Raw genomic sequence first — 144,179 nt, forward strand, 5'->3', positions numbered from 1 at the left:
GTTGTGGTGAGAGACACCTGGCTCCCGGTGGCAGCTTCCACTGAGGAGAGAGTGAAAAACCACATACTTTTTCACTTTTGGTGGGGTAATGAGCAGTCAGAGCTGTTGACTGGCAGACAATGGAATGAATAAAAGTACTACCCATTCATCTTTTGGTTGTCAGTAAATCTGCAGTACCTCTTGGGAAGTGGGAAGAATTCTTTTCTCCCTCTTGAAATTTACCAGCCTCACTTAGGACAGATAGGAGAATAACTTCATCATAGGCAGGCTCTCCTGCACTTTCTTAACAGCATGAATGTACTTTCTAATTTTCACACAAGAGGAAAAAAATCCCAAGTTCTTCAGCTCTATCTTCCGTATATACAAACCTTGTGTGAACTATAGAATGTTCTTGTGAGGAAAAGCAGAAACAAAATCTTGAGAGAGCAGTGAGTAGCATTGTGGATGCCATGTCTACTTTATGATAGTTCTCCTGGGGCTGGCATTTTGTTCTGAATGATTCCAGATTTAGGGTATAACTTCACAAAAATTACATTGAGATATGAACAAGGCATTCTAGTGCAAGACAATCCATGTTTTATGAAATGTATCTAGCCCAGTGACACCAGGAAGCTTTGATCATGGTGTTTGAGATGTATAATTCTCATAACAGTACTTGTACTTGAAATGTGTGAGACTGTCATTCTGAAGTCTTAATTTCAGCCCTACTGGAGACACTGCTCAGAGAACAAGCCCAAAGGACCACAACTGATTAAGCTTCAGGGAAGGGTTAAAAGGCATGGTCCACAGAGGGTGGATACCTAATAGTTGGTTATCACAACTCAGAGGTGGCAAATAGCTTCATTTTTCATCAGGATTCTAAATGATGGGAAGTGGGTGCTTGGCATGCCACGTTGAGAAGGATTCAGAAGCTGCTTCAGAACTTCAACTGGAAAACGTGCAGTATTATTGATCACGCCTACCTATGCTTTTAGCAGGGCTGGTCTTATGGTAGGGCCAGTAGGTCTGCTATTTATGCTTCTCATTAGTTTCCCTGAGGGAGACAGCATCCTAGAAGGGAACATTTGGAATCAGTCACACATGGTCTCAATCCTGGTTTTGCTTTTTGTCACATGTCCGTGAGGCAAATTATTTAATTTCCCTGAGGCTTCATTTTCTCATTTACAAATGAAGTAATAACAATTGTGATCTCTTATACATTGCTCACTTAGTGCCACGCACTGTTCAAAAGTGCTTTGCATATTTCAACTTATGTAATCCTCACAAGTGCCTAGCACAATCCATCCCTGGCATTGCAGAAGAAAGATGCTTTCCACTTGGGAAAACTCTTCCTCCTCAGTCCAGTGCCTTTGAATTCAGCCTAATGTACTCTGCAGGCTCTGCTTAGAGGGAGGACTTGTACCTGAAATCTTGTAAACCCAGAAGTGCTCCCTACATGCGCCAAAGGGCATCTGAAGATTAACTCTAAGTTGAGAGGGGGTTGTTGAGTCTGGATTCAGTCTGAGGGGCAGATGGCTAGGGGCATCCATAGAATGTCCCCACCACCAGTTAATATGCAGATGACGCTGGAAGCTGCGGTGAGGAAACACCCAGCCACCTCCATTCTATGCCCATTAGGACAGGATACCTAGCAGCCTACACACAATTCTGCAACCTTTGCCTGCTTTCAAGTAACGAAGTTATATCTGCTTCCAGGTTCTGCTGAATCTCCCCATATTTAAGTGCCCTATCCCTTCACCAATAACAATGAGACAGCCATCTTACTGACATTAAATGCAGAGTAGCAGACAGTAAGACTCATAGCCTAACATCTCAGGACCCTGCCAGTCATGCATAGACACCCTTCTGGCTAAAGGATTAACGTGCTACTCCTGGTTTAAATGGGGAATAAGCCTGTCGCAGTACAAGCCAGTTTTTCCCTTACTTTCCCTGACATCTCTTGAAATTGTACCAGAGAATGAATAGTGCTCAAACCTCTGAACTGGTAGGAAACTAAGACAGTCTAGCTGAAAAGGCTGTTCAGGAAGGTGAGTTTGAGGTTTGGCTCTGAGAAGCTGATGAGGTTGGAGAACTCTGTCCAAGGTTTCCTGAAGCAGAAGTAGGCCTGCCCTCCATCCTCCTGAGACTGAGTCTCCCCTCCCTGAGACTTCGCTATCCCTAAATGGCAGGTGGAACTTGGCAGCTTCCCCTACTACTTCATCCTTCCCTGCCTTCCTGCACTCCAGGGCTTGGCTAGAGACCTCATTTCCTTTTTACTGCCTGTTTCCTCTAAATCCTGATTTCTATATCTCTCCCAGCTATACGATCTAATCTAACAATGAAAAATTTATGGAGATTTCAAGTCATGGAAAATTTTTGGTTTATTTCTACTTTTTCTACCTTATCACTATTTATTTATTGGTGTTGTGGGGGAAATGGTGTGGAGGAATAAGCAAAGAAATACAACATTTTAAGAAAAGCAGAAATCTTTAAGCACCAGTTTTAGTCAATTTAGGAGCATAAAGCTACAGTACAACTCACTTTGCTAATTAAGTGGTGATTGGTATATTAAATTTTAAAGTATAATTTAGTCAGACAATAATTACCAGTGAACTAATTAAATTTACTTTTCAGTGTTTTTAACTTTCAGCAGAAATTCAGTTGTAAGTTACTAAGCTACGATTCTAGCATCTTTCCTTTTGTCAGTGAATAAAAAGCAGGCAAAACAGCAATAATAAAAGAGATTTTCTTCCACATTGTATTTTATATGAAACATGCAGTAGTTAAGTGTATAGACGTAGGAGCTAGGCTGTCTGGTTCAAAGCTTGACTTAGACACTGACTGGCTGTGTGATCTTGACCAAGTTACTAAACCTCTCTGTGTCTCAGTATCTTCATACTAATCAGTACCTATCTCATAGAGTTATCATGAGGAACAAATAAACTAATTCTTATAGAAAATTTTAAATGTTGCCTGGCATATACTAAGTGCTAAGTCAGTGTTATCTATAATGATTTTTAAACAATTCTTACTCTTTCTGAACTTATCTCTTCCAATAGCAAGCCTATTCAAAAATACAAATTTCTAGAAATGGATCTGCAGAAAAAATGATAATAAGAACCCAAACTCATTGATGATAGCATCTGCCACACAGGATTAGCCAATCATTCTTAATTTGTGACCTATCGCTGTCCATATTTCTGCTTCCAATGTTCTTCTCTTGTCACCTTCATAGACTCTGACAACTGAAATTTTGCAAGTGACTAGAGTTGTTGGTTCATTTCTTAATTTGGATCAGATAAAGATCTTCTTGTGAACAGTTATAGAAGTCTTGAGAAGACAGAAGCATTAAAATCTAAAATGCTTGAGTTACTTCCACAATAGACCAGTTTCTTTCATAAGCCTTCAAAATATGGAGGAATGTGAAGTTGGCAGGTAGTGGAAGAAAAAAGAAAGAAAAGACCTTGGCCACCTTGCTCTATGAGGAACCTTAGGCAGAATCACAGGTTGCATTCCTGCCTGCATTCTTAGTCATGCACTGGGAGGTATCTTTTCAGCATTAGGTGTAAATATGCTGCTTGCTTGGTAATCCACATACCACAATCTGATTAATAAACTGCTAGCATAATCTAATTAAAAGATAAAGACTCCCTGGCCCCAGGAAGAGGTCAAGTCCTTTCTGAGTGGCAGACTTGATCCTTGCCAACCTGTTTACCCTCACAAATATCATGGCATCACACCTGAATGGATTTGGTGTATAATTTACCCATCTTCATAGAGGGTATGATTTAACTCCCTATAAAAAATTTGTTGGATATCACGTATCCATAAAGCTTGGATATACAAAACATAAAAACAGTTTCTTTCTTAACAATGGGTCAGGGTTTCTTATACTAATATTTTTCTTGAGGAGCAAATGGGCTTTTTTTAGGCAAAATTAATCTGCTTTCGACAGCTGTTATACTTGTTATCATTTGTGAAAAACTTTTCAAGAATAATACAAAGTCTTTGCTGCTTTCATTGACCTCTTCTTGGCCTTTAACTTGACCTGGTATGAATTTAAGTTGCAGATTCTTAGTTACTGACATAGACAAAATCTGCATCGTAATTCCATTAGGAGACCTAAGGTCAGTGTGCATCCTCTTTTAAGAAATCAGATAATTATATTTATTAACAAAGGGCTATACTGGGAAACCTCTTCTTCTTAGCTTACATATTTATGACCTTAAATAGCTTTACAATCACCTGCATTCAAACTCCTCAGGCATAGAAATTAGAAGGATTGTCTTCTATGATGTCACACACTAGGAGTTGCTAAAACTGACCTATGGTTTTGCTAAATAACTCTTCACACAGTTGTTTGTTTGACTATCAACTGTTACTAAAAGTTAAAAGCACTATTGGTCACAGACATCCTCCAAAATATAACTGGATTGTTTTAATTAACTTGGTTCAATAGATAAATTTGTTGTTAGCTATCCTTCTTGCGTTCCTGCTTCTTAATTTTCAGCCCAAGCGGTCTGTAGTAACATGAACTAGCATAAAAGTCTCTTTTTAAGGCAGGGAATTGGGATAAAGAGTACCAAATGGGAATCACATATGCAGAAAAGAAAGGCAGCTACTCTCTTGCTTAGCTCTGGGCGAGTTCTATCCCATCTTGCTTACCCTATGCTCTTTATCTCCCCAGTCTTAGGCTCCCATTTCTGTCTATGGGCCCTCTCCTTTGAAACCTGCCCCTGCAGCCTGTTCAGAGTCAACTTTTGACCTCAGTTTGGACATTTTAGTTTTTTCTTTTTGAAATAAGCCTTTGTATCTATCTGTACTCTCAGTCCTCACCAAGACTTGGCCGAAGTTTCATCTGCATCCTTCTAACTTGGAGCACCAAAGAGAAAAAATAAATTTGCTTTCCTAGGAGAGAATTATCTGCAACAATGCAAAATGAAGTTACACACATCTAATTGAAAATGGAGAGAGAAGAGCCTGAAAACTTTCTAGACCATTTTTTTAGACCATTTTTACTAATTAAAAATGTATGTTTTTACCTTTCTCCTTCATCTGTGACATATGCTAACACATATATATGGAATCTAAAAACAACAAATGGTACTGATGAAGCTAGCTGCAGGGCAAGAATAAAGAGGTAGACATAGAAAATGGACTTGAGGACATGGGGTGGGAGGGCGAAGCTGGGGCGAAGTGAGAGTAGCAATGACGTATATACACTACAGAATGTAAAATAGTTGGCTGGTGGGAAGCAGCAGCATAGCACAGGGAAATCAGCTCGGTGCTTTGCGATGACTTAGAGGGACGGGATAGAGAAGATGGGAGGGAGGCTTAAGAGGGAGGGCATGTGGGGACATGTGTATGCATATGATTGATTCACTTTGTTGTGCAACAGAAGCTAATGCAGTATTGTTCCAATAAAGATCTGTTTTAAAATATGTATGCACCATCATTCATGTTTTATATTTTATTATTTAGTCATCTGTCTGATGCTCTATCTCAGTGAATGCAAAACACCCATAGGGTTTCCATAGGTTTACAGATAAGAGCACTTTCTTTAACCTTCTTTTTACCATAATGTCTTTTTTTCCCTGCTTTATTGAGATATAATTGACATATAACATTGTGCACATTTAAGGTGTACAACAGAATGATTTTATATATATGTATATTGCAAAATGATCACAATAAGGTTAGTTAACACATCCATCACCTCACATAGTTACAGTTTTGTGTGTATGGTGGGAACTTTTAAAATCTACTACTTAACAATTTACAAATGTACAATATGTTATTGTTAACTATAGTCATCGTGCTGTATATTACATCCCCAGAACTTTTTTGTCTTTTAACTGGAAGTTTGTACCCTCTGACCACCTTCACCCATTTTCCTCACCCCTCACCCCCTGCCCCTGCCAACCACCAATTTGTTCTCTGTTTCTATGAGTTTGTTTTTTATTAGATTCCACATTTAAGTGAGCTCGCACAATATCTGTCTTTCTCCATCTGATTGATTTCACATAGCATAATGCCGTCAAAGTTCATGCATTTTGTCATAAACAGCAGTGTTTCCATCTTTTATGGCCGAATAATATTCCTTTGTAACTTTACTTCACATTTTCTTTACCCATCCATCTGTTGACGGACACTTAGGTTGTTTCCATGTCTCAACTGTTGTAAATAATGCTGCACTGAACATAGGAGTGCAGATAACTCTTGAGATAGTGACATAAGGTCTTTAAATCCTCAAATGTAAATTTCCCTACACTGAGGGTGTCAGGAAGGGGAGAGACAGTACACTCCCAGACTTTCCATTCCATATTTCTGGGCTCCTTTACTGAACACCTCTATTTCCTGTGTCTGGGGTCTTTCCACATTGCTTCACAGGATTATGTGACCATCTCACTGGACCTGTGGTTTCAGCAATCCCTCTCAGCAATGACCGAATGATTCTTACAGACATATATTTCCAGTTCTATATTTGCAATTCTGGGCATAACGTGCCATGTTAGCACACCATGTTCTTTGTGTTTCTGTGCCTTAGCAAGGGCTTTCCCTCTATCCTCCACTTTTCCATTCATTTACTTAATAAACATATATTAAGAAGCTACTATGTGCTTAGATGCTGGAGATTCAAAGGTGATCCAGTAAAAGACTTTCTATTAGGGAACTTTTACTATGTGTTGTCAGGACAATAACCAAGTAAGCAATTGAATAAATAATTAGTGTTATGAAAGCAATAAACAGGTTGATAAGACAGAGTAGCAGTTCTCAGTTATGGCTGTACATCAGAATCACCTGGAGAGCTTTAAAAACTTATAGGTGCTTAGGCCTCATCCCCAGAATTTCTAAGAGTGGGGTACCGGTATGTTTTTAAAAGCTCCTCAGGTAATTTTAAAAAACAGCTCTATTGAGGAATAATTTATATCACCCATTGTGAGCATATGGTTTGATGATTTTTAGTAAACTACAAAGTTGTGCAACTATTCCTACAGGTCAGTTTTAGAACATTTCCATCACCTAAAAAATCCCTCCTGCCCATTTGTAGTAACTCCCTAGTCTCACCTGCAGCCTTAGGCAACCCCTGATCTGCATTCTACAGATTTGCCTTTTCTAGATGTTTCATTTGCCAGATAGTTTTAATGTGCATGTTGGACTGAGAAACACTGAGGCTGAGTAAATGAGAGGAAGGAGCAGCTAAGCTAGATTGGAAGGATGAAAATAAACTGTTTATGCAAGGAGTGTGGAGAATAGCTCTCTTGGCAGAGGGAACAGCAGAGGCAAGGCTTATAGGAGTGAAAGAGCTTGTTGTGGCCCAGGAGCAGAAAGGAGGCCACCTGTGCATAATGAGCAAGGTTGAGAGCAGAGCAGGAGGCAGGATCCAGAACATTCCAGGCTTTGTGGCTTGTTGAGAAGCTTGGGTTTTCCTCTGAGAGCGATGGGACATCACTGAGGGTTTTATGTAGGAGTGCAACATGTGATTCTCCTTTAAAAGATTCCTAGCATCTTTGCAGAGCTGAGATCAGAGAGGGACAAAAGAGCGAAGCAGAGAGACAGGAGGCTACATCGACATGGCTGGCTTCTACTCATCCTTTAAGGCTTGATTAAATGTGACCTACTTTGGATGGCTTTCTCTTTGGGTGTCCCCACTTTTGTTCCCATAGAGCTCCATTCACTCTTCCATTAAAAACCAACTTTAAGGGATTGTTAATAATCTATTTACTTGTCTGTCTTCCCTATAGATTATGCATGCCTTTGGTGGATCGTCTGGGGGAAATACTCACCAAATAAGTAAATTAATGGAAACTATAACAAACAACGATGAGAAAAGCAAAAAGAATTATGTGTTATTTATACTTTTATTACTAGCACCTGGCACTATGCCTAGTGCAGTAACAGGTGTTCAGGAAATAAATATTTGTTGAATTGAATAGTTTATCTCTTCAAGGGCTGAGACCATGCCTTATGTTCTGAACCCCCTCAGCAAGTAGCATGATTTAGTGCACAAGAGAGGTGATGTATAATTTCAATTGCACAAATGAATCTACCTTGATATTTGACTCCATCAGCACATGGAATATAACATGAGGTAATAATGAAAGTTAACATTTGTATACCAGGAACTGTGTTGGGTATTAGTGGGTGGTACAAGGTTTGACAAGATAGTAAGTGTCTCCCTGCATTGGGCTGTGGTCTTGTTGGAGAAAACTGAGGATCACAATATCATACAACAGGTTTGAAAGGGAGGTAAGTCAAACCTCATTATCCCCATTTTACAGATGAGAAAAACCAAGGCAGATTGAGGTGCATATCTAAGATATGCGCTGAGACTCAAATCTGTGGCTTCTGCCTCCAAATCCCTTTGCCGAATAGTGGCTCTTGGAAAGAACTGCTATGTTCATGACACTTGGGTGTTTCCCTGTGGAAAGCAATAATTATATCTGTGATGCAGACAATATTGGACTCTCTTGAAACATGAAATTTACAGCTGGAAGGGACCTTGGGGAGCATTTGGTTCAACTACTTTATTTTACAGATAAGGAAACTAAGACCCAGAGAAATGAAATGACTTTGCTACATGTTACACAGATATTTAGTTAGAAAAGCCATGAATTCTCAGAGTGAAAAGTCCTAATTCATTTCACTGTTGAGGAAATTTGGATCCAGACATGTGAAGTGATTTGCATAAAATTATAACGAGGAGACGGCAGAGCTCTTAAAGGAACCCAGGTCCCTTAACTCTTGGTCTACTGTTCTCACCACTAACTTGTAAAACACCTAAAAGCTTATACATGTTGTTCACCAAAAGACATATGAAAATGTCCATAGTGCCTTTAATCATAATGACCAAAAAGTAGATATAACAAAAATGTCCATCATGGTAGAATGGATATAGTCACATAATGGAATACTATAAAGCAGTGAAAAAGAGTGAGCTACTGTTTCACAAAACAACATCAGAATATCTTAACAGATATAATAACCAGTAAAAGAAGCCAGACCATAAAAAGAGTCCATACTGGATGATTTTGCTTATGTGAAGTCCAAGCAAAATAGTGATAGAGGTAAAGTTACAATACGGAGCAGCTGGTTGAGATGGGGCATGAAGGAGTCTTCCAGGGTGCTGGACATGTTCTTTTTTTTCATCTGAATGGAGGTAGCACAGGTGTAAACATGTATAAAACGTCCTCCAATTGTCCTCTTAAGATCTGTGCATGTTTTTGAATGCAAGTTATATCTCAATAGATTTGATGAACAAAAAAAAAAAGAAAGGTTCCAGTTGTCATCTCCTGTTCCTCTCACAACAGCTCTGAGATGTAAGACAAGGCTTGGGAGTATTAGGCTCAGGGAATTTGGTGGCCAGCTCCACAGTCCATGGAACATGCTGCCAGCCACAGCTCTGCTTAAAAGGCTGTTGGCTTTAAGACTTCAGTCAATAGAGAGAAGTCTTTAAGCTTCCTATAGACTATAAATGTGTTAATTACAATCATCAAGATTTTGTACTGTAATAAATGCTTATCTAATGAGTTTAGATTAGGCAATTTACTCAACTTGCTTGTTATTTCCCAATTAACTCCTGAAATCTTTTTTTTCTGACTTTTCAACCTATAGCAATGAAGCCAATAGACTTTGGATCTAAGGGATTATTTTAAAAAAGTATTTCATACAGTTTGCTTTACAGCAAAGAGTTCTTGAGGCAATTTCAGATTTACATCTGCATCACAGTTTCTTGAACTTATGTTCTTGTTTTGTTTTGTTTTTGAGGAAGAATATCCACACAAACACCCACTGCAGCATTATTTATAATGGAAACTAATAGGAAGCAAATAAATGCCCATCAGAATGTGAAATCCAAGAGAACAGGGACCATGTCTGTCTTATTCCTAGCTGAATTCTTAGAGCCTAGAACAAATCCTAGAAAAGAAAACATTCATGAAATATTTGTTGAATGAATTAACTGACGTTGTAGGAGCACCAAGTAGGGTTCCCAGCCTGGATAGAAATGGGGGTGGATGTCAGGAAGGCTTTCTGTGAGAGGTGGCAGTTGAGATGGGCCTTAAAGGATGGGTAGGTTGTCTTCAGAGTCTGAGTAGGAGTAGGAGGGCTGAGGGAAGCAGAGGAAGACATGGGAGCATGGGAACAGCACAGGCAAAAGGCATGGTGGAGAAAAATGATGGGAGAGGAGCTGGAAAGTGTGAAGCAGGGCGTGCCTAAAGATGATGCTCAAAATGAGACAGAGACCAGATTCCAGCAGGACTTGGAAACCTCCATTTTATTAGGATTCCATTTAAAGGAAATCAGTTTGTGTGATTTAAGTGGGGATGGGACATGATTGGATCTGTGTTTTAGAAAGTTTGGCAGTATGGAAAGACACATTTGGGTGACACAAGACTAGGGTGAGGATTTCAGCTGGGAAAGGGAAAAGTGGCCGCTGACCCTGGGGGCTGGCCTGAAACTGTCAGCCAGGACTTGGTGTTGAAGATAAACATAAACCCCTTCACAGACCACAGCAGACAAGGCCACTCTGCCTGTAATGGGTCAAGTCAAAACCAAGGCCACTTCATAATCCTATCTGAACACAGACATAAAGCACAAACATTGTCCAAACTACAAAAATGACCAGATATCCCCCTTCCTTGGTTAGTGTCAGTGGCTGATTCTGCTTTACCATTTACAGTTTTAACCTTATTTCATTCTTCTAGTATTATAGATAAGATTTACTAAGATATTCAGTTTCAGAATTACCTCCATTTCCTGACAACACACAGTCCAGAGCCATGTCCTATTTTCTTGAACCTTCCTCCAAACACCTAACACAAGCTTCAATCCTATAATAAGTCCTTCCTAGCCCCTCATACTGAGATGCCTCATGATATCCAATGTTATCCGTTCTGCCTCATTGGAAGGAGCAATAAACTAGATTTATTCAACTGCAGATGTGTTCCTGGTGGCCTTTGGCTGGAAGGCAATGACATAGCTAAAAGTCTGTTACAATTTAGGTGCTAGAGTCCACCTGTACCAGCTTGTGAGAGCCTATTGTTAAATTTTTAGGAATTTTGCAAGCTAGTTGTCAAAAACATCATTATTAATAATTAAATTATGTAAACTTTCAATTTAATTTAACTATATTGAAACAACAGCAATGCATCTTCAAAATTTATTACTTCTTTATTCTTTTATTACATTTTATGATTATCTGTGCTCTGGAGATTATTAGCATCTATTTTATCTGTATCGTGAAAATGGTATAAAATGGCATCTCTTCCTTACTCCATGTTTAATGATATCATATTGTTAGCTCAAGATTTTCCATAGTGGAAGTAGTTACAACATGGAAAATTGACAAACACTAGAAATCAAGGCTTCTCTCCATTTGGTAAACCAGCACCCCACTGTTAGGTTAATCCACAAATGTTGACGTCTTGCACTGAAGCACTAAGAGCAGGGCAGGGGATCATTGGGTAGATTCAAAAACTATACAGGTGACAAGAGAGCTGACAGAGAAGGGAATTAATTATCTGAATTTTTCTCCCACCCTCTGGTATGAAAAGTATGACACTTTGAGTTTCCTTTGCTTAAGGAGTCCTATCTTTAGGTATCCAGATATCCTTTCCTGATCCTCTTTATACTGTCCTGGGCCCTTCCCATTCACAAGCTGATTTCTGGCCTTTGGTTTGAAAGGCAGGAAAAAGCTCAGGCAGTTCTGCTGGCCTCAGAGCACTGGTAGGAGCCGTCAGGTTGAGGGGATCCTGCTTAGCCATCTTCCAAGTAGCTCATCATAACATGAGAGAACAAGCACAACTTTGTGTCTTAAATTATTTACTTCAGGGATGCTTTAGAAATAAGGATGCATAAAATTTATTTACTTTTTAAAATTTTCAATCAGCATTAAAATTTCACTTAGACTAAGTCAGATAATAGAAAAGCACAGAGCAGATAGAAAAGATTAAAAAGAGAGTCATATATAACAGATGAAAAATTATGCCACTGGGGGAGGAACAAGAGTGTTGTGCTCTGAAGGAAGGGGCTTCCTCTAATGATAGTCTCTGGCATAGCAACAGTCGGGAAATTAATGGTTATAAAATACTTTAAAAGCCTAAAGCACTGCATCAGTGCTAAGATGTAATTGTGCCATTGCATCAGGACATGGAGCTTCATTACCCTTGTTCACAGTGGGATTCTCAAATGGGAGGGAGGTTTCAGCTCAGCAGTCTTGGCATCAATCCACTGGCTTCATCAGGCACTGGCTTGTTCCACACCCAGATCACTCACCTGGGCAGCCATGGTGAGGGCCAGAGGTGTGAGGAAGACTAGGCCTACACTTACATGTGAAGAGGGAGGTGTCAGTGTGAGTACCACCTCCTGCAGGGAGCCCTTCTAGATAGATCACTAGGCTCTCCTCAGAACCCCAGCAACTCTCTCTCTACCCCTTGAGTCACCCTTGGGTCAATGTTGTTTTGCATTGTCATTTGCATGTTTCACCTTGAGTTCTGGAATCATGCCCTTTGCCTCTGTTGCAGCCTCTGCATAGGGTCTATCCATCACAAAGTTGTAGCCTTTAGAGTATTCTCCAAAAAGCTGTGTGCAATTGCATGATAAGAGTGAAAGTTTCTCCTCCAAATGGTGTGTCTCCACTCCCACACTATATCCTGCTGTACCAATCCTGATACCCCATGGATATTCCAATTCCTTCAAGCACTCTGGAAGGCAGGTGTTATTAAAAACTCCCACTTAAAGGCTCAGAAAAGGCCAAGCAAGTAGCTTGCAGAAGAGCTCAAGCCAAGTTCCAACTCAGTTTAGCGCCCTTTCCTCATTATTTCCAAACTGTTGGGTGGTTTTTGCTGCTATTTGACTTCCTATTGCCTTGTTTTCCACTACAGTCAAAATAATAACCATCCAGACAACAAAAGCAACTGACATTGCAGAGTGCTTTCCTCAGCTCAGAGTGTGTCTGTATTGTCATCTTAATTTGTGCTGTGACTCCATTTCTAGCTACACAACCTTGGGCAAGACTTTAACCTCTTAGGGCCTCTGTTACTTCAATTATCATATTCATCAACTCAATGTCTAAGTGAGGCAGGGAAGATTTTATTAGTAGTAAATTATTAATAAATATGCATTAATAATGACCCTTTAAACTTTTATAACTCTTCAGAGTTTACAAAGCACTTTCTCAAGTGTTTTCTCATTTTTTCTGCCAATAGCTCTGTATAGTCGGTGAGGCAGACAGTCCTGCCCCATTGTGAGGGTGAAGAAACTGAGGCCTAGAGAGACGCCAGCAGCATTTTATAAAGTATATTTTGGGAGCATATTAATCTCTGGAGATACTCTATGGAAAAAGGGATGAGTGGGTAATACTGCATGCCGTGTCCCTGCTTAGAAAGTTAAAAATGCAAGGCACATTAAAGGCCCTGGTAAGTCCTGCAGTAAGGAAACTGGGTTGATTTTACTTAGTTTTTAAAATATATATATATATATATATATATAAGCACAAAAGATAGCTCCATCTCTGAAAACCTATTAATATTTCGTGAAACTAGGTTTCTTTGCAGCTCATGATCTGTGGAATTGATCCTTAGGATTATCTGGACTAAACTATTTAATCAAGGTAGTGTGACTGGGAGAGCTGATCTTCTATCTCTGAGTCAATACGCAGTGGTGTGGTCATTAGCAGAAACATATTTCAGCCCTCTGTTCATAATAAATTTAACTACCTGTATTGGTCAGTTTCCTGTCTGCTTTGGCCCAATAGGGTTGGGCAGCCACTCCAGTCACTATTGACTTTCACTTGTTGCCAGTGAAATGCTGAATTGCTGGTACCAAGCTAACTTCACATCACTGCATGGCTGGTCCAGACTTAACCATCCAGCAAAAGTACAGGAGTGGGAGTTTGGGAAAAGGCATATTGAGGCTTCTCTGCCCTAGTCTTTCAAGTCTGAAAGGATCACACATTGTAAACATGACTTCTGGTGTCTCACTGGCTTTTCTTTCTAAGCAGTTCTGAACATTCCAGAGATATACTCCAGATACCAAAGACCAAGGATTAGGTAAGGGGACTAAAACAGTGGTTCTCAAACCAGGAGCAATCCACCCCCAGCGCCTCCTGCCAGGGGACATTTGGAGGTGTTTGGAGACATTTTTATCTGTTCCCACTAGGTGGTGCTACTGGCATCTAGTGGGTAAAGGCCAGAATTGCTGCTAAATATCCTATGATGCACAGGACAGCCCCCACAAGTAATTCAAAATGTCAATAGTGCTGAGGTGGCGAAACCCTGGACTACAGGAAGTGAGATGGTTTGGGCATGTGTCACATTATTGAGGCAGCATGGAGTAGTGGAAAGAGATCTGACCATTTGCCTGAAAGCCAGAGTTCAAATCCTGGCTCTACTAGTGTGAAAGAGCCTTCTAAGGCTCACTGCCATGTAGTTCTCCTCTCCTTCCTGGTATGAGGAGAAATTTCATACAGCAAGCCCCTCCCTGCCCCTTACCACAGATTGGTAAAGCCTATGCCTTAGTACCTGGTGGTGGACAGAGGTAAAGTGATGTGACCCCTTCTGAGCCTGGCCCCTAAGCTACGCATGACATCTTCCCTTCCACCACCTGCCAGCAGAGAATCCAGTGGAGGATTCTGAGGCCTGACCTAGATATTGGATCAGGGATTCTAAAACTTAGATCCAAGATGTCCGAGGATGCTGGAACTTGGGAAGGGAAACACTACCTCTTTTTCTTTGCTAACCTCTAATTGAAAGTTAGCATTTTTTCAAGTATGAGTGCAAGCACCAAACCATTGCAATGTTAACAGCACTTGTGACTTCTTCTCTAATAGAAATCAGAGATGTTTTCATATCACATTGCAGTTATTACATCCATATCTCAAAATAACAATTTTGCTCATCACTACTTTTAAATTATAGTAGTTATCAGCGTGGCTGCTGGATCTGTTTAATAATGCACTAATAAAGAAGCACACATATTGCTACATTACAATTTTTTCTTTTAATTTTAATATTTTGGTAACTATTTCAAATTTGATTTTCTATGTAATCCTATGTATTTTGTTAGTCATTTACAAACAATACTCAGAGAATGGTCCATAGGCTGTACCAGACTGCCAAAGGGGTTCGTATCACAAAAAGGTTCAGAGCCTCTGCTCTCTGAATGACTGCGTGGGTCAGAGTCCTTCTTCCCACCATGGCCCCACCCCATCCTTGGTGGGGGGCCCGCCAACCTACATTGGGCCATACTATGTGCAAGGGAGAAAACTCCCTGGTGTCGAACCACAGAGATTTGAGGGGTGTTTGTGACAGTCACAATGATTAACCCTGCTGAGCCTCTCAAATGCTCTAAGCCTGGCTTCCACACTTCTTGGAAATAATCGTATCTATTCACAGGGTGGCTGGGAGGAGTAAAGGGGAGAACATATATGTCATGTGCCAAAGATGAAGGGATTATTATGAATTACCAAGTGGGGCTGCTCTTCCCTAAGCCAGGAAAAAGCAAACAATGACCCACCTGTTTTTGTAAATTACATTTTATTGGAATACAGGCCCATCGCTTGTTTATATATTGTCTGCGGCTTCTTTCATGGCAGAGGTGAGGTTTACAGTTAAGGAAACTGAGTCATAATAGGTTATGGGAGTTGAGAAGGGAACTACCATATAATGGACAAGTGCCTCCAATCATCATGTACACTCCTTAAAACCCTACTATGAGGAACTCAGGAATTGGATGGTGGGGGGATGGGGGAAATCTCTAGGTTTGCCCAAGTTAGTGTGATTAGCAAGTGACAGAGCTGGGCTTTTAACCCCAAGTGGTTTCATGCCCATACAGTGTATACTGCCCAATACTGCTCTCTGCCATCATTTACACTGCCAGCAGCATCATTATCAAAGACTTTTGTGTGATGTATGTGGTTACTGAGTGACAAAGTCTCTGCCATATGCCATTCCAGAGTGGTCTTTCAAATGATACATGGTGAATTCTTGTTTGTCCTCTGCTATTGAATTGCTATGTGATCCTAAGTAAGTTACTTAACATCTCTGAGCCTCAGTTCATTCAACTATAAAAACAGAAGTAAAATTTTTATCTTACCTGACTGGGTAATTTAGAACTCATTGAAAGAAGAAAGGAAGTAAATTAGTTGAGTAGATTTTTCTTTTTTTAGTCTCAGCACTGGAAAAAAGTATTTTTCTTTGAGAGACTCACAAAACTGACAGCTGCCAAAATTAGCATCTGACTCTTTTCCTTTTTATAAAAATGTATCTTATTAGATTCCATTACTTTGCACATCACATAATGGTATAATGCCAGAGCTAGAAGGGAGTTTAAGAGATCTTTCTAAGCCAACCCTTCTTTTAGCAGTTGAGGAATCATGGGTCACAGGAGGCAAAGTGATTTGCTTTGGGTGTCCCAGGAACTATGGGCTGAGACTGGAAATCTAGTCTTTGATTCCCAGGGACTGTGTTCTCTGCATTACTGCATTGCCTCCTGAAGGAGGGACCTGATAAGAGTACCCAATTTTGGGGATGATTGTTCAAGCTTAAAAGTCATAATCATCAATGTGTCCCTTTCCTTTGGGGGTAAGTACACAATGCTAAATCTTCCAGCTTTGGCTTGAAGAAGGTCTGGCTTTGAATGTGCCTCTGCCATTGACAAATGAGACCTTGGGCTCACTGCTTCCCTCTTCTGCAGAGTCTTTCTTTCTTTGCCTGTAAAATAGGGATAATAATACAGACAGTACTCGACTTACGATTTTTCGACTTTATGATGGCACAAAAGTGGTATGCATTCAGGAGAAAGCATACTTGGAATTTTGAATTTTGCTCTTTTCCAGGCTAGTGATATGGGGGACGACACTCTCTTGTGATGCTGCACGAGGCAGCAGCTGCAACTCCTGTTCAGCCACGCGGTCACCAGGGCAAACACCTGATATACTGACAACCATTGTGTACCCAGCAACCATCTTATTTCTCACTTTCAGTACAGTATTCAATAAAGTACATTAGATATTCAACACTTTATTATAAAATAGGCTGTTTCTTAGATGATTTTGCCAAACTGTATAGGCTAATTTAAGTGTTCTGAGCATGTTTAAGGTAGGCTGGGCTAAGCTATGATGTTTGGTAGGTTAGATGTATTAAATGCATTTTCAACTTATGATACTTTCAACCTACGATGTGTTTATCGGGATGTATCCCCCTTATAAGTTGAAGATCTGTAGTATCTACCTCATAGGCTATTGAGAGATTAAATAAGATGATATAGATAAAGCATGTATAATAGAGTTCCTGGCATGTAGTAAGACTTGATAAATGCTAGCTATATTACAGCTATTGCTTAGCAACCTACGGTAAGGATCTCCAAGTGCAATCCACTCATGGGGCAGAAAACAGGCTGTGACGTGTCATCTGGATGGTAAGAAACAAGGTAAATATTAGTAGCCATGGCTATCTGCCCACTTTTATGATTGAGAAAAGCTGCATTCAAGAAAATCACTGCAAATTTAGGTATCTTACTTGGTATAACAAAATGGGAGTTTAAATATGTATTTATTTCATGTTTTGATGTCAGCAAGTATGAGTACTGAGTAATCACCCATAAACAACTTAAACTTCCTGAGATAAATCTTCGGCAGGTGTTTTCTCTCCAGTCAAGAGTTGGCCCTTGACATTTGATTTAATCTGCACACAGGTCCCCACAGAGGCAGCCTCCTTCTGGCCACAGAACTGGTCTTCAGCACTTGGCTTCCTTAGATCCAGGGCCACCACAAATCCTTACTAACTATGAAATGCCTTTAAGATTTAAGCTCTGATAAGTTTGATGCCCTGAAACCAGACCTCTTAGCCATGGGCTGAGGTCAGAGGCTCACTAGTTTACACACAACCAAGCTCTCAGTGGAGCACTGGGGGAGGGAGAGCGGGGGAGCTGTTTGAGACTAATTAGCCTCATTAAGAAACTCTTGATGAGCAAATGAAACTGAAACGTAGACACCTTCTGAAATCACTTAGCAGATTTGCAACCTGAAAATAAAGTAACTTTCCAGCAGTTTCCCAAGGCCTCAAAGTCCCATGTTCATGTTTCCTCCAAGAAGAAGTGGTACAGTGTGGTCTTCCTCCTCAGCTGAGCCTGAGCCTGGAGACTGTAGGGACTCCTGGTGCCCCTTTGTACTTTCTTTAGATTGAGAGCTCTGTCCAGTGGAGTTCTCTCCTCTCTCTTCTTTTTTACATTTAGATCCAACCTCCAGAGCTCTGCTCAAATCCTACTCCTTGCCAGAAGTGTGCACTCTTTCTCTTTCTGTCCTTGTTTGACAATTTACCCTATGCTGAGTTTTCATATGCATCTTCTCATTTAATCGCTACAAGGACCTTATAAAGTGGTCACTGTCATTATTCCCATTTTATAGATGAGGCTCAGAGATGTTAAATGACTTTTCCCAAGTCTCACAGCTAGTAAGTGGTACAGCCAGAATTTGAACCCCAAAAGTCTGACGCCAGAACCTGAGACACCCCATGTAACAGTCTTCAACTGTGAACACTTAAGAATGTCCTCAGTCTGCATCCACCACATCCCCACTTCAGTGTGTCCTTGTCTTATGTGTGTGTAATGGACGTCCCCAACTGGCACACAGTAGGCATTCAATAAATATTTGCTTCATGACTCCATGGGTTATAAATTCCTTGAAGAGAATCATCTTGTTTTATACATCTAGGGATCCCACCCCCTCAGCTGGTGTTACCTGCGCAATGTTGAGCTCAAAGTTTGAAGCTATTCCATTCTTCCTGAATACCAGACAAATTCTTTCTCGTATCTAGATGAAATCTCTGACACAGCAATCTAAACTCACTTCCTTTAGTCGGAGCCATATTTGAAAATTTCTACCTATACCCAAATTAATACCAATCCATCTCAACAGAGGAGAAAATCCTGGAGTTGAGAGTCAGAAGACCAAAGTTGGAGTCCCATTCTGTCACCTATTAGGTGTGACCATTGGCAATTGGCTCAAGATTCTTGAGCCTCAATTTTTTTCATCTGTAAAATGTGGATAGTAGCATCTGCCCACTCAGACCACCTCACAGAAGTGGTATGAGCATTGGGTTAGATGATACACATTGTATCAACTTATACATCAGCTATATTATTCTTACTGATCACCAGCTGGTGGCAGAAGTGTTTCTTTTGGTAGACTAACTGAATTGTGGTGCATTCTGGATAGCAAAATCAGCAGAAATCTTGAGGATACCTTTCCCAGATCAAACTACTAAGTAGAGGGGCTGTGGCTAATTCCTTCTAAAATTCTTCACTTCTTCAAATATTTATTGTGTGCTTAATGCATGCAGACAGTAGATGCTAAATCCTGGATATTCAGCTGCTAGATACTGGACATGTAAAACCATATAAAACAGAGCTCCTACCCCTCATGGATCCCACAGTCTAGAAGGAAATAGAGACAGGTGAATCCCCAACCACCATGCAGTAGGTCAAGTGCTATGAAATAGATGGAGAGAAGGAGGGCTCATGTATCATGACTATCTACTATATCTTGGAATCATCCTTAACTTCTCCACTTCTCATCACCCTCTCCCCTTCCAGATAGAACTTGTGAAAGTGAAAGTCAGAACATGTCACTCTTCTGCTCAGAATCCTTTGGTACCTTCTTACCTCACTTGAGTAAAACCTGAAGTTCCAACAACAGGTTCAAGGCCTTGTACAATCTGGCTCTGGCTACTCTCTGCTCACTGCTACCCCTCTCTTCCTAGCTCAGCCCACACATCAGCTTTCTTGCTTTGCCCTAACTCCTCCAAACACATGCCCATCTTAGAGTTTTTACAGATACTTTGACACAAATCTTGGCTTAGAATATCTTTTTTGCAGATACTCATGTGGCTTGCTCCTCCACTTTCTTCAGCCCTCTGCTCACATCTTGTATTAAAAACGCCATTGTTCACCACCAAATGTTAAAGAGCACCCATACTCTCCCATTATTGATACCCTCTTACTTAATTTTTCTTTTAAGGACTTAACACCACTGGATATATATCTAATTGTTTAGGTGTTCACTGTCCTCCATTCCAGAAAATGGAAGCTCCATGATGGTTGGTTTGGTTCACTGATATTTTCCTAATATATAAAAGTGTGCCTGGCACATAGTAGGTATTCAATAAATATAAAGAGATAGAATGTAAAGGGTGGTGCACAGAGAAGGGGCATCTCACAGGACTTGGTGGGGCAGAGGGAGGGGTCATGAGTCCCTTTTGGAAAAGGTACCACCTGCTCTGAGTTTTGAAGAATTGAAAGGTATTAGCTAGACAGAAAAGGGAGGAAGAGTGTATTCAATGGAGGATCCAAATATTATGTGCAAAGACCCCAAAGAGTGAAAAACCATGATGCATTTGGGTAACTTCAAGTGGTTCTAGATGGAAAGAAGATCAAAATCTTTCTACCACAGTCTAAGGAGGAGATGTAGCCTTACTCCTATCGTCCTCATCTTCTTTTGATCCCTAATAATTCACTAGAGGTTTTATCAACTGAGAGATTCTTAAAATATTCTTTCTGAGCCCTGCTCTTTCTAACCCAGGTAGCACTTTATTTTCTTTACTTTTGTTTTCCTCTTTTGCTTTGTTTTCCTTGGTTTTTAACAGGCATAAAAAAACTTTCATTTCTTTCTTTACATGCTGCTTTGCCAGAACCCAAACACCAAAAAATAAGTTGGTGAAATGCCAGATATCCACATCCAGAGTATTGGCAAAGGGCCACTGGGCCCGGCCAGATCAGATCAGCCAACCTGCAGGAAGTCAGGGGGTGGGGCAGGGGCCTCTGGCTCCAACTAAGGGCAATGGCTTTGTTGATGTTTTCTGCCATTGTTGGATGCTGCTCTGGAGAGGAATCATGTTCCCTCTTGTACACCAAGTTACTGAGGAGCTGATTTCCAGTTCTGCTCATCTTTTTATTTCTTCAGCATATCTGGTCTTTCTCCTCTGTTCTCTCTGTAAGGAATAAGGATGAAGCCCAAGTGTGCTCATTATGGAGGGAGAGGAGTGTGAAACTTTTTTCAGACAATTGCTTTTTCTGGGCCTCAGTGCCAGAGACGCACATGCTTCTGGGGCTGAACCAAGTGATGAAGATAGCTGTTAATACTTTAATGCTGTATCTGTACATTTTGTGGTAGAGCTGTCTAGAATCCTGGAGTTTCAGCTTCAAAGATGGCAGTATAGGCATGTCCATTGGTCTACCTGCCTTTCCAAACTTATCTTTCCCTACTTGAGCAAGATAAATAATAATCATTTGTTAAGGCATTAAGATGCATTAGACATTACGATGCACATAGAAATAATTGTCTCCTTTGCTCTTCTCAGTAACCTTTCTCTAAACTAGTCCCACCTCCTTCTTCTCCCTCTCTGTTGCCATCACTGTTGGTCACCCTACCTTGCTTTGTTTTTCTTCTACGTACTTACCATAACTATGCTACATAATATTATGTATTTATTTTTTTGACCATTACTCTCCCAACCTAAAATAAAAATGCCATAAGAGCAAACACTTGGTTTTATCTTTGATAACTGCTGTATCCTCTACCCCTCAAGCACATAATAGGTGCTCAATAAATATTTACTAATAGATAAATTAACAAATCCATTAGTTAGGTTTTATTACTCTTTTGTTGAGGACAAAACCAACCAAAGAGGAAGTAAACTACCCAAGATAACATACTCAGGATAAGGCTGAGAGTAGAGCTGAGCCAGGATTTGATCCTGGGCCAGCTGACTTCAAAGACATCTTTCTTAATACATCTTATCACGCACCCTACATTCTAGCGTGGCTGGTGTTAGGCTGAGGCAAATGAGGCACTCATCTCTGTACAAGATTTAAGGGGGCACCAAAAAATCCAGTAATCAAAATAAATGTTTTAATGTACTATTTAAAAAAATCAAAACTCTTAAGGCCAAAAAATTCACGATGAACAAAACTTCAAAATTATAAACAAAGGAACAGTATTACTGATTCTTCCTTTTGCCTCAGGCTCCAGTGTGGTTCAGTCCAGCACTGATCCATCTTTATTTAAAATGTTGATATTACTCCAACTCCTGCCCTGCCCTCTAGTCACAGTTGTATGTTAAATCTCTTATTCTTCAGGTACTTCTTCCTTCCAGGTCTTTGCTCAAATGCTCTTGGACCTTGGGATATGTGTCTCTTGAAGCACTGGCACTTTCGTGTGTTTGACAGATCTCTCTAAACCACAGTGGAATGGTCACATAGCAATGTGTGACATCTCTCTTGAACTGTTGCTTTTTTTATTTTGACTCCACAAATTCTGGCTCCCTCATCTTGCTAACCAATGGCCACTGGGAAGGGCAGCGTTGGCTTCACTTACCAGCTACTAGTTCAGCTTGTCAGAACTACTGCCTGTACTGTCATGTTGTTTAATTACTGTGTTATTTCGCTGCATTTCCCTTATTAGTTTGTGAAAATGAGTGGAAAACAGAAAAATGAAAGAGCTGAATCTAGTGAGAGGAACTGTAAATCTTATAATCTAACCTAATTGAAAAAAACTTGGAAGTCGGTAGGCATGTCAAAAGCACTGCTTCCTGGGCTTTCCTGGTGGCGCAGTGGTTGAGAGTCCACCTGCCAATGCAGGGGACACAGGTTCATGCCCCGGTCGGGGAAGATCCCACATGCCGCGGAGCGGCTGGGCCCGTGAGCCATGGCTGCTGAGCCTGCACGTCCGGAGCCTCTGCTCCACAACGGGAGAGGCCACAACAGTGAGAGGCCTGCGTACTGGGAAAAAACAAAACAAAACACAGTGCTTCCTGAGCTTCAGTCAGAGGCTTGCTGAACTTGCCTGTTGACCACGTGTCCACATGTAGAAGGAAAGAACAGGAATTAAAGGATGCATAAAATGTTAAAGATATATTATCAAAATTGTCTCAAAAGATGAGGTTTAATCAGATTTGATGCTTTTTTTTAAGTTTTTCTGGGAACATCCTTAAATATCATTATAATTGTTAAATTTGTACTCTATGCCAGACACTTTATTTTACATGTATTAACTCATGAAATCCTCCTAGCAATCCTAGGGAGTAAATGTTAATATTATCTATTTTATCTTTTTCTTTTTTTATTATTATTACAGATGAGGAAGCTGAAGCTCAGAGAAGCTAAGTAATTTGCCCAAGGCCACACAGCTAATGAGCGTCAGAGTCAGGATTTGAACCCAGGTGGTCTGACTCCAGAATCCCAGCCTAAAGGACACCAAACCTCTTAAGTAACATGTAGATCTATTGGACTTTATGTATTTTGCATATATTTATTTTGTTCTTAATTCTGTAAGCATTACATATAGAAGCAGTGCCCTGCCCGTGGCTTCTCCCACTTTTGCTGGTCCTAATCCTAGCCTTTTCCAAGGCTCAGAAAAAAAGCTACCTTTTGATGTTGCCTTCCCTGACAAACTAGAAGTAGTCTATCCTTCCTAGAACAATCCACAACACTTTATTTCTCTCAAACTTTATTGCTCTTTTACTCGACACACATGTGATCTCTCTTAATTTATTGGATTAAGTGAATTTCATCTTTGCATTGTGCAAAACAGTATAGTAATAAGTCCTTGTAGCAGAGGGAACAGAGGAATGGATATGCCCAGTAGAAATGGCCTCTAGCTCCTGGAAGGTCAGAGGATTCTGCAGATTTTCCATGACATTTCTATACAGTGGTTATAAAGTATAAAGTGCCATATAAATATGGAGGAAGTGAAGGGTACTAACTACTGAAAAGTAAAGCATTAAGTGATTAATAACATCCTTTCATGGAGATGACCCTTCTGGGAGACCATCAGCAAGGTGTGTCATGTACATGGTGAAATTTGCATCGGGTTGGTTCCAGGAAATACCACTTTCAAGTCCCAACCAGATCTTTGAAACTCAGATGTGGGGAAGGTGGCTCCATCACATGTAAAATATGGATAATTACTCCTGCTCTTTGTACCTCATGGGGTTGTTGTGACAGCAAATGAAAAATGTAAAAGGGCTTTATAAGCTGTGAAGCAATGAGGAGTCTAGGAGGTGATTATATTTTCCCTGGGTGGATTTAATCATGCCCAATCCATATTCTCACAAACTCCAAAGCCCTGCTTGTGCTGGATACTCTGCATTAACCATAGATCCTGCCTTCACCCTTTTCCACCTGTCTCTGTCCTGGGAGGCTGACCCTTATGGTCATTACTGGCTTCCTTTGCTCTCTGGCTTCTGCTTAGATTTAGCTGATGAGGGCCCTTGGCAGAAGACTGGGGCAAAGAAGGAGCAAGAGGCCAGGTATTTATTCCATTGTCTATCCCTCACCCCCAGAGTCTCAGTAGGGCTGGCTATGCCCCCTCAACTGAGATCACTGTCCCTCTTAAGGCAGCCCTCTCTACCCAGCCCTCTCCTTCATTTGTCACATCCAGTCAAAGGGCAGTGACAGCCAGTGCTGGGCACTGCATTCTCCCTGTAGTGTCTCTACACCCTGCACACACCAAACCCTGCTCAAGGTTTCCTGATTTGTGTTATAGTTTCCTACTGGGGTCCTAATTAATTCACCTGCTCAAGGTCTTGCCTTCTTCCTGAGGCTCTCCTAGCAAAACCAAATCCAGCAGCCAGCTAATCCACCTTGCTCTGAACTTAAAAACTCCCTCTGTTTATATTTTTGCCAGAGTGAACACTGTGGAATGAATATTCGATCTAGTGGATATTAGTAAGTGACATTAAAATTTCTTTTCAAAAAAAAAAAATTTCTTTTCATGTTCTGGTACCTTTGCGACTCACCGGTTGAACAAACTACATTACTATCAACCCCCTTTTTTTATCTTCAAGACTTTCAACAGCATTCACTCTGCTATTATGCATATTACAGGCCACTAAGACAGAACATACAAATACACACACACACACACACCAGCTATGTAATTGTAAGAAGCCATCTACTGTGAAATGTATTACTATTTCGGGGATATTAAAATGTGAAAAAGTGTTCTTAGAACAGATGGAATATAAAAGTATGCACACCTTCAATTTTTCTTATTTGACAATCCCCTTCTGATTAGAAAAATCTCATCAGAATAGAGTGCTAAGAGACATATTTTGGCAAACCCTGGCCCACACCTTTTACCAGCCAACAACATATATAATACCTGTGCATTTCATTTATTATTGAATTGTTGTTTAGCCATGTGTTGTTAGTCTCCTTCTTGGTAGGTAGTCACTATTAATCCCATCTCTAGACATAGAGCTAACATCCTGTGAGTAGTTGGGTGGGTTCTGTGGCAGAGGCTGGCTCACTGTTGACCAAGTCCAGTTCTATTTCCTCCTGTGCAGGAAACTAACTGTATTTCTCAGCTTTCCCCACAGTCAGGTGTGGCCTTGTGAGTTCTGCCCAATAGAATGTGATCAGAAATAATATGTGCTGCTTTCAAGCTTAGCCCATAAAACTCTTCCCTTCATGTTCTCTTCTCCCAACTGCTGGTGGGATGTTGACACCCAAGACAAACTTGGTGGTCATGTGTTGGAGATGCAGGCATACCATTAGCCTACATTTCTCAACACATGAATTCCCTCTATGCCCAACCTACCATTAATGCTGTTTGGATTTTGAGCGAGCAAGAAATACATTTCCATTGAACAAAGTCACTGAGATCGTGGGCTTCATCTGCTTCATACTGTGGCTAGTGTTGCATAAACTAAAACAACCTCCTTGTGACTAGGGGGTGGCTGGGTTAGGAGTGTGGCCTGTGGCTAGACATTGCACACAACCTTGGCCTCTGTAAACTCAGGCCATCTGTCCACACCCAGCCATCTCTTCTCTGATGGTCTTCCCCACGTTCCAGCAAGTGCTGACTGCTCCCTTGCCTACTTTTCCTGCTCCTTTGGGCATAATCTTACTAAAACACTTACAAAGTTGGATTTCATCTCTCTGTGTCCGTGTTTATCTTTCTCATTTGCCACAAGTTCCATGAGATCTAGGACCTCAATGGATTCATGTCCCTCTTCCTAATGCCCTACATAGGGGCTGGCATTGGGTGCATATTTAAAAAGTATTTTATTGAATTAATGAATTACTAGGTCTTTGTATAGTCAAATAAGGCATCTTGGGACCTTTCCCATATATTTAGAGTGACTCCAAGTAAAACCCACCATATGAATAAATATAAATAAAACTGGAGGACCTTCAAGATGGTGGAGGAATAAGACATGGAGATCACCTTTCTCCCCACAAATACATCAGAAATACATCTACATGTGGAATAACTCCTACAGAACACCTACTGAATGCCGGCAGAAGAACTCAGACCTCCCAAAAGGCAAGAAACTCCCCCACATACCTGGGTAGGTCAAAAGAAAAAACAGAGACAAAAGAGTAAGGACGGGACCTGCACCAGTGGGAGGGAGCTGTGAAGGAGGAAAAGTTTCCACACACTAGGAAACCCCTTCACAGGCGGAGACTGTGGGTGGCAGAGGGGGGAAGATTCGGAGCCATGGAGGAGAGCGCAGCAACAGGGGTGCGGAGGGCAAAGCGGAGAGATTCCCGCACAGAGGATCAGTGCCGACCAGCACTCACCAGCCCGACAGGCTTGTCTGCTCACCCGCCTGGGCGGGCAGGGCTGGGAGCTGAGGCTCGGGCTAAGGAGGTCAGATCCCAAGGCGAAGACTGGGGTTGGCTGCGTGAACACAGCCTGAAGGGGGCTAGTGCACCACGGCTAGCCGGAAGGGATTCCGGGAAAAATTCTGGAGCTGCCAAAGAGGCAAGAGACTTTTTCTTGCCTCTTTGTTTCCTGGTGCCCGAGGAGAGGGGATTAAGAGTGTCGCTTAAAGAAGCTTGCGAGGTGAGCGTGAGCCACGGCTATCAGCACGGACCCCAGAGACGGGCATGAGACGCTAAGGCTGCTGCTGCAGCCACCAAGAAGCCTGTGTGCAAGCACAGGTCATTACCTACATCTCCACTCCCAAGAGCCTGTGCAGCCCACCACAGCCAGGGTCCCGGGGTCCAGGGACAACTTCCCTGGGAGAACACACGGTGCACCTCAGGCTGGTGCAACGTCATGCTGGTCTCTGCTGCCACAGGTTCACTCCGAACTCCATACCCCTCCCTCCCCCCAGCCTGAGTGAGCCAGAGCCCCCGAATCAGCTGCTCCTTTAACCCCGTCCTGTCTGAGTGCAGAACAGACGCCCTCAGGCGACCTACATGCAGAGGTGCGGCCAAATCCAAAGCTGAACCCCAGGAGCTGTGCGAACAAAGAAGAGAAAGGGAAATCTCTCCAAGCAGCCTCAGGAACAGCGGATTAAATCCCCACAATCAACATGATGTACCCTGCATCTGTGGAATACCTGAATAGAAAACGAATCATCCCAAAATGAGGAGGTGGACTTTGGGAGCAACAATATATATATTTTTTCCCCTTTTCCTTTTCCTTTTTTATGAGTGTGTAGGTGTATGCTTCTGTGTGTGATTATGTCTGTATAGCTTGCTTTTGCCATTTGTCCTAGGGTTCTGTCTGTCCGTTTCTTTTTTCTTTTTTTTTTAAGTATAGCTTTTAGTGCTTGTTATCACTGGTGGATTGGTTTTTTGGTATGGTTGCTCTCTTCTTTCTTTCTTTTTTAAATTTATTTTATTACTTTTTTTAATAATTATTTTTTATTTTAATAACTCTATTTTATTTTATTTATTTCATTTATCTTCTTCTTTCATTCATTCTTTATTTTTTTTTTTTCTCCCTTTTATTCTGAGCCATGTGAATGACAGGATCTTGGTGCTACAGCCAGGCATTAGGGCTGTGCTTCTGAGGTGGGAGAGCCAAGTTCAGGACATTGGTCCACAAGAGACATCCCAGCTCCACATAATACCAAACGGCAAAAATCTCCCAGAGATCTCCATCTCAACGCCAAAACCCAGCTCCACTGAACGACCAGCAAACTCCAGTGCTGGACACCCTATGCCAAACAACAAGCAGGACAGGAACACAACCCCACCCATTAACAGAGAGGCTGCCTAAAATCATAATAGGGTCACAGACACCCCACTACACAGCAGCAGACGTGGACCTGCTCACCAGAAATACAACATCCATCCTCATTCACCAGAACACAAGTACTGGTCCCCTGCAGCAGGAAGCCTACACAATCCACTGAACCAACCTTAGCCACAGGGGGCAGACACCAAAAACAATAGGAACTATGAACCTGCAGCCTGAGAAAAGGAGACCCCAAAGACAGTAAGTTAAGGAAAAAGAGAAGACAGAGAAACACACAGCAGATGAAGGAGCAAGGTAAAAACCCACGAGACAAACAAATGAAGAGGAAATAGGCAGTCTACGTGAAAAATAATTCAGAATAATGATAGTAACGATGATCCAAAATCTTGGAAATAGAATGGAGAAAATACAAGAAACGTTTAACAAGGACCTAGAAGAACTAAAGAGCAAACAAACAGTGATGAACAACAAAATAAATGAAATTAAATATTCTCTAGAGGGAATCAAGAGCAGAATAACTGAGGCAGAAGAACAGATAAGTAACCAGGAAGATAAAATAGTGGAAATAACTACTGCAGAGCAGAATAAAGAAAAAAAATGAAAAGAATTGAGGACAGTCTCAGAGACCTCTGGGACAACATTAATCACACCAACATTTGAATTATAGGGGTCCCAGAAGAAGAAGAGAAAAAGAAAGGGGCTGAGAAAATATTTGAAGAGATTAGAGTTGAAAATTTCCCTTATATGGGAAAGGAAACAGTTAATCAATTCCAGAAAGCACAGAGAGTCCCATACAGGATAAATCCAAGGAGAAACATGCCAAGACAAAACTAATCAAAATATCAAAAATTAAATATAAGGAAAAAATATTAAAAGCAGCAACAGAAAAACAACAAATAACATACAAGGGAATCCCCATAAGGTTAACAGCTGGTCTTTCAGCAGAAACTCTCCAAGCGAGAAGGGAGGGGCAGAACATATTTAAAGTGATGAAGGAGAAAAATATACAACCAAGATTACTTTACCAAGCAAGGATCTCATTGAGATTTGATGGAGAAATTAAAACCTTTACAGACAAGCAAAAGCTGAGAGAATTCAGCACCACCAAGCCAGCTTCACAACAAATGCTAAAGGAACTTCTCCAGGCAGGAAACACAAGAGGAGGAAAACACCTACAATAACAAACCCAAGACAATTAAGAAAATGGTAATAGGAACATACATGTGAATAATTCCCTTAAATGTAAATGGATTAAATGCTCCAACCAGAAGATATAGACTGGCTGAATAGATATAAAAACAAGACCCATATATATGCTGTCTACAAGAGACCCACTTCAGACCTAGGGACACAGACAGCCTGAAAGTGAGGGGATGGAAAAAGATTCCATGCAAATGGAAACCAAAAGAAAGCTGGAGTATCAATTCTCATACCAGAAAAAATAGACTTCAAATCAAAGACTATTACAAGAGACAAGGAAGAACACTACATAGTGATCAAGGGATCAATCCAAGATGAAGATATAACAATTGTACATATTTATGCAACCAACGTAGGAGCACAACAATACATAAGGCAAATACTAACAGCCATAAAAGGGGAAATCGACAGTAACACAATCATAGCAGGGGACGTTAATACCCCACTTTCACCAATGGACAGATCATCCAAAATGAAAATAAATAAGGAAACACAAGCTTTAAATTATACATTAAACAAGATGAACTTAATTTATATTTATAGGACAGTCCATCCAAAAAGAATAGATAACACTTTCTTCTCAATTGCTAATGGAACATTCTGCAGGATACAACATATTTCACATCACAAATCAAGCCTTGGGAAATGTAAAAAAACTGAAGTCTTATCAAGTATCTATTCTAACCACAACACTTTAAGACTAGATATCAATTACAGGAAAAAATCTGTAAAAAATACAAACACATGGAGGCTAAACAGTACACTACATAATAGCCAAGAGATCACTGAAGAAATCAAAGACGATATCATAAAATACCTAGAGGCAAATGCCAATGAAAACACAATGACCCAAAACCTATGGGATGCAGCAAAAGCAGTTGTAAAATGGAATTTTATAGCAATACAGTCCTACCTTGAGAAACAAGACACATCTCAAATAAACAACCTATCCTTACACCTAAAGCAATTAGAGAAAGAAGAACAAAAAAACCCCAAAGTTAGCAGAAGGAAAGAAATCACAAAGATCAGATCAGAAATAAATGAAAAAAATGAAGGAAACTATAGCAAAGAACAAAAAACTAAAAGCTGGTTCTTTGAGAAGATAAACAAAATTGAGAAACAATTAACCAGACTCATCAAGAAAAACAAGGGAGAAGACTCAAATCAATAGAATTAGAAATGAAAAAGTAAAAGTAACAACTGACACTGCAGAAATACAGAGGATTATGAGAGATAACTACAAGCAACTATATGCCAATAAAATGGACAACTTGGAAGAAATGGACAAATTCTTAGAAATGCATAACTTTTTGAGACTGAACCAGGAAGAGAAAATATGAACAGACCAATCACAAGCACTGAAATTGAAACTGTGATTAAAAATATTCCAAAAGCCAAAAGCTCAGCACCAGATGCCTTCATAGATGAATTCTATCAAACATTTAGAGAAGAGCTAACACTTATCCTTCTCAACCTCTTCCAAAATATAGCAGAGGGAGGAACACTCCCAAACTCATTCTACAAGGCCACAATCACCCTGATACCAAAACCAGACAATGATGTCACAAAGAAAGAAAACTATAGGCCAATATCACTGATGAACATAGATGCAAAAATCCTCAACAAAATACTGGCAAACAGAATCAAACAGCATATTAAAAGGATCATACACGATGATCAAGTGGGGTTTATTCCAGGAATACAATGATTCTTCAATATATTCAAATCAATCAATGTGATATACCATGTTAACAAATTGAAGAATGAAAACCATATGATCATCTCAATAGATGCAGAAAAAGTTTTTGATAAAATCAACACCCATTTATGATAAAAACCCTCCAGAAAGTAGGCATAGAGGGAAGTTACCTCAACATAATTAAGGCCATATATGACAATCCCACAGCCAACGCCATCCTCAATGGTGAAAAAATGAAATCATTTCCACTAAGATCAGGAGAAAGGCAAGGTTCCTCACTCTCACCACTATTATTCAACATAGTTTTGGAACTTTTAGCCACAGCAATCACAGAAGAAAAAGAAATAAACAGAGCCCAAATCTGAAAGGAAGAACTAAAGATGTCACTGTTTACAGATGACATGATACTATCCATAGAGAATCCTAAAGATGCTAACAGTAAACTACCAGAGCTAATCAATGAATTTGGTAAAGTAGCAGGATACAAAATTAATGCACAGAAATCTCTAGCATTCTTATATAGTAGTGATGAAAAATCTGAAAGTGAAATTAAGAAAACACTCCCATTTACCATTGCAACAAAAACAATAAAATATCTAGGAATAAACCTACCTAAGGAGACGATCGACCTGTATGCAGAGAATTATAAGACACTGATGAAAGAAATTAAAGATGATACAAATAGATGGAGAGATATACCATGTTCTTGGATTGGAAGAATCAACATTGTGAAAATGACTATACTACCCAAAGCAATCTACAAATTCAATACAATCCCTATCAACCTACCACTGGCATTTTTCACAGAACTAGAACAAAAAATCTCCCAATTTGTATGGAAAAACCAAAGACCCCGAATAGCCAAAGCAGTCTTGAGAAAGAAAAACGGAGATGGAGGAATCATGCTCCCTGACTTCAGACTATACTACAAATCTACAGTAATAAAGACAATATGGTACTGACACAAAAACAGAAATGTAAATCAGTGGAACAGGATAGAAAGCCCAGAGATAAACACACACACATATGGCCACCTTATCTTTGATAAAGGAGGCAAGAATATACAGTGGAGAAATGAGAGACTGTTCAATATGTGATGCTGGGAAAACTGGACAGCTACATGTAAAAGAATGAAATGAGAATACTCTCTAACACCATACACAAAAAATAAACTGAAAATGGATTAAAGACTGAAATGTAAGAGCAGACACTATCAAACTTTTAGAGGGAAACATAGACAGAACACTCCATGACATAAATCACAGCAAGATCCTTTTTGACCCACCTCCTAGGGAAATGGAAATAAAAACAAAAATATACAAATGGGACCTAATGAAACCTAAAAGCTTTTGCACAGCAAGGGAAAGCATAAACAAGATGAAAAGACAAACTTCAGAATGAGAGAAAATATTTTCAAGGAAGCAACTGACAAAGGATGAATCTCCAAAATTTACAAGTAGCTCATGCAGCTCAATATAAAAAACACAAACAACCCAAATCAAAAATGGTCAGAAGACCTAAATAGACATTTCTCCAAAGAAGATATGCAGATTGCCAACAAACACTTGAAAGAACGCTCAACATCATTAATCATTAGAGAAATGCAAATCAAAACTACAATGTGATATCATCTCACACCACTCAGAATGGCCAACATCAAAAAATCTACAATCAATAAATGCTGGAGAGGGTGTGGAGAAAAGGGTACCCTCTTGCACTGTTGGAGGGAATGTAAATTGATACAGCCACTATGTAGAACAGTATGGAGGTTCCCTAGAAAACTAAAAATAGGAATACCATATGATGCAGCAATACCACTACTGGGTATATACCCTGAGAAAACCATAATTCAAAAAGAGTCATGTCCACAATGTTATTTGCAGCTCTATTTACAATAGCCAGGACATGGAAGCAACCTACGTGTCCATCAACAGATGAATGGATAAAAAAGATGTGGCACATATATACAATGGAATATTACTCAGCCATGAAAAGAAACGGAATTGAGTTATTTGTAGTGAGGTGGATGGAACTAGAGTCTGTCATACAGAGTTAAGCAAGTCAGAAATAGGAAAAGAAATACCCTATGCTAACACATATATATGGAATCTAAGAAAAAAAAATGCTCGTGAAGAACCTAGGGTCAAGACCGGAACAAAGGTGCAGACCTACTAGAGAATGGACTTGAGGATATGGGGATTGGGAAGGGTAAGCTGGGACAAAGTGACAGGGTGGCATGGACATATATAGACTACCAAGCGTAAAATAGATAGCTAGGGGCTTCCCTGGTGGCGCAGTGGTTGAGAGTCCGCCTGCCGATGCAGGGGATACGGGTTCGTGCCCTGGTCCGGGAAGATGCCACATGCCGCGGAGTGGCTAGGCCCATGAGCCATGGCCACTGAGCCTGCGCGTCCGGAGCCTGTGCTCCGCAACGGGAGAGGCCACAACAGTGAAAGGCCTGTGTACTGCAAAAAGAAAATAAAAAATAAAAAATAAGATAGCTAGTGGGAATCAGTCGCATAGCACAGGGAGATCAGCTCGGTGCTTTGTGACCACCTAGAGGGGTGGGATATGGAGGTTGGGAGGGAGGGAGACGCAAGAGAGAAGAGATATGGAAATATATGTATGTGTATAACTGATTCACTTTGTTATAAAGTGGAAATTAATGCATCATTGTAAGGCAATTATACTCCAATAAAGATGTTTATATATATATACAATGGAGAAGACAGCCTCTCCAATAAGTGGTGCTAGGATAACTGGACAGCTGTATGTAAAAGAATGAAATTAGAACATTTCCTGACACAATACACAAAAATAAACTCCAAATGGATTAAAGACCTAAATGTAAGGCCGGACACTATAAAAAAGAGGAAAACTTAGGCAGAACACTCTTTGTCATAAATCGTAGCAAGATCTTTTTTGATCCACTTCCTAGAGTTATGAAAATAAAAACAAATGGGGACTAATTAAACTTAAAAGCTTTTGCACAGCAAGTGAAACCATCAACAAAATGAAAAGGAAACCCTCAGAATGGGAGAAAGTATTTGCTAATGAAGCAACCAACAAAGGATTAATCTCCAAAATATACAGGCAGCTCATGCAGCTCCATATGAAAAAAACAAACAACCCAATCAAAAAATGAGCAGAAGATCTAGATAGACATTTCTGCAAAGAAGACATACAGATTGCCAACAAACAGATGAAAGGATGCTCAACATCACTAATTATTAGAGAAATGCAAATCAAAACTTCAGTGAGGTATCACCTCACACTGGTCAGAATGGCCATCATCAAAAATCTACAAACAATAAATTCTGGAGAGGGTGTGGAGAAAAGGGAACCCTCCTACACTGTTAGTGGGAATGTAAACTGGTACAGCCACTATGGAGAACTGTATGGAGGTTCCTTAAAAAACTAAAAATAGAGCTACCATATGATCCAGCAATCCTACTCCTAGGCATGTATCTGGATAAAACCATAGTTTGAAAAGATACATGCACCCCAGTGTTCATTGCAGTGCTATTTACGATAGCCAGGACATGGAAGCAACCTAAGTTTCCATCAACAGAGGAGTGGATAAAGAAGATGTGGTGCAATGGAATATTTGTCAGCCGTAAAAAAAAAGTGTGAAATAATGCAACCTGGATGGACCTAGAGATTGTCATACTGAGTGGAGTATGTCAGACAGAGAAAGACAAATATCATGATATCATTTATATGTGAAATCTAACAAAGGGTACAAATGAACTTATTTACAAAACAGAAATTGAGTCATAGATGTACAAAACAAACTTATGGTTACCAGGGGGGAAAGGGAGGGGAGGGATATATTGGGAGATTGGGATTGACATATACACAGTATTATTTATGAAATAGATAACTAATAAGACCTACTGTGTAGCACAGGGAACTCTAGTCAATACTCTGTAATGGCCTATATGGGAAAATAATCTTAAAAAGAGTGGATATATGTATATGTAAAACTGATTCACTTTGCTGTACACCTGAAACTAATACAACATTGTGACTCAACTATACTCCAATAAAAATTAAAAAAAAAATAAAGTGCACCTGATTTACAGAATATTATGCTTTTTAAGAAACCATTTCTGAGGTCCATTTCAACCTTACAATTCTATGCTTCTATGCTTTGTAGCTTCTGTTATCCTTATTCATGAAAGGTTTATGATCTGCTGATGCAAATCAGTTGCAACTGTTGAAAACTTTAGGACTTCACCTCATAAACAGCTTTTGACAGGCCTGAGCAATCAATGTTGGGCCCCAGTTATTCCAGGGATAGAAAGCAGACCCTCTGCTTCAGTGAGGAGGCCAGGATGCAACCTGTCTGCTTAATTTGCACCTGATGGGAAGAAGGAAGGCAAGCAACAGAACATTTGACTGATACTGGTTTAAGAGATCATGGCACGTTGATTGATTTACATATATTGAAGAATCCTTGCATTCCTGGAATAAACCCCACTTGATCATGGTGTATGATCCTTTTAATGTACTGTTGGATTCTGTTTGCTAGTATTTTGTTGAGGATTTTTGTGTCTATGTTCATCAGTGATAATGGCCTGTAGTTTTCTTTCTTTGTGACACATCTTTGTCTGGTTTCAGTATCAGGGTGATGGTGGCCTTGTAGAATGAGTTTGGGAGTATTCCTCCCTCTGCTATATTTTGGAAGAGTTTGAGAAGGACAGGTGTTAGCTCTTCTCTAAATGTTTGACAGAATTCACCTGTGAAGCCATCTGGTCCTGGGCGACTGTTGGAAGATTTTTAACCACAGTTTCAATTTCAATGCTTGTGATTGATCTGTTCATATTTTCTATTTCTTCCTAGTTCAGTCTCAGAAGGTTGTGCATTTCTAGGAATTTGTCCATTTCTTCCAGGTTGTCCATTTTATTGGCATACAGTTGCTTGTAGTAATCTCTCATGATCTTTTTGTATTTCTGCAGTGTCAGTTGTTACTTCTTCTTTTTCATTTTTAATTCTACTGATTTTTGTCTTCTCCCTTTTTTTCTTGATGAGTCTGGCTAATGGTTTATCAATTTTGTTTATCTTCTCAAAGAACCAGCTTTTAGTTTTATTGATCTTTGCTATTGTCTCCTTCATTCCTTTTTCATTTATTTCTGATCTGATCTTTATGATTCCTTTCCTTCTCCTAACTTTGGGGTATTTTTGTTCTTATTTCTCTAATAGCTTTACATGCAAGGTTAGGTTGTTTATTTGAGATGTTTCCTGTTTCTTAAGGTAGGATTGTATGGCTCTAAACTTCCCTTTTAGAACGGCTTTTGCTGCATCCCATAGGTTTTGGGTCATAGTGTCTCCATTGTCATTTGTTTCCAGGTATTTTTTGATTTCCTCTTTGATTTCTTCAGTGATCACTTCATTATTAAGTAGTGTATTGTTTAGCCAACATGTGTTTGTATTTTTTACAGATCTTTTCCTGTAATTGATATCTAGTCTCATAGCTTTGTGGTCAGAAAAGATACTTGATAGGATTTCAATTTTCTTAAATTTACCAAGGCTAGATTTGTGAACCAAGATATGATCAATCTTGGAGAATGTTCCATGAGCACTTGAGAAAAATGTGTATTCTGTTGTTTTTGGATGGAATGTCCTATAAATATCAATTAAGTCCAACTTGTTTAATGTATCATTTAAAACTTGTGTTTCTTTATGTATTTTCATTTTGGATGATCTGTCCATTGGTGAAAGTGGGGTGTTAAATTCCCCTACTATGATTGTGTTACTGTCAATTTCCCCTTTTATGGCTGTTACTATTTGCCTTATGTATTGAGGAGCTCTTAGGTTGGGTGCATAAATATTTACAATTGTCATATCTTCTTGGGTCGATCCCTTGATCATTATGTAGTGTCCTTCTTTGTCTCATAAAATAGTCTTTATTTTAAAGTCTATTTTTTCTGACATAAGAATTGATACTCCAGCTTTCTTTTCATTTCCATTTGCATGGAATATCTTTTTCCATCCCCTCACTTTCAGGCTGTTTGTGTCCCTAGGTCTGAAGTGGGTCTCTTGTAGACAACATATATACGGGTCTTGCATTTGTATCCATGCAGCCAGTCTGTGTCTTTTGTTGGGAACATATAATCCATTTACATTTAAGGTAATTAATTACCTTTTTGTTACTTACCTTTTTTGTTACTTACCTTTTTTGTTACTTACCTTTTTGTTACTTACCTTTTTGTTACCCATTTTGTTACTTATTTTGGGTTTGTTATTGTATTGTATTTGTTATTTCCTGCTCTTGTGTTTCTTGCCTAGAGAAGTTCCTTAGGATATGTTGTAAAGCTGGTTTGGTGGTACTGAACTCTCTCAGCTTTTGCTTGTCTGTAAAGGTGTTAATTTCTCCATCAAATCTGAATGAGATCCTTGCTGGGTAGAGTAATATTGGTTGTACGTTTTTCTCCTTCATCACTTGAAGTATGTCCTGCCACTCCCTTCTGGCCTGCAGAGTTTCTGCTGAAAGATCAGCTGTTAACCTTATGTGGATTCCCTTGTGTGTTATTTGTTGTTTTTCCCTTGCTGCTTTTAATATGTTTTCTTTGTATTTAATTTTTGAAAGCTTATTAATATTGTCTTGGCGTGCTTCATCTCAATAGATGCAGAGAAAGCTTTTGACAAAATTCAACACCCATTTATGATAAAACCCTGAAGAAAGTAGGCATAGAGGGAACTTTCCTCAACATAATAAAGGCCATATATGACAAACCCTGAAGAAAGTAGGCATAGAGGGAACTTTCCTCAACATAATAAAGGCCATATATGACAAACCCACAGCCAACATCATCCTCAATGGTGAAAAACTGAAACCATTTCCACTAAGATCAAGAAGAAGACAAGGTTGCCCACTCTCACCACTCTTATTCAACATAGTTTTGGAAGTTTTAGCCACAGCAATTAGAGAAGAATAAGAAATAAAAGGAATCCAAATTGGAAAAGAAGTAAAGCTGTCACTGTTTGCAGATGACATGATACTATATATATAGAATCCTAAAGATGCTACCAGAAAACTACTAGAGGTAATCAATGAATTTTGTAAAGTAGCAGGATAGAACATTAATGCACAGAAATCTCTGGCATTCCTATACATTAGTGATGAAAAATCTGAAAGTGAAATTAAAAAAAAAAACACTCCCATTTACCATTGCAACAGAAAGAATAAAATATCTAGGAATAAAGCTACCTAAGGAGACAAAAGACCTGTATGCAGAGAATTATAAGACACTGATGAAAGAAATTAAAGATGATACAAATAGATGGAGAGATATACGATGTTCTTGGATTGGAAGAATCAACATTGTAAAAATGAATCTACTCCCCAAAGCAATCTACAGTTTCAATGCAATCCCTATCAAACTATCACTGGCATTTTTCACAGAACTAAAGCAAAAAAATTCACAATTTGTATGGAAACACAAAAGACCCTGAATAGCCAAAGCAATCTTGAGAACGAAAAAAGGAGCTGGAGGAATCAGGCTCCCTGACTTCAGACTATACTACAAAGCTACAGTAATCAAGACAGTATGGTACTGTCACAAAAACAGAAATATAGATCAATGGAAGAGGATAGGAAGCCCAGAGATAAACCCACACACATATGGTCACCTTATCTTTGATAAAGGAGGAGGAATGTACAGTGGAGAAAGGACAGCCTCTTCAATAAGTGGTGCTGGTAAAACTGGACAGGTACATGTAAAAGTATGAAATTAGAACACTCCCTAACACCATACACAAAAATAAACTCAAAATGGATTACAGGGCTTCCCTGGTGGCGCAGTGGTTGAGAGTCCGCCTGCCGATGCAGGGGACACGGGTTCGTGCCCCGGTCCAGGAAGATCCCACATGCCGCCGAGCGGCTGGGCCCATAAGCCATGGGCGCTGAGCCTGTGCGTCCGGAGCCTGTGCTCCGCAACGGGAGAGGCCACAACAGTGAGAGGCCCGCATACCGCAAAAAAAAAAAAAAAAAAAAAAAAAATGGATTACAGACATAAATGTAAGGCCAGACGCTATAAAACTCTTGAGGAAAACATAGGCAGAACATTCTATGACATAAATCACAGCAAGATGCTTTTTGACACACCTCCTAGAGAAATGGAAATGAAAATAAACAAATGGGACCTAATGGAACTTAAAAGCTTTGGCACAGCAAAGGAAAACATAAATAAGACGAAAAGATGACCCTCAGAATGGGTGAAAATATTTGCAAATGAAGCAACTGACAAAGGATTTATCTCCAAAATTTACAAGCAGCTCATGTAGCTCAATAACAAAAAACAAACAAACAACCCAATCCAAAAATGGGCAGAAGACCTAAATAGACATTTCTCCAAAGAAGATATACAGATTGCCAACAAACACTTGAAAGAACGCTCAACATCATTAATCATTAGAGAAATGCAAATCGAAACTACAATGAGATATCATCTCACAGCAGTCAGAATGGCCATCATCAAAAAATCTAGAAAGAATAAATGCTGGAGAGTGTGTGGAGGAAAGGGAGCACTCTTGCACTTTTGGTGGGAATGTAAATTGATACAGCCACTATGGAGAACAGTATGGAGGTTCCTTACAAAACTAAAAATAGAACTACCATATGACACAGCAATCCCACTACTGGGCATATACCCTGAGAAAACCATAATTCAAAAAGAGTCATGTACCAAAATGTTCATTGCAGCTCTATTTACAATAACCAGGACATGGAAGCAATGTAAGTGTCCATCAACAGATGAATGGATAAAGAAGATGTGGCACATATATACAATGGAATATTACTCAGCCATGAAAAGAAACAGAATTGAGTTATTTGTAGTGAGGTGGGTGGACCTAGAGTCTGTCATACAGAGTGAAGTAAGTCAGAAAGAGAAAAACAAATACTGTATGCTAACACATATATATGGAATCTAAGAAAAAAAAAAAAAACATGTCATGAAGAACCTAGTGGTAAGATGGGAACAAAGACCCAGACCTACTAGAGAATGGACTTGAGGATATGGGGAGGAGGAAGCGTATGCTGTGACAAAGTGAGAGAGTGGCATGGACATATATACACTACCAAACATACAATAGATAGCTCGTGGGAAGCAGCCGCACAGCACAGGGAGATCAGCTAGGTGGTTTGTGACCACCTACAGTGGTGTGATATGGAGGGTAGGAGGGAGGGAGACACAAGAGGGAAGACATGTGGGATCATATGTATATGTATAACTGATTTACTTTCTTATATAGCAGAAACTAACACAACATTGTAAAGCAATTATACTCCAATAAAGATGTTAAAAAAAAAAGAGATCATGGCATATGACTGTCTCTTTCTAGGGCATATTTGTCTCTTGTGGCTGCCCTATATCTTCTCTATATTTTGGTTGTGCTTTATATTACAAGTACTCCCTTTTCAAGAATAGGGACCATAAACTTGTATTCGCAGACTCCCTTGCAGCTAAAGTACAGGTCTGAGATTTGGCTTCTGCTAATTGGCTGTACCCATGCAATACTTGGATTCAAAAGTGGGCAATGTGAGGAGGTAGTCAGGTGTGGGCTCTCACTATGCTGGTGATCGCTGTGGTGTAGGCTTCTACTTCTTCAGAGCTTCCAGCATTCAGGCATGAGCAGCACTGGGGATGAGGGGCAATGACTATGACAGTGATGTTTTTACTAAAACTGTTCCCCTGACATGGTTAGATATTATTTTTATCTCTGTAGTTTCAAAGCCCAGCTCTCTGGTCCTCCTGCAGAGTCTGTGAGTCAGCTAACATCTTTTAAAAATTATTGTTTTTTACTCGAAGTAGCTACAGTGGATGCTGTGATTTTGCAACTTAGAACCCTGACCAGTGCTGTCAAGTGACAAGGAATAGGTGATTCCAGGGTCAGAGCAGCAGCTTAAAGTATCTTTAAGGATTCAGCCACTATCCTCCCAAGTTTTGTGTGTTTACTGTTTATCTCAATATTGGTTCAATGGCTCCCAACATCACATCCTCACACTTTGTTGTTACAGGTCAATAATAAATTAATGGGCAGAAAATAAACTTTCTTTTGTTTTTCCAAAAAAAATTTTTTTTAATTAAAGAGGAAATAATTTCTAGAAGCTCTTCCATGTTTCCTTTCTTTTGTTCATTGACCAGAACTCGGTAATAAGAGCACCACTAATTGCAAAGGGAGCATCTGACCAAAAGAAATGTGATAGCCATTATAAGCTGAGACCAGACATGATTTAGTACCAGGGGCTGGAAAATCCACATTCTATTATCAAGAAAGAAGGAAGGGAGTGGCTGCTGGGTAGGCCACTGATGTCTAACACAATTACATTCAAGCTTGCTCTCTCCTTGATGAGAACTGGCAAAGTGAATCTGCTCCTTTAAGAGGAAGCTTTACTATCAGATTCTGGTTTCCATTTTCCCCAGGACAACTCCTAGATGCTTCAGAACCTCCTGATGGACCCATTGTCAGAGAGATTTGGGTTTGAGTCATGGCTCTGTCATTTTCCCAGTATGACCTGGGCAGGGACTTTCTCACTTCTCTTTATTCATCTATAAACTGGAGGCAGAAATAGTGCCGCCTCATCGGTTCTTGTGAAGCTATAGTAACACAAAATTCCTTGCACATGATTAACAATAATTTAGAAGGAGGAGGAATACAAATGTAGAATGTTCTGACACATAACCCTCCTAGGGAGGGTAGCTTGACAATGCATAACCTGGTGATTTTAGAACAGATAGTTTCATACCAACTACAAGGTGAGATGTTTGCCAAATGTGTGTTTACAAGTGTGTTGTAAGAAAATGTTGCACAGTTATCTCCTTTAATCTTCATACAACCCCTTTTAACAGTCGAGGAATCTGAGGCTTAAAGATGCTCATGATGGACCTGAGGGTACATTTGGTAAGCAGCAGGGACAGAATCAGTCACCAGGTCTACCTGGCCTCTTTTCATTTTACCTTGGTACCTGGAAGCTGAGCAGTACGGTCAATAGCAGATTGCTTGATAACCACTGAGGATCAATCTGAAGAACTCAGGAGCATTATGCTGGCTGTAGAATAGTGGCTTGTAGAATAGTGATATCACTTATATTTTTAAGCTCCAGAGATTGAAGTCAAGGATCAGATTACTAGAGAGAAATTATGAAAAACATAAGGAAAAATATGCAGTATGAGCTAAGCAACAGTAGAATGAGTGGTGTTGGTGAGAAGTGAGTTTCCTGTCACTAGAGATAATCAAACAGCACTGGTCTCCTGTAGAGATAATCTGTGCTTTGGATGGAAGCAAGGAAGTATGAATGAATGATTCTGAGGACGTTTTTAGTTCTGAGATCCAAGATTTTGTGAGAGAAAAGTGCAGGGCAACCCCAGCCTCAGGAGAGGTTCTGGAATAGGTAGAATTTAACCTTTCAGTAGGATCAAAGTTCAGAGTTGATTAACTTACACGGGAATCCTGGAGTCAAACAGATTTGATTTCTCTGCCCTTTCCTTCATTTCTCTGAGCCTCTGCTGTGAGGTGACAGTAAAGTCCTTTGGGTATCCAGGCTTTTCCCTTGGGCATTAGTAAAAGAGGCTTGTTCTGAAAGGAAAGCAGGCTGACTGTTCTCACTGGCGGATCTCAGTAATGCCACCACCTGAGATGCCAAGACAAGCCAATGCACCCTATCCTCCTCCTGTCAGCACTCTTTCCTCCAACATGACACAGATTAAGAATTTACTTTCCAATAGCCTTTGATGAGTTTTTAAACATTTACCCTCAGGATTGTGCCTTTCTTTCTAACTCTTTTTTGTTCTCTCAACTTTCAGCCAGCTGATCAAAATTCTAGCTAAATTTAAAGACTTTCAAATTGGGCCATTCAAAATTAAGCAAAAGGCACTGAATTTACTAAAGGTCTAGCACTTTTGATTAATCTTGAATTAATACTTCACTAATTTTCAATGCTACCTTTGAAACACAGAGCTGTGTTCTAACCTCAAATCCATTATCTTACCATTTTGAAAGGCAGGACTATCTGCCAGAGAATAAAAAAAAAAATGCTGAGTGGTAGTGTCTTCTTGGAAGTTAGCCTTGTAAAATCTGCACTGATAGATAGTAGTCGTGAAATATATACATATTAGAAGACAACTGTTTTCTAAAACTATCTAACAAGAATCAGCTAGGAGAATTATTATAATACAGAGTAAAATAATATTTTGCCATGTTGACACTAATTAATCTTTGTTATTTATACTAATGATTTTATGGTTTTATTGGTGTGCTACATTGCCAAAACTGTGGTTTATAATTTAACTTCCACTGCTGGGTACAGAGAAGCCACTGGAGGCACCCTAATGATGAAAGAACAGCCATGGTAAGACCATGGAAAATGATACAAAGATGATTTATGTAATTTTCTTTTCCTATTTGCAGTTCATTAAATCACTGTCTTCTCACAATGACCAAGTGAAAATTAAAACACTTCAGGGAAGAGCTTGGGGTTCAGCATCATTAGAGGAAGAGAAATGGGTGCCTTGATGAACTTGACTGCAGAAATCTATAAAGCAGAACTTAATCAGCCTCTACATTGAACTTGGATGCTCGGAGGCAGGTTTAAGATTGAGCAAATCTTTTTAATGCATATTCTTTCCCTTTGAAAAGCAGCATGCGATACATGAGAATGATTTAGAGATTATCTCAGACTTCAGCTTCATAAATTGAAATGGCACATAGCACTTTCCAGGTTTTCATGGAAAAATAGGAAAAGAATAGACACTCTTCATGAAGCTGCCTCCTTCCTTGGATTCTCTGTCCATGCTCCCCCAAAGCATTATACATACAGTGGAAATTACTTAGAAGAAAGAGAAATTGCTTGCTATCCAAATGATCATAATAAAGTAGGACCACCAGTGTTTCACTTCCTTTTCAACTGCAGGTTCAGAGAGACCAGCAGAATATATGGATCTGGGCTGGCAAGAGGATCATTTTCTCCCATAGTACATGACTTTCCATCCTCGTGGAGACTGACACCTTCTATATAAGGCAGGTGGCAAAGGCACCAAGGCTTTGGTGTCTGACAAGCTTGGACTTGAATCCTTGCTTCTGCAGCTATTATGAGTCCTTGAGAAAGTTACTTAAATTAGTTGAGCTACAGTCAGCTCCTCAACTGCTAAAAGGGGCTGATGAAACTCATCTCTCATATGGTTACAAAGAAATTAAAGGTAGTCATTGATGAGGACCGGAGGTAATGGAAACCATCCTAGTGTGATGCAAAAGCAGACTTTATTGGGGAAATTTACAAGCAGAGGGCCAGCAAGATTAGTTCCCCTTTGTTTCCTCTATGTAGAGAGCTGTCCAGGGGCCCAGCTGGCTGGACAGAGTGTGAGGTTGTGCTATGGGAGTGGAACCTACCACCCTACTACTCTATCCTTTTATAGGTAGAGTGTGAGAGGGGTCTCAAAAGAGTGGCAAAAACAATCTGATCTTGCATCCCAGTTCTCCAAGAGGGTTGTAGACAAACATTTTACCACTAGACACCAGCTCCTCAGGAGAGTTGTTTATTCCTGGCATGATATCACTTTCAACTTGTGGGAAGTCTAAACCCCTCCCACTTGAAGACATGACAGTCAGCCACCAAGGGTGACATGTGCTGGAAACAGGGGTGAAGGGAATCTTTGAGGAGAAGGTAGCAAGTTTTGGACTGGAGTTGAAGCTGTGCCTTGGACTATATATTTGAGAAGAAGGCCACTTTGCCTAGATCCATGTATTTTACAAGTCAAGATTTACTTTGGGGCTTCTCAAAAGTGGAACCGTGGTCTGCTGACAATACTCTGTATTTCTTAAATATTCTATCTTTCTATAACCTGTTATTCACAATATGCTCTCTGGCTTTCCTCCTGGGCCTCACTATGAGCCAGCAGAGACACTAAGAGCAAACTAACATAAGGTAAGATGTAATTAGGTTTATAAGAAAGGCATTTTTTGTTATTTTTCAATTCAACAAAATAAACATTTCTCATTCTACCTTCTAGGCACCAGGGAATGTAGCAATGGGAGGGGGTTAACACCACCAATAATAACTCCAAATAGTTATTGAGTTTTACTGCCTACAGACAAGACTCTAAGTACTTTATGTGTTTTATTAAAAGATATCTAACACATAACACCTGCCTTTGAGTTAGGTGGAGAGTCAGGCACTTAACCAACAGAATGGGCAATGCTAGCACTAAGTGCTATAAGAGTGTAACAGACAAATGCTATTGGAGCAAAAAGAAGGGTGTGAGGAAGGTAAGAGAAGGGACATTTGAAGTAGAAGGGTGAGAAAGAATTAGCTAGATAGGGATGGAAGGAAGAGCATGCACAAAATCACGATGGTGGTATTGATGATGGTGGTGATACAAAGCCAAGGAAGAGGAGGGAAAAGAAGAGGATGAGTAGAATGGCAAAACACAATTAAGTAAGATTTAAGAGACATAAACTCCCAGCCACCATAAACACGTCTCTCAGTGTAGGTTTTCAACCCACATTTTCCACTCATTGACTTGGAAGGGACCATGAGAAGCAAACATAAATAGGACTACTACAAACTTTATTGACTTCACCAAAAAGAAAAGTATTCTTTCCATAGACTGAAGGTTGGCTCTCTACCTCTCATCTGTTATTCTTGCTGTCCAAGGTAAACACACTGTAAAGGGAAAATGTCATTACTTCTCCTGGGATCTTTTTTACCAAGATCCTATAACTCTTTTGTAAATCCAGTGAGATGCTCTATGTAAAATCACTTTGAAAAAAGGCACCAGCAGCCAGCATACAGGCAAAGTCAGTGCTGTAAAGAAGTCAGGGTCCTCCTTTGCAGTCAGTGATCTCACGGTGGAGGCAGCCGTGGCCAAGTAGTCTAAGAGCAGAGGTGAAGTAGCAAAAGGACAGGGCATGTGGCACCTGGGTAACCCAGGTCTTCACACTAGCCTTCAGGGATCCCCCTTAGTATCTTGCCCACATCCATTCCCACTAGGTAGTAAAACAGAGTGGAGAAACATACATAGGTTCACTCATTCACTTGCAGCATAACATTTGTGGAGTGCCTGTGCCAAGCTCTGTGGACCCCATGGTCAAGGATCTCTCAGTGTATGAGGAAAATGGACATGTGAAAAATAATTGTATTTTATCTGCGCCAAATGTTAATAAATTGTGGTGGTACAGAGAACTGAGATAATTGGTGGGGTGGGGTTTGTCAGAGAGGGATAAGGGTGAGAAAACTCCTCCCCCAAAGTGAACATATGTGAGTATGAAAGAGAGGAGCTTGTCTTTTGTTTTAATTCTTACTGGATATACTTAGTTCCTTTCACTGGAAGGTTTTACCCAGGAAGTAAAACAGTTAGCATAGAGTAAAGGGTTAATGAAGGAGGGAAGGGGAACATGAGTCTGGGAACTAGGAAGTAAAATGTTGTGTGAACACTTATACTGTCATAAGAAATGGTACATATACACTGGTTTGAGGTCAGATCACACACACACACACACACACACACACACACACAAATAACTTCGGCAGAAAGTCAGTGAAAGGATTCAGATTAGTGCTGTGTAAGGTCCAACACTTCAGGAAAATTCTTCAAAGAAGCAGCACTGAAAGAATAGGATTAGCAGGCCTTTGTACAAGCTTTCCTTTGCAAACTGAATTTCTAGAAATTATGTCTCCTCTTTTGGCATTATCATGGCAATTGATAATAGAAGTAGGATTCCCCTCCACCAGTTACAGTAGGGTTGAGGAAGTGAGATCTTACATTTCTGATGGTCCACCCCACCCTTTGACAGATGCTATATAAAATTTTATTTAATTCTTATGACACCATATAATGTTGGGTATGAAAAGTTAGATCCATTTCATCAATGGCAGGAAATTGTGGCTTGAAGTTTACAAATACTTTTTCTAAGGTCATGCAGCTGATATAAGTCAGACCTCTTTTATCCCAAAGCATATATATATACAATGCTGCTCTGAAAACAGTGAACACCATTCTTCAAAGGAATAGTGTTTTTTATGTGCACATGATCAAATGTGAGAATGTAAGATATTTTTTTATATGTCAAGTATATGAGAATTATTATCATTATTTGTCATTACTTCATTGTCATTGAAAACTTTCCATTGTTTACATCTTCTAAATTTTTTTTTTTAAGTCTGGTTCATTGGGAGGCTAGATTTTTGGAGTTTTCAACCAGCTAATTATCTAATGCATTATAGATATGCAATATAACACCTGTGCTTCAGGTTAACATTTCTTCTCTCCTGGCCAAGCACAAAAGAATCAGCATATTTTCAGACTCTGAAATCCTTAAAGTGATATTTAGCATCACTGATTTAAAAATTGGAGTGCAAATGTCTTGAAGCATTTTATCTTCTCAATGTGTAATTAATTACCTTGTTTAGAACTCTTATGAAGTATGTGGTGCAAGTATTATGATCCTCATCTTACATTCATCCATTAATTCATTCACTTTATAAATATTTATTAACATATTTAAAAAATCTAAGCCCCAGAGAGATAATTGATATACCTACAAGTCAACAGAAGAAGCTAATGACAGGCTGGAATCAGGGATCCTGTATCTGGGTTCTGAATCTGGGGCATCTCTCACTAAACTGTCTTGTCTGAGTATTGGTTCTAGTCTAGGTCTTTTAGATATATATTCATGCTGGCTTAGCTAAGTTATTGTAGGAAAGATCCTGATGGAACTAATACCTTCTAAATCAACTCCCATTTGCTTCCAAACCCCTAGGGAAGTACAGCTCTTGGAACTGCTGTAGGCTTCAGAAGTCCTGAGAAATACATGCAGTGGCTTGTGTACTAACTCAGTTATAGGGGATGGGACTGCTTAATTGCTGTGAGGAGCTGAATACAGTTATTACTCAGAGTGAAAGAGCCTTGTTTCTTATTTTATTTGAAGGCTGACAATTATTTTCTGGAATGACTTGATGCATTATCAAAACTTCCATAGGAATTCAATGAGACATTCCACAACAGAGCAAATGCCCTCACCAGTTACTTAGCAAACATCTCTATATACATACGCTGTACTTCCCAACAGTAGATGTTTGGAAAATACACAATTGTCCTCAAGGGAGTCTCTCGATTAGCTTTCTAGCACCTTCTGTGATCCTGCTCCTGCCTGTCCCTTCTCCAATTCCCCCATCAAAGATGGAATCACTACTTCCCATCTACCACCATTGTGTCCTTATAGAATTCTATGAATAGTAAAGTTATTTTAATTTAATTTCTCATTTTTTCCCCTATGAAATTGTGTACATACCTCCTAAAGGCAGAGATCTTGTTTTATTAACATTTGTAGCCTTGATGCCTAACACAGTATCTGATACAAAGCAGGCCCTTAAAAATGTTACAGGGAGACACAAGTACATGAAATCAGGGATTCATAGTCCTTGGTTAATTACATATTCCTTGTTGAGTAAAAGAAGCAACAGGCTTTGAATATATCCTGTGCTTTCCTATCATGTATAGACTGATGCAATTAAAAAGGTTCTATCTTTTAGAAGAGGTAAGTTAATATGCAAATGACAAAAATCATTCATTTTTTCATTCGATATTAGGTAAATTGCTACTTTGGTCCAGGCATGAGCTAATGACTAGGTATAAAAAGTAATAATAGGGGCTCTGGAGGGACTTATAGGCTCGACTATAATCACATAATTAAAATAAAGTAAACCAAGAGCCTAAATGTAAAGGAAGATTGAAACAGAAAGAAATTTGGAAAACTTCAAAAGAGACACAAAATAGAGCTCTAGCAGAGGAATTCACATGAAAATGAATTTTGGGAATTAGCAACATGGGGCCAGGCAATGAACAATGGGTTTCTACCATTTAGATGAAGTGTTCCTCAGTGTCAGGCATTGTGGTACCTTCCTTGTACACTATAACTTATTCCTTACACTAACCCTGGAAAATAAGCACTTGGACTTCTTTTACAGATAAAAACTTGGGATCACGAAGATAAAGTAAATAAGGTATAGTGGTTAAGAAGACATCTTTGGTGTCTGGCAGAACTGGGTTTGAATATTGGATCTAAAACTTAACTGTGTGGCCTTGGAAAAGTCATGTTAAGCCTCAGGATTTTTACCTGCAATATAGGGGTCAATGATAGTACCCATCTCACTGATGAGGCAGGTAAAGTACTTATTAGCACAGTGCTCAATACAGAATACATCACCTATTGACTATTCTTTAGTTCAAGATGGTAAGCTAGCAAGGCAGGGTTACATCCAGCCTTCTTTACTCCAAAGCTGATGCTCTTTCATGTTTGCTGTCTGTCTCGGTGACTTGACACACATTCATTAGATGTCTGACATGGGCCAAAAGGCAGAATGCAGCTCTTCTGATCATTTTATTAGGACATTCTGTCCAACTTGAGCTTTGAGCCCAATCGCAATCTCTCATTGGGTTTAGAGTTCAAGTTGGGACAAAAATGCCCTTAAAAATCCCTTGTGGCTATAATGATACAGAGCTTGGAAGGAAGTACAGCTCTTTCTTATGTTTTTGACTTTGGAGAGTAAGTCTAAGCCTGAGGATGAGAAGGATGATTTTAGTTTGGAATATATTGGGTCTGAGATTCCCATGGATTATACAAGTACATAGGAAAGCACAAATGGGAAACACATCATAAAGGCATTTTCAAGAGGAACTGACTACATGAGGGAGAAGGCTAGGAGGTTTTGAGTATGGTGGCAAAACACCAGAACCACAGTCCAAAAATGTGTCCTATTACTACAGATATCTTAAATGAAAGAGAGCAACATTGAAATCAAAACAGCAGAGGCAGATCTTGTGAGAATAAGCTCACAGTTTATCAGTTGAGAAACAGAAAGCAAAACAGAGCTGAGTCCACTTCACGAGACCCATGTGGTCGCTCAGAAGTAGAGGTGAATTAATATTCTGAAGGGCTAAGTGATAGCAGTAGAGACAGAAGGTAATGGTTTTCATTTCCGTCAGCCATATAATCAGGTTCCTGATTTCCTGGAGAGGACCAGATTCTTGTATGATATGGAACCCCTTTTGACCCCCATCAAGAAGAATGTGCTCTCTTCGTTCCTTCCCCTTCTTTTCCTGTAGCAGCGAAAAGTCACGGCTTCACCCTCCTACCCAAATTTTGAGTCTTCAGTTCATGTGTCACTTATATTTGCCATCATATGTGACTTTAACTGTGTGTATACACTGATAGTTGGATTTTATAGTCCCCTTTGTTGGTCTCATGGCCTCCACACATATCCATGCTATTGTATTACCTCTAACAGCATATTCTCCAATAAACCAATGTTCACAAGAAGGCATCTTCTTTGCTGGTAAATATTTTATTGAGTGGTGTCCCTCGTACTATTTCTGATGCAGATCTGACTCTTCTGTAAGGAATTTCCAATGTGAATGTAAGCAGACAAACTCACAAAAAAGACTCAGTAAATAGGATAAATAGCAGGATATATGCACAAGCTTTCATGAGAAAGTAGATGAGGTAATTGTTCATTGCACTCTAAAGACTGGGTACCTTGGGTAGTTTTCAAAATCTCCATGCAAACATGGACAGAAGTTCCCTTCAAGAGAAGTACACAACATGGGTTGATTTATTATTTTGGCTACATTGACAGAAAACCCGTACCTGACCAACTTAAATTTAAGGAGATTTATTATCTCACAGTGCAAGACATCTATAGGTGGGGAAGGCTCGAGGCAGGGTACATCAGGGCTCTGAGCCTACCTCTCTGTGGCCCTGTCTTCCTTTGTGGGTTTTGCTTCATCAGCAGTTCCAGGCATCATATCCAGGAATGCCAATGACTACAGGAAGAGACAGTACTCTCTCCCCCTTGTGTCTCTTTTTAAGAGCAAGAGAACGTTTCCCATGAGTGCCTTCCATGAGTTTCTCATATAACTAGCCTGAACAAGGTCATGCAACTGCCTCTAAGCCAGTCACTTGTAAGGGATATGAGATTACCATGATGGTCTTAGACTATCTGGGTTTTGTCCCGTGAGCAGTCATGTTTTCTGAGAGAGGCCACCTAAACAAAATCAGTATTCCATCAATGAAGAGAAAGAAGAGGACAGATTTGAAGTGGGCAGCTATTATAATAGGACAAGGGTAAAGAAGATTGACTGATTCTGGGCAAGGGATTCTGGTTTTGGACATCTTGACACAATTAGAAAGAAAATCTGGAGATTTAAAGAGCTGGATGTTGTGATCAGCAGCTACAGAAATATCAAAATATCTCATGTATCCATTAGACACAGCTGTGATTGAGCACTGCAATGTTAGATAACTCTGCACTTACTCTCAGAATGTGTGCAGTGTTAGAGTTGACATTTACTATGAGCTATACTATGTGTAACTTTAAAAGGTTGGTAGTTATTAGATTTACCTGTTGGAAACATATCCCTGTAAAAATGAGGCACCATTGGCACGAAAATCTCTCTCACATATGAACTTACACAAAGAAATATATATATATATAAAACACTAATAACTTATTTTTCATGCATATTAAATAATTTTTGCTTTTAGTAAAAGTCACATCAATAAGCAATTAAAGTTTAAGCATTCAGTCTGAGAAGAATAGCAGTACATGGAACTAACCTGACTCCCTATCTTGAGCTGGCTTTCAGTTTTTACAAACAAGCCTATGAAAGAGAAGAAAAAATTTGTTTCTTTTGCAGAAAAATGAGCAGAGTGGAGGCTGCACATGGGTTATTTCCAGAGGTTGAACAAGGCTTATACACAGCCTTGTTAAGTTACCTGTGAATGATTAGTACTATGACTACATTAATTGCTGAAAATCCATTGTGTATGAACTAAAGCTGGGATTGATGGAGATACTAAAGTGTTCAGCCAAATGCATCCAGAGTTAAGCTAGAGTGAAGGTATAAAAACAGCTACAAGATAAATTAACCATGAGACATCTGCAACAGCCGAGGCAGTCTGTTTCTCGAAGCCAGCAAGGGAACTCCAAGCACCTTGCACATTCCGAGTGGGTAGGTGGAGACTGGAGTGGGTTGCTGTGGGAAGGAGCCACTCTCTTAAGGAGAGGTGGCAACTTATGATGGCTGGGCCCCTAACATTTGGCTCAGAAATCTTCTCAAATTGACAGCCCTCTAAACACATAGCCTTTGAATAAACCATTGTACCTAAATGTAAGCCCAGACACCATCAAACTCTTAGAGGAAAACATAGACAGAACACTCTATGACATAAATCACAGCAAGATCATTTTTGACCCACCTCCTAGAGAAATGGAAATAAAAACAAAAATAAACAAACGGAACCTAATGAAACTTAAAAACTTTTGCACAGCAAATGAAACCATAAACAAGACGATAAAACAACCCTCAAAATGGGAGAAAATATTTGCAAATGAAGCAACTGACAAAGGATGAATCTCCAAAATTTACAAGCAGCTCATGCAGCTCAATATTTAAAAAACAAACAACTTAATCCAAAAACGGGCAGAAGACCTAAATAGACATTTCTCCAAAGAAGATATACAGATTGCCAACAGACACATGAAAAAATGCTCAACATCATTAATCATTAGAGACATGCAAATCAAAACTACAATGAGATATCATCTCAAACCAGTCAGAATGGCCATCATCAAAAAAATCTACAAACAATAAATGCTGGAGAGGGTGTGGAGAAAAGGGAACCCTCTTGCACTGTTGGTGGGAATGTAAACTGATACAGCCAATATGGAGAACAGTATGGACGTTCCCTAAAAAATTAAAAATAGAACTACCATATGACCCAGCAATCCCACTACTGGGCATATACCCTGAGAAAACCATAATCCAAAAAGTCATGTACGAAAATGTTCATTGCAGCTCTATTTACAATATCCATGACATAAAATCAACCTAAGTGTCCATCAACAGATGAATGGATAAAGAAGATGTGGCACATATACACAGTGGAATATTACTCAGCCATAAAAAGGAATGAAACTGAGGTATTTGTAGTGAGGTGGATGGACCTAGAGACTGTCATACAGAGTGAAGTATGTCAGAAAGAGAAAAACAAATACTGTATGCTAACACATATATATGGAATCTAAAAAAAAAAAGAAAGGTCATGAAGAATCTAGGGGCAAGAAGGGATTAAAGATGCAGACCTACTAGAGAATGGATTTGAGGATATGAGACGGGGAAGGGTAAGCTGGGACAAAGTGAGAGAGTAGCATGAACATATATACACTACTAAACGTAAAATATATAGCTAGTGGGAAGCAGCCGCATAGCACAGGGAGATCAGCTCGGTGCTTTGTGAACACCTAGAGGGGTGGGATAGGGAGGGTGGAAGGGAGGGAGATGCAAGAGATATGGGGACATATGTATATGTATAACCGATTCACTTTGTTATAAAGCAGAAAGTAACACACCATTGTAAAGCAATTATACTCCAATAAAGATGTTAAAAAATAAATTATGTGGGAAAAGAAAGCTGCATAGCAGTGTGTACAGTATGGTACACTTTGTGTGTGGGGAAAAAAGAATACAATTTTGTGTGTGTGTGTGTGTGTGTGTGTGTGTGTGTTTATATATATGCATAGACTATTTCTGGAAGAATATTCAAGAAACTGGCATGGTTGCCTTTAGGAGGGGAAACTAGGTAGATGAGAGACTTGTTTGTTCACTAAATACCCTTTTATACCTCTTGAATTTGTACAATGTATATGTATTATATCTGGAAAAATAAATTTTTAAAAGATTAAAATTTTCAAAAAAAAAATAAACCATTGTATCTGTAAGACAAGACAGAATTTTATTTATTTTGTCACTTTAATTGCCTTTGAACATTGGTTCAAGACTGTCTGGAAGGAACTTTCAAAAAAAAAAATTCCAGACCTCTGCTACAGGGAAGGTTAAACTAGAATCATCTGATGCTGGTGGATTTTTCCTTCCACGTGAAGACTCTCTTAGAGCCAAGGCATCATACCATCTTCTGGTTATCTGAAATAATATAGGTCCATCTTCAGTAAAGAAATTCCTGATGCAATTCAGTCCTACTAACAGTCTCTGGTTATATACACTCTCCTTTTCCTACAACAATATACCAAAGCAATTCCATCTCATGCTATTTATTTTTTTAGAGTATTGCTTTAAATAAGACTGAAAGATCTTAATGATATATTTAGTGGGATAAGGGGCAGACCTGTAGAAAGAAGGAAAAAATGTCAAAGAGTCCTTGTTATCTGAGTTTTCATGATTGGAGCCTCCACGTACAGGGTTTTAGAGAGAAGTATAGTCACAATTGCATGAACATATCCATTACTGAATTGACCACTTATAAAAATCAGTCCCCATTCAAAATCAGTCCCCACTTAAAAGTAGAGCCTTAGTCAATGTCAATATAAGTCTCTCATGACTCATATACAGTCTTATAAATATGGTTTGTAAATTGATTATAAAGTAAATTAAAACTTTTTCCCCCAAGTGGAAGATTTCATGAAGTTAAAAAAACCTGCTATTTACAATAGCCAGGACATGGAAGCAACCTAAATGTCCATCGTCAGATGAATGGAAAAAGAAATGTGGCACATATATGCAATGGACTATTAGCCATAAAAAGGAACAAAACTGAGTTATTTGTAATGAGGTGGATGGACCTAGAGTCTGTAATACAGAACAAAGTGAGTCAGAAAGAGAAAAACAAATACCGTATGCTAACATACATATATGAAATCTAAAAAAACAGTAATGATGGACCTAGTGTTAGGGCAGGAATAAAGACGCAGATGTAGAGAATGGACTTGAGGACACGGTGGGGAAGGGGGAGGAAAAGTGAGAGAGTAGCACTGACATATATACACTACCAAATGTAAGATGGATGGGTAGTGGGAAGCTGCTGCATAGCACATGGAGATCAGCTGGATGCTTTGTGATGACCTAGAAGGGTGGGATAGGGAGGGTGGGAGGGAGGCTCAAGAGGGAGGGGATATGGATATATATATATACATATAGCTGATTCACTTTGTTGTACAGCAGAAACTAACACAACATTTTAAAGCAAATATACTCCAATAAAGATATATATAAAAGTGCTGTTGAAGAATGGCTGGAAACACATGCAGAATTATTGACGAATGATGATGTGGCAGAAACATAAGTAAGCATTATTTGAAGAAGAAATCCTCAAGCGCAATGGCAGCCTAGGCATATAGAAGAGAATGCCATGAATAACAAAAGAATTAGAAAATAATGATAAAATCCTTGAATTTTGCAAAAATAACCCTTTTTATGATTATGGTGGTAAAGTCAATCTTAAAGCGAAGGATATGTTGTGAAATCATGATTTTGTTGGAAACATTAAACAAAGGGGGAAACAAAACAAGACCATTATTTGCTTTAAGAATTAGTACAACTATATTTACAAACTCTTTTTTTAAGTTTAAGTAAAATACATTTATTTTAACAATTTTTCAATATAAAATCCAAAAGATCTTTTAATTCATTTTTTAAAAGAAAATTTGATCCCTTTGATTGACCTTTTTCATTCACTTTGAGAATTCACTTTGAATGACCCTTTTAAGAGAATTAACTTTGAATGACCTTTTTCAGGTATGCATTACTGTTAAATAAGATGGTAAATATTCTGTTTTTACTGGGCCACATTACTGCATATGAGACAAGAAAAGCCCAGCATAAAGGACATCTAGTATAGAAGCATGACTTTGTCTTTGTGCTAGTTTTAAAATATGTCCACTATTTTTGGGATACTTCTTTCTTTTTAAAAGGCAGAGTCTAATTTCTCTGTTTTTGAGTGTGAGCTTGTTAATGACTTGCTTCTAACAAATAGAATAAAACAGAAGTGATGGTGGGTGTACTGGGTTTAATATGTACCCCTCCTCACAAGACAAATTTCATGTCCACCCAGAACCTCAGAATGTGACCTTATTTGGACGTAAAGTCTTTGCAGATATAATCAGTTAAGATGAGGTCATAGTGGATTAGAATAGGCCCTCATCGAATGTCTAGTGTCTTTATAAGAAAACAGATATACGGAGGGAAGATAGCCATGTTAAGATGGAGGCAGACACTGGAATGGTGCATCTCTAAGCCGAGAAATGCCAAGAGTTGCCGGCAGCTAACAGACGCTAAGAAAGAAGAGGCAAGGGAGGATTCCTTCCTAGATCCTTCAGAGATAGCATGACCATGCTGACACCTTGATTTTGGAATTCTCACCTTCAGAAATGTGAGAAAATAAGTTTCTATAGCTTCTTTTTTTTAAAAGTTTGAACTTATTTATTTATTTATTTTTAAACATCTTTATTGCAGTATAATTGCTTTACAATGCTGTGTTAGTTTCTGCTGTATAACAAAGTGAATCAGCTATATGTATACATATATCCCCACATCCCCTCCCTCTTGGGTCTCCCTCCCACCCTCCCTATACCACACCTCTAGGTGGTCACAAAGCACAGAGCTGATCTCCTTGCGCTATGCAGCTGCTTCCCACTAGATATCTATTTTACATTGGTAGTGTATATATGTCAATGCTACTCTTTCACGTTGTCCCAGCAGCCACCCAGTTTGTGACACTTTTCTATGGCAGGTCTAGCATAGGATGGCTTTGGTGAGTGCATCATACGAGGCACCGAAGTTTTCTCTTTGTTCTCTCTCTCTCTTGGATATCTCACTCCAGGGAAAGTTAGCTGCCATGTCATGAAGATACTCAAGCAACCTACAGAGGACCCCCTGTGGTATGGAGCCGAGGTCCCCTGCAAATGGTCATATAATGAGTCATCTTAAAAGTGGGCCTTCCTGCCCCAGGCAATCCTTCACATGATTGCAGCCTCTGCCAAAATCCTGAATGCTCCTCCCTAAGAAAGCCTCAGCCAGAACCCCAGCTAAGCAAATTCCAAATATCTGACCCACAGGAACTGTGTGATAATAAGTACTCATTGTTTCAAGCCACTGAGCCTTGGCGTAATATTTTATATAGCAACAAACAACTAATACCTTTGTTTCCTCAGATCTAATTTTCCCACATCCAAAATTCCTGAAGGTGCAACTACAATCACAATGCATTTAGAATTGAACAGAGATTTCTTCTCCCAAGGCTATTATAATTTTCCATAACTTCATTTCCACTTATTCACCTCCTATTTCTGATAGATTAGAAAGTGGGCTTCTTTCTACCATAGAACTCTCTCATAAAGCTCTATCATCTCTGAGATGTAAAGATTATAAATATGGGGACCTTCAAGATGGCAGAGGAGTAAGACATAGACATCACCTTCCTCCCCACAAATACATCAAAAATACATCTACATGTGGAACAACTCCTACAGAGCATCTACTGAATGCTGGCAGAAGACCTCAGACTTCCCAAAAGACAAGAAAATCCCTACGCACCTGGGTAGGGCAAAAGAAAAAAAAGAACAAACAGAGACAAAAGAATAGGGACAGGACCTGCACCTCTGGGAGGGAGCAGTGAAGGAGGAAAGTTTCCACACACTAGGAAGTCCCTTCACTGGCAGAGACAAGGGGTGGGCAGGGGGAAGCTACTGAGCCACAGAGGAGAGCACAGCAACAGGGGTGCAGAGAGCAAAGCAGAGAGATTCCCACAGAGAGGATCAGTGCCAACCAACCCTCACCAGCCTGAGAGGCTGGTCTGCTCACCCTCCAGGATGGATGGGGGCTGAGAGCTGAGGCTCAAGCTTTGGAGGTGTGATACCAGGGAGAGGACTGGGGTTGGTTGTGTGAACACAGCCTGAAGGGAGCTAGTGCACCACAGCTAGCCAGGAGAGAGTCCAGGAAAAATTCTGGACCTGCCTGAGATGCAAGAAGGGGTGAGTGAGGAAAGGGGATTCCTTCCCCGTCTGCCCACAGAAGGCAGATCACCGCCTAAACGAGCTCCAGAGATGAGCGTGAGCCATGGCTATCAGCTCAGACTCCAGAGATGGGCATGAAATGCTAAGGATCCTGTGTGCAAGCACAGTTCACTATCCACACCCACCCGCCCTGTGAGCCTGTGCAGCCCGCCACTTCCAGGGTCTCGTGATACAAGGACAACTTCCCCGGGAGAACACATGGAATGCCTCTGGCTGTTGCAACATCACACTGGCCTCTGCTGCTGCAGGCCTGCCCCACATTCCAATCATAACTACAGTACCCTTCCCTCCACCTTGCATGACTGAGCAAGAGCCCCCTAATCAACCTAAACAGAAGACCCATACATATGCTGTCTACAAGAGACCCATTTCAGATCTAGCAACACATACAGACTGAAAGTGAGGGGATGGAAAAGATATTCCATACAAATGGAAATCAGAAGAAAGCTGGAGAAAAAATTCTCATATCAGACAATAGAGTTTAAAATAAAGACTATTACAAGAGACAGAAGGACACTACATAATGATCAACGGATCAATCCAAGAAGAAGATATAACAATTCTAAACATAGAAGCACCTCAATACATAAGGCAAATGCCAACAGCCATAGAAGGGGAAATTGACAGTAACACAACAATAGTAGGGAACTTTAACACCCCACTTTCACCAATGGACAGATCATCCAAAATGAAAATAAATAAGGAAACAAAAGCTTTAATTGACACAGTAGACAAGATGGACTTAGTTGATATTATAGGACATTCCATCCAAAAACAACAGTATACAGTTTCTTCTCAGGTGTTCATGGAACATTCTCCAGAATAGATCATATTTTGGGTCACAAATCAAGCCTTGGTAAATTTAAGAAAAATGAAATCATATCAAGTATCTTTTCCAACCACAATGCTATGAGATTAGATATCAATTACAGGAGAAAAACAGTAAAAAATACAAACACATGGAGGCTAAACAATACACTACTAAATAACCAAGAGATCACTGAAGAAATCAAAGAGGATATCAAAAAATACTGAGAAATAAATGACAATGAAAACATGATGACCCAAAACTGATGGGGTATAGCAAAAGTAGTTCTAAGAGGGAAGTTTATAGCAATACAATTCTACCTGAAGAAACAAGAAAACTCTCAAATAAACAACCTAACCTTACACCTAAAGCAATTAGAGAAAGAAGAAGAAGAACAACAACAAAAAACTCCCTAAAGTTATCAGAAGGAAATAAATCATAAGGATCAGATCAGAAATAAATGAAAAAGAAATGACAGAAATGATAGCAAAGAACAATAAAACTAAAAGTTGGTTCTTTGAGACGATAAACAAAATTGATAAACCATTAGCCAGACTCATTAAGAAGAAAAAGGAGAAGACTCAAATCAACAGGATTAGAAATGAAAAAGGAGAAGTAACAATTGAAACTGCAGAAATACAAAGGATCATGAGAGATTACTACAAGCAACTATATGCCAATAAAATGGACAACCTGGAAGAAATGGACAAATTCTAAGAAAAGGACAACCTTCAGAGACTGAACCAGGAAGATATAGAAAATAAAAACAGACCAATCACAAGCACTGAAACTGAAACTGTGATTAAAAATCTTCCAGAAAACAAAAGCCCAGGACCAGATGGTTTCACAAGCAAATTCTATCAAACATTTAGAGAAGAGATAACACCTATGCTTCTCAAACTCTTCCAAGATATAGCAGAGGGAGGAACACTCCCAAACTCATTCTGCGAGGCCACCATCACCCTGATACCAAAACCATACAAAGATGTCATAAAAAAGGAAAACTACAGGCCAATATCACGGAGTAACATAGATGCAAAAATCCTCAACAAAATACTAGCAAACAGAATCCAACAGCACATAAAAAGGATCATACACCATGATCAAGTGGGTTTTATCTGAGGAATGTAAGGATTCTTCAATATATGCAAATCAACCAATGTTATATAGGTAAATCAACCAATGTGATACACCACATTAACAAATTGAAGGAGAAAAATCATATGATCATCTCAATAGATGCAGAAAAAGTTTTTGACAAAATTCAACACCCATTTATGAGAAAAACTCTCCAGAAAGTAGGCATAGAGGGAACTTACTTCAAAATAATAAAGGCATATATGGCAAACCCACAGCCAACATCATTCTCAGTGGTGAAAAACTAAAACCATTTCCTCTAAGATCAGGAAAAAGACAAGGTTGCCCACTCTCTCCATTATTATTCAACATAGTTTTGGAAGTTTCAGCCAGGGCAATCAGAGAAGAAAAAGAAATAAAAGGAATTCAAATCAGAAAATGAGTAAAACCATTACTGTTTACAGATGACATGATACTATACATAGACAATCCTAAAGATGTTACCAGAAAACTACTAGAGCTAATCAATGAATTTGGTAAAGTAGCAGGATACAAAATTAATGCACAGAAATCTCTGGCATTCCTATACACTAATGATGAAAAATCTGAAAGAGAAATTAAGGAAACACTCTCATTTACCACTGCCACAAAAAGAATAAAATACCTAGGAATAAACCTACCTAAGGAGACAAAAGACCTGTATGCAGAACACTATAAGACACTGTTGAAAGAAATTAAAGATGATACAAACAGATGGAGTGATATACCATGTTCTTGGACTGGAAGAATCAACATTGTGAAAATGACTATACTACCCAAAATATTTACAGATTCAATGCAAACCCTATCAAACTACAAATGGCATTTTTCACAGAACTAGAACAAAACATTTCACCATTTGTATGGAAATACAAAACACCCCAAAGAGCCAAAGCAATCTTTAGAAAGAAAAATGGAGCCGGAAGAATCAGGCTCCCTGACTTCAGACTATACTAAAAAGCTACAGTAATGAAGACAGTATGGTACTGGCACAAAAACAGAAATATAGCTCAGTGGAACAGGATAGAAAGCTCAGAGATAAACTCATGCACATATGGTCACCTTATCTTTGATAGAGGAGGCAAGAATATACAATGGAGAAAAGGCAGCCTCTTCAATAACTGGATCTGGGAAAACTGGACAGCTACATGTAAAAGAATGAAATTAGAACACTTCCTAACACCATATAAAAAATAAACTCAAAATGGATTAAAAAACTAAATATAAGTCCAGACACTGTAAAACTCTTAGAGGAAAACATAGGCAGAGCACTCCATGGCATAAATCACAGAAAGATCCTTTTTGACCCACCTCCTAGAGAAATGGAAATAAAAACAAAAATAAACAAATGGGACCTAATTAAACTTAAAAGCTTTTGCACAACAAAGGAAACCATAAACAAGTAGAAAAGACAACCCTCAGAATGGGAGAAAATATTTGCAAACGAAGCAACTGACAAAGGATTAATCTTCAAAATACACAAGCAGCATGCAGCTCAATATCAAAAACCAATCAACCCAATCCAAAAATAGGCAGAAGACCTAAAACCGACATTTCTGAAAAGAATATATATAGATTGCCCACAAACTCATGAAAGGATGCTCAACATCACTAATCATTAGAGAAATGCAAATCAAAACTACAATGAGGTATCACCTCACACCAGTCAGAATGGCCATCATCAAAAAATCTACAAACAGTTAATGCTGGAGAGGGTGTGGAGAAAAGGGAACCCTCTGGCACTGTGGGTGGGCATGTAAATTGATACAGCCACTATGGAGAACAGCATGGAGGTTCTTTCAAAAACTAAAAATAGAACTACCATACAACTCAGCAATCTCACTACTGGGCATATACCCTGAGAAAACCATAATTCAAAAATAGTCATGTATCACAATATTCATGTCAGCACTATTTACAATAGACAGGACATGGAAGCAACCTAAGTGACCATCAACAGATGAATGGATAAAGAAGATGTGGCTCATATATACAGTGGAATATTACTCAGCCATATAAAGGAATGAAACTGAGTTATTTGTAGTGAGGTGGATGGACCTAGAGTCTGTCATACAGAGTGAAGTAAGTCAGAAAGAGAAAAACAAATACCATATGTTAACACATATATATGGAATCCAAAAAAAAAAAAATTGTTCTGTTGAACCCAGGGGCAGGACAGGAATAAAGGTGCAGACATAGAGAATGGACTTGAGGACACGGGGAGGGGGAAGTGTAAGCTGGGACGAAGTGAGAGAGTGGCATGGACATATATACACTACCAAATGTAAAATAGATAGCTAGTGGGAAGCAGCTGCATACCACAGGGAGATCAGCTAGGTGCTTTGTTACCACTTAGAGGGGTGGGATAAGGAGGGTGGGAGGGAGACGCAAGAAGGAGGGGATATGGGGATATATGTATACATATAGCTGATTCACTTTGTGATACAGCAGAAACTAACACAACATTGTAAAGCAATCATACTCCAATAAAGATGTTTTAAAAAAAGATTGCAAATAAAGAGTGGCTGCCACTTTCATAAGTGAGATTTATTAGTTTTATTACCTCAGATACTTCAAAGATCATCTGAAGCGTCTCATAGTTCTCTCGTAAAATGTCCTTAAATGTAAATTCCAACAGTGGCAGTCTCTTCAGTAAGCTTTAGAGGATGTTCAAGGGATGTATGTATGTGGTCTCTGGTCTCCTGGATTCCTCAGAAAGCTCAAGAAAGGCAACGCTGCTGCTCCAACAGCTTTACCAGTGAATATACAAAGGGGGGAGAAGATCCCTGAGAACGGAGCAAACAACTCACACAAGGATGCGACATAGGTCCACATAGTCAGGCATTGGTCATTGCCTAATATACCGGATTCATCCAGTCCCTGCTGTGTACCAGGGACAGGATCTCAGGTCTCAGGCAGACAAGGAAAAAGAAGATAATGACGCACCATTTTCCATCAGGGAGATGATCCCTTAAAAATATCACCTCATGCAGCATGGTGAGGACAATAATGGAAATATATACACAGGTCAGTAGGAAATAAGAAGAGATGAAGTGAGTTTACCAAATGTTTTTTGTCCCAGAATATATTTGCCTGCAGGTTTGTTCACCATTGGAAGTTGAATGGGAACCACCTTCAAAGTGATAGCTGCACCCATCTGATCTTGAAGGAGGAGGAAGAGGAAGAACAGGAGAGAAGAAACAAATCTACTTACATTGCAGGCTGAGTACCATAGGCTCGTGCCCCTGGGATGAATGAACGCACTCTGACGACCATCTATGTGTGGAAATCCTGTACTGGGGCTGCCTATGGTCAGAAATGCTAGTGAATCTTGTATATCAAGTACTGCACAGTGTTCTAAGTGCTTTGGAAGTGTTAGCTCATTAAATCCTCCTAACAACTTGAAGAGGTAGGTACTATTACTATTCCCACTTTAAAAAATAAAGAAACTGAGATACAGTAAGGGGCATAGCTGGATTCAAACCTGGGCAATCTGTGTCCAGACAATGCCCCTCCATAGTAATCTCTCTTTACTACAGCTGATTTGTCATCTTGATAAAATATGACACAAGGCAGAATTTTAGGACTTTCAAGCAAATCATACAGGTCTAACACTGATGAGCTTGCTATTACAAGAAAAGGATGGCTTGTGTTTGTGCTACATAGATATGTATAAAAAAGAGTAACGGGGAAGCAGACTTAGCTGTTTTGTGTTTTTGTGACCATTCCCTAAAATAATTAGGAAGCCAATACTGACTCGGATCAATGCATCGTTGTGTATATCTTAAGTCTAAATAAATGTTAATGTAATACTTTGGAATATAATTAATTAGGTGTGCTCATAATTTCCTGGTGGGGTAGCCAGATCAGTTGGATGTGAGATAGTACGGACTGTTTAGTGTTATATAATAAACCCAGGACCATTCTATGAGACTTCGGTGCCAGCTAGGGAAACTCTGCAGCTCATTATAGATTTACTTTATATGGAAGCTGCTAAGGAAAAGAGATTCTGAGTCTCAAATCAGCTGTACTGCATCATTCCTTCCCTCCTTAATCTGTGGCTCCAAATAATTTTATAAGTAGATAAATTTCTTAACCCATCCAAGAATAATATAATCAGAAGACTAATACTAGAGTCTCTTCTCTCCTGGGGAAACCTCTTCCCTCCTGGGGAAATTCCTTCAGAGCACAGATGAAGCAGTCTCCTTCCTAAGCATCTTCTACCTTTCTGTTCGATTAAAGTTTATCTCATTGCAGGAATGGCATCAGCTTTCAAAAAGCTGAGGCTAGTGAATGGACTTCTGGACTTTTAGAGATATACAAAATGCCAAAATCTTTTCACATCTGGTATTGCAGTGCACCCTTGCATAGTCTACCCAAACTTTTTCAAAGTCATGGCCACTTGAAATATGGTAATAATGTATTTTTATCCCATTCCAAGAGGCACTGTTTTTTTTAGCACTATAAAATCTCTGAGGTTTGTATCTTCCAATTGTTAGCACCTTCCAATTCCTGTCATCTTGGGGGCAGAAGTGACATGGTACATAAAATCATGCTGCTTCATATAATGGTTGAAATCTTGGGATTCAATGGAATATGGTATTTGTAAATCATGCTAAGGTAAACACAAGAAACTGCTTCTGGCTGGAGGCAGCCAGTCTAAGGGCTCCTGTAGCCCCAGGTTCTGGTTAGCACCCCTTGGAGGCTAAGAAATGCAGTATCTCAGTCATATCTGATTCATTTGTGAGACTCTGTGAAGAGAGTATTGACTCCTCAAATCTCAGTCATCCTTCCTGTAAAAGAGATCATAACAGTACCTTCCTGATAAGAGGCTTTTGTGGGCCTTCTGTGAGTTTATGTGCATAAAATACTATTCCTTTAATATGTTATCAAAGAATCTTCATTACTTCTTGTCGGTTTTATAGGGCCAGGGCTAGGGGGAGGCAAGTGAGGCATTTGCCTTGGATGCAAAACTTAAGGGAAGCCAAAATCTCAGTGATCAAGATAAATAACACTTTCAATATTAAAAAAAAATCAAAACTAATGAAAAAAATCCAGGATGCAAAATAAAAACAAAATTTTAAGCAAAAGAAGGATCTGGGTCTTCACCTGGATGACACACCTCATTGCCTTACCCTAATCTCTGCTCTGTTAGATCCTATTATTTAAAATATTGCATGAAAGTATTATATATCTTGATTTACAAGTTGTTTGGTGTCCCCTTAAATTTTACACCTGAGGCTAGTGCCTCACTTTCTTTACTCTATTCCCAACTTTGGTTACATTTCTGATATTAGATTGATTGTTTCTAATTGTGCCTAAATTGGTTTGATGTCAATTCTCTTTTCATTCACGCCCTCATTCAGCAAGCCCCCAGTCTTTGCCAGGTGCTGTGCCAGGCACAGTGATGAGACACAGCACCAGCCTGTGGACACTGATACACACAGATATGTACCATGTATTCTTCAGGGGTGTTGTAAATGCATCCATTCATTAATTCATCCCACAAAGTTCAGTGAGCACCTTCTCTGTATGTGCAAGACACACAATATGTACCAGGTACAACAAGGAACTCAGGAAATTAATAATCAGTTCTATGTGGGTATGAATTTCCTTGTAAAAACACCCATTAACAGTGACCTATCAGGAGGATGTAGAGAGAAACCCTTTTGGATTCAAAATTTGCTGTGGCTACTTCAAATATAGCAACTAGTACAGTGCCTACCACGTAAGACACACACAATAAACAAATATTTGTAAAATGACTGTTCAAACTAATGAATTCCCATAAGTAGATGGAGATGAAGAGTTACACTCTGCCCACCTGGAATCCCTTTGTTTACCTTGGATGCTGGTGGGCTTGGTGCAATGGAGAGAATCAGACTTTGCAATTAACAAATCTGAATTTGAAACTTGGCTCCACCACTTAATAGCTGTGTGACCTAGGTCAATTTACTTAATCTTTCTGAAACTATTTCCTCTAACAAAGTTAATACCACCAAACTTGTAAGTCTTTAGGGAGATTATGGATCTGCAAAGTATTTTGAGTCTGGCTCATAGGAGATAACTCATTAGATGTGCATTTCTTTCCTTTCCACTTTGTTTCAGAATTTGATGAACGTGCAGGTAAGAAAGTCTGAGTCAACCTCAGGCAAAGAAAACCATTTGGGAAAGGGGTAGTGAGATTTCATGGCAGCTATAATGCCAAGGGCTCTGACCACACAAGGAATGGAACCAGTCTGTCTCTTTGCATCAATACCCCATAAACAAGTTGGATACAGGAAATGAATAATTCAAGTCCATTTCTACAAGACATTCACAAATGGATTGACTTCTCCAGGAAAGATGCCAAACTGCGGTCTTTAGCAATAGCTTGCTGATGGAATGTGGGCCTAAAGAAATGCTTCAAGGACAGGAGAAACACATGTGCTATAATCAGGGAAGTCCTGAGTGCTAGAACAAAGATGCAAATTGGGGCTGTGCCATGAAAACAAAACTTAAACCATAAAATGTCACTCCACATGCAATTTAAGAGACATCTATGAGAAATAAACTTTTGAAAACTGCTCACAAATATTGGTGTATTGGCAAAACATTTCTATGAAAATACACAGTATGTCATATGCATAAATCTGTCCTGAGTTTTATGGTTCTGTATACAAAGTCATAATGTATATAAAGTAGAGGAACATGGAGAACCGGTTCATTGCTTTAACAGATGCTGGTCAAATGGACTTGGAATAACCTGTCAACCTTGTGCAGGACCAAACAAGTACAATCACCATCTCAGAAGGATCCAGGGGAGTGGCAAAAGCAAAGGCAGGTCTGGTCATACTCATTTTATAGTGTGGCGGGTGGGTGGGGAACAGACTAAGATTTCTTGACTGCCTGCAATGAGCCAGGTCACTGCAAAGGTCATTACATCCATTATCTCACTTCAGATTCTCCACAGCTCTATGAGTCAGATGCTACTGTCCTCATTTCACAGATGAGAGAACTGACACTGAGAGAGGTTGAGTTACATAAGCAAGAACACATAGGCAGCAGATATTGCACTGGGATAGAAGCCTCAATAAAGCAAGGGTCTTGGACATCACCGTACTCTCAGCTCTTAAAATGGTTCCTGACACATAGTAAGTGCTGAATAAATATTTGTTGAGCAAGTGAGTAAAGATGGGAAACCCAGGTTCAGTTGATTCTATGTCTGGTGTTCTTCCCAGAGGGTCATGGTGGTGCTGAGAGGAATGAAGCAGCTCATCTGCACAGAAAAGAGGATTCATGGGGGACAATGAGAGCTGCCCACTCTGAGAGGACAGGTTACAAGCTGCTTCTTCTCCCCAGTGCCTGCCCAGACCATTTCTCCAGACTAGCCTGTACTGAATGCCCCTTCCTTGTGCTCTGAAAGTAGTTCATGAGGAGCAAAGTGGAGGCAGCATGGAATCTAGAAAGAGCACGGTGCTCGGAGGCAGCAGACCCAGTTCCAAGCATTGCCACTTACTAGAGTTATGACCATGGAGATGTCACTTAGGCCCTCCAAACCTCAATCTTCTTGTCTCTTAAAAGAGTATAATAATACCCATCTTATTATCTTTATACAGCTTCATAGGCTATATATTGCACAACTTCACACTCTGTAAACTGCCATGTGAATGGTATCTTCTGGAGCTGTACTACAGAGCAGCCCTGCTCCTGGATGGAGGAGGAAGTTGTGAACAGGAGAAAGAAGCCACAAATGGAGCCACACAAACCTGAATTCAGATCAGCACTGCCACTCTCAAGCTGTGCAGGCTTGCCTAACTTTCCTCACCTGTAAATATGTATAAGTATGTACCTCATAGGGCTGTTCTGAGGAAGAAATGAATTAATACATGTAAAGCACTTAGAAGGCATGTAGCTACTGCTTGAGAGGTAGTTAATTATTATTTTTATTATGTTATTTTACCATTTTTTTATTCTGTATTAGGCCTATTTTAGGGTCTGTTTTCCTGATGAGACTGGAATCTTATAGAAGGTAAGGCCTGTGTCCACTTATCCATCTATCATCATTCTCCCAGTGCTGGACAAGAACTGGGCCCTTGATAAGTATTTGTTGCACTAATCTGAACCAGCTGTTGACAAATAGTAAAAGTAAGTCTTTTTCACCATGTCTCATTATGGATTTTCCTCTTCTGCTTCACAGATTGGGAAAAGGGAGCCAAATACCTCTTATCTTAGTTAAAAGGTTTAGATTTCCCTAAACTTTTTTTTTCCCCACCCTTAGTTCTAACTCAAATCCTTTTATTTTGAGAGAAATTAAAAGAGCTTTCTAGCTGGCTGCCAGCCAGAAATCCACACTCAACAAAGGAATTTTTTATGTGTTCTTCTTCTTTGGGTCATACGATTAAGTAGAAGAAATATATAGGCAACCTAGACTCCCCAGGACCCAGCATAACACAGTCTTTAAATTTTCTTGGGTCAGAGTTAGAGTCAGGATCACGCAGCAGTGAGCTTGTCCATGTTTGTAGACAGCCAGCAGATGGATGGACCCTCAGCCATGACCAGAGCCCAGTTCCATTTGAGCAGATTCCAGCTGTGCTGAATTGGAGGGGAGGATATCAGGTTTGTCCATGGTCTGCACACTATTTTGATGAGTGGAGGTGACTGGCTGCCAAAGAAACTTCAGACAAAAAAAAACTACTGATTTTCTGAATTATAGTTGACCCTTGAACAATTTGGGGGTTAGTGCCAACCCTCTGTGTAGTTGAAAATCCATGGATAACTTATAGTCCGCCCTCCCTATTTGAGAGTCCTCTCTATCCGAGGTTCCACTGTATCTGTAATTCCTCATCCACGGATAGTATTTACTATTGAAAAATCCCCACATATAAGTGGACCTGTGTAGTTCAAACCTACATTGTTCAAGGGTCAACTGTATTTAGGAATGTGGGTAACATTTTTTTTTAAGTAGTAAATATGTGCCAATTATAGTATTATTATAGTACTGGCACTTGCTTATATATTATTTAACTTAGTCACCACAGAAACTGAGGTAGTGATAATGAACCTCCAGATTACAGACCCAGAGAGGCTAAGTAACTTGCCCAAGGTCACACAGCTGAAATTCAAACACTGGTTTGAATCTAATTACCATGTGCAGGGGTAAGCATTTGGGCTCTGGAGTCAGAAGGATCTAGATTTAAATTCTAGGCCCACTTCTCAAGAGCTATTTTGTATTATGGAACCCATTAAAGCTTTCTAAGACTCAGTTCCACCACATGTAAAATGAGAATAACAGCTGTATTCATTTTACAGAGCTGTACTGAAGGTTAAATGAGATAAGGCATCTGATTTATTTAGATTCATCTGATTCATGTCTGCCACAAAGTAAGTGTTCCATCAAGTTTATTTATTTAGTACTACTTTTTAAAATTTACTACTACTGCATCATGCTCTTTATGTAATTCAGATGTTCCCCATTCCCCTCATTCTTAAGAGAGCAATGCCTTTATGAATTTTTAATTTAGAAAGCCTAACTTGCCTCACCTGTTTTATTTAAATAAGAACGTATCCTATTTAGAAATATGGGGGCTTTATCACTTGTCTTTCGAAAAACTGAAAAGAGGTAAGTGGATACTCAATAGAGCTTGAGTCTACTTTACTGCAAGACGTTAGCCTGAATACTTATTTTTGTTTAATTAAAAAGAGAATATTAAAAAGGTCCTGTTGATATTTAACTGTATAATAAAACTCATAGAAACAGCTGGATAGAGCGTGGGGCTATGAAATACAGTTGCAACCTAATACTGTAATGCTGGAGGCCACGGTGTTGCTGTCCAGACCCAGGCTTGGCAGGCCTTTCTGCAGGAACCGGGAGGAGTGCTGGGCAGTCAGGGGAGTGGCCAGGAGCCCAGCTGATGTACGGGAGCCCCACTCCGTGTGCCCGACTGCTGCTTCTTGGAGTGTCTGTTGCACCAAATCCTTTAAAAAGAGACCCTTTCCCAGGACTCTACCCAGCCCGGGTCACCTCCCGGTGCATTTCCTCCAGCCTGTGCTCCTCTTCAGTCTCTGCTCCCAGGCTCCTCCCTCCCATCAGCTCCTTGTGTCCACTTCAGGCCTCCCCAGCTTTGGTGATCTGTTACACAAACATGTTTTCTGACTCAGTCTCTGCACCTGCCCTCAGCACACTTCAGATATTTACCCTCCAGTGCTGTGAACTTGACTGTGGATGAGAGACACTCATCCTGCAGTCTGCTTGCTCAGTGGGACCTTTCTTTCATCGTCCCTCTAAGGAGGTCACTCTGGCAAACCTACCATCCAGAATGAGAAACTGAGGCCCAGGTTAAATGATTCACAGTGCAGGGTGGCAGCAGCTTCACCTCTGCTGTGCATTGATTTTCAGTGAGGTCAGACTGTCTCTGGCCACTCAGGAGACAGGATTAGGACTGAACAGTGGGCAGTAATATGAGTTGTGGCTGGAAAACATTCCTGTGAGGGAGAATTAAATGCATTTCCATGCAGTTTTTAAATGGCAGCAGGTAACCTCTTGGCAACCAGTGTCATAGCACTGGTATGTGTGGTTTCTAGGGGCTAGTCTTGTGGGAAGCTCCTGCTTTGCTAGGGAACTTCACTTCCTAGTGACAGTGGCATCTGAGGAAGGCAAGCTCTGCTCAGGCCATCATCCCAGGACTGTTGAGAGAGGTTCCCCTCCTGCTCTCTTAGAAGGGGGTACACAGTATAGGGCATCTCAGAGGCTTCTGGGCATATGGCTGAGCTGAAGGCCATTTCTAAGCTTAAGATGATACCCACAGGGGATATAGCAAACCAGGGAGTGATGTTACCACTGAAGACATATTTCAGATCATTTAAAAATCAAAATGGAGAAACTATGATTCGGACATCCAAAATGGAGCCAGGTGGCCATTGTGGATGTGGTTTCAGACACATTCCTGAATCACGGAGAACTTGAATTTTCTGAGCTATATCAAACTCAAGGACACCACCAGCCATTTTCAAAACAATATCTGCTAGCAGCTGCCAGCTGTAGACTTGTAGTTTCAAAGATCCCTCCCACTTCACAACTATGTAATCATTTTGAACCCCAACCAATCCTTGCTTCAAAAGCACCCTTATGTCTTGCCAGCTCCATCCTAATTCTTGACAATTTATGTAACCTTGCAGTTCTTTGCCTTTATAACCCTCTCCCATTTTGTAGTCCGGTGGAACACAATTCAAGTGTTTCTTGAATCTGTGTCTTCCAGGCTACAGTCCTAACAAACCTCAAATAGATGCCCCTTTATTTCAATCAGGTCTCCATTTCTGAAATTTTAGTTAATATCACTCACATTTACTTACCATTGGTGTGTGCTGGGGTCAGTGTTCCGAGTGCTTTATACAGCTCATTTCACTTAACCCTCACAACTGCCGATGGGAAGGTGCTATTTTCATCCCCATTTTACAGATGAGGCACAGAAAGGTTGAGTAATTTACACAAGGTCACTTGAGAGTTTGTGTTCCTATGCTGCCCATCTTGCCACCCATTTGACTCTGGGGGAGACTGAGAGCAAAACTCAATAGGAGGAGAAGAGGAAAGAATTTTAGCTTTGTATTAAAACTGCCTTGGGGTGGATATGGCTCTGCATCCTACTGCTTTGTGACTTTGAAAAAATTACTTAATATTAGTTTCCTCTTCTAGGAAATGGGGGATAATGCCAGCTTGAAGTCATTATGAGGAGAGGATAAATTAATTAGTGTGACACACAAAGCCCACAGTGCCTGACACACCTGAGCATTCTATATATGTTAGATCTTATTATTATATGGGAAAGCATTTTATAAAATTTGAACTGTCATATACCTTTAACTCCACAATAGCAAGATTGTAATATGCACCATCGTTTAAGAAAAGATATTGACAATTAAACTATCACACACCATTGACTATAAGAAACATTTCAATTTTAGTGATGCTAAAATGCTAAATATAGTGTAGTACACCTATGTACAAACAACTTAAAAAGAATCTAGGATCCCTTGCCCCTGCCCATCACCCACAGCAAGGGAGGAAAGCATTGCAAACAAACAAAGACAGAGCACCAGTTTTATGAGTGCAGGGCCCAGACCACAAGGGGACCGAAGAGCTGCACACAGGTGCTCATCGGCCAGCCCTCTGCTGGTAGGAGGTGCATGAAGGCAATTAGCCCAGGCTAGTCTCTTCATTGGTGGAGCCACAGCATTCAGTAATGGCAAAGTCTGGCTCTACCTCAAAGTAAAAAAAGGTAATGCCAAAGAGAGTGATTAATTCCTTAAGTGGATCCTGAAAATAACACAATTTGGATTATGTGAGTAATCCATGAATGGGAAGAGGCCACAGGGTGTAGGAGAAGAAAGAGCAGTGGACTTAGAGCCTGAAGACTCTTGTCCTGGCCTCTGTTTTCCTCCCTAATTTCCTATGGGACTCGGGCTGGTGAGTTTACCTTTAGACCTCAATTACCTGGCTACCAATGAGGGGCTGAAGAATGAAACAATGAGATTTTTCAGGCTCTGAACAAGTATGTGTCCTCACCCAATGCAAATGTGAAAGAGTTTGAGTGAAGATGATACTAGGAAACTGGACTTTCTGATGCTTCAAGCATTTCTGACCTGTCCCCTGGACAATCCTGGCCCTTTGCTGTCTGCTGTCTGAGCTTTCTACCTGAAAAGAAACGAACAAACCAGAGTTAAAATGTCTTCCTAAAGCAGAGTCAATCCTAATGCATTTGAGATCCGTCTTTCATCCATGAAGTAGCAATGGAAGAGACACTGCATTCCAAACTCTTGTTTTAGTTTGTTTCCCATCGTTAATTCTGGTTATTTAAAGGGACACCCACAAGAAAACAGATGAGAGAGACATTTCAGCAAAACAACAACAGTGACAACTTCCAAATCCCCGAGTGCTGACCATGAGACCACAAGTTGTCTAGAAATGACTAACATAAAAGGACTGATATTTGTAAAGTAAGTGGCTGCCAAGGAGCATGAAATTATGACAAGACACAAATCACAAATAAACTACTGGAAAATTCAGAACAGAGATAGGAGCTACATAAACACTAAACTACAACTCAAATCGATATCCATTTACTTGGTCCACAATTGGGAGGAATGCAAAGGTGAATATGCCACAATTCCTGTGCTGGTGGGTTTCTCGCATTCTTGTGGGACAGAGAGAAAGCACCAAGATCGCTTTACTACAAGGCTGTCTGTGCAGAGTGCTGGGGTAGAGGTACAACAAAATGTTACTTGGAGAAATGGAGAACCCTAACTTGAGCTGGAAGCCTTGTGAAAAGATCTGTGGAGGAGGGTAGACAGAGTGGAACAGGTAGATAACATAGTTCAACAGGTGGAGAAAGGGGGAATTGACATTCTAGGTGACTGGGGCAGCAGGAGCAAAATCCCTGATTCAGGACAATAATCCAGAGGATGGTGACTCAGTCATGGATTTCATGTTTGTATGTGTGTTGTGAGAGACAGAGAGACAGAGACAAGAGAGAAAGAGAGAGACAGAGAGAGAGAGAGACAGATGGACACACAGACACACAGAGAAAATGATTGTATCATATATGCAGTGCAAAGCAATGCATTTGTTTTGAGGAGGGAAGTAACATGACAAAATTAGAAACTATTGTCTTCCAAATGAATCGAAACCACTGCTTTTCTCCACAAAACCATATGCTCCATGATAATAATAATAAGCACTATTTACTGAGCATCTACCATTGCTAGTATTTTACAATTGTGATCTCATTTATTCACCACCACAACCATCTTACATATGTATTATTATGCCCATTTTACAGATGAGACCACTGAGGTTCTTAGAAAGGATATAATCTGTCTATCATGGCAGAGCAAGGACTAAAGAAAAGGCTACCAGAGTCTAAAGACTGCTTTTTTCCACGGGCAATATATACCTTTCACCATGTGCTACTGATTTTATCAGACAAAATATGACCTCGTATTTTAACAAAGAGCCTTGGATGAGAAGAACCATCATTAGCATAGCTCTTCAAGGTTCACTCCTAGGAATCCCGAGCACAATACCACAAGGCTCTGGATGGTAAGTCTGTCCAGGTAAGGATACTCGCGTAATTTACCCGCCATGATGTGGCTGGGTTACACATGACTTCATTTTTTTTTTTTTTTTTTTTTTCTATTCCAGCAACAAACTATTGTTGGGTTTGAGGGAAGTACGACAATCTCACCTTCTGTTCCCACAGCCATTCTCATATGAAAGGGCTAAAAATAGAGTCGCCTGTTTTTGTGATCTGAATGTTATTAAAGACAGTGGAAAAGACTGGCACACTATTCCGTTTCCATAATATGATTTCTGGTCTAGTCTGCAAGAATAAGTATAATAACAATCCTTCTGATTCTGTAATAGTGTCTCTCCTTAGAAAACACTCATTTTTAGCACAGTTAGGTTAAGATTGGATGGGAAACTCAGGACTTTAGCTGACATCACTCAGTCAGCTGTGAGGCCCACCTTCTGGAATTCAAGGGAAAAGGGTTCAGTAACCTCATATTATCATTTTCTGAATATTCATAACTGTGACCTGCAATTATAGCTATACAATATGTAAATCACAAAACAGAGGAGGAAAGAAGCTACTTATCAAAGATCTCTCTGGGAATCTCCTCCACAAATGAAGTCATATAAGTTTCTGGATTATAGGTGGACACCTGGAATCTCAGCTTGTAGTTTTCTTTGGGGGAAGATTTAAAATAAAGAAAACTATATACTACACTTCAGTGAGCAAGAGAGAAGGGACAAAGGCATTAAAAGCAGAAGTGAAATGTGCAGATAAGAGCTTCATTTTATACTGAGAATGCAAGGTGCGATTTACCTGTTACTCTTACTTTGTTTTGCTTTATGCAGGGCATTCCCACTGGGAGGAGACAGAAAATGTGCCCATGCAGAGGCAAGGAATCCCCACAGCCCACCCTTTCCACCAATTTTCAGCTTTCCAGCTATAAAACATTCAACTGCTGTGTAATAGCTCCGGTTACAGCTGAAAATGTTAGTCATTTCATCATACACAGTCCAAAAGTGGTATATAAGTTTACAAGGGCGAAGCTGTAGTTCTGAAAGCTGACCTTGAGACCTCCTTCTACCTTGCCATATTTTAATTCTTTGAACCTGCAGTAACAGTTATGTTTTTATAACTACTAGCACAGGAAGCTATTAAAACACTTGGCTCCAATGTGTCTTTGTCCCCACCTCAGCTGGAATGCTGTAAATGTTATGGCCAGCACATTTGTGCAAGCCCAAAGACAGAAACATCATATTGAAATAATTTCTGTGGCTAGTAATGGGAAGGTGAGAACAGACTTCCAATCTAGGCCATGTGATGTAGTGACAGGGAGGATGAGTGCTGGAGTCGGAGCAAGCTTGAATCCTAGAGCTGCCTTTTAATTCCTGTGTGAATGGGTCCTTTAGCCTCTCAAAGTCTCAGAGTTCCCTTGTGCAAAATGGGAACAGCAGTGGTACCTGACAGATAGGATGTGGTGGGAATTAAATGAGACATGTAAGGCACATAGTAAGGGCCCAGTAAAAGTTAGGTATTAATATTGTTGTTGAACTAATATCATTATCTCTTCGGCATCAGAGCTGGATTTTGGAATCTGTAGCAGATTGAAATTTTATGACCATATCCCCCTGTTATAATCAATTACTTCTTAAAACAACTTTATTGAGACATAAAAATTATATATATTTAAGGTGAACAACTTGATGTTTTGATACATGTATATGGTGAAAAGATCACCATAATCAAGCTAAATAATTTATCCATCATCTCTACATAGTCATCATTTTGTGTGTATATGTGTGTATGTTGAGAAGATTCAATTTAAGGTTTATTATCCTCTTAGCAAAGTATACAATATGATACTGTTAATTAACTATGGTCACCATGCCATACATTAGTTCCCCCAAATTAATTCATCTGCATAACTGAAACTTTGTACCCTTTGACCAACATCTCCTCACTTCCCCCTCCTCTCTTCCCTCCCTGGCCCCTGGCAACAACCATTCTACTCTCTGCTTCTATCGATTTGACTATCTTAGATTCCACATGTAAGTGAGATGATGCAGTACTTGTCTTTCTGTGTCTGGCCTATTTCACTTAGCATAATGCCCTCCAGGTTCATCCTTGTTATCACAAATAAGAGAATTTCCTTCTTCTTTAAGGCTGAATAATATTCCTCTGTGTGTGTGTGTGTGTGTGTGTGTGTGTGTGTGTGACATTTTCTTTATACATTCATCCATCAACACTTAACGTTGTTTCCATGTCTTAACTATTGCAAATAGTGCTGCAGTGAACATAGTAGTGCAGATATCTTTTCGAGATCCTGTTTTTACTTCCTTGGGATATATACCCAGAAGTGGGATTGCTGGATCAAATGGTAGTTCTATTTTTAATATTTTGAGGGACATCCACTTTAAGAGAACTCAGAGTTAATAGCAGTGAATTCTAGCTTTCTCTTCCTTCATCGAAGGATTCCAGCCTATGGCAAAATTACATTCCTTCCTGGCCTTGTCTGTGAGTGAGTGAAAGGAGGACCTGGCACACTGTCAGCAACCTGTGCTAGTACGCTAGGACCTCCCCAGTCTCCATATTTGTTATCCTTTGTTATCCTTTTCCCTCATACTGGAATTATTTGGCCTAGAAGGGTGTCTGGTATTATATTCTTGGCTGGGTCTGGAAATAACCTTGGAGGACCCACCCAACCAGTGAGGCATATGATTCCTTGTGCCACATTTCACAAAGGCCACTGAGAAGCTAAAAATACTAGTCAGGAGAGCTGGGTTCAACTCTTGGCTCTGCTCCCTATTGCCATAATCTTGGACAAATTATACAAACTCTCTGAGCCTCGATTTTCTCATCCAAAAAATGGAAATAATGTTATTATTTATTACAGAGTTTTTTTTTTTGAAGACTAAAGGACATAACACAAAAGAACATTATAAACTGTAAAGAACTGCCTAAATGTTACTTATTACTTTTGTAAGCTGGACAATCATTGTCTGATCAGTTACCTGTAATGAGAATTCTCAGGGTTTCTGTGGCTGAAGATTGACTACATAAAAATAAATGTTGTATTTCTTATCAGAAGTCAGAGCAGTAGGGTTGGATGAAGAAAGGGTACAATGGTGAGAGGCAGGAGATTGTTGTACTGGGTCAAGCCAGGCTACACTGCTGCAGAAAGAGAATTGTGCCAGGGAGAGAACAAGGTTCACTTACTTCTGATTTATTAGAATTGAACTTCTTTACATTTTTTTCCTCTTTATACAGACTTATCTCACTTCATCCTTATGCTCTTTCCAAATCCCATTCCTGGAAACCCTTTCTCTTCTGGTCTATTGAGACACTTTGGACTTAGCACTCATCAAACATTAATTTTTATATAGTATATGTTTTTACGGGATCCAGCACTGACCCCCATGAAATTAGTCCTTCCTATTTGGAACCACCCAATTTGGAGAGGTTCAGGCACAGCCAGATTTGCCATTCCAGTCCTAGAGGCCTCACCAGTCCTAGAGGCCTCATTTGCAGCATTATCTGTTTTTCTTTCCTTGAAACACCAGTTAAGTTGAGTGGCTGGAAGTGTGACTACAAGCCACGCTTAGGAGAGTGGGCCAAATGTGCGGTATATATTTTGATGCCATGGAGGAGGTGGGCCTGCCATTTCCTGCAGCAGGTCTGCAAGGGTAACTATCTGAGGAAAAGAACGGACTGGTGCAGGACGGTTGGCTACTGTCCACACTTACTGCTCTGAGAAGTAGTCTGGAGGATGGATGCTGTCCTCAATGTTAGCAATCTCAAATAGTTCTCAGTAACTCTGAACTTGGAGGGCCAGCATGAAGTGGATTTTCTCTACCTCCTAGACTTTTACCCATGTAGCAGAAACACACTATGGACTACTAATGGTATATATGCCAATGTCAGCATAGCAGCTATTGATTTCTCTCCTCCATTAAAATATCATTGGAGGGTATTCAGAATATAAACCTCAGCAACAGCCAACCTAATAGCTTGAAATTAGGGGGGAAAAAAAGAGACTAATAATGGTATCAAGAGATATTGCACTAAGTACTTGATTTATTCCTCCTCCCCACTACTTGTGAGCTATATTGTTCTGATCTGTTTTTAAATCAAGGATAGACACTGTACTTTTTGAAATTTTAACATAAAACACCTCCCATGCCACGTATGTGTGTGTGTAAATACCTTTTAAAGCAGGACAAGTGATTGTGCTGTTTCCTACGAAGTTGTTATAGAAACCAACACCATTAAATTTGGAGATTTAGGAAAACAAAATTGGCAGCTATATCTCTTTCCTGTTTTGCCATATAAAATCAGCAGGAATAAAAAGGAGACTACTGACATTCCTTTTAGCCTGGAGAAGAAAGGGCTTGGAAAGAGCAAAGGGGATTTAAGTCTTAAGTCTCTTTATCTTCAGAGCTCTGAAGTAGATGAGGAATAAGGCATGTTTTTAGTGAGGAGAAAAAGAGTCATTTTGCTTAAGATAAACAGGAGTTTTATAAAAGTGAGAATTATACAAAGACTTAATGCTTGGGGAAAACATGAGTTCACTATTAGGTTGGAAGGTGGGAGGTGGGAGGTGATCAGTCAGAGGCAGGCATCTGTTGTGCTAAAGTAGAGAGGCTTTGAGAAGCAATGGAACTGATCATTAAGTTCCCTTCAAATCCAATGCTGTTTAATCCTCTGACTTTAGAAGTTTACTAAATTCACAGGTTAAAATTGCAAAGGTGGAAAAATAATGAGGATGTGAGAGAGAGAAAGAAAAAAAAGTTGGACAGATGCAAAGCCTAAGGTTAGAAAGGCATTATAAGAAGTTACACCTGTGGAAAAAACTCCCCTTTTTCTCCTTGTTATATTTTAAACTTGCTGAATTGGAAAAATGGGAAATAGGTCACAATGTGTGGTTTTCTTTTTTTTTTGAGATGATTTGGGTCAACTTTCTATATATCAAATTTACAGGCTGTTGTTTCAAAAACGACTCTGCATAGCAAAGAGAGAACATAATTAAAAATTCATGGGAAAAAAAGCTGTAATCAATGTAGAGTAAGCCTCTGAAAATTAGCCAATTAATCTGGATTTGCTTTGTTTCTTCATATCGAGGGACTTGATTTACATAAAAGAAGTCTAATGTGAACAATGAACACATACACAGAAAATAAGAGTTGAATAAATGATTATTTATGTATATTACTAGACACTTCAAAGGCTCATATTGAAAGAGGAATTACTAAAAGCTACATCTGAAAAGAACTCCCGAACCATGGCCTTCTTAAAACAAGCAGTAATGGATTCTGCAAGGCCAAAAAGGTTTCAAAACAGAATTGCAAGACTTCTTGCATGGTCCACCATATACAGCAGCTACCCTTTTGCTATTGACACTATTTCTTCTTTAATTTACTCTCACACACAGAGACAGGATCAATGAGTGGAAAACACACAGAGGTAAATTTAAACTCCTTGAAGAAATTTTCAGATGGTCTGATCTGTATAAAGAAAGCATCACCTACCAAGAAAGGCAGTCAAAATTAAGTTGGAGGACTACCTGAATCCAGAATCAAATGGGGAGATCCCTTCTTGCTGAGATACATAGGATTCTTTGGCAACAAGTTCAGTGATCAAGAAAATGTTACAATAGATATTTATGACTTTATTCATTCAAATAAGAGGAATTTTACACAGAAACAGCATTCAACAGGATTCCTTTTTTTTTTTTTTTTTTTGCCTCAACCCTAGCACGTTCCCCCACCTCCAAGTGTGCCATTACACTCTAGAGGAGACAGGATACCTTACACTGATTATATTTTTTCAGAGGCTAAGTTGCCCTTTCCAAAGGAAATATAGTGCAGTAATCATATACAAGAGTTCTGGATTCAGAAACTGCCTTAGTCTGTTTGGGTTGTCATAACAAAATACCATAGAGTGGGTGGCTTAAGCAATAGAAATTTGTTTTCTCACAGTTTTGGAGGCTGGAAGTCCAAGATCAGGGTGGCCATCATGGTTGGGTTCTGATGAGGGCACTTTTCCTATGCTTACATGGACCTTCCTCAGCACATGTTCATGGGGAAGGAGAGAGAGGGAGAGAGAGGGAGAGAGGGAGAGAGGGAGAGGGAGACAGAGGGAGAGAGAGGGAGAGAGGGAGAGAGAGGGAGAGAGGGAGAGAGGGGGAGAGGGAGAGAGGAGAGAGAGAACAAGCTCTCTCGTGTTTCTTCTAATAAGGGTACTAATCCCGGCTTGAAGGCTCCACCCTCATGTACTCATCTAACCCTAATTACTTCCCAAATGTCCCATCTCCAAATACTATCATATTGGAGGTTAGGGCTTCAACATAGGGAATTTGGGAGGAACACAAAGTTTTTAACAGAAACCAAAGTGTGATGCAAAGGTATGCCAACTTACTAGTTGTATGAGTTTGGCCAAATTATATACCTAAGTCTCAGATATTTCACTGGAAAACAGAAACCCCAACAAAATCTTCCTGACAAGGTTGCTGTGGGGATTAAATCAGTAAATATACATAAAGCACTTTCACATAAAAATAGTCCAAGGGATTTTAGTTGCTACTAGTGTTGCTGTTATTATTAGTATTATTATCAGATGATACAGGATGATTGAAAGTTGTCCCATGTGTTTCTCTGTTTTGGCCTTGCTTTGCTAATTACTATTTGTGCTTGAATTCAGCTCAAATTTCACTTTGTCCAGAAGGCCACCTCTGATTATCCTCAATAAGTTGGATGGCACCTACCTTGCTCTCCATGACTAAGCCTACATTTGTGAGCAAAGAGCTTTCTCACTGCATTGTGAATATGATTTTTCTTTTCATTACTCTAGCTAGACTCTGAGCTACTTGAGAGACTACCTGGAGTTAAGCCAAACTTCACAGTTAAGGGCACAGTCCTCCACCAGGTCGTCCTCACTACTTCAGATACCAGTCACAAGTTCAGGGTCCCCTGGGCCACCCTCACTTCTGACTAGCTGGCTAGAAATTCAGGGGTCCCTATGGACTCCCTCAGGCTTGATAATTCACTAGAACAAGTCACAGAGTTCAGAAAAGTGCTATACTTATTACTAGAATACAAATCAGAACCAACCAAAGAAGGGACACAACTTGCCCCAGCTTTGGTGTCCAGAGTTTTTATTGAAACTTCATTATGCTTCCATTATTGAATCATTGGCTGCATGGTTGAACTCAATTTCCAGCCCTTCTTCCCTCCGCAGGTGGAAAGGCGATATGAGGTGTCTCAAAGCCCCAACCTTCTAATCACATGGTTGGTTTTTCTGGCCTGGGCCAGCTCCAGTCCTGAGTCACCTTGTTAGCATAAACTATCAGGTGTGTGGTCTAAAAGGCCCACTATGAATAACAATGACACTCCTATCACTCAGGAAATTCCAACGGATTAGTGGTTGTCTCCCCAAAACCAGGGACAAAGGGCAACCAAATACTTTATTTCACTGGGACAGAGATTATTCACTCTGAGTGCTTAGTAGAGTATATGGTAGGTGATCAGTAAATGTTTGCTGAATAAGTGATAATAAATGATTTACTGAATGAATAAGAGAAGTCAAAACAAGGCCATCGTCTTAACAACATAGAAAGACAGATTTGGCCAATTATCTGTATTTTGGGGTAGATTTATTTCTGGCGTATGAAGCCCTCACATCCCTTATTCTATTCTCTCTCTACTTTCTCCTATTTTCGCTGAGTTCTTCCCACTAGAATGTAATTTCTTGCTACTGTGAAGGAGACTCTAAGTTCCTCTTTAAAACTCTGCCTTTGCCTTTCACACCTTATCAATGGGATTTTACAGTGCTGATTGCTGAGGAAGTGAGACAGAAAACACTGCAAGAAAATCAAATTCCTCTCTCAGCAGCAGAAGCTCCTTGATGCATAAGAGTATTTCAATCCTGGTGTTCATTCCCCCCACATTATATTAATGTCACTTCTGTGGCCACTCCATTATTATTATTAGCCAAATCAATAAACAACCTGCAGGCTTGGTGCTTACTGCCTGTCAGACTGAAGCATGCAGGTGGAGTTATTAACACAAACTGATAATTCAGGTGCCAAGGGGCACAGTGGCTCCTGAGAGAGGCCTGAGGAGTAGTTTGGTTTCACAAACAATTATTGAATGCCTAGTATGTGTCAAATATTGTGCTGTGGGCTGGGGATACCAGTAATAAGAAGGTACAGTTTCTTGCCTTGAGGAACCTAGTGTCTAGGGGACCATGGAGATGAGGAAAGGGCAGAATGTATTTTCCCTCTAAGAGTCTTTCTTCCCAATAGAAATTCTTCAGGGTCCCGTCCCCTATGTCATCTCCTGAGATGTGACTGGCATATTTAAGATCTAAATTATTCCATTGTACTCCTGCACTTCTTATCTCACCTCCCTGCTTTATTTTTCTCTGTTGCGTTCATCATTACCTAATACACTATACAATTTGCCTGTTTGCTTGCTTGCCTCCTCCCACTAGAATGTAAACGCCATGAAGGCAAGGATTTTTGTCTTTTTTTACTCAAGGCTGTATCTCCAGTTCCTAAATCTATGCCTAGGATGTATTAGGTGTTCAAGAACAATTTCTTGAATGAATGAACCTACTAAACAATGGCTGTTTTTCCAATTGGAGAAGCCTCTTCTTTGCTAATGAAAAAATTTTAAAGGTGTGTTTATGATGAGATCATCCCTTTAAAGTGGGCTGGGTATGTTCCCTAAGCTGCTGGGTATGGAGAGATGTCCGGGTCACAGAGAGGAGGAAAAGGGAGACCATAAGCACTCAGAGTCAGACACTTTAGCATGTACTTTGTATGTGTTGTATCATTTAACCCTGTGAGATAAGATTCATTCCCCTTATTTCATAGATGAGGAAATGGAGGGTGGTCACAACCTTGCCTGTGGTTCCACACCTTATCAGTGCCAGAACTGAGCTTTAAACACAAGCCTGTATCATAACCTATAAGGAAAAGAATCTGAAAAAGATTATGTGTGTAAATGAATCACTTTGCTGTATACCTGAAACTAATACAACATTGTAAATCAACTATACTTCAACTTAAAAATACCATCTTAAAAACAAGCAAACAAAACACAAGCCTGTAGACTTCATGTTCCATGTTCTTCCCATCTATGACATTAGGCTATCTACACCAAGTCTTGGTGAACACAAAAAATGAGCAAGATGCAAGGCACTGACAGACTAAGATGGACAAATCTGTGCTTAAAAAACCATGTTGGTCCGTAAGGTTGGGACTATGCACCCCTTTACACCATTCACAGAAGGCTGGACAGGGCAGATATAAAAACACTGCAGTGAATGAGCTATTGGCTTACCTCAACCCCATGTGGACTGTGCCCCTGGCCAATTACTGCCATGAGAGATCAAAGGAACAAAAGTAGGGAGGAAAAAAAAAAGGCTATAACCAAATAAACAAAAAGCAATGTTTTAAAAATCTCTGTCATGTCCTGCTAGTTACTGACTGCTCCAGTAAGTCCATCTCAACTGTCCTTAATCCAAACTTGACTCCTCTTGGTTAAAGACACCCCTTCTCCAGATCTGAGCCAAGAAAGTCCCAGTGAGACACTAAGTTAGGCCCCAGTGAGGCACTCCGCTAGCAGGGACAGGGCTCTGAAATTAGTATGCTCTCTCCATGCCTTGCTTATAAAGATGAACTGCAGTTCATGTAACAGCCTCTCCATGTACCCATCCTCCTTCTCCCTCCTGGCAGCTAGGTTTTACTCCAGTTCTTTCCTGTGTCCTCTTCATCTGGCTTTTCCCCAAGATTGGACCATGTTTCCAGCATATCCCCATCTACTAGGTTTCTCTGAACCTAGAGCAGAAGCAGAGTCCTTGCTCTTTCTGCACCCTGAACATCATTTGACTGACACTCAGAATACCCCCTGGAATTTATGATTATTAGCTTCTCCTTTAGAGGAAATGGGAGGACACCCGTTTTGGCTCATTTATTTCTTAACACCTATCAAACTGCCTTCCGAATGGCCAGCCAGAGAGCCATGGAACTGATCCCAGGATGTCTTCTAACATAGTCATATGACTTATGATGTCTATTTTTTAAAGCTTAGTAGAAATGTAGGCTCATTTAATCGTTTTTAAATCCCATGAAGAAACACTGAAAATATTGTTAATGCAAGTTAGACAAATATTAGTAGAAAAATTAAAGGGAAAATTTGAAAATAATGGTAAGAAGCATAGTTCCTCAATAGTCCCCTTGATTAAAAAGTTAAAACTCAGAAATACTTGGAATGCACTCAGCTGATGAATCCCCAGCATGAAAAATGACACAATGGTTTATTTTTGTTTGGTTGGCAATAAGGGTGACATATTTCCTGGCTTCCCTGTGCTTTAGAAAAACGGTCTCTAAAATTGAGACTACTGACACTTTTGGTAAGAAACGAGACGACATGTCAGTAGAATATAGGTAACTAGACATTTATAAGGCTGGTCACTGATGCAGAATTGATTAGCAAGTGTAACTGCAGTAAAATGCTCTCTGCTGCTGGGAATGATGACTTGTGGCATATTGAGAGGGGTAAGTATGATTTGCAAGGAAATCCCAATATTAAGACTGGGTCTACAAGCACCCAAATTGAATTGAAAATAACCTAACTATTGAATAAGACTATAGAGTGTAATGGCTAAGAGCATGGGCTTTAGAAGGAGACAGATCTGACTTCAAAGATCAGTTTTAACATGTATTCATTTGTTGACATACAGCAAGTTCCTTAAACTCTCTGTCTCTGTCTCTTCTACAATAAAATGGGAATGCTAATAGTGTTTACTTCTATAGGTGATTGTGAGGATTAAGAGACAGTGCAAGTAAAGCAAAGTCTGTGTCTCTCATACTGCAGATGCTCAAAAACCAAACAAACTACCTGTATAGTTCTACTAGTTCACCAGGAATTCCAGTTACTGGAAGACAACCATCCAGTGGTCCACTGAAGCTAAGTCAGCCTATGGATGAGATGCACATTTTTGACTGATCAGGTTCAGATTTAGAGGCAACTGGCAAACTGTGGTCCCCCAGGGCAGAATCTGAGATTCTGCCTTGTGAATTCAAGCTGCATGTAGCAGGAAAAATCTTCCCAGAATGGGAAATGTAAAAGTGAAGTGCCAAAGGTGCCTAATTATTTCCAACAAATTCGTAAAGTCTTCAGTGCAAATGTTGCATGAATGTAAATCTAAACAGTTTGATGATGATCCACAGTTTCTACATTATTCAGTCTTTTGAAAACAGGTAAATCTGAGTTTTCCTTAAACAATTCTATCAAGATTCAAATAAAACAGGTGTAAGATGTGAAAAAAAGCTATGGAAAGATATTCTACTTTGGATTTCTGTTGTATCTGGGGAAGTATTCATCTTATCCACTGCTCTCTCCCTCTCTCTCTTTTTTAGTAAACATTAATCCACCCAGATGGTGAATCATGGTAATCTCTCCTACCAGCTGCAGAGAGGAATTTGTAGTGAAGTGGGGATTTAAAGGTTTTTACATAAAGCACTAGGATCGCTTCTACTTTTTCTCATAATGCTCAAATTATTTTTACTGCTGTGGGTTATAGATGCATGACTGTGGCACTGCTCCTGGAAGAAACTGACCTACAACTATTCAGAAGGTTCTTATGGTCTAAAGCAGCTCTCTCCTGCCCCACCCAGTATGAGTGTGCCAAGTCCCCAGGAAAAGGCACTCAGTGGCTAAGATTACAAGTTTTAGCCCTGAACTGACCTTATTTCACACTATGAACCCTACACAATCTTTGTTTGGCTTTTGTTGATATGCCTCCTGATCTTCTGGCCTCCCTTTTAATAAATCCAACAGGGATGTGGCCTTGATTTAGCCACTTCTCTAATTTCCAACTAAGAGATTTCTTTTCTTTTTTTTTTCCTGGCCCAGCACTGCTCAGCCTAACCACCTGGTATTTTGACATCTCCTGTTTGACCTTAAGACCCTCCCTCACAAACAACTCCCATGAGCAGCCCTGTTGGACACTGCTCAGTGTTTATGTAGTCATTCAACCTCCTCAGTTCTTGCCCAAGAGGGTTAATGCTGGACATTTATGAACATTCTCAAAGAAGTCTTATAGGAAGGAATGCCAATTTAGCTATGAAGCCTAAGACATTTTATAAAAAGTTATATACAAATAAATACACAAATACAAAATTGAAAGTCAAGATAATGCCTAATCTAAGTTGTGCTAATCACTTTTAATAGGAACACATTACTTAAAAAAAAGACATACACCTCTAAAGATATTCAAAATATAGTGACACAGAATGATGTTGATGCTTATAGCAGTTTTTAAACCTAAAATACAAAGGTGAAAATGTCAAAAAGAAATTCTAACACAAAAGGAAACCTATTGTCTGCTAATTAAGCCTAGAGAAAAAAGAATAATGCAATCTTAACCTTAAGAAGTTCATCTCTATTGAAGTTAAATTGTGAAAATTTCCATCTTGAACATTGAATTCTCATGTGTACCCCTTTGATGACCACAAACCATTTCAAATGCACAGGGAGAATCTTTGAGAGCAAAGAGAGGAGATCAGAGGGAACTCACTGTCATGCGAAGACTAATTGCTTCAAGATCAGGAAGCCTGGAATCTAGTCTTGGTCCTGCCGTGAACTCACTTTGTGAACTTTTTGGGCCTCAGTTTCCTGCTGTGTAAGTTTACTTGTGTGGCATTCAGGTCTGATTAATATAAGAGATCATCAGGAAACAATGCAAAACTCACCTGGAACTTAAACAGGAGTCTCTCTTCCGGATCCTTGGTATTATTTCATGTGATGATCATGTAGAAGGCAGGTTTCAGGATCCTGGACAGAGCTATTTTGACTTAAGATGTGGGAAGGAGAGAAAGGAGCTTATCTGATAGAGTAGAAAAAATCAGGGGATGAGAAAGAGTCTGGATGTCAAATCTTTGGGAAACTGGCCTCAACTACCCCAGATGGAGTTTGTCACTGCACTCTTTGGGCTCCCATAGCACTTTAGAGAGATGTCTATGAGAACCCATGGTAACATCCCTGGAAAGATCATAAGCTTCTTAAAGCAGAGCTCCTTGAGATTTAGTTCTCACCTGAGCCCTCTCTCTAGAGATTCTCATATCTAGTAAAGTGTAATGACCCACTGGTGATTCTGATATACACTGGTGTTAAGGAGATTTTAAAAACAGAGTACATGTCTTATCAAGTGCCTGGCACCTACTAGACTGCCAAGAAAGCGTGCTAAAAGAATACATGCGCTGGGCTTCCCTGGTGGCGTGGTGGTTGAGAGTCTGTCTGCCGATGCAGGGGACATGGGTTCGTGTCCCGGTCCGGGAGGATCCCACGTGCCGTGGACCAGTGAGCCATGGCTGGGCCCGTGAGCCCATGGCTGGGCCTGTGAGCCATGGCCACTGTGCCTGCGCATCCGGAGCCTGTGCTCTGCGGCGGGAGAGGCCAGAGCAGTGAGAGGCCTGCATACCGCAAAAAAAAAAAAAAAAAGAATACATGTGCTAAATAAATTAATGTGTTTCAGATACTGCAATCCAGCACAAAAACTGGCCTTAATAGGGTAAGTTACACTGGGAATCAGGAAAATTTCCATAGACTGTCACTACACCAAAGATGTTTTTAAATGAAGCCATGTAAGATCATCTGAGGTGACACCATGGTGAGAAAGATAGAAGGTTACATTACTACAAATAAATATTCTTTGTCCTAGGGTGCAAGATCATTCCCCTTAACCAGATAAAAACTAGGGCACCAAAAAGAGAAGGATGTAAACCTTGGAGTTTAGGAGTGGTTTCTCCAAAACTAAGATGGAAGAAGAGGTCAGGTGTTATCGAAAATGAAGCCTCAGCCCTTCCTGCCCATATCATTCTTTAATTAGTATTTATTTAGACCATTCCACTGCTGCATGATCTTTTAAGATTCTTTTAAGACTCTGACCTACCATCACTATGCTCTGTCTTACACTCTCCCTGTAAGGAAGTTGAGATTCAGAAGAAAAGAATCACATCAAACTGAATCCAATGATACAGTTATGGCTAACTCTATTTATACAATTAACAGCCCCTTCAAGGAGATTGCCCTGCTGATCCAGGAATCACCACTAGCTTTTCCTGGGCCATGGCTTTATAGTGCATGCTATGCTATTTTGCCCATCATGAAAGGGCTGGCAGTCCACAAATCACCTGAGGGCAGGATCACACTCTGAAGTGACTTGAATAAATGATTTGTGTAAGTTAATGTGCACTTCCTGCGACCGTGCTGTCATTAAAACTCTGGGTCAAATCAAATAAGTCCATCAAGGTGCTATAAAATACGCATGCAAAAATAATGGATAGTTAAGAATAATAAAACCGTCCATAAAAGCTATGAAATAAATCAGCTGTTCTTTCAGGCATGGAAAACCAAACACCACATACATCCAATGTATTATATACACTGTAAGCACACATATATCATATATGAGCACTTATTGATGTACTCAGAGAAGCACAAGGTGATGAAGGTGTTTGCATAATAGAAGAATTTTCTATCAAGGAGGCATTGGCACGTTGACTGAAACAACGCTTTAGCCTCTGATCAATGGCTTTGCCAAGGACAATCCCTCTGGTGAATACTTCTCATGGAGAACATGCATATCCCTAAAATGATGATTCACAATAGGAAATACAGAAAGACTTACACTTACGTCATGAAAAGGTTCTCAAGTAGGTAGCTCTAAGATGTTCTAAAGGGATTCTTTGCTTTCCTCTAAAACCATGTTTTTAATCTCAGATTATGGGGGAAAAATGTACCCCCAATCTTTGGGCCAAATAATGAATGAGTTAGGAGGTAAACATCTTTCCCTCCTTTCTTCCCATCTTTTTGCCCTCTCTCCCTTTCTTCTATACTTCCTCCTTCCCTTCCTCCCCACCTTAATTTCTTCCCCTCTAGCTCCCTCCCAAATTTGTTTTGGAAGTGCATTTTCATATCAGATGCTCCTCCGCACACTGTATTAGCAATGCCAGCATTCTTAGTGAGCATTTGCTTATGAAAGAAAAGTTGCAGATACAAATGTGCTCCCAGTCCTACCCTCAGAGAGTTCACCATCTACTGTCAAAAAATCATGTGTAGGCAGTTAATGATAATGCCAGTAAGAATGAAACAGGTAATTTAAGCAAAGGAAAGAATGACTAATTCCAACTCTTAAGACTTTGGGAAAGTATATTGAACAAGATGGCATTTGAATTTTGACTGAGGAATAGAATTTTCATCAGTAGGGGAGTAGGAAAAACATCTCCAGCTAGGAAATAGCATGTGAAAGACCTGGAGAAGAGAAAGGCAGTGGTTACACTCAGTCTTCTCTATGGAGCACCATGGCATTGCTGGTGTTCACATGAGTCTCTGGAATGGAAATGCTTCCTCCCCCTTCTAGCAAAAAGAATAGGAGCTAGTCCAAAGAATGACTTGGAACCTTAGTCATAGAGTTTTGTCAGCTTCATTACTTACCTACGTGTGGGGAGGGGGCTCCCCCACAAACTGTCTTGAATTCCTAACAATTCAATTTTCTCTCCTTTCTAGTGCTTGTTGTTAGCCCAGGGTCCTAAGACCAGGGGAATTCAAGAAAAGCACCCCAAATCATTGTTCCCTCAGACACTATCAAGCCCATCCTGCTAGGCTCATGCTAAATTTACTGTGCTTTTTTCCTCAGAGACGTCTTTGCCTCTCCTTTCTATCTGCCTTCTATCAGGACATCTCCAAGCATTTAGGTATCTCAGTACATGTCAAAAATCCAAATGTAGAAAAGGATTTAAGTTTTCTTGCAAGGATATCTTAAGCCCTGAACAACAAAGATTATTTGTGGTGTTATCTGGATCTGGCTCATTCTGGATTTGTAAGAGTCAATTGTTAAATATTCAGGAATTTTATGAGCTGGTTGATATCATATTGGTACCTTGAAATTGATCAGAATGGGAGTATTTATACCATGGAAACTGGCAAAGGCCCCAAGATCACAGATCTTATTTTCAGAGAACCAGTTGTTAGATTTTTACCAGTACCATACTGAATATTTGGCTCTTAAGAGTCCCCAGATATTCCACACCAGTTAGCTAAGACCACAAAAATGGCTTTCAGAGGATTATCACCTTATTCCATAAACCAATGGAATGTTAGTGTCCAGGGAAGTTTGTTGGGAGGTGGCTATCAACAATCGTGCTGGTCATAAACCCACGGTCAAGACTGCACATGCTGCAGAGGAAAGAGCAGAAGCATTGAAGAACATCATCTAAGAATGCTAGTTCTATTCCTTATTGACTATTTGATTTATAGAAGTTTATTTATGTCTCTGTATTTTGTTTCTCTTATCTGAAAAATAAGGGATTTAATACTTATGTAACAGAGTTAAAGATTAAATAAGATATTTGAAGGCACTTAGAATAATGTATAGAACAGAGTAAGCACCCAATAAATAACTTTGATGACAGATTAATGTAAGTTTAAATGCTAGTACTGCTAGCATTTAACTGCTAGTAATGCTGGCTTGTATAATCTTGTTAACGTTATCTAACTTCTCTGGTCTTCTGTTTCTTCATATAAAGAGTAGCATTAAATACTTCACAGGGTGTAGTGAATTGGGTAGTTGGCATTCAGCATCCTTCTGGGCTTCTCAGCATTGCAGTGGCTGGAAAAGTAAAAGCTACACTTCCCAGACTCCCTTGCAGCTAGTATTCAGAAGGGAATTACGTTCTACCAATAAGATTCACCTCTGTAGGATTTGGAATGCAGATGCAAGGCAGAGAACAAATGTTCATTTCTGGCTTGTGTTGTTGTTAAGTATGGCTGTGGAGACACTGGGCTTTTCTTCAACAGAGTTCCATTGTTCATGACTGGCTGTGGGGGTTTTGAGAGGCAATTGTGCTGGCTGGAGTGGTCCTCTGGTTCCATTCCTTCTGAATGTGGTAGCGGGAGCAGTTCCGCTGGTTTCCACAATGCTGTTCTCAGAATCATTCCTGAAAACCCAGCCTACAGTCCTCCAGTGATGTTTCAAGCTGTGTTAAATAACTTTAAGTGACCAGACAGGTGTTTATGTTCTGCAACTGAACCTTGACTGATAAACAGAGTTTGGGGAGGATTCTATAGGCATGTAGGACAATGAGTCTAAAAATGTCTGACATGAAACAGGTTCCTAATTAATGTGTGTCCCCTTTTCTTTTCATATTCATCAACCCTCCTTTCTCTGTGGAAGAAAGAGACCCAGCTCACCATGGCTTGTAATCAGCATAATTTTTTGATGACCTTTCTGTGCCTTCTGTGGGATGAATGTGTATTCATTCCCTGGAAAGCCAGACCAGTGCTCTAAGTCTGTTTTTATATATGTAAATCCTCAAAGGATGCTAAGCAATGTTAAAAGACTGTGGCTTTCATGGACAGAACTATACAGTCGCTGCTGAACTTGGGAGATAAGCCCATTCCTTCTGGAAATTGACAGAAGATGGCATTGCTTGGAAAAGTTTCCCATGGACTCCAAGAGTCAGTTTTGTGTTCATTTATGACCCTAGTCCTAGTGGAGGTAGTGTCCAACCCCAACACTTATTTATTAATTCTATTTTTAAAATTGCCATTGTAGCACCTACTCTGGGAGTAATTATTTTAAAAAAATCTAAAACTCACGTTTCCTTTCTCTATTCTTTTATTCTAGTCCTTTTCAAATTATTTCTTAAGCACTAATAATTGTTTCAGCAATTAAAATATCGGGAGGTGAGCAGAGCTGATTAGAATAGCCTCTGACCACAAGTGCCAAAAATATCAAATGAGAGAGAGAGCTGGATTCTTAAATATGACCTCATTATTAACATGGTGTATTGTATTAACCTAGTTCCAAATGTAAAATATGCTGAAGACGCTGATATTCAGCTCTTCCTTGTTTTGTTTATGGCACCTCCGGCAACTCCTTACTATTAGAGCTAAAAGTTGTTAAGAGTATTACAAAACAAAGGCCTGAAAAAATAAAATGTAGATGTGAGTTGAAATAGCACTATAACATGAAACTCAGTGTCTGCTTCTATCATTCCTATAGCCTGTCTACTATACCTAAGGATGTTGCATCATGCCCTTGTTGGCATGTCTCCACAGTTACCCTTGAGCATCCTGTATGAGTGGGGTGAGGGGTACTCAGAATGAAGAGGGTGGTTTTAATCTGTGTCTGGATTTTAGGCAGAACCATGGTATCATTACAAGGGTATACAAGTTACCATGAATGAACTTAACACTCACAACAGTCAACACAATTGATCAACAAATACCTTTGATCCTAAAAGTCATTTATGCTCTGCTCATAGCTCACTGTCCTTCCTTGTGTAGACAGCTTTATGTAATAGGGAAGAGTGCTGTACGGATCTGTTTTCTATTCCATACTCCACCACTTCAAGCTTTGTGTCACAGACAAGTCTCTCAGGTCCTCTTCCTTTGTCTTTTTCACTTTTTAAAATTTTTTCAACTTAAAAAAATGATTTACATACAATAAAACTCCACTTTTTTTGGGGGGTGTATAGTACAATGAGTTTTAGCACATGTGTGGATTTGTGTAACCACAATTAAAATCAGGATACATAACAATTCCATCATCTCTGATACCTCCCTCCTGTAGCCACTTTGTACTCAAATGCTCCTGCTCTACTCTCTGCCACATTTTACCCCTGGAAACCATTGTTCTCCATCTCTATAGTCCTGTCCTTTCCATAACATCATATAAATGAAATACAATAAGTAATTTTCTGACACTGGTTTCCTTTGCTTAGTGTAATATATTTTAGATTCATCCGTGTTGTTGCATGCATCAGCAGTTCATTTCTTTTTATTGCTGAGTAGTATTCCATTGTGCGGGTGTAGCACAGTTTGTTCATCCATTTATCTGTTGAAGGACATTAGGTTGTTTTCAGTTATTATGGATAATGCTCTTATAAACACTCATGTATAGCTTTCTGTGTGAACATAATTTTTCATTTCTCTAGTGCAGAATTTTTCAACCACCATACTATTAATTATTAAATGGGCTTTTAAGTGGGGTAATTATTTTATGTAGGAGGCTGTCCTGTCCATTGCAGATGTTTAGCAGCATTGCTGGATTTACCCATTAGATACCAGTAGTGTCCATTGACCCAGTGTGACAACCAAAACGAAAAACATCTCCTTACATTGCCAAATGCCCCTTGGGGGGCAAAATCACCTCCATTTGAGAAAAAATGCTCTAGGGTAAAAACTCTTAAGAGGGATTGATGTTCAATACAGTAAGTATATGTTTAACTTTAAAAGAAACTGCTTTTCAAGGTGTCTGTACCATTTTGCATTCCTACCAGGAATGCATAAAAGTTCTAATTGCTCAACATCTTTGTCAGCACTTGGTATTATCAGGTTTCTGAAATTTTAGCCATTCTAATACTTGGGTTCTTCCTTCATTTTAAAATAAGAGATAACAATACAATACTGTGGCAGATATTAGTACAGCTCACCAGTTCTGTGACTCTTGTCACTTGAGAAATTTCACTTCCTGTTCCCATTAAGGTGCATTTGACTATGTGAGTTGCCTTGGCCAAAAACTGGAAGTGAGAAGGGTCACTTCAGGGTAGCCACACAGAAGAGTTGATGCATTCTTCTCTTTCTTCCATTCTCTCAGCTTTGGCAACCAGTTACATTCCAAATGGTGAGGACTTCATCAGCCAATGTCTTTGAGTGAGAATGACATGGGAGAGTCCCCTGCCAAACCTCAAGTGAACATGAGGTATTAGCAAGAAACAAACCTTTGTCTTTTTTTTTTTTTTTTTTTTTTTTTTTGCGGTACGCGGGCCTATCACTGTTGTGGCCTCTCCCGTTGCGGAGCACAGGCTCCGGACGCGCAGGCTCAGCGGCCATGGCTCAGGGGCCCAGCCACTCCACGGCATGTGGGTTCTTCCCGGACCGGGGCACGAACCGGGGCACGAGAGGCAGGCAGACTCTCAACCACTGCGCCACCAGGGAAGACCCCAAACCTTTGTCATGTTAAGCCACTGCTATTTTGAGATTGTTTGCTACCTCATCATATGCAGCCTAGCTTGACTAAAACCAGTTCCTATGTGCTTATTATAAGCATTTATGAAATAAATGTGGTTAATGCATTTAAGTACAGCTCTTGGCTCAAAATAAGTGCTCAGTAAATGATTGCTATTATTATAACCATTTACTCTTCCCTGACCATACTACTACATGGTGATCCTTCTATTTATAAACTCACAGTTTTTATTCTCTGTAGTGCATTAACAGAACTACTTCAGCTCCTTCAAGGTACCCTGAGAATAGGTTGGTGTCAAAGAGTCAGACTGAAGCAAGCATACATCTCATTGGCCACCTGTCCCTCAGGTGTGCTGGTACACCATCCAGGGCTCAGGACACAGCATTACTGTGACACTGCAAATACATTGTTTTAGTATCGAGTCATTTTAAAACCTGTCTCCTACATATCATTGTCTGTTGTGAACGTCTTTAATTAGTCAGCTAAACTTTTCACATTTTCTGTCTACTTGTCCATTTCCCAAGAATGTAGAGAGGTAACAAGGTATAAAAACACAGTGGTTCCCGAAGTTGGTGGTACATGAGAATTGCTTGCAGAAATTTGAGAATTCTGAAGCCAAGACTTAATCCCGCTGGGATTTCAAAGCCATAGATCCAGGGTAAGGCCTAGGACTTAGTGTAGGTTGAGCTTCTACTTATAAGAGACTTTGATCTGATATCTTCTATAACCCAAACATTTCTTTGATTACCCAACAAGATTGTTGCAAGATTTGAGGACCCTCTGCTTTTACCAGGATTTTAATGCATAATATGGGCCGAATAAATGTTTTTCAAATTTATAACGATTCATGCACTGACAAACAGGGTGCTCTGCCTGAGAGTCTCATTAATTCAGGTTTGAACTTCATGCTATGAGGAATATTCTTTTTACAAATATTCTTATGTGTAGCTCTGCTTATCTTATCAGGATAAACCACTAGAATTGGAATCATTAGGGATTCCAATATTACAAATAGTTGCATAAGTCTTCTAAGTGGTCTCCCTATCTCCATTCTCTCCCTCCTCTACTCATCTTCCTTACTGCTGCCAAGACTATCTTTTTAACACATAGATTTTATCCTCTCCCTCTCCCATTTGACTAAACCTATGAGGGGATCCCTGTTCAAGATGGTGGTACTGAGAACACCTTTACCTCTCCTCAACCTCCTAATATTATTAAAATGAGCAAAGAAGTATAAAGCAAAGCATGAAATCATGAAATCAGTTAAAGCTCTGGAATATAGGAATGAACAGAAATTTTGAGGAGTTTCTGAATAATAAAGAACAAATAAGACAGGTTTGGCAGGAAGTGAAGACTAGAGAGCAGAGAGACCTAAAGGAGACCAAAGAAAATCTCTCTGCAGAGAGGAGAGCCAATTGCTCCCAGCAGAATCCTGGAGGCATTCCACATGGACATCTTGAGTGATGGTGTATTAACTATGTCATTTATATTTTGTATTCTGATGCTTTGACATCTGGGCCCTTGTTGATCTGGGGACTCTCTCTCCCAAGGATAGCCAATTCTTAGATAGTAAACATCTTGCCTGTGAGTATGCTTTTCATATGCAAACCAACTAATCCATAGTCTATACCTCTACTACCTCATTTATTGGACTCTCACACTCAGGGTCTTTATCCATCTGCTCTAATCACACCATGGCCAGGTACCAGCCAACTAGGAATAACCCTTATGCTCAAGAACCTGCTGAATTTATTCAAACTAGCCAGTCTTCAATCTTATCTTGTCTCCCTGGTTCCTTCCCATGGAAGCCATAATAAGGGTTCTTGCCCACAGTTCCCTCCTTCCTATCTCCTTCCTGGCAGACCTTGGTGCTCCCCCATATAGCTCCCAATCATGTGGCATACCCCCTCCCCTTGGGAGCTGTGAATAACAAACTATCTTTTCAATGACATTTATCTCCTTACTGTAGTTTTCTATTAATACACTATATTTTAGACAGAAGACTTTCTTACTGTGGTACTCCTGGTGTTCTGAAATTGACTGCCAACTCCCTACTCAGTCTCTGATAGAAAACCCTGCTTATTGGCATATCCAGTAGGTTTAAGAAATAAAAAATAAGTAAGTAGATAAAAGACCTATGTAGAAGCATGATTTTAAAAAAGATAGATGTGCACTTCCCTGGTGGTCCAGTGAGTAAGACTCTGTGCTCCCAGTGCAGGGAGCCAGGGTTTGATCCCTGGTCGGGGAACTAGATCCCACATGCATGCTGTAACTAAGAGTCCACATGTTGCAACTAACAAGCCTGCATGCCACAACTAAGAGCCCTCCTGACACAACTAAAGATCTCTCATGACGCAACAAAGATCCTGTGTGCCACAGCTACGAGCCAGCTCAGCCACAATAAATATTTTTATAAAAATAAAAAACTTAGATATAAAAACATATCAAATGATAAAATAGCAACAATTAACCCTGTGGTATTGGTGCATGAATAGATGAAGAGAGAAACTGAAAGAGAAAGCACAGTACAGACCCATACACATGGAAGAACTTAGTTGCATTTCAAATTAGTGGATGCATGATTTATTCAATAAATTGAGTAACTGGAAAATGTTAGATCACTTCATCACAAAACAGACTAAGAATAATTCTGAGATGGATTATAGGCATAAATGTTAAAAAAAATCCACAATGATTAAATTAATAGAATAATGTTTTTATAATCTTATGCTAAAGAAGGATTTCCCAAGCAAGGACAAAACCCAGAAATGACAAAGGAAAAGATTTACAGATTCTATATCTTAAAAATGGAAGTTTCTGTATGCCAGCAAAAGTCTCTAATAACACACTTAAAAAACAAATGATAAAATAGAAAAAATATTTGCAACACGTAAAACAGAAAAATAGTTAACATTCATAATGTATAACAAACTCATCAAAATCAACATGAGTCTTATATAATAGAAAAAAAGAGCAAAGGATAAGAATAGGCAAGTCAAATGAAAATACAAAAGGCAAGTAAACATATGAAAAACTGATGAACCTCACTAGCAATCAGGAAAATGCAAATTCAGTCACAGTGAGATAGCATTTTTTACATACCAGTTTGGCAAAATTTTTAAAGACTGATAATATCTGGGTTGGCAAAGCTAAGGGGGAAAAGGAACATCTTATACTATTGTGATAGGGAGACAGCTCAGGGAAGAACAATTTGGCAGAATCCATCAAAATTACAAGTCTGTGACTCTTTGGCTCTGTAGTTCCACTTCTAGAAACATATCCTATTGGGATGCTTGCTCAAGTGCAAAATGTTAGAAGCAATAGTAAAGAAACAGAAGTATTCTAAAGGCTCATTAATAGGGCCATGGTTGGATACTGTGGAATACTTTCACAGTGGCTGAAGAGAAAGAATAGACATATAAGGCCTGACTTTAAAATAGGTACCTATCTTGTATTTTTGGCTAAAAAAAAAAAAACAGAATGAAAGAAACTTGCAAAATAATATAACACATGCAGTATTATCTATGTTATATATGTGCATATATATTTATATATATATATACAAAGATATCTGTATTTAGACATGTACAACACATATAAATATAAATAAATTAATAAACAACTGTTTCATAAATCATAGTATTGATTAGGAACCAAGATGGCAGAGTAGAAGGACGTGCTCTCACTCCCTCTTGTGAGAACACCAGAATCACAACTAGCTGCTGGACAATCATCAACAGGAAGACACTGGAACTCACCAAAAAAGATACCCCACATCCAAAGACAAAGGAGAAGCCACAATGAGATGGTAGGAGGGCCACAATCACAGTAAAATCAAATCCCATAGCTGCTGGGTGGGTTACTCACAGACTGGATAACACTTCTACCACAGAAGTCCAACCACTGGAGTGAAGGTTCTGAGCCCCACGTCAGGTTCCCAAGCTGGGGGTCCGGCAATGGGAGGAGGAATTCCTAGAGAATCAGACTTTGAAGGCTAGTGGGATTTGATTGCAGGACTTTGATAGGACTGGGGAAAACAGAGACTCCACTCTTTGTGGGCACACACAAAGTGGTGTGTGCATCAGGACCCAGGGGAAGGAGCAGTGACCCCAGGGGAGACTGAACCAGACCTACCTGTTAGTGTTGGAGGGTCTCCTGCAGAGTTGAGTGGTGGCTGTGGCTCACCACTGGGACAAGGACACTGGCAGCAGAAGTTCTGGGAAGTACTCCTTGGCTTGAGCCCTCCCAGAGTCCACCATTAACCCCACCAAAGAGCCCAGGTAGTCTCCAGTGTTGGGTCACCTCAGGCCAAAAAGCCAACAGAGAGGGAACCCAGCCCCACCCAACATCAGTCAATCAGATTAAAGTTTTACTGAGCTCTGCCCACCAGAACAACAGTCAGCTCTACCCACCACCAGTCCCTCCCATCAGGTAACTTGTACAAGCCTCTTAGGTAGCCTCATCCACCAGAGGGCAGACAGTAGAAGCAAGAAGAACTACAATCCTGCAGCCTGTGGAACAAAATACACATTCACAGAAAGATAGACAAGATGAAAAGGCAGAGGGCTATGTACCAGATAAAGGAACAAGATAACCCCCCAGAAAAACAACTAAATGAAGTGGAGATAGGCAACCTTCCAAAAAAAGGAATTCAAAATAATGATAGTGAAGATGATCCAGGACTTTGGAAAAAGAATGGAGGCAAAGATGGAGAAGATGCAAGAAATGTTTAACAAAGACCTAGAAGAATTAAACAACAAACAAACAGAGATGAACAATACAATAACTGAAATGAAAACTACACTAGAAGGAATCAATAGCAGAATAACTGAGGCAGAAGAACAGATAAGTGACCTGGAAGACAGAATGGTGGAATTCAAAGCTGCGGAACAGAATAAAGAAAAAAGAATAAAAAGAAATGAAGACAGCATAAGAGACCTCTGGGACAACATTAAACACAACAACATTCACATTATAGGGGTCCCAAAAGGAGAATAGAGAGAGAAAGGACCTGAGACAATATTTGAAGAGATTATACTCGAAAACTACCCTAACATGGGAAAGGAAATAGCCACCCAAGTCCAGGAAGCACAGAGAGTTCCATACAGGATAAACCCAAGGAGAAACACACTGAGACACATAGTAATCAAAATGGCAAAATATAAAGACAAAGAAAAATTATTGAAAGCAGAAAGGGAAAAATGACAAATAACATGCAAGGGAACTCCCATAAGTTTAACAGCTAATTTCCCAGGAGGAACTCTACAAGCCAAGAGGGTGGCATGATATACTTAAAGTGATGAAAGGGAAGAACCTAAAACCAAGATTACTCTACCCAGCAAGGATCTCATTCAGATTAGATAGAGAAAGCAAAAGCTTTACAGACAAGCAAAAGCTAAGAGAATTCAGCACCACCAAACCAGCTCTACAACAAATGCTAAAGGAAGTTCTCTACATGGGAAACACAAGAGAAGAAAAGGACCTACAAAAACAAAACAATTTAAAAAATGGTCATAGGAACATACATATCGATAATTACCTTAAACATGAATGGATTAAACACTCCAACCAAAAGACACAGTCTTGCTGAATGGGTACAAAAACAAGACCCATCTATATGCTGTCTACAAGAAACCCACTTCAGACCTAGGGACACATAGAGACTGAAAGTGAGGGGATGGAAAAAGATATTCCATGCCAATGGAAATAAAAAAAAAAAAAGCTGGAGTAGCAATACTCATATCAGGTAAAATAGACTTTAAAATAAAGAATGTTACAAGAGACAAGGAATGACATTACATAATGATCAAGGGATCAAGCCAAGAAGAAGATATAACAATTATAAATATATAGGCACCCAACATAGTAGCACCTCAATACATAAGGCAACTGCTAAAAACTATAAAACAGGAAATCAACAGTAACACAATAATAGTGGGGGACTTTAGACCTCACTTACACCAATGGACAGATCATCCAAAATGAAAATAAATAAGGAAACAAAAGCTTTGAATGACACAATAGACCAGATAGATTTAATTGATATTTATAGGATATTCCATCCAAAAACAGCAGGTTACACTTTCTTCTCAAGTGCACATGGAACATTATCCAGGATAGATCACATCTTGGGTCACAAATCAAGCCTCAGTAAATTTAAGAAAATTGAAATCATATCAAGCACATTTTCCGACCACAATGCTATGAGATTAGAAAAGAATTACAGGGGAAAAAAACATAAAAAACACAAACACATGGAGGCTAAACAATATGTTACTAAATAACCAAGAGGTCACTGAAGAAATCAAAGAGGAAATCAAAAAATACCTAGAGAAAAATGACAATGAAAACACGATGACCCAAAAACTATGGGATGCAGCAAAAGCAGTTCTAAGAGGAAAGTTTATAGGTATACAAGCCTACCTCAAGAAACAAGAAAAATTTCAAATAAACAATCTAACCTTACACCTAAAGGAACTAGAAAAAGAAGAACAAACAAAACCCAAAGTTAGTAGAAGGAAAGAAATCATAAAGATCAGAGCAGAAAAAAAAATGAAATAGAAACAAAGAAAACAATAACAAAGATCAATAAAACTAAAAGCTAATTCTTTGAGGAGATAAACAAAATTGATAAACCATTAGCCAGACTCATCAAGAAAAAGAGGGAGAGGAATCAAATCAGTAAAATTAGAAATGAAAAAGAAAAAGTTACAACAGACACCGCCGAAATACAAAGCATCCTAAGAGACTACTACAAGCAACTCTATCTATGCCAATAAAATGGACAACCTGGAAGAAATGTACAAATTCTTAGAAAGGTATAACCTTCTAAGACTGAACCAGGAAGAAATAGAATATATGAGCACACCAATCAGAAGTAATGAAACTGAAACTGCAATTAAAAATCTTCCAACAAACAAAAGTCCAGGACCAGATGGTTTCACAGGTGAATTCTATCAAACATTTAGAGAAGAGCTAATAATACCCATTCTTCTCAAACTCTTCCAAAAAATTGCAGAGGAAGGAACAGTCCCAAACTCATTCTATGAGGCCACAATCACCCTGATACCAAAACCAGACAAAAGATACTACAAAAAAAGAAAATTACAGACCAATATCACTGATGAATATAGATGCAAAAATCCTCAACAAAATACTAGCAAACAGAATCCAACAACACATTAAAAGGATCATACACCATGATCAAGTGGGATTTATCCCAGGGATGCAAGGATTCTTCAATATATGCAAATGTATCAATGTGATACACCATATTAACAAATTGAAGAAGAAAAACCATATGATCATCTCAATAGATGCAGAAAAAGCTTTTGACAAAATTCAACACCGATTTATGATAAAAACTCTCCAGAAAGTGGGCATAGAGGGAACCTACCTCAACATAATAAAGGCCATATATGACAAACCCACAGGAAACATCATTCCCAATGGTGAAAAACTGAAAGCATTTCCTCTAAGATCAGGAAAAAGACAAGGCTGTGCACTCTCACCACTATTATTCAACATAGATTTGGAAGTCTTAGCCACAGCAATCAGAGAAGAAAAAGAAATAAAAGTAATATAAATTGGAACAGAAGAAGTAAAACTGTCATTATTTGCAGATGACATGATACTATACATAGAGACTCCTAAAGACGCCACCAGAAAACTACTAGAGGTAATCAATGAATTTGGTAAAGTTGCAGGATACAAAATTAATGCACAGAAATCTCTTGCATTCCTATACACTAATGATGAAAAGTCTGAAAGAGAAATTAAGGAAACACTCCCATTTACCATTGCCATTACCATTACCATACCTAGGAACAAACCTACCTATGGAGACAAAAGACCTGTATGCAGAAAACGATAAGACACTGATGAAAGAAATTAAAGATAATACCAACAGATGGAGAGATATACCATGTTCTTGGATTGGCAGAATCAATATTGTGAAAATGACTATACTACCCAAAGCAAGCTACAGATTCAATGCAATCCCATTCAAATTAACAGTGACATTTTTTATGGAACTAGAACAAAAAATCTTAAAATTTGCTTGGAGACACAAAAGACCCCGAATAGCCAAAGCAGTCTTGAGGGAAGAAATTGGAGCTGGAGGAATCAGACTCCCTGACTTCAGATTATCCTACAAAGCTACAGTAATCAAGACAATATGGTGCTGGCACAAAAAAACAGAAACATATATCAGTGGAACAAGATAGAAAGTCCAGAGATAAACCCATGCACCTATGGTCAACTAATCTATGACAAAGGAGGCAAGGATATGCAACGGAGAAAAGACAGTCTCTTCAATAAGTGGTGCTGGGAAAACTGGACAGCTATATATAAAAGAATGAAAGTAGAACACTCCCTAACACAATACACAAAAATAAACTCAAAATGGATTAAAGACCTAAATGAAAGACCAGATACTATAAAACTCTTAGAGGAAAACATAGGAAGAACACACTTTGACATAAATCACAGCAAGATCTTTTTTGATCCACATCCTAGAGCAATGGAAATAAAAACAGAAATAAACAAATGGGACATAATGAAATTCAAAAGCTTTTGCACAGCAAAGGAAACCATAAAGAAGATGAAAAGACCACCCTCAGTATGGGAGAAAATATTTGCAAATGAATCAACAGACAAAGGATTAATCTCCAAAACATATAAACAGCTCATGCAGCTCAATATTAAAAAAACAAACAATGCAATCCAAAAATGGGCAGAGGAGCTAAATAGACATTTCTCCAAAGAAGACATACAGATAGCCAAGAAGCACATGAAAAGCTGCTCAACATCACTAATTATTAGAGAAATGCAAATCAAAACTACAATGAGGTATCACCTCACAGCAGTTAGAATGGGCATCATCAGAAAATCTACAAACAATAAATGCTGGAAAGGGTGTGGAGAAAAGGGAACCCTCTTGCACTGTTGTTGGGAATGTAAATTGATACAGCCACTATGGAGAAGAGTATGGAGGTTCCTTAAAAACCTAAAAATTGAATTACCATATGATCCAGCAATCCCACTACTGGGCATATACCTAAAGAAAACCATAATTCAAAAAGACACATGCACCCCAATGTTCATTGCAGCACTAATTACAATAGCCAGGTCATGGAAGCAACCTAAATGCCCATTGACAGATGAAAGGATAAAGATGATGTGATACATATATACAATGGAATATTACTCAACCATAAAAAGGAACGAAATTGGGTCATTTGTAGATACGTGGATGGATCTAGAGACTGTCATACAGGGTGAAGTAAGTCAGAAAGAGAAAAACAAATATAGTATGTTAGTGCATATATGTGGAACCTAGAAAAATGGTACAGATGAACCGGCTTTCAGGGCAGAAATTGAGACGCAGATGTAGTGAGCAAACATATGGACACCAAGGGGGGAAAGCGGTTGGGGGGTGGGGGTGGGGGTTTGATGAATTGGGCGATTGGGATTGACATGTATACACTGATGTGTATAAAACTGATGACTAATAAGGACCTTTTGTACAAAAAAATAAATAAAATTCAAAAATTAAAATAAATAAATAAATAAATAAGTAAAAATAAAATAAAATTACACAGAGACAGAGTAACAGAGAGAGAGAATATCTCTATATCCATCTGTATCGATCTGTATAGAGATATAGGTATAGATACCTATATATCCATTATATATATATAGAAGGATATAGATAATACTGAGGTATTTTAAACTTAGTGATTTTTAAAGGACTTTGAGATCTTTTAGAAATGAGATTATTGGGTTAATATTGATAATAACACCAATAAAAATAGCATTAGCATTTGTGCGGGACATTGTTGCTGGATGTTCTGAAGTCATTAGGTCTCATCTCCGTTTTAAAGTAAGAAGCAAATCAGAGAGGTTAAGTACCTTGCCCAAAGCACTCTCTATGAATGGCAAGGACATTAATAGTGAACTATTAATCTGAACTAAGACTAGTTTTAGTCCACAGCCTGTTGGTCTTCATTACACCACATTCCCTACACCTACTGAGCCTTGGTGCCTCTTGAGTAGACTGGGAGATAGGAGAGATTACTTGAAGTAAAGTATGGTCAAGGAGCATTGAGGAAAAAAAAATGGAAATTTAAATAGAGAAATAATATATTAGGGGCTTCCCTGGTGGCGCAGTGGTTGAGAGTCCGCCTGCCGATGCAGGGGACACGGGTTCGTGTCCCGGTCCAGGAGGATCCCGCATGCCGCGGAGCGGCTAGGCCCGTGAGCCATGGCCGCTGAGCCTGCGCTCTGCGGCGGGAGAGGCCACAGCAGTGGGAGGCCCGCGTATCGCAAAAAAAAAAAAAAAAAAAAAAAAAGAATATATTAACTAGGACTATCTACCAAGAAATATTTTAGAGAAGGAAGAATTTAAGTTTGTTGGCAGGGTCCCTATGATTACAAGTAATTGGTTATGTGATTTTTCTCCATGGCATTACAAGCAATTGGACAGAACACTGTGGCTATGGACATGGCGTCATTATTCCCAACCCAAGATAGAAAAGCATCTGTAAAAACTCCTTTGCCACCTTCTGCAGCTTGAAGATGGGAAAGGGGGAAAGGAGAAGAGTATGTTAGCATTTTCTCACAGTTGTTTGTAGTCCAAATGAATATATTTAACTGCTGTATTAGAAAACTTTGGAACTATTTTATAGCAAGTATTATCTAGAATTATGTCTCTTATCATTCAAAACTCAAATGTTATATTACAGAATTCAATTAAAGCCTGCATTTCTTGGAAAAAATAAATAAATTAATAAATTCATAGTATTATATCATCATATCCCTCTTTATTTTTCCCAGCTGACCATTTGAGCCTTAGTACAAGAAAATCCAAGATCTCTCACTTTTGGTTGCCCATCCCCAAAGTTGTCCTAAAACCTTAGAGCCTCGTGAATGCCAATTGTGAATAGTACATGTTTGTGTTGTGTGGGTTATTTTGTGTCTGTATGTGTGTGTTGGGGGAGGATGTCAATCTAAGTTCCAGCCTCAAATGATGCAGCTGAATGTGGCTGACTTTCACAAGATGTGACTGTGAAGGCTTGCTTCCCACAGTGGGGTTTACGATGGTGGTACTTGGCTATAATGATTTCCCTGACCTAGACATCTATACTTGGTACTCAGTGGAGGATGCTCAGCATGCCTTTTGAGCTAACATCAGCTAAGAGTGTGGTTTTCCATGCTCAACACTCTAAGCAACTTCCAGGCCCCTGCCAGGAAAAGAGCAGAGTCAAGACTGGAATCTACCAGCTCAGGGACCCAGTGTTGCCACCTTTCTTCCATCTCTAGGGAATCCGCCAAGGGGTCCAGGCAAGTTTTCCTTTAAAAAACCTCAGAAGTCATTATTTATTCTCCTTTCCTGGAATAAAGTATTAGTTTGGCACCTCTCTTAGAAAAGAGAGGTTGTGCTTCCAACAAATGTAATTATGCTGGGGCCCATCTTACTGGTGGTACAGGTGGAACACTTCATCAATGGGATAGATTTTATGTGTGTAGTACAGGTCCAGAAGGAATAACATCAAACTATTAATAGTCATAACATGGTCATATTTATTCCATAGTTATCTGAATGAACTAAACTTTGGTTTGCTTTTATTTGGGGAAGATCAATGAACTTGTGTGTATATATATGTGTATACACACATACACATATATATTGCATATATGCAAACTAACTAAAAATAATAAACAGGTTTCTTTCCCTCACCTGGATCATTTCTATCATCTTATACACATGCTGTTATTCTTCCCAACTTAAAACAAAATCCTCTCTTGATCACTCTTCCCCCTTGAGATATAAGCCTATTTCTCTGCTGTTCTCTACAGCAAAATTCCTCAAGAGTTGTCAGTATCATCTGCAACTCACATCCCATTTTCTCACAGACACATGCTAATCATGTTTTTCTTCTTCTACTCATTACTATTGCTCTTGTCAACGTCACTAATGACCCTTGACCAACCTCAGTGTTGTTGATCCAATGGTCAGTTTTAGTATTCATCATACTTGACACACATGCAGCTCCTTCCACCTGAGAACACTTTCTTCTCCTGGCTCCCACGATATCATGCTCTTCTACTTTTCATCTCCTTCACAGCAGCTTCGGTTTAGTCTCCCTTGCTGATTTTACCTCAACTCCTCATCATCTTTTCTTTTTTTTAATATTATTTTTAATTGAGGTATAGTTGATTTACACTGTTTTGTTAATTTCTGCTCTACAGCAATGCGATTCAGTTCTACATATATTGATATATACATTCTTTTTTTTTAAATTACTCCTCCTCATCTTAATGATGGGTGCCCCAGGGCTTAGTGAGCTTTATCTCTAGCTTGCTTTAATCAGTTATGGCTTTTAATGCCATCTATGTTAAACATACTCCATATTTTACTTTTAGCCTAGCACTCTCCTGAATTCTAGATTCATATACCCTACTGCTTATTCAATACATCTACTTAGATGTTTGATCAGTATGTCAAACCCAGTATACCCCAAACTGAACTCATATTCTCTCACAAACCTCATCTTGCATTTTTCTGCAAAATGATAAATAACTCCATCTTTTCGACTATTCAAACAGGTATCTTGAAGTCATCCTTGACCCCTCTCTTTCACTTACATTCAATATTTAACCCATCTTGTTGACCAACTTTCAAATTATATTCAGAATTCGAATACTTTTCACCAACTCTTCTGCTACCACCTTGGGTCAAGACACAATAACCCTCCCCTGGATTGTTGTAATAGTCTTTTCACTGGCTGCCCGGATTTGGCCTTTGAATCCATTCAGCAATTCTCAATAAAGAGTGATTCTTTTAAACCATAAAGTAGATTGTCAGTTTACTTACAACCCTACAGAAGTCCCTCATCTTTCTCAGAGTAAAAGCAAAGTCCTTATAATAGCCTATTAGGCCTTACATGATATGGCCTCTGGAATCCCCCTGACATCATTGCCCTTTACTTCTCCTAGTCCCTAATTCTGCCTCTTAGCTTCCTCTAGAACAGGCTGGGCATTTGTTCTCTTAGGACCTTTGTATTTGCTGTTCTCTTTCCCCCACTTGGAACATTCTCCTTGTAATATCCAACGGCTTGCAAATTTAACCCACCCAGGTCTTTGACTTGATGTCTTATTCTTGGTAAAGCTTTCTATTACTACACTATTTAAAATAGCACTCCTCCCACCCTCCCAGCATTTCCTATTCCCCTTTCCAGCATTTTCTTCTTTTAACAATTATTAACATCTATATTAGATTCCTAAGGCTGCTGTAACAAATCACCACAAACTGGGTGACTTAAAACAATGAAAATCTATTGTCTCACAGTTCTTGAGGCCAGAAATCTGAAATCTAAGTGCTGGAAAGGCTGATTCCTTCTGGTGGCTTTAAGGGAGAACCTGTTCCATGCCTCTTCCTGGCTTGTGGTGGTTGACATGAATACTTGGTGTTCCTTGGCTTACTGATGCATCACTCTAATCTCTTCCTTCATCATAACATGACCTTCTTACAAGAACAACAGCCATTGAATTTAGGGCTCACCATAATCCAGTATGACATCATCTTAAGTTGATTACATCTGCAAAGATTATTTCCAAATAAGTTTGCATACACAGGTACCAGGGGTTAAAACTTCAACATATCTTTTTCTGGGAAACAACTTAGCCATGGCACCACCTGACATGCAACATATTTTGCTTATTTTGTTTGTTGTATTTGTCTTCATACAAGAATGCAAGCTCTAAGTCAGCAGAACTTTTTCATCTAATTTTATTTTTTTCCAAGTGTTATCCTCTCAGGGACTAAAATGAGGCCTGACTTGTTGAATGATTGAAATCTCCCTGGTAGCTCCCCATGATGAAGAGGATAAAGGTCCAACCACTGGATATGACATTCACACTCTTGTACAATCCACCACTCAAGTTTTCATTCTTAGCTCTTGTCACCTCTCTCAGTGTCCTTCATTTTTACCAAAATGAACTCTTGGCTTTGCCTCAAACATATACTTTTTACAGCTCCCCATATTTGCTCTTTCTTTCCCCTCTCTTAAAATACACTTCTTCTCTCCTTTACAACATGTATTACTCTGTTAAAATCTTATATATCTTCCTAAGATGACCTCCTTGATACCTTCCCTGAGCCCATATACAGCTAATAGCCTCCTTTCTCTTGGTCCCTCTCAGCTGTTCTAGTTTCCCCATCTTATCATCTTATCACATGGATGTATTGGTTTGTTGTCATGACAATCCCAGCCATGTTATTAAACAGGGAGACCCTTCAGGAAGGAACCAGTGCCTTCCTTTTCTTTCCATCTTTCCTTCACTTAAACTTTCAAAATCCACCCAGTGCTTTGGAGTAATAGTCATGTGCTAAATACCTGTTGACAGAATAAAGAGAGCAAAGCAGATTTGCCATCTTAGTCTTTGAACAGATATAATTTTGGCCACTGGGCCCCAGAAAATATGCACTAGAGTCAGGCAATGAGTAGAGTGGGAAAGATGAAGTTTCTAAGACTTTGTTAAAAGTCATTATGGGTCCTCCAGGAATGTCCTTAGTCATGGGCAGAGAGTGCAGAGATTAGCACAGGAACACTCAAAATAGTGCAGGAGGTCAAAAATGAGATTATGTCTCTCTAAGCTATCTCACAGCTATGGCCAGCCCAGTAGTGAGGGTGGGTAGGGGGATGAATCTTCTCTCAGCCACATGCAACATCACTAAAGACCCATTCCTTAAAGCCATTTCCAGAGGTGTTTTAAGCATTGTGGGTGAATTTAGCAGTGTGGTCTTAGACAAAGATGGACTGAGTGACTATAAAAGCTACAGCTGCCAACTATAAAAATTTACTGGAGTAACAATCTCCTCCTGCAAATCAACTCAAAAGTGTGATTGATCTGTCTCATCTTTACGCAGTGTTCCACAAAGTCAGAACTACTCTGATAGAATCACTTGAGTGCTTTTAAAAAATCTAATTCCTAGATCCCATCTGAGATCCCTTTGAATCAGATCTTTGGGGTAGGGCCCTAGAACCCATATTGTAAATGAGCCCCCAGGAAAATTTGACACATATTAAGGTTTAAGGATTCCTATCTTAAATGAACCTATCTCTAAATCCATTCATATAATCTTTCATGGTCAGCCCTATTCTTGACCTTATTCTTGATAGAAAGGAGTAAAAAAAAAAATAGCTAGTCTTTAGATAAAGTTAGGGTTTCTCTAAATACTCCCCTGCTTAGAGGATGGGCATCCAGAAAGAAGCTTGTTATCTATTGCTATATAACAAACCACCTCAAAACTCAGCAGCACAAAATAATGATTTATTATTATCACTCATGGTTCTGTAGATTGCCTGGCCTCAGCTGGGAGGCCCTTCCTTGGTCTCTTTCATGTGGTTGTAACCTGGGACTAGAGTCATCTGAAGACTCTCTGGGTTGGATGTTAAGATGAGTCACTCCCAAGACTGGCAGCTAATATTAGAAGTTGGTTCAGAGCTCCGCTGGGCCTATCAACCAGAACACCTACACATGGCCTCTCCAGGTGGCTTCAGCTTCTTAGACAAATTAGTTGGGTTCTGAGATGGAAATCCCCAGGAGTGAGCATCAAGAGACCCAGGTGGGGAAAAAAAAGAGACCCAGGGGGAGACTGCAAGGATTCTTAGGACTTAGCCTTGAAAGTCATGCAGTACCACTTCTACTGCATTCTGTTGGTCACACTGGGCCAGTCAAGAATCAAATGCACCATCACCTGGGTACAAAAGAGAATGATTCCTGGGAAGCATGGTGCATTGGGGGGCCAACTTTGGAGACTAGCTGCCACACTTACTTACCTTCCAATTAAACGTCCCTGCTCATAAGAGCATTTTTACCTTTACAAAATTAGTAATGGGTTCACTTACCATTTAACCACAAATTCCAAATGGAAGTTTCACCTACATGTATGAAAATAAAGTTACCATCAAAGATAACAAAACAGATGACCAAACATTGCTTGCTAAGGCTTCTGTGAAAGCTCTTTTAATAGATGGGGGCCTACTGGATACATCCATCCTTTGAGATGGATTTGATTATAATCTCAATCCCTAGACAGAAAGGGAGTTGGAGTCTCCCAGCTATTAAACAATTCTTGGAGGAATAAGCTGGCATAGATGAAGCATTTATATTGAGTATCGTGGGCAACTTACTTTCCCTAGTTTCTTCATTTGGAAAAAGGGAGAGAGCAAAACTACATGATTTTTAGTGTTTCTTCACTCCTGACATTCCATTATTGTGTCAATGGCATAGGAATTTGCAGGAAACATCACAGAACTAAACATTTTAGTTAATTTATGGTTGTTGTAATATATTTTTTCTAAATCATCCATCTCTTTTCTGTCTTTTAGTTCATTCTCGAGAACAGAGCAGGCAGGGTGAGTGGAATTCTAGTTCTGTTGCAATGTGAGGTAGAGTAAAGTACAGACCATGGAGCCAGCAGATGCTGGGTCTGACTCTGGGCTCTGAAATTCATGAGAGTAAGGTCTGTTCCTATCTGCTCAACCTCTCTGATCCTTGGCTTTCTCATTTGTAAAAAAACACTAAGTCCATAATTTTGTTGGGAGGAATAAATGAGTTGAACTTTAAGATTCTACCCCACTTGGCCATTATTGTTTGGATTTTGTCTTTTTAACTTCACTTGAATGGCTTAATGGTTATAGTGTACCTGTAGCTTTCAGTTACCACAAATCTGTTTGAGAAGTAGTCAAAGTATGAATACTACACATAAATAATAAGTGAGTGAACAGTAATTCAAAGCAATAAAACCCTATTGGAAAATTTGGACTCAAACCACAATTTCAAATCAATCAAAAATATTTATTGGGTCACTAGCATTTGTAAGGCACTGTGCTCAGCTCCACAGAAGACAAGAATCATATTTGGTCCTCGTATTCAAAGCTTCCTTCAGTCTACTTATCCCAAGATTGTTGAATTTGGAGCTGGGTGACAGTAATGATAGCAACACAGATCAATCTGCCTGCCAAGGAGAGAAGTGAAAGCTTGCTTCTGCTCAGTGCATAGCAAACAGCTTGGAAAGAGTCCTGTAAACCAAGAACCACAAACAAGGCCATTTCTCCTCTTTCCCAGGTTTTCATAAGTAGGTCAAAAGAGTTAGGAAAGTATGTACATCTGAATAAGAAAACTGTTTCAACTGACAAAGATTCAAACAACAGTAGGGACAAATAAGAGATAGCAATGATTATCTTTGGTATCTAGCATGAAGAGAAAGAACCCAAAACAATCACATGTACTACCAGCCATCCATTATGACAGAGGACCCACCTGGGCAAGATGCTGTGTGGAGATTGAGGTGGTGTTTGTGTATGTATGTGCACTAGGCTTTTAGGAGTTCACAAAATGGGAGATGAGACAGATACCTAAATAACTGTAATTCAGAGAGAAAGTGATAAGGGTTATAAAATCTCAAAGTTCTAAGGAATGAGAAATGACACCAGTCAGGTACTATGAGGAAAACTTGCTGGAGGAAGAGGTCATACTTCAGCCTAGCCTTGAAGTGGAGGTGGGAACAGTAAGCAATTTGGTTTAGATGAATAATAGAATTTGGAAATGGAAGAAGTAGAAGAAAGGTCTGTAAAGAAGGTTGAAGCCAGACTCTAGAGAATTTTTAATACTGACTTAAAGAGGTCATATTTTACCCAGTAGAAAATTATATGAGATAAGAATTGTTTTATCTGCAAATGACAGAGAAACATAACAGACAGTGGTTTGAACGAGAAGGGAGTTTGTTTATCCCATGAAATGAGAAGTCAGGGGTCAGGCAGTCCAGAGTCTGTATGGTGGCTCAGTGATGCCATGGGAGACCCAGGCTCTTTCCATTTGCCCCATCCTGTCATTCTCCACACATGGCTTCTGTCCTCATATTTGCCACCTCATGGTCATAATATGGCTGCTCCACTTCTAGCCTCATGTCTGTACTACAGGCAGGAAGAAGGGTTATGGGTAAAGGGACAAATTCCCTCCTAAAACTTTCACTTACATCTCACTAGAAATATGTCATGCCATCCATAGCTTAGGGGAGGGTGAAATTTTTTGAGTATTTTACACTTCCTGCCACAGTGGTAAAGAAAGTTAAGGGAAAAGATACTTATGAGTCCCTTTTGAGTAGCCAGTTCACAGTGACTAACATACTTATGATTTTTGAGCAGAGGAATGATAGAGTTGAAACTGTACTTCTTGACAATTAATTGGGCTGCAATAACTACATAACTGCACTTGGAGAGAATGGTGGCAAAGAGAAAGGTGAGAACCCTAGGGTGTAGAGAGATTAAGTGACAGATTCATAATAATATATTAGTGAGTGGTGAAGTTGGGACTTGAACCCAGGCTGGTGACTTCTAAGCTCTTTCCACCCATCTCTCAAAGCTGACTCAAAGGATTTGAGCCTCATGATCGGGAGCCTATAAGGTCCTTAACAGAACTATTTCTCATATAGAGTCAGGTACATAAGCACACAAGCTAGGAAGTCAATCACTCATTTATTCCTTCAACACTGCTTGAATTATGACGATTGGTGTTTTAAAAACAATCTTGAGATAGAGTGTAATAAGGTGTAAAGAATGGGAGTTCAGAGAAAGATGGAGATTGGCTCAAATCCCAGTTATTCCTCTTCCCAGTGGCATGATTTTAGGTTAGTCACATCAATTCTTTGATCTTCCATATCCTTAAATATAAAATGGGAAAGGGAATAACAGTGACAGAGATTTGTAAAATAAGATAATGTGGGTATGGAAAACATATAGACAACATGAGTTAGTTGGCTGAAACTGCACTCTCAAATTTCTTCTCCCAGACAATTCCAGCCAGGGTGGTTGTATGTTGTCATTTTGGCCAATCAGACACAAGTGAAGTTGGCTGTATCTTTAGGAATGCTTTTATTTTTCTGATACAGGTTCTGTCCTTTCCTCCTTCCTACTTCCTGATAGTGGGCATGACAGCTGGAGCTGATATAGTCATCCTACCACAATGAGAAAAAAGCCATGAGAATAGTAGAGGCTTCATCATGGGTAACAATGAACAAATGGACCAGCACTAGCAGCTGTCAACTCCAAACCTCACTACTTGACAAAAATAAACTACTTTTTTTTTTTCTTTAGTTTTTTAAGGAACCTCCATACTGTTCTCAATAGTGGCTGTATCAATTTACATTCCCACCAACAATGCAAGAGGGTTCCCTTTTCTCCACACCCTCTCCAGCATTTATTGTTTCTAGATTTTTTGATGATGGCCATTCTGACCGATGTGAGATGATATCACATTGTAGTTTTGATTTGCATTTCTCTAATGATTAATGATGTTGAGCATTCTTTCATGTGTCTGTTGGAAATCTGTATATCTTCTTTGGAGAAATGTCTATTTAGGTCTTCTGCCCATTTTTGGGTTGGGTTGTTTTCTTGATATTGAGCTGCATGAGTTGTTTGTAAATTTTGGAGATTAATCCATTGTCAGTTGTTTCCTTTGCAAATATTTTCTCCCATTCTGAGGGCTGTCTTTTTGTCTTGTTTATGGTTTCCTTTGCTGTGCAAAAGCTTTTAAGTTTCATTAGGTCTCATTTGTTTATTTTTGTTTTTATTTCCATTTCCCTAGGAAGTGTGCCAAAAAGGATCTTGCTGTGATTTACGTCATGGAGTGTTCTGCCTATGTTTTTCTCTAAGAGTTTAATAGTGTCTGGCTTTACATTTAGGTCTTTAATCCATTTTGGGTTTATTTTTGTGTATCATTTTAGGGAGTGTTCTAATTTCATTCTTTTACATGTAGCTGTCCAGTTTTCCCAGCACCACTTTTTGAAGAATATGTCTTTTCTCCATTGTATATTCTTGCCTCCTTTATCAAAGATAAGGTGACCATATGTGTGTGGGTTTATTTCTGGGCTTTCTATCATGTTCCATTGATCTATATATTTGTTTTTGTGCCAGTCCCATACTGTCTTGATTACTGTAGCTTTGTAGTATAGTCTGAAGTCTGGGAGCCTGATTCCTCCAGCTCCGTTTTTCTTTCTCAAGATTGCTTTGGCTATTTGGGGTCTTTTGTGTTTCCATACAAATTGTGAATTTTTTTTGTTCTAGTTCTGTGAAAAATGCCAGTGGTAGTTTAATAGGGATTGCATTGAATCTGTAGATTGCTTTGGGTAGTATAGTCATTTTCACAATGTTGATTCTTCCAATCCAAGAACATGGTATATCTCTCCATCTATTTGTATCACCTTTAATTTTATCAGTGTCTTATAACTACCATATGACCCAGCAATCCCACTACTGGGCATATACCCTGAGAAAAACATAATTCAAAAAGAGTCATGTACCACAATGTCATTGCAGCTCTATTTACAATAGCCAGGACATGGAAACAACCTAAGTGTCCATTGACAGATGAATGGATAAAGATGTGGCACATATATACAATGGAATATTAGCCATAAAAAGAAACAAAATTGAGTTACTTGTAGCAAGGTGGATGGACGTAGAGTCTGTCATACAGAGTGTAGTAAGTCAGAAAGAGATAAACAAATACTGTATGCTAACACATATATATGGAATCTAAAACAAATAAAAAGAAAATGGTCATGAAGAACCTCGGGGCAAGATGGGAGTAAAGATGCAGAACTACTAGAGAATAGACTTGAGGACACAGGGAGGCGGAAGGGTAAGCTGGGACAAAATGAGAGAGTGGTAGTGTATATATGGACATATATACACTACCAAATGTAAAATGATAGGTAGTGAGAAGCAGTTGAATAGCACAGGGAGACCAGCTCGGTGCTTTGTGACCAGCTAGAAGGGTAGGATAGGGAGGGTGGGAGGGAGGGAGATGCAAGATGGAAGAGATATGGGCATATATGTATATGTATAACTGATTCACTTTGTTATAAAGCAGAAAGTAACACACCATTGTAAATCAATTATACTCCAATAAAAATGTTTTTTAAAAAATAAATAATGCTATTGCATTATCCCAGAAATCATGATGATAAATAAATAGGTAAGTAAATTAAAAAAAAAACACTTTTAGTTGGTCAAGTTTTTAAGTGATAGATAAAATTTAAATGATCTTTCTCCTAAAAAACAAAAAAATGAAACAAAAATAAACTACTTTTTTATGATACCATGGTTTCATTCTCTATTACTTTCAGTTAAAAGCCCTTAATTTTGATATACTATGTAAAAGCACTTTGTGCCTAGTTGACACTTAATAAATTATTATTATTATTGTCACTATTGATATTATTGCTAATGTAAGAGGTAGATAACATCAAGCTACATACTAACTTGCAGACGAAAAGAGTATAATAATCAAAATACAGGAGCAAATATGTGAAAAAATGGAAACAAAGTCACCACAAATGATCGAGAATAACATAAAACCATGTGATTCTGTAGGGGTGTAAAATGCCTATGCAGATGTTGGGAAAATCTATGTTATAAACCCTAGGCTATAAACCCCAATTCAGGATTATAGTAAAGTACTCTCTCTGTCATATGCAGAAACAGAGCACACATGGAAGGTTTGAGGGAGGGAAGCATTTCTACTGGAGAATTCTGAGCAATGGCTAAAAAATTAGTGCTCTGACTCTAGAAGATGGATTCTGTGGCTCCGATTTAAATTTAGTCTTCATGAGCATACAGAAAAATGAAACTGGCCAAGAGAAACTGTGGTTTCCAATAAGGAACTTAGAAATCAGAGAAGTCAAGGTCCATGGAAATTAATTCTCTGACCTTCAGAATTCTCTAACCAACTACTGAATGAGATAAATTACTAATATATAATGAATGTTAAATGCTCAGATTTGCATGAACCTAAAGTGCAAAATTGAATCCTATGAACAATAGATACCAAGAAGAACAGAAAGGCTATTTAAAAAGACAACAACAACAAAAGCTCTGGTGCATAATATAGCCCTAGGCATATATATGTTTGGTAAACAAGTTAATGATCAAATAACACAGGGTCATTCAGACAAAATCAGATATTCTATATTTGTGAGGTCAATAGATCAAAATTTCTATCAATCTATTTATTATATTTCAATATCATTTTTATGTATTTGTACATTTTCATAAAGGTTTGTTATAATTTATAAAAACACACAGCAATACAATAAACAATTTATAAAAGAATTTTGCAGTTCAAGATAGGTGACCATGTATGTCTCCTGACTCACATCCCGTTAAATGACTCAAATAATATATGCAAATAAGAACAAAATAATAACATCACTGGAAAAGTATAAGGAGCTTGCCGTTGGCAGATCAGACTACTCAGAAATTTCTGAGAGGTATAAGGCAGATGGCAACAGATCACTTACTAAGAATCTTAACAAGCTAAATAACCCACAGTACTCAATGGGGAAAAGAAGGTACCAAGAAAATATGAGTTTTCCCAGCAAAATTCTGGAGGGACCCCAAGATCAGGGAGCAGGAGAAAGTTGAGAGATAACTGAATAAAGATCCCTGAAAGAACTGGACCATTCAAAATGCTAATGCATTTGTTCCCCTGAGTAAAGCTGAAAGAATGGCTCCCTGAATAGGGTAGGGTGAATGAGGGGCTCCCAGAGAGGGCACTAGGGTCCAGAAAGATATAGTGCTGGGCTCCCGAGTAACTTTGGTTACCATGGTGGGTCACTAAAGGGTAAACCCCACACCTCCTAAAAAAAACTTCCCAGTCACTAGTCCCCACCCTTCTGAAAGGAGCCAGGGCTTCTGTCACCAGAATACATTCCCTGTTGGAGAGACAATGATTTTTGCATGTGATGAGAATGGCAAACTCAAGGCATCAGCCTGTTCATTTAGATCCAGATCTGTAAGTATGAACAAGTAGCATAATCACTAATGTTGAATGAAAATTAACAGTCTGAAAGTGATTCATAGGATAAATAAAGACAAATCTTCGAGGAAAAAGAGCTAATGTATAAAACAGAAAAAAAAACAAACTGTAAAACAAGTAAAATTAGAATCTTTCATAGATAATTGTGTGTCCTCCCAGTTAAAAAAAGATGAATCAGAATTCTTGAAAATTAAAAACATTGCAGAAATAAAATGTATGCCTATCTCTGAGATCTGGAAAAGTAAGGTAAAGAACTCATTTAGAAAACAAAGTAAAAATCCAAACAGGTGGTCTTTATAAAGAAAGCAGAGAGTGGTTTGTTAGGCAGAATAATGACCCTTAAAAAGATGCCCATATCTACCCCCTAAAAATGGTGAATAAGTTACCTTCCATGGCAAATAAACTTTGCAGATGCGGTTAAGTTAAGGATCTTAAGATGGGGACACTATCTTGGATTATTCAGGTGGGTTCCATGTGGGTTCAACAATGGGCCCTTATAAGTGAAAGAGCAAGGAAAGAATAGAAAAGCCAGAGAGAGATTTAAAGATGCTGTGCTGCTAACTTTGAGGATAAAGGGAGGGACCACGAACCAAGGAATGGAGGTAGCCTCTAGAAGATGGAGAAGGCAAATGAGTAGCTTCTCCCCTAGAGCCTACAGAATAAATGTCATTCTGCTGACACCTTGATCTTCGCCCAGGGAAGCCAATTTCAGACTTCAGACCTCCAGAATAAAATAAGACATTTGTTTTGTTGTAGTTTGTTATAGCAGCAATAGGGAATTAATATACATGGAGAACAGATTCAGCAGACACAATAGCTGTATAGGAAGAATAAAAGAAACACATATGTTTAGTGGGTAAGATGTGACCAAATAAATAATAGAAGAAATGTCTCTGAGCTGAAAAGAGTTTCAGAGAAAAAAGCCAACTGAGTCCTCTATGGCAGAATTGTAAAAAATTGGGATCCTCAAGTATAAAGAAAAATCCTAAAAGCTTCCAGAGGGAAAAAATATATAAGGTTAGTATAAAGGAACTGTTATCGTTCTCATCACTGAGTCCATTATTTATTTGTGCTAAGGATTTTACTTTAACTTTCACCATGCAAGGACCCAGTACCATAAGCTTATTTTATATTATATATATATATATATATAAAATATAAAATATAATTATATATAATTATATATATATGTATGTATATATATATACATATATGCACGAGGAAGCAGAGCCACACTGAAGTTAAGCAGTCATACAGACGGTAAGTAGTAGATATGGAATTAAAACTTAGGTTGGGGCTTCCCTGGTGGCGCAGCGGTTGACAGTCCGCCTGCTGATGCAGGGGACACGGGTTCGTGCTCTGGTCTGGGAGGATCCCCACATGCCGCGGAGCAGCTGGACCCGTGAGCCATGGCCGCTGAGCCTGCGCGTCCGGAGCCTGTGTTCCGCAATGGGAGATGCCACAACAGTGAGAGGCCCGCGTACCACAAAAAAAGAAAAAAAAAAAAACTTAGGTTGCCTATTTCTGAAACCCATGACTTTAATTCCTAGCCTCGAACTTCTCATCTATAATCCAGAAAGCAGGAGAACAATGACCAATGCCTAAGACCTAAGGAAATACATTTTGAAATTTGAGTCCTATCATTAAAGTATGAAGCAGGGGTGAAATTACATTCTTAGATATATAAGAGCTCAGAGATTTTACCATCCACATAGCCTTTCTGAAAACAAAACTTCAAAAAAGATAAAATTTCTGGTTGTACTTCAGCAAAATAAAGCTGAGAAACAGAAATACATAGCATACCAATAAAAAGAGCAACAATATCAGTAAAACTGAGTTAATACTAAGTAATTGTTGAAAATATGGCAGTGAAATTTAATGGAACTGTTAAGTAGGTATTCATAAAACAGAAGAGGCACAAAGTGAAAACTTAATTACCTGGAACCAAAATTCAAGATAATTTTAACAGTACATAGGAAGTAGTAAGGAAGAAATAAAGGAATGATGTAAAATACCTGGTTACACAGCTCTTATTTTAAGTAAGGTGGCTGTAGGTACTGCTCCATTTTTATGGAGAAAGGAAAATAATTTCTGTTTGTGAAGAGTTTAAGGATAACCATTAGAAGAACAAAAATATAACGTGGAACTTTCAAACTACTAAAATGTAAAATGAAAAAATAACCAATAAAATACGGTAAAGTATGAAAAAACATGAAATAACAAGCATATCAGACATTATAATGACTGAATATCAGTTGAATTTTTTACTTAAAGGACTCGGAGTGGGGGAAACAAATAAAACAATATAATCATATTTGTTTAAAGAGAAAATAAAACCACAAAAAGTTAAAAATAAAGGAATGGACTAAGATTTATGAGGCCAATGCCAGTACAACAAACATTTGGGAGTTACAAAGTAGAATTCAAGACAAAAAGCATTATATACAAAAAAGAGTATATTGATAAAAACATGTGTTCTAATAATATAACACCTGTGAATGTTAATACCCATAACAATACATTTAAAAATTAAGGACAACAAAAGGAGAATTTTATTTTAAAAACTGGAAGATTTTTTTAATTGAATTCTATAGTCACAAAAGTAAGGATCTAGAGGATTTGAATAACATAGTTAACAGTCTAGAAAGAATGAGAAGGAGAGGAGAGGCAGAGATGAAAAGAAGGAACAGAGGGAAGAGGGAAAAGGGGTGAAAGAAAGAAAGGAAGGGGAAAAAAACCTGGACTTTGTTCCAGACACCCTGAACTATGCACTCTTTTTAGCTGACTATGAAATAGTTTAAAAAATTGATCACATACTAGGCCATAAAGAAGCTCTCAATAAATACACAAAATCTCAAGTCTTACAAATTACATTCTCTGAGGACGGTGCAAGTGTAACAATGACAACAACAAAACAAAAGTAAAGGAAAATAAAAATTTTCAGATATTTTTTAAGGACTCATATACATAAAATTTTATGTAAAGAGGAAATAAAAATTGATCTTGCAGACTTCTTGGAAATGAGGAAAAATGAGAACTCTTTATAAAACGTGAAACATTAACATGATAAAGACTCTCAACTTTGGTAACAAAAAATTAAACGTTTTATGTAGAAAAACCCATTGATTGCTTAAAAGAAGGAGGAGAAAAACATTTGCAGTCTAGTTAATAAAGGTTTAGCACTCATAACATACAAAGAGAACCTATAAGTTAAGAAGGAAAAAAGCCAATAAAGAAATGGCAACTTACCCAGGAAGGAATAGAATTGGCCATTAAACATTGCAACAGATGTTCATGCTGGTAATGGGAGAAATGCATGTTGAAACAAGAGATGTTTTTTTGTTTTGTTTTGTTTTGTTTTCTGAAACATTTTTATTTTCTGGAAGTGAGGGAAAGTCTGTGGCAAGTAGACTTCTGTCCCTTTTGCTGTCTTCTTTATCCACTCCTGCACTTAGGAGCTACTGTGACCTTGGCCTTGAGACCTCCTGGGCTTCAGTTCCCTGACGGGAATGCCTACTATAGCCAGTTTTGAACACATAGTGGCCCAGGATCTGGATGCTGGGGAGAAAGAGTGTCGGCTCCCAGGAGGACTTGGTCCTTGTACTCAGAGATATTTTCATTTGTTCCAAATCCAACAAGAGACAATTTTTATCCATTAGATTGAAAAAATATATATGTCTGCCAATAATCAGTTTGGTTAGGATGTGGGGAAACAAACATTCATATACTTTTTGGCAGATTTTTTTTTTTTTTTTGGAGAGAAATTTAGAAGGACTTACCAAAAATTTTAAAACATAGATCTTTTGAAATAGCAAGATTACCTCTAGGAATCTATCATGCAAGGATACTCATTGTATGATTATTTGAAGAAAGAATAACTGAAGATAACTTCAATTCTGACAATAGAACGGCCAGATAAAGTACAGTCCAGCTATACCACATAATACTAAGCAACTTTTAAAAATAATGCAGGGTTTCCCTGGTGGCACAGTGGTTGAGAGTCTGCCTGCCGATGCAGGGGACATGGGTTCGTGCCCCGGTGCGGGAAGATCCCACATGCCGCGGAGCGGCTGGGCCTGTGAGCCATGGCCGCTGAGCCTGCGCGTCCGGAGCCTGTGCTCCGCAACGGGAGAGGCCACAGCAGTGAGAGGCCCGCGTACCGCAAAAAAAATAAAAAATAAAAAATAAAAAATCATGCAGATCTTTGTGAAATGCCATGGAAGAACATACTTCTGAGTTAAGAAAAGAGTGCATGTGTGTGTGTGTGCACATACACACATATGTGTGTATGTATATATGTACATATATTATTTATGTATAACTATGTGTTATACATAAATAATATATTTATTATATTACGTCTGAAAGGAAATACACTGCTGAACTAGCAAAAATGACTTTCCCTAGAGAGTGACACCTGGGACTTATTACAACTCTTTGTTGTTTTTGTTGTTTTATCTAAATATGTAACATTACTTTTGAAATTCAAAAAACTAACAAAAATAATTTAATTAAGGTGGAAGCAAGACAAGGTTATAGTAGTAAGAGGACACAATGGCTAGATGAGTTCACATCAATCCTGGGCTAAGTGGGCTATAAATCCAACACTGAGCCTCCTAGTGCTCAAAACAAGAAGGAAAACATAACCAGTATAATGGTCACAGAAACCATAATAACCATGCAAAACAGCTGTTATACTCTCAAGAGGTACCATTTCCCCAGGCACTTTGATCTAACAGGAATTTCTCCTGGGGCTTTATATGAAGCATTGGTGCAAATGACATCAAAATTCTACCCACAATAAACACCATGTTTAATGTGTAAGGCTGCTTCTGAAACTGACCACAGTCATTCATTAGTTTAGTCCCAAGGAGGAGCAAAGTCCTCCTTCTTTGAGAAAACATTAGTGAGTCCAAGTAAAGTTCTTCAGACAGAAACATCCATAGAAGTAACATCATTGAAAAAGAAATCACTACCCACATGTACAAAGTAAAGAATAAAGGAATTAATGGTCAGGGGGCAAATCTGTTCTCCTACCAACTCCTTCCTCAAGGACTGAAGCTCTTAAATCAAAGCCATGATCAAAGCTCAATAGAGTATGATGACAACATGGAGATGCAGAGAATGTTTCTAGCTTATTCATACCTACATATAAGTAAATATGAGCAATTCATTTGTTTATGTTAGCATGTGACAAATTTCTTATTTAGCAGAACAAACAGAATGCAATAATTTATTACTTAGAAAAAAATCAGGCCAACAAATTCCAAAAGGACTTCTGTTATCTTAGGATGTCCTGTCCTTAGTCTATTAAAAGTGGTAAGGGAAAGCATGCTTCATGCCAAAGTGATGTGAAATGTTTACCTTGACTTGTTTTAGGGTGGATGTAGTTATTGCTGTTAATGTCACATTTGTTCCCTTGCTTTCCCAGCATACAAATCAAATTTGCCACTTCATGAAGCATGAAATTACCTTTTCAATACTAATTCAATAGTAATGTTGAATAAACTGAGAGCAATTACCAACCTAATCAGGAAATACTGTCTTCCCACCTCCATCACCTTCTAGTCACTAAAAATAGTCCTCTCTGCCCACACCGCAGAAGGGGATGACATTGATGTGATGATTATTTCCAAATCCCGGTAGCATTCCAAATCTCTTGGTTGGAATCTCAGTGAAATCTTAATCTCCCCTAGACATTTCCTGCATTCTTGAATCATTGAATGGTTACAGTGTTGTCATCTTTATTATGTAGAACACACACTTACTAAGTCATCTACAGGTAGTAGACATTCTAAAGGAATGTTAAAGAGAGCTTTGTAGCTACTGTCTAGTAAGAGCTTATACTTTTAGCTGTCATAAGAGCTTTGGAGAGATCAGAGAACCAGATCACAGAATTATAAAGAATAATAATAACAGTAATGAAAATAATATATGTACTAGTGATAGTAATTTGATATAATTATGGGAATACTAATAGTAAAAATCATAACTACCGTCTAATGAGTGCTTAGTACTTTCCATATATTTTGCTAAGTTCTTTATGATTATTATTTATTTAACACTTACAGCTATCCCATGAGGTACAGATGACAAAACTGAGGTTTATAGAAGTTCAAAATTTCCCCAAGGTCACAAAGCTATTAAGCAGCAAAGTTGATATTTAAACCAAGGTCTGTCTGAGTGTATAGTCCATTCTCTTCCACTCTTCCACACCAGCAAAAAAAGTCACAGAGAACACCAAGCCCATGACATGTAATTTTGTAATAAGTGAAAAATCAGGAGCTAAAATATTGGAAACTCAGGTCCATGATTACAAATATTTACTTCGACTGCCCTTGCCTACAACCAATGGCAAGTGAGAATGAAAAGAACCCCTACAAATGAATCTAGTTAAAATCAAGCAGCAAAAACTATTCTTTACAAATTGGTTTCCTTTATGGTTAAGAGACGTATGGGGTTTATGGGTCTCTGATATACAGAAAGAAACTCAACCCATAGTTTCTGCTCCTCATCCAGAATAAAACAAAACAAAACAAAACAAACAAACAAAGAAAAAACACAGAGAGAGACACTACTGATTGTTTTTCCTTCAGTGTTTCTGTCTCATGGGGTGGTGTATCTACTCTTCTCTTTCTCAGTCAATCTGGAGTAAAGCTCCTCATATCAGATGTCTTCCCTAGACAGCTCACATATATCTTATACCACCTATGTATATGTTGTATATGCCATATCTGGCTAGATCATGCATTAAAGAACAATAGAATTTTTATTTATATCATACTACAAATCTAAGACAAAGTGAGCTCTAACCTATATGTATCATATAAAGGTATCACTTCCTAGTTATGCTTACGTGAAACAGTTTGCGTTTTGTCAATTCTGAGTCTTATCTCTCATCTATCTATGCATCTATCCCTATCTCTCTTAACTCTGGTCCTCTCTCTCTCTCTCTCTCTCTCTCTCTATTTTTTTTTTTTTTAAAGCCACAAATGGATAGTATCAAGTGAAGAGTGGACCTTTTTGCTAATAGATTCACCCTTTGTCTGGGGCCAAATAAAAGCCAGATAAAAATAGACCTTTGATGTAAAGTTCTCACACTTTTCATAAACTGGGTCTTAAACATCTTTCTACAACCTGGGCTACTCTATCCATCTATCCTAAGACAGATGCCTTCACTCACGTTCTTATGATCAGCCTTATCTCAAGTTTAAGATTTCATGCTTGCTACCACTTTCTAGGCTACCATCTCAGTTCCTCTCCTTGATCATAAGTGATGTTCTGTCCCATAAATGTTGCTTCAGGCCACCTAGAGCAGGAGACAGAAAAGGAGAAGGAGAGGGAATGATACTGATGATGATAACAACAGGGGCTAATATTTGTTGAGCATGTTCATGTACCAGACATTGCAATGAACACTTCACATATAATATGGTTACAAATCCTCGTAATCTTATGAGGGAAGTACTGCTATTACCCCTATCATAGACATCAGCAAAAGAAGCTTAGAAAGGTTAAGTAACTTACTCAAGGCCATACAGCTAAAAGTAGCAGAACTAGGGTCCCATGTGAATCCAGAGTCCATGTGCTTAACTACTTGTATACTACCTCTATGAATACCCTTTCTGCTTTAGTCTGGTCCCCAAAACACCTTATAGGACCCAGGCAGACAGGAACTATCTAGGAGCTCTGCAGGTACAATGAGGGCCCAGCATAGAGCCAGCTTCTATTTAGTGTTGCTTGGGAATTATGATGACGAGAAGGTAAAGGTCTACTAAAAGGATAAATGCCCTAAGCTACAAATGTCAACAGACACACTTATGAACATGAGCAACAAGAATTTGGTAAATTCTCACTGGCTTTCTGATATCTCAGCTATAATACACATGTACACTGCTTGCTAGTCCAGTTCAGAAAGGCTAAAGGAGAAAAAGAATTATTAGCACATTATTTTTTAAAATCTTATGTTCCTTGCATTTGGGGAGGTTTCAAATAATCATGACGAAACAACAGTTAAATGACAACTTAGTATTTTGGACTACTCTATTAGGGAAGGAGTTAGCATCAAGGAACTTATTCCTAACATCCAAAATTCAGAAATATGTTACATGTTCAAGATAAGAGAACATTAAGTAAACTACAGATATCTTAATAATTATGATGATGATGTCATCTTTGATGATAGAAGGAGCCCACACTAATCCTTAGGAATAGACTCTCTCTCTTGTTTCATATTCACAATAATCTGAGTTAATCTGAAGCTGAGTTATCCAGTCAGTATAAGATGGCATTATTGAGAGTTTATAATAAAGTGAAGAAATGAAAAAAGTAAGATATAAAATTTTATCTTTTGCAAGAGAAAAACTACTTATTGAAAAATATTGGAGAGAAATACAGTATAATATTAAAGGTGGTTGATTCTCAAAGATGGGACAGTGTGTGCTTTTTTCTTATTTCTTTTCTTTATTTCTTGATTGTCTCTTATAAGCCCTTGTTACTTTTACTATGGAAAAACACAAAACTGTATTTAAAATAAACAAGCAATGTGGACTTTCTTTCCTGGAGATGACTAACTAGGCAATATTTCTTCTCAAAAGGTCTTTTGGGGTCTCCAGGAAACCTAGGTTAGATTTTGGTCTTCATCAGGTAGAAAGGCATTTCCTACTGTTCTTCCTTGGAGGCCCTATTTTATAGTTCACCAAAAGAAGAACATATTTATAGACTGCACAGAAATGGAAAGATGCCTCTGGTGAATCATAAAGTGAGGAAATAAGTCACCTCAGGTGTCCATGGTGATTTATTCTTTCATCTCTTTTCACTTGTTCCTCACAAGAGCCTTAAGAGATTAGGACACCAGGCAATATTAATGCCCATGTTACAGAAAATCAGGGACAATGAGAATAGTTACCTGCAAAGACCACAAAATGAGCTTGTAAATATGTGACAATGGAATCTGATCTCAACTCTTAATTCAGTGCTCTCTTTAATGACAACAGCTATCTACGCAGAGTTCTGATTACTCCTGGCAGGGAAGAAAAGCTTATCAGGCTATGGCTATCTAAAATATTGATGGATGAAGGTTCTGTGTAATGCCCACTCTAAATTCGGCATATTACAACTCTCAGCAAAATCAAAGGAATACCAGATGTATCATATTCTTTTATTCAGCCATTCATGCAAGATCCATTTATTGCATGCCACGTACTATGAAAGTCCTGGGGATTCAGTGATGGTGGCTTTCAGGCAGCCTATAGTGGGGAAGCAGACAATTAAATCTAAAAGTATAATACAGTGGGAAGAGTGATGTGAAAGAGACATAATGAGGTGTCATAGCCTCTCTGAAGAGGGACATGTTGCTCCTCACTCATCCACTTGTTCATTCAACAAATATTCATCAAGTGCCTTCTTGTTGCCATTCTTTGTGTTGGGTTCTGGGGATATATAGTAAAGAACACTTGATCTTTATCTTCAAGGATTATCATCTAATGGAGAAGAGAGAATGAATAAAACAGACTTATATTAAAACAGACATATTAAAACAGAAATGTGATAAATGTGGCAAAGGGTAATTAGTGTTGTAAAAGCTATGATATATACTTTTGGTTCAAAGGAGAGTTTCTTTGCAACCCTCTACTAGAAACTGAGAAATGTTCTATTTCCTCAAAGGCTTGGACATTCAGAGGATAGTTTTCAGGGCTGATTGGAAGTAGCCTACTTGATAATGATTATACCTTTATTATAATAATTTGATAGATTCACTGTTACTTATCATACTGCAGGTTTATTCTCTCTCTCCCCACCACTGCATACAGTAGATGCTTATCCTCTTGTCCTCAGTGTATACATGAAGTGTAAAGTTGGACTGTTCCTCTCTTCCCAACAAGCCCCAAACACATTCCTAAAGAGAAAATTGCAATTATATCCATATTATTCATAGTAAAGCATTAACTCCTAACATGAAGCATCCTCCACTGAAGGTGACAGATGGCATTAGTATACTTATGTTAGAAGGAATGAAAACCTGATTATTCTCTTTCTAATTTTTTCCCCTCCTACATGAAGCATGCTATAGCCACCTCATAGAGTATGGTGGTGTGTCAAAACTTAATTAGCCAGCAGTTGTACTCCATCTACATTATGTTGGAAAATACATTTTCAAGAGCAAGAGAAAAGAACTCAAAATATTCTGGCAGGAAGGAATTTCTTAGAACACCAAGGAGAGAGAATAATGTAATAAGCTATTTTATATTATCAAAGCCTTAATTCTTTCTTGGATAAATAGAAGCAGGAGAAAATTTTTTGGTTCCCTGGATGCAGTAGGGTTGGCATATCTTCTACACAAAAGTGGGAACTCAATGGCCTGACATATATATGTGTACTTATAGGGGAATCAGGAGTTACCATATTTGAAAGAAGTATGGTTCCTGTGTATCTGGAATGCATCATAGGGTGACCAACATCCTGGTTTGCATGGGACAGAGAGGGTTTCTGAGATGCAGGAATTTCAGTCCCAGACAAACTGAGATGTTTTCTTCACCTTAAATACATGTAAACTATGGTTATAGAAAAACTTTTATTGTTTCAAACTTAGAAGTTCAAGTTGGCCAAGTCAGTACTGTTTCCTCTGATCTCTTCTTTGACCATTGTGGAAGAAGAGGCTAACTATTCATAGAAACATCAAAGATCGTTCTTATTCCAAAAGTGGCTCATTAGTCCAAATCCCTTACTCATCTCTCACCATCTTTCTTCTCCTCTGGCCCTGCTTCTTGCATCTTAGCTACCATCTTCCCTGCTTCTGGGCTGCGTACAGTCAACCGTTCACTGCAGCAGAGAAGAGTCTCTCAGGCTCATCTATCCTCTGTTCATGAAGCAGGCCCAGAGCTCTTTTTATATTTTCTAGGGATTTTTAACCAGGGGACAGAAAAAAAAAATGAGATACACTTTCTTTTTTTACCAAAGTATAGTTGATTTACAATATTATATTAGTTTCAGGTTACAACACAGTGATTCAATATTTTTTATAGATTACAAACTTTCAAAGTAATAAAATAGACCTCAAAAATCTCACTATAAGAATGTACTTTTGGAGTAATGATGGCAGCAGTCAAGATGGAGGAGGAGTAGGAGGACGTGGAATTCATCTCTCCCCACAAATGCATCAAGAATGCATCTACAAATGGAACAATTCTCACAGAGGGCCTGCTAAACTCTAGCAGAGAACCTCAGACACCTAAAAGGACAAGGGGGATCCCCGTATAAATGGGTAGGATGAAAGAAAGAAGAAGGAAGAAGAGAGGAAGTGGATGGGACCTGTGCCCCTGGGGGGGAGCTGAAAGAAAGGAGAGGGTCTCACATTCAGGGAAGCCCCCTCATCAGCGGTGAGATCAGCTGGGACAGAAGCGGAGCTTCAGGGGCTCGGAGAAGAGCTCAGCAACTGGTCTGTGGCAGGCAGGACAGAGTGAGACTTACACAGCTGGTCTGTGACACGGCCCTGCACACGCCAGCCTGAGACAGGTGTCCACAAGTGTGCATGGGGACTGGGTGCTGTAATGTAGAGTTTGGATAGTAGATCTGGGGGTGGGGGGAACTGATGTTGGCTGTGAGGAGACAGCCTGAAGGGACAGGAATGAGGAAATCTGCAACCAGGAATGCTCGTGGAGGAAGTGCGGGCCACCATAGAAGCAAAGTGCCATTGTTGAGTGATGCACAAAGGGCAGGGCCACCACTGCAGCCTCTCTCCTCACATGCAGGGCCCAGGGAGGGCTCACACTGGAGTAGCTTGGGCGTCCCTGGTCATAGCCTCCTCTGCTCCCTCCCCACCTGGGCGACCCGCTCACCCTGATCAGTGCCGTAGCCCCTTCCTGCCGGGGCAGCCCACTTGCCCTGATCACCACCTTGGTTTCCTCTTGCGTGATGGGCTCTCACATACCTATAGCCAAACAGGCATCCTCCCGCCTGTGCAGCCTGCATGCCCTGATTGCCGCCTTTACCTCCTCCCACTTGACGGGCTCATGTGCTCTGGCAGCCTTGGGAGCAGATGGTGGTGGGTGGCCCACATGCAGAGATGGGGCTGAAAAAACAGCTGAGGCCCAGGGCCACGTGGCTAAGGAAGAAGATTTGAAATCTCTCCTCACAGCTGCATGAACCACGGAGTTACACATCCACTGATGGCTTCCTAAATTCAGCACCTGTGGAACATCTGAAAGGACAGCAAGTGCTCCTGCAGCTGAGACAGGTCTGGCTTTAGCAACTGTGGGCTTTGTGGACACGTACACATGGAAGCTGGGCCAGGCCAGAGTCTGAGCTGCCTCCGTATCTCCCACAGCGGGTCCAGATGCATGACTATTGCAGTCCTGGGACCTGATTTCAGTGGATCTGAGCTGGTGACCTGGTGAAAACAATGCCTGAGAGTCACCAGGACCAATTGCCAGCATAACCCACGGTTAAGGTGGGACCGAGAGGAGTATCAACAACAGTGTAATTTGTGAGCCTGCACAATGGACAAAAGGGGACACAACAAGCACACCCACAGGTGAACAACTCCAGAGGAGGAATACTCAGTTGCTTCTCTCCCTGTGGGAGTGCTCCAGTCCCACCTACCTCACATGGCAGATCAGAAGCAAAGCTAAGAAACAGATCTGGGGGCCTCTACTGTAACACAAGGTTGCAGACCATGCCCTTGAAAGGGTAGTGACACCCACAAAGCAAAGGGGAGGCCCTGCTCAATATCCAGTTTAGGCTGTGGTCACCACAACACCAGTCAAACCCCCAATCAAAGGGGTAATGGCCAGCATATACTGAGGAAAGAGGTGGCAATCATCCAAAATAAAAACAGCCCTCACACCAAAAAAAAAAAAAAAAAAAAAAAAAGAATTAAACCCATCCAGGCTACACACAGATGTTCCCACATAAAAATAGATCTCCAAGACAGTCTGAGGGTCTGGCATCAGGAGGGAGAACCTCCAGAGCATTTAGCCTTCAAGGCCAGTGAGCTTGAGTGCAGGAGCTCCACAGAGCTGGGGGAAACACAGACACCACCTTGCAGGGCTCACACAAGGTCTCACATGCACTGGGATCCAGCACAAAGCAGTAGCTCCATAGGAACCTGGGCTAGGCATACCTAGAGGTATTAGAGGTTCTCCTGGGGAGGCAGGGGTTGGCTGTAGCTCACTGTGGGTTCAGAGGGACAAGTGGCAGAGGTCCCAGGGAATATTAATCAGTCTGGGCTCTCCTGGAGTTCCCCACTTCAGCACCCAAGACCTGACCCCACCCAACAGCCTGCAGGCTCCATTGCTGGAAAGCCTCAGGCCAAACAACCAGCAAGACAGGAATACAGCCCCACCCATCAACAGACAACCTGCCTAAAGTCAGAATAATCTCACAGACAGCCCAAGAAACACCACTTGACATGGCCCTGCCCACCAGAGGAATAAGACCAGCTCCACCCACCAGAGGGTAGGCACCAGTCCCTCCCACCAGGAAGACTGCACAAGTCCCTGGACCAAACTCACCCACCAGGGAGTAGACACCTGAAGCAGGAGGAACTATGATCCTGCAGCCTGCAGAAAGGAGACCACAAACACAGTAAGTTAGACAAAATGAAATGACAGAGAAATATGTTGATATGAAGGAGCAAGATAAAAGCCCACAAGAACAACTAAATGAAGAGGAGATAGGCAATCTGCCTGAAAAAGAATTCAGAGTAATGATAGTAAAGATGATTCAAAATCTCAGAAAATGAATGAAGGCTCAGATTGAGAAGGTACAAGAAATGCTTAACAAAGACCTAGAAGAACTAAGGAACAAACAAACAAAGATGAACAATAAAATAACTGAAATGAAAAATACACTAGAAGGAATCAATTGCAGAATAACTGAGGCAGAAGAATGGATAAGTGAGCTGGAAGATACAATGGTGGAAATCACTTCCAGGGAACAGAATAAAGAAAAAAGAATGAAAAGAAATGAGGACAGTCTCAGAGACCTCTGGGACAACATTAAGTGCAGCAACATTTGCATTAAAGGGGTCTCATTAGAGGAAGAGAAAGAGAAAGGCCCTCAGAAATTATTTGAAGAGATTAGAGTTGAAAACTTCCCTAACATGAGATAGGAAATATTCACCCAAGTCCAGGAAGTGCAAAGTTCCATACAGGATAAACCGAAGGAGGAATATGCCGAGACATATATTAATCAAACTAACAAAAATTAAATACAAAGAAAAAATATTAAAAACAAATTGGGAAAGCAACAAATAACATATAAGGGAATAGCCATAAGGTTATCGGATGATTTTTTAGCTGAAACTTTGAAGGCCAGAAGGGAGTTGCATAATATATTTCAAGTAATGAAAGGGAAAAACCTACAACCAAGCATACTCTAACCAGCAAGGCTCTCATTCAGATTTCATGGAGAAATCAAAAGCTTTACAGACAAGCAAAAGCTAAGAGAATTCAGTACCACCAAATGAGCTCTGTTTTTGTTTCTGTTTTGTGGTACACGGGCCTCTCACTGTTGTGGCCTCTCCCACTGTGGAGCACAGGCTCCGGACGTGCAGGCTCAGTGGCCATGGCTCACGGGCCCAGCTGCTCCGTGGCATGTGGGATCCTCCCGGACCGGGGCACGAACCCGCATCCTCTGCATTGGCAGGTGGACTCTCAACCACTGCGCCACCAGGGAAGCCCCAAATGAGCTTTGAATCAAATGCTAAAGGAACTTCTCTAGGTGGGGAAAAAAGAGGTCACAACTAGAAACAATAAAATCAGAAACTGGAAAAACACTGGTAAAAGCAAATATACAGTTTAAGCAGGAAATCATCCATACACGGATATGATATCAAACCCAGCAACCATGAGGAGAGTAGAGTAGAAATGCAGGAAATGGGAATTGCATTTGAAATTGAGACCAGCAACTTAAAACAACCTTGTATATGTTATATATATATATATATATATATATATATATATATATATATATTATATATATACACGGCTATATCAAAACATCATGGGAAATGCAAACAAAAAACTACAATAGATACTACAAACTACAATAGATACAAAATTACAATAGATACAATGGATATACACACAAAAAAGTAAAATCAACCCAAACACAACACTAAAGATGGTCATCAAATCACAAGAGAAGAGAACAAAAAAGGAAGGGAGGAAAAAAGACCTACAAAAACAAACCCAAAACAATTAAGAAAATGACAATAAGAACATACATACCAATAACGACCTTAAATGTAAATGGATTAAATGCTCCAACCAAAAGACATAGACTGACTGAATAGATACAAAACAAGACCCACATATATGCTGTCTACAAGAGTTCATCTTCAGACCAAGGGACACATACAGACTGAAAGTGAGCAGATGGAGAAAGATATTCCATGAAAACGGAAATCAAAAGAAAGCTGGAGTAACAACACTCATATCAGACAAAACAGACTTTAAAAGAAAGACTGCTATAAGAGACAAGGAAGGACACTACATAATGATCAAGTGATCAATCCAAGAAGAAGATATAACAATTTTAAACATATATACACCCAACATAGGAGCACCTCATATATAAGGCAAATGGTAAAAGCCATAAAATGCAAATCAACACTCAAACAATACTAGTGGGGGACTTTAACACCCTATTTACACCAATGGATAGATCATCCAGACAGAAAATTAATAGGGAAACACAAGCCTCAAATGACACATTAGACCAGATAACCTAATTGATATTTATAGGACATTCCATCCAAAAGCAGCAGAATAAACCTCCTTCTCAACTGAAAATGTGACATTCTCCAGGATAGATCACATCTTGCATCACAAATCAAGCCTCAGTAAATTCAGGAAAATTGAAATCCTATCCAGCATCTTTTCTGACCACAATGTTAAGAGATTAAAAATAAATTAAAGGAAGAAAAACTGTAAAAAATACAAACACACGGAGTCTAAACAATGTTACTATACAACCAATGGATCACTGAAGATATGAAAGAGGAAATCAAAAAATACCTAGAGACAAATGAAAAGAAAACACAATGATCCAAACACTATGTGATACAGAAAAAGCAATTCTAAGAGGGAACTTTATAGCAATACAGTCTTACCTCAGGAAACAAGAAAAATCTCAGATAACCAAACTAACCTAACACCTAAACCAACTAGAGAAAGAAGAACAAACAAAATCCAAAGTTAGTAGAAAGAACAAAATCATAAAGATAGAGCAGAAATAAATGAAATAGAGATGACAAAAACAATAGCAAAGATCAATTAAAAGAAATTAAAAGCTGGTTCTTTGAGAAGATAAACAAAATTAATAAACCTTTAGCCAGATTCATCACACGAAAAAAGGGAAAGGACTGAAATCAATAAAATTAGAAACAAAAAAGGAGAAGTTACAACTGACACTACAGAAATACAAAGGATCCATCAGAAAATCTACAAACAACAAATGCTGGAGAGAGTGTGGAGAAAAGGGAACCCTCTTGCACTGTTGGTGGGAATGTAAATTGATACAGCCACTATGGAGAACAGTATGGAGGATCCTTAAAAAACTAAAAATAGAATTACCATGTGACCCAGCAATCCCACTACTGAGCATATACCCAAAGAAAACCATAATTCAAAAAGACGCATGCACCCCAATGTTCATTGCAGCACTATTTACAATAGCCAGGTCATAGAAGAAACCTAAATGCCCATTGACAGATGAATGGATAAAGAAGATGTGGTACATATATACAATGGAATATTACTCAGCCATAAAAAGGAACGAAATTGGGTCATTTGTAGAGACGTGGATGGATCTAGAGACTGTCATAGAGAGTGAAGTCAGAAAGAGAAAAACAAATATCATATATTCACGCATATATGTGGAACCTAGAAAAATGGTGCAGATGAACTAGTTTACAGGACAGAAATAGAGACACAGATATAGAGAACAAACATATGGACACCAAGAAGGAAAGTGGCGGGAGGAGTGGTGTGATGGGATGAATTTGAGATTGGGGTTGACATATATGCACTAATATGTATAAAATAGATAACTAATAAGAATGTGCTGTAAAAAAATAAAATAAAATAAAATTCCAAAAATAAGAAAGAAATACAAAGGATAATAAGAGACTATGACAAGCAACTATACAGCAAAAAATGGACAACCTAGAAGAAATGGACAAATTCTTAGAAAGGTACAACCCTACAAGACTGAACCAGGAAAAATCAGAAAATATGAACAGACCAATCACAAGTACTGAAATTGAAACTGTGATTAAAAAACTTCCAAGAAACAAAAGTCCCAGACGAGATGGTTTCACAGGCAAATTCTCTTAAGCATTTAGAGAAGAGTTAACATCTAGACTTCTGAAACTCTTCCAAAACATTGCAGAGGAAGGAACACCCCCAAGCTCATTCTACGAGGCCACCATCACCCTGATACCAAAACCAGACAAAGATATCACAAAACAGGCCTATATCACTGATGAACATATATGCAAAAATCCTCAACAAAATGCTAGCAAACCAAATCCAACAACACTTTAAAAGGATCATACACTGTGATCAAGTGGGATTTATCCCAGGGATTCAAGGATTCTTCAATTATGTGCAAATCAATCAATGTTATACACCATATTAACAAATTGAAGCATAAAAATCACATGATCATATCAATAGATGCAGACAGAGCTTTTGACAAAATTCAACACCCATTTATGATAAAAAAAAAAAAAAAACTCTCCAGAAAGTGGGCATAGAGGGAATCTACCTCAACATAATAAAGGCCATATACTACAAACCCATGGCAAACATCATTCTCAATGGTGAAAAACTGAAAGCATTTCCTCCAAGATCAGGAACAAAACAAGGATGTCCACAATCACCACTTTTATTCAACATAGTTTTGGAAGTCCTATCCACAGCAATCAGAAAAGAAAAAGAAATAAAACAATCCAAATTGGAAAGAAGAAGTAAAACTGTCATTGTTTGCAGATGACATGATACTATACATAGGAAATCTTAAAGATACCACCAGAAAACAACAAGAGCCCATTTACACAGAAAATCTCTTGCATTCCTATACACTAATAATGAAAGATCAGAAAGAGAAATTAAAGAAACAGTCCCATTTACTATTGCATGAAAAAGAATAAAATACCTAGGAATAAACCTACCTAAGGAGACAAAAGACTTGTACTCAGAAAACTACAAGATGCTGATGAAGGAAATCAAAGACAACACAAGCAGATGGAGAGATATGCCATGTTCTTGGATTGGAAGAATCAATATTGTCAAAACGACTATACTACCCAAAGCAATCTACAGATTCAATGCAATCCCTATCAAATGACCAATGGCATTTTTACAGAATTAGGACAAAAATTTGTACAATTTGTATGGAAACACAAAATACCCCGAATAGCCAAAGCAATCTTGAGAAAGAAAATGGAGCTGGAGGAATCATGCTCCCTGACTTCAGACTATACTATAAAGCTACAATAATCAAAACAGTTTGATACTGGCACAAAAACAGAAATATAGATCAATGGAACAGGATAGAAAGTCCAGAGGTAAACCCATGAAACTATGGTCACCTAATCTATGACAAAGTACACAAGAATATACAATGGAGAAACAACAGTCTCTTCTGTAAGTGGTTCTGGGAAAACTGGACAGCTACATGTAAAAGAATTAAATTAGAACACTCCTTAACACCATACACAAAACTAAACTTAACATGGATTTAAGACCTAAATGTAAGGCCAGACGCCCAGACACTATAAAACTCTTAGAGGAAAACATAGGCAGAACACTCTCTGACATAAATTGCAGCAAGATCTTTTTTGAGCCACCTCCTAGAGTAATGAAAATAAAAACAAAAATAAACAGATGGGACCTGGTTAAGCTTAAAAGCTTTTGCACAACAAAGGAAACCATCAACAAAGTAAAAACACAACCCTCAGAATGGGAGAAAATATTTGCAAATAAAGAAACCAACAAGGGATTAATCTCCAAAATGCACAAACAATTCATGCAGCTCAATATGAAAAAAAAAAAACAATCAAACAAACAAACAACCAAATCCAGAAATGGGCAGGATACCTAAACAGATATTTCTCCAAAGAAGACATATGGATAGCCAACAGGCACGTGAAAAGATGCTCACCATCACTAATTATTAGAGAAATGCAAATAATGAGGTAGCATCTCACACCAGTCAGAATGGCCATCATAAAAAAAGTCTGCAGATAATAAATGCTGGAGAGGGTGTGGAGAAAAGATAACCCTACTACACTGTTTGTGGGAATGTAAATTGGTACGGTCACTATGGAGAACATTATGGAGGTTCCTTAAAAAACTAAGAATAGGGGGCTTCCCTGGTGGTGCAGTGGTCGACAGTCCGCCTGCGGATGCAGGGGACACGGGTTCGTGCCCTGGCCTGGGAAGATCCCACATGCCGCGGAGCGGCTAGGCCCATGAGCCATGGCCGCTGAGTCTGCGCGTCCGGAGCCTGTGCTCTGCAACGGGAGAGGCCACAACAGTGAGAGGCTCGCGTACCGCCAAAAAAAAAAAAACAAAACTAAGAGCTACCATATGATCCAGCAATCCCACTCTTGGGCATATATCCAGAGAAAACTGTAATTTGAAAAGATACATGCACCCCAATGTTCATTGCAACACTATTTACAATAGCCAAGACATGAAAGCAACTTAAATGTTCGTCAACAGAAGAATGGATAAAGAAGATGTGGTACGTATATACAATGGAATAGTGCTCAGTGCTAAAAAGGAATGAAATAATGCTGCTTGCAGCAACATGGATGGGCCTAGAGATTGTCATACTGAGTGAAGTAAGTCAGGCTGAGATAGACAAATATCATATGATATCGCTTATATGTGGAATCTATGAAATGGTACAAACGAACTTATTTACAAACAGAAATAGAGTCACAGATGTAGAAAACAACCATGGCTATCAGAAGGAAAGGGGGGGATAAGTTGGGAGATTAGGATTGACACATGCATACTACTATATATAAAATAGATAACTAATAAGGACCTACTGTATAGCACAGGGAACTCTATTCAAAACTCTATAATAACCTATATGGGGAAAGAATCTAAGAAAGTCTGGAGATATATATATATATATATATATATATATATATATATATATAACTGCTTCTCTTTGCTGTTCATCTGAAACTAACATAACATTGTAAATCAACTATACTCCAATAAAAATTAAAATAAAATAGCAATGAATGTAAGAAGAAATGTACTTTTGGCATCTCTAATATATACATGAAGCAAGTTCTATCTCAGTTTCCTTATTTACTAAGTGCTTGCCTGACAGTTAATGCCTTCTCTAACCCCCAACCCCTCTTTGCTTCTACTATTGGCAGGCTTAATGACCAGGCCTCTATCCTAGGCTCCTTCCACTTCTCATGGCTATAGGAGGCAGTGAATGTAATATAAACCACATGGATTTGGAGTTCTCTGCCTGTTCAGAGCTGGTTTCAGATCCTGGTTCTTCCACCTTCTAGTTGAATATGCTTGGATGAATTACTTAATTCCCCTAAACTTCACATTACTCATAGAGATTTAAAAACATTAAAAAGTAATATTTACATATTCCCAATCTTCTAAGAAGACTGTTTCGTTTGCTCCTATGTTCAGCGTGATAGATAATTATGAGAAACAGAAGAATCTCAGCAATCAAAGATGCAAGTAAGTTCTCTATATTCTCCCCATTAAGGTAAGTAAGGGTTAAAGATTTGCTCTAAGGTTGGAAATAAGAAGATATTCATCAGTCCCCCAGCGATTGCAGTTGACTCTCCCCTGTGGCATTGAGACAACTGCAGAATCAGAAAATGGAGCTTAGATATGGAGTTAGAAATATTTGGGTAAATAGTTCACACCAGGTCTCAAGGGGGGATAATTCCTCTCAACCTCTCAGGCTTTTTGTGAGAATTAATTAAGAATGGATTTAAACTCATAGGGCACAGAGTAAGGTCTCAATGACCCTTGGTTTAGTTGGGCGGACTTCATTTTCCTTTTTGGCCAAGGGAATCAAAGGCTTACACAGCTAGAAAGTAGCATTTCTAGCACTCCTTGGCTTCTCTTCTTACTTACCTAGAATCTATGGTCCATCACCACAATCAGTGCATTTCCCATAACTTAATTCCTTTGCTCCTCTATCCTTTTATCACACTCACGTTGCACACCCTATAATTAATTGGAACTACATCTCTGTCTACCTTGTTCCTGCCCCAACTCGAATGAATTTGGATAAAAACATACAGCTATATTTTCATTTGTAACCATAACTCTCAGTGTGCCCTCAGCACTCTGTGGAAACACTATTATATTGCTTTGGTCAATTCACAATCACATATTCAGGGATACCTATTTTATATCTTCTCCTCACCCTCCTCAAATTTCCCATTCCCATTTTCACTTTCAGTTTATACCCTTGATTATTTGACTGATAACGCAAAGCAATTAGATATAGAGCTACTTCTTCTTCCCATAACCCTGAATTCTCCCCCAGCTCCATCCACACCCAGAGCCTTCTCATCCCTCCAGCTATGGGACTGAGTGAGCCCTTTACCTACTGATGGACAGCATCTCATTTTTCACACTGGATCTCCCCTTCTCTTGCTTAAAGGAGGACTTGAAACCTACAAGTAACTTATCTTTCCTTAACATTACAAGTGAATTGGATTATTCCCATCAACATACAAAGATGTCCTAATTTCTCCTGTCTGAAAAACAAACAAAGCTTATTTTGATCCCCATTCCTTTCTAGCTGCCCTGCCTTCATATATATACTTTTTGTACACCCCCAACTGCTGTGAGTACAGCTACTGGGAATCCTCAGCTGCCAGAACTGCTTTTAGCTGGTAAAAGCCTCCTGTCCAAGGTCATGCTCCCTTCACAGGTAGCCCTCACATCCACTGGTTATGTACTGGACTAAAGGTGAGAGCTCCCTCACTTTAGTGGGGGGCCATTCTGAAGGGCCATCCCAGCTTCAGAGCTCACCATGTGGTCACCTTCATCCTTTGTTGAGACTGCATCACAGGCCACCTTCTCCCTCTACTCATTCTTTCTTCCTTCCTTTCCCACATAAGAGTTAAGCTTGCAATCCCTCTCACATAAACTTTTTGCACACCAATGTCCATCTCAGAGTCCTTTCTTGGGGAACCTGACCTGCAATACCTCCATTAAAAAGTAAACTCCACCAGTGCTGGAACCTTATCTGTCTGGTTTTCAGCTATATGTACAGAGCCTAGAACAGTACCTGGAACAGAGTAGGTGTTCAATAGATAGTTGCCAAATTGATTATAAAGTGGTAGAACTGGTATCAGATCCAGTTCTACAAGATTTTAAAGCCAGTGCTGTCTGCCTCACAGACACTACCGTGAAGGCATTTCTAACTAATAACCTTGAGATCAAGTTCAATTTGAAACACTGCCCTTGCTTCTGCATGCACCTGACACCAGATGAGACTTACAGGGAGCTAAGCACAGGGATTAATCAAAAGAACTCATCCTCACAAATGTAGAACCTGGAAGAGCTCATGTGTGGCAGTGTAATTACTTAGATGGCATCGACACATCAGAAGGCCCCTGGAGAGTCCAGACCCAAGCTCAGCTTGAGAGGTTTCTATCTTAACTTTGAATTTCCCTGGCCTCTGTCACTTAAAATCAACATCATATTAACAAATTTTGAGTATGTAAATAATTTCTCCTTTTCTTCTGGCCTGCTAAGTAAACTAATATTAAAGACTAGAATATTTATCATGTTGACAGCTCCTGCCTGCTAGATTAGATTTTGTCAGGAAACTGAATCTTCCTCTGAGAGTATTCAACTTTTCTTGACTTCCACTTTAGACACTTTTGGTATTACCTAGCTCTACAACAAAATAAAATGGGAGGTAGCCAATAGAAGTAGTTGAGTATATTGGAAATCTTCATTCCAGACTATTTGAGAAATATGAATTCAGTTACTAAATAAAAAGCCCGTTTGGTTAAAGATTGATGCTGTATCTTCCAAATGACTACTGTCGCATCCACTGGATTAAAACTCACAGAATCACAGCTCATATTCCAGTGATGTGTTTAGTAGTCTACTTTACCAAGTCACTAGGAAAGCTATGTCCTGTGACATCTGTCCAAATGCAGAGAGAATCAAACTCTGAATATGCTAATCTGATATTGATGCAAGGACATTAGTGAAATAGACTACTCTCACTGAATAAAATGCCCTTGGCTTTCATATCCAATTTTTTGACTTGACTTCATCTGGTTCTCTGAAAAAGCCAGAGATGCGCTTCCATTATATTTCAGGGAAGACCAAAACTCAAGTGAAAGCATGCACAAGCACACACAACTTTTCAGAGCAGCCATGCTGTCTTTTCTACTGTCAATATATATGTGTAGCCATTTCCTAGTAACAGGTGAGACAGAAGGTAAAAGGTGTACTGAGATAGCTCTTTCCTGGCCTCTGTTAAAAACAAAACAAGACAAAATCTGTTTTGCAAAATTATAGTGAAGGTAGTTCGAGCTTCTCTGGAACTAGAGGTCAGGCCTTCAGAATTAGTTGCTATTTATCTCCAGACTGAGTATAGAGCTTCCTATCATGATTTCTGGGATTGAAAACCACACAAAGCAGGTGAAATTCAGAGGTAAACACTACCAGTTTGAAAAGAGGTAAACATTGTGTCCTCTGTTCTTTCTATTGAGTTATTTTGAGACATGAGAAGACACTTCAGAAGCATGCAAAATACTAGAAATGAAAAGCCACACCTTTTATAAAGAACAAATGACAGTGTTGAGATGAGACTGAACCTGTCAATTTTCAGTCATCCATTCAAAGGACAAAGAGCCCATTTCAGGGAACCTTCTACAGATATTCTTTTGATAGTTTTTTATTTAATAGTCAACTGAAGGCTCAGATTTTTATAATTTGATTTCCCAGAAAAAGCATTCTTTTCTCTGAGGAGACTATTCAGAAGCTCTGAGATTTACAGAATTCAGTCTTGTGCAATGTGCTCATCTCATTGATGTTAACTGCAGTAGGTAACAAGAGTGGTAAGAAAGATCCCTCTCCTCAACAGCCTGCAGGCCAACTCATAGTCCCCTCCTCTATTTTAACTGCACTGAGTCTTTGAAGCTACTGCACCTTCTTCCACTCTGTACGCAACTGGGAATATTTTCCACTTTAATTTTTGAAATTGTAGACATGTAATAAAATGTTGCACTGTTTTGCTTAATCCATCTGCTCCTGCTTATATCTGTTATGTTTTCTTTTCAATTCCTGGTGACTGAAGCTATTTAAACCAGACCCAGCAGTCAGAAGCAGGGTGACAAGAATTAACAGGAGAAAGAAAAGCTCACATCCTTTTGTGGGTTCAGGCTGGAGGGTGGGGAGAAGAGGCTTAGGGAGGGGATGGTGTCAGAGGGGAGCCTTAGAGACAATGCACTGAATCCCCTTTGATGCTACCCTTAAGCTCTTTTAGAAAACTTAATCTCCAAAGTTTTAGTTTAATTTTGATTATAAACAAAGTATCTTTCTACCAATGGTAATTAATAAAACTAGAAAGCAGAAAAACAGACCAGCTGATTTCCCTCTTTTTAATTAGGTACACTTGACAGTGCAAAGCTTTATTTTATTATCTGTTTTATTCTTCCTTCTATCTTGCCTCATTCCACAAAAGACTTAACATGGCTTACAGAAATAAATGTATATAACCTTACATATAAGCAAAGAGTCAAAGCAAGTAAAATAATTGGAATAGAACAGCAGGATCCAGAGAGGAATTTAGTGGGTTATAAAGTCCCACTAATTTTATTACAGGTGAAAACCTGGCTCTGAAAATCTTGAACTCAAAGGGAAATGAACCACACAGTCACACAATTCTCATGCAGGAAAAAAGCACATCAATTGTACAGAGGAAGCAAGGTTTTTCCTAGCACTTAGTATTAAAGGAATTTCTTACCTAGGGCTTCCTTTAGGAAGACCCAGTAACACAGTGTCCTTTACAAAACACCAGCAGCAATTTAAGGGTAGATATTTCTGCTGAATTGCTCATAAATTTGAGTTTTGAAAAGCTAAATGAATCTTAAAGACATTTGTGATTAGAGCAAGGGGAAAATTTTTGGTCTGTAAGTTGTGGTCTTTCAATTTATCACTTTGTTAACTTTGGATTGTTTTATGTGAAATTTTCTCAAAGGCAACCTAGGTAGTGGAGAAAATTTGTTGGAAGCTACAGATGGACATGCAAACATGGCCAATGGAATATGGGTGGAAGTGACAGTGGGCTAGTTTTGCCCCTAAGGCTTATGTGGCACTATATGCTTTACTTGCCCTCCTGAAAACTTTTGATCTCAACCAAAAGGACAGTTTCTGGGTAGTTGCTCCCCTCTCAGCCTGGGCCATAGAACATATCTGACCTTAACTTGAAGCTTGAATGAGGCCTGCTCCAGCAGACCTGAGGACCAATGAGCAAGAAGCACATGCTTATGTTTTATATCACCAAGATTTTGTAGTTACTTGTTAAATAGCATTATTGTGGCAATAACCTGCCAATACCCTGCCTTGACTACTTCACAAAGTTGTTCTGAAGATTAAGTGAGAGAAATGATCAGGGATATTATTTGCATATTCAAATTTAATGGGTAAATTATAGGAGCTCTGATGTTTATTCCAATATATGGCATATAGCGTTTTCAGTAGATTTACCTGCTGTTTGGTGGACAATGAACAGATCCTGGGACAGTTAGGGACCCAGGAAAGTATTGTGAAAAAATTGAAGCAAGTTAATAATAGAGGATGTGATTCATTATGCCTAGCATTACCAGATACATTAGTTGACATCTTAGGTGAACCCTGTGTATTGCAACAAACACTATGTATATCATGCATGAATGGGGACTGAATTGAGACTGCTGGTTAGAATGATGCAAACCAACAATCCAGAAGGAACTCAAAAGACTGGGATGAAATAGTAATGAGCTACCAAAAGGAGTTTGGAAACTCAAGTGGAAGTCTGGCTGGTCTACTGCTAAGCACTAATCATTTGATATGATTGATATTACTTTGTTCAATCAGTAAAATTCTGAATTATCTACTTGTCTTTTTCTGGAGGTAACCATAGGAGTTATGATAACAACCACATTTCTGGGTATTCTTATTTAACCTACTTTGGTCATCCTAGACCAAATTAAATACAATAAACATTAATCACGCACCAACCAAAATTTTCAATGTGTACTTACTGAGCACCTTCTATGAACCAAATAATATGTGGACTCAGGGATAAGCAGGCAGACCACCAGACATGGTTAAATTATATGCCAGATTGTACAATAAATGAGGACTGTACTTCATTAAGATTAAAAATTATAGATATCACTGATGGGGACCAGGTCATGCCAACTCAAAATATGCCACTTTGACATAAGAATTATTTTAAGCTGAATGCATTTGAGTTCCTGAAATCTCTTATCTGCCAAAAAGCAGAGTCTCCCCAAAGAACTCAATTGTTGTAACCCCATAGAATCCTAATCTTCTCTTTGCGGCAGCACCATACTCACAGACCACTGTCACAAACTACCATATCTCCCATCTATTATCCTAAGGGCCCATTTATCCTTCCCAAGTCATTTGCTTTTCCATAAGTTCCCTTTCTCCCCTTCTCTTTCCCCTACTAGGTAAGTTATATAGACTCCAAATTCTAACCACCCCTTTGAGTTACTCAATTCTGGCTACTCCTAAGTGTTAAAAGGCTCCACACACATGTTAATAAGCTTCTGTCTGTTTTTGTCTTGTTAATCTATCTTCTATCAATCTAACTTATAAGGCCCCTGCTGGAGAACCTAGGAAGACATAAGGAAAAAGATATACATTTTTTTCCTCCCTTACATCACAAAGCTTGTAATCTACCATATATTTCACCATGTTATAGGTAGCATCTTTTATCTCTTTGATGGACTAAAATGTACAGTAACACTGATGGCATAAATAACATTCACTTTAAATCATGAGCATATTATTACACTGGTAGCCTCTACTGAAATAATTTCCAGGGTCAGTTATTTCTCTGTTAAATTAAAATTAAATTATGGAAACACTATGTAAATACTAGGCACAATAATGGGATGATTCCAATAAACTATGAGCCTCACCAAAATTTTTTTTTAAAAAATTGAAATATAGTTGATTTATAAAGTTACATTAGATTCATGAGTACAACATATTCCCCATGCTGTACATTATATCTTTTTATCTTATTTAATAAAATAAGTAGTTGTTCGGACCTCTTAATCTCCTTACCCTATCTTTCCCCTCCCCTATCTCTATCCCTTCTGGTAACCGCAACTTTGTTCTCTGTATCTATGAGTCTGTTTCTGTTTTGTTATATTCATTCATTTGTTTTATTTTTCAGATTCCATATATAAGTGAAAGCATATAGTATTTGTCTTTCTCTGTCTGACTTACTTCACTAAGCATAATACACTCCAAGTTCATCCATGTTGT

Source organism: Delphinapterus leucas, chromosome 19, assembly GCF_059928025.1.
Source record: "Delphinapterus leucas isolate spDelLeu-1000000601 "Yukka" chromosome 19, BTC_Dleu_Yukka2, whole genome shotgun sequence".
NCBI lineage: Eukaryota > Metazoa > Chordata > Mammalia > Artiodactyla > Monodontidae > Delphinapterus > Delphinapterus leucas.